At 39.5% G+C, this 144,179-nt stretch overlaps 4 protein-coding genes across 6 annotated transcripts; 2 read left to right on the forward strand and 2 right to left on the reverse strand.

Annotated features, from left to right (window-relative positions):
- Positions 1–12,815: 12,815 nt before the first annotated feature.
- ZDHHC2 (zDHHC palmitoyltransferase 2) lies at positions 12,816–41,300 on the forward strand. The gene is made up of 12 exons (XM_086611642.1): positions 12,816–12,987; positions 21,777–21,803; positions 24,958–25,052; positions 28,240–28,360; positions 29,281–29,350; positions 30,936–30,968; positions 35,855–35,975; positions 36,681–36,813; positions 39,196–39,322; positions 39,494–39,586; positions 40,698–40,807; positions 41,260–41,300. The coding sequence occupies exons 1-12, from the start codon at positions 12,816–12,818 to the stop codon at positions 41,298–41,300; spliced, it is 1,143 nt and encodes a 380-aa protein (XP_086467768.1).
- Positions 41,301–57,164: 15,864 nt separating this feature from the next.
- On the reverse strand, positions 57,165–77,028 carry CNOT7 (CCR4-NOT transcription complex subunit 7). Of its 2 annotated transcripts, XM_009984727.2 has the most exons (6): positions 76,822–77,028; positions 75,738–75,931; positions 72,460–72,621; positions 66,309–66,453; positions 61,759–61,869; positions 57,165–58,892 (listed from the first exon to the last, which is right to left on the reverse strand). In XM_009984727.2, exons 1-6 carry the CDS (start codon positions 76,936–76,938, stop codon positions 58,764–58,766), a joined length of 858 nt encoding a protein of 285 aa, XP_009983029.1. In that variant the 5' UTR covers positions 76,939–77,028; the 3' UTR covers positions 57,165–58,763. The 2 variants fall into 2 exon arrangements, with proteins under 2 accessions (XP_009983029.1, XP_086467767.1); XM_086611641.1 differs by lacking the exon at positions 61,759–61,869.
- Positions 77,029–78,333: 1,305 nt separating this feature from the next.
- Positions 78,334–94,733, forward strand: VPS37A (VPS37A subunit of ESCRT-I). 2 transcript variants are annotated; one of them, XM_086611616.1, is made up of 12 exons: positions 78,334–78,476; positions 83,050–83,124; positions 83,991–84,105; positions 85,005–85,105; positions 86,046–86,262; positions 87,300–87,370; positions 89,541–89,668; positions 89,756–89,814; positions 89,906–89,974; positions 91,871–92,014; positions 92,732–92,812; positions 93,042–94,733. In XM_086611616.1, the coding sequence occupies exons 1-11, from the start codon at positions 78,349–78,351 to the stop codon at positions 92,810–92,812; spliced, it is 1,188 nt and encodes a 395-aa protein (XP_086467742.1). In that variant the 5' UTR covers positions 78,334–78,348; the 3' UTR covers positions 93,042–94,733. The 2 variants fall into 2 exon arrangements, with proteins under 2 accessions (XP_086467742.1, XP_086467743.1); XM_086611617.1 differs by lacking the exon at positions 78,334–78,476 and adding an exon at positions 82,350–82,425.
- A 7,066-nt stretch (positions 94,734–101,799) lies between these two features.
- On the reverse strand, positions 101,800–138,610 carry MTMR7 (myotubularin related protein 7; the record flags this gene model as incomplete). Its single annotated transcript, XM_086612489.1, is given in 15 exon segments — positions 101,800–101,985; positions 101,988–102,158; positions 102,620–102,746; positions 104,399–104,539; positions 105,707–105,907; positions 107,569–107,618; positions 108,384–108,509; positions 110,486–110,595; positions 115,396–115,528; positions 119,459–119,593; positions 125,525–125,653; positions 127,224–127,381; positions 131,177–131,339; positions 132,386–132,508; positions 138,584–138,610. Coding segments are annotated over 15 exon segments (1,980 nt in total), but the record flags the coding sequence as incomplete, so codon positions are not given.
- Positions 138,611–144,179: the final 5,569 nt, after the last annotated feature.

The following is a 144,179-nucleotide window of genomic DNA, read 5'->3' on the forward strand; positions in this document are numbered from 1 at the left end:
CGACATGAGCTTAGACTGTGAATTTGCTTTCAGAAAAGTACTATTAAAAGTTTGTGCTAAATTGAGAATGAGAATACGCTAAGTAGTATAACAATTATATACGAGTTGAATGTACATATTAAATTCTGAGAAGCTAACAAAGCTGTTACTTTAAAAAGAGTAAAGCTGTTACGGTTATAATGTGAATGATAGGTATTTGCCTAGGAAAGGTACTGTATGGACTGTAATGTTCAGATTCTCCAAGTCTTACTATCATATTTATTAATTTATCCTTTAAAAAAAAAAAGTACAGATTTTAAGATGTCATATGAGCAGTATGTTGAAGAAAAGTCAAAATATTCAAATTCACATAATTCAAGTAATATACACTTTGTAATATTTATTATAAATTTAATTGCCATATGTATAAATTCACTGGTATATTTCTGGTAGTGTAAACTTCATGTGTTTCTTGTGAATAGTGCACTTTTATATGAAGTAAGATGTGGCACTGAGTAGAAATTATAGTTGTTTAATTGGCTACTCTGGAATGCAGTACCTGAAAAAGAGATAAATAACTTGTGTTTGTGTCAAACAAAAAAGCAAAACAAAACACGAATGCATGCAGCAATATAGAGCAACACTCACTAAGTAATATTATTTGAATATTACACATAAAATATTAGACATAATTTAGACCTTACAAAGGTTATGGAGACTACAAGACAATCAGTAGCCACTATGCCCTTTCATGCCCTGTAGGTTTAGATGTTACTAAAACAGTGGTAACGACACTGTTACCTTTGTTTTTCATATTATCTAAATTTTTTCTTTGCTATTCAGCAGCAGCGTTTTTCCTTACTCCCTTTCAAGATGATTGTTAGGCAGTGTGAATTAAACCCAAACAATCAGGAACACATATTTCTTATATCCTTTTTGAAAAGATTCACTGGACATTACATAAGTCTGTATCCGTTTAGGAACAATCCGTGCCTTGAAATAGTTCTAGCTGAATACACACACACTAAAACTAATGTCAATAAATTGTTATCAGGAAGGCAAATATTTGGTGGAGTCTGACACTTAAGATACAACCAAAATAATGGCTTTAAATCTTTTATTACTTCAAACACCTGTAAGCAAACTTCTCAAAATTGTATTTAGTCCACATGTTGCTCAAATACCATCTTACATCACATGTGAATAGAAAAGATGTATAGCATCTGTGTAAGTACACCTACGTTTAGAAACATTTAATTTATAATAAGATTTATCTCTGCTAAAAAATCGAAACAAAATGAAAAGGAAGATGTTTTTTAAGAAATTCCACTCTGGGAATCTTAGGAAAAAAATGTGCTAGGTGGGGCTTTTATCTGAGTAAAAGGCAGTTCAGAAAGCTTTTGAAGGATACTACTTTAGTTAATATTTCATGTTAAACACATTATTTCCACCTTGGCGTCCTTAAACTACCAACAACAAGAAAAATCCAATAAATTGAGATAAAGGCACAACAAAACACGGATAAGCTGCAATTCCTGTGTGATCATTTGGGGAATTAATTGTATTCAGTGTATCATCGTGGTACACAGAACTGTCTCGCTGCTTCTTGTCAGCATATGCAAAACCCAATTTGCTAATGCAGTGATGAAGGACAGAAAATGGGAAGAAAGGATAGGGAGTTGTTAAAGGGGTTGCCCTCCTTCCTCTTCATTGACTACTGCCACACAAAATGATCCTCCCCTTGGAGGAAGCGGCAGCACCATCATCATTTTTCTCCTCCACTGCCTAGGCAATAGTGCACTTTGCTTTTATGGCTGGCTTGAGACAATTTTATCATTTTTCTATACATTTCCTAACTGTAGTCACCTAATATAAAATAGAATGTGAAAGTGTTGGATTAGTTTTTAAGAGTTTTCCCCCCTCATATTTAATAATAAGTTATTTAATATAAATATGAATATATGCATATAATATTCTTGTTTATTTCAAAATAAATGCACTTGAAACTAATATTCTTTGCAGTGTATGTCATTCAAATTCTTTTGTCATAAAAAAATATCTTTTTGTGTGTAACATGAATGTACAAGTGTTTTGAACTGGAACATCTCATCATTCAGTCTTTTCTTCAGATAGCTTTGCTTTTCTGCCACAGAATTCTGTATAAAAGAGCTGGAAGTGCAAGGACAGACAGGTGAAAACAAGGAAGGATAATGGGACATGCCATCTGCTGTAGAGGCACCCCTTGGATAGGCAGCAGTCACTGTGCTTAATAAAACCTTTCTCAAAATCCATCAAATTCCTGGCAGCAGAGAAAATTCGTATGCTGCAACTAAATTATGTGATTGTTGCATAAATGAAGGCTTTTTGTAAAACCATCTCTTGTACTCTTCTCTAAGTTAAGAAAACTAATAATATAAGAAGATAATCAGTGGACGCTTATTAGGAACTGCCCACTGATGTCCAGACCAGCTGTAAATTCTGATAAAATGGTAGCTATAAATCCTGTAGCTTTGGGTAGCTTTGTGATACTGTGTTCTGTCCCAGCTCTGATGAATTCCTAGTTCCCAGCAGAATATCCTGTACTGTGAGCTGTTCTCTGCTAATCTGATGTTTAAAATCACACTGTTTCCAAAATGGCAGTTTCCATCCTTGCACATTTTGACAGTAAGTTGATACAAACAAGTGCATGTGCTGTGTGCCATAAAAGAAAGTTATCAGCCTGAAGAAAAAGAAATACTACGGTGACTTGCAGCATATTGTTGGTCATACTGCCTGGTTTTCTACAGTTATTTGATCTCCTCAATTCCACCTAAATATCAGGATAAGGATGCTTTGAAACAAAACAAGGAAAAAAAATGGTAGAAGAATTTTTCACTTTGCTTTGATTCAACATTGCGTAATATTCTTTATGTAACGATGTGTCTTGCTCTCTTGTCCAACGGAGGACACTTTCAAGACAGTTTCTAGCAAAAGAACTCCTGACTAATTCTTGCAGAAGGAAAAGAATCAGACCAAAACCTCACTATTCAAAAAATGAATCTCAAACAAAATGAATTTGTAGCAATACCAAGTCTGAGCTCCCCTTAAAATCAAACCAAAACTAATTATGAATATTTTCTAATATATGTGAAGTCTGAATGTACAGTATTTTTCCCTACATCTGAAAATCCATGAAAGCATTTGGCACCCTGAACCTGTCAGCAGATGGTGCCCTTGGATGTATTATGTTCTTTTGTTACACACACAAATACATGTGGGTGTGCTTTAATCTTGAATGGGTAATGTTAATTTTTACCACTAGTTTGACTTACAAATTCCTCCCACAGAGGAACGTTCTTATTAGCTAGGAGTGTTCCATAAAAATCTTAGCACCCACTTGAAAATCTTAATATAAAATACCTAATTTTATATATATAAAGACGCACAGAAACATCAACATACTAAAGATATTTAAGTTTTAGTAATATGTTTCTGTTTATTCAGTGTAAGCAAACAAACCGTTACTGCTGTTTTTTTTAAAAAAAAAGTGCAAAGAGCTGAGTTGGTTACCTATCTGTATGTCCACTTTAGCTTAAAAAGAAATTAAACAAAATTAGTATCATTGCACAGGAACTTTTCCAGCCCCTGTTTCATAGCTATCCACCGCGAGTAACTTTTCATTTACACTTTTCTTCTGACAATAGATTTATAACCCTTCTCGTTTTTAAGCCACCATACCCATGAGCTATGCTTTTTTCAGAAGAAGATGTGACGGATGCACTCGACCCCTCCCCACCACTAACCAAACCAGTCGCAGCTCCATACAGGCTCCAATGGAGGCTGAGCCGTAGCCTGACCAAGAACTACCCTCAGAAGCCTGCAAGGAGTGGAGCGACACAGCCAACACCCGACGAGCTGTGGGCATAAGGAGCCTCGTACATACCTCTCCCGGTGCACGCAATTTGACTGGGAGCCAAGCGCTTTATCCCATAAATATGATAGCCTCAGTGACCGCCATTGAGCTCTCCCTATGAGGCAGCACGGCTGCACAGCGATGGTCTCCCCTCAAGCGGGGACGTCGCTCAAGGGTGCTCCTCGGAGCAGCGAGATCCGTTACCAGTGACGGATGGCTGGAAGAGCCCACTTTGAATTGTCCCTGGACGGCAACCGGACTGCACGGCAGGCAACTCACCCCTTTAGCAGGGACACCTCTCACTGTTGAGAGATATTAGTTGTTTAGCTTAAGTAAGCAAGTTTTAAATAGAATAAATCACTTAGAGTTATAAGCGTGGCCAGCAGGATGAGGGAGGTGATTCTGCCCCTCTACTCTGCTCTCATGAGACCCCACCTGCAGTACTGCATCCAGCTCTGGGGCCCCAACATAACAACATGGACCTGTTGGAGCAGGTCCAGAGGAGGGCCACGAAGATGATCCGAGGGCTGGAGCACCTCTCCTACAAAGACAGGCTGAGAGAGCTGGGGCTGTTCAGCCTGGAGAAGAGAAGGCTCCGGGGTGATCTTATTGCAGCCTTCTAGTACCTGAAAGGGGCCTACAGGAAAGCTGGAGAGGGACTTTTTACAAGGGTGTGTAGTGATAGCACAAGGGGCAATGGCTTTACACTGAAAGAGAGTAGATTTCGATTAGATATAAGGAAGAAATTGTTTACAATGAGAGTGGTGAAACACTGACACAGGTTGCCCAGAGAAGTTGTGGATGCCCCATCCCTGGAAGCATTCAAGGCCAGGTTGGATGAGGCTTTGAGCAATCTGATCTAGTGGAAGGTGTCCCTGCCCATGGCAGGGGGTTGGAACTAGATGATCTTTCAGGTCCCTTCCAACTCAAACCATTCTATGGTTCTGTGATACTACTGTGTGATTCAGTATGGTTTGCTTAGCTTTACCTAACTAGCATGAGCAGCTAGGTTTGCTGAAGCCTGAGGCCGCAAGCTGTGAGTTTCCACTCGGATTTACTGTATGTGTACCCACTTAGTCAAAACAGGGCCTCCAGAGCCAGCTTAAATCAGAAGATACAGAGGCTTCGAGGCTGCAACCATCAACAGCATCTGCAGTTAGACAAGGTAACGACCTGTCTGAACACGGCGAAGGAATCCAATGAGGAACAAGCAGACCCTAGACCCAAATACTACTACTTAACTGAACCATTGTGTGAGGGGCAGGTGAATGGTCTGTAAGGGTATAACTACTCGGGGATTTCTCTTATCCAGAGACACCCAGCTCGAGCTGACCCTGCTGCTCTACCAGTCAATTATTAAATTCTTTTTCCTGTAATCTAATAACATCTGAGAGTCTGCTTTGGGAAATCGAGGGCTCCAACTTTGAAGAAAACTAACACCAGCCACCTAGACAGAAGGTAAGTGAATTGGGAATAAGCATGATGAAACTTTGAAATCTTAGCTAAATGACATAGGGAATTAGGTGTGCACATATAATCCTTTAGCTGCACACACATACAATCCCTTAGCCATAAACCGTTGACAAGTCTGGGACTGGGAGTGGATCCAGCCGCACCTAGAGTCCTCTCTGAGGAGTTTAGAAAGCAAGGAGGTCCGTTCTGAACCTCATGACTCAATGGGAGGGTCTTCCTTATCTTTTTGCATCTCCAGTCCCTGCATAAATCATTCCAAATCGATTCTAACCCAATTTTCCCTCTGTATGTTTCCTCCATGTAGTAAGTAATAGAGTGAACCTTGCCATCAAACTGTTGTTACGTCGCCCTTTTATCTAAACCCTCATCCGCAACAGTGGTTTTACTGTTAAGTGGTTTTAGGTGATTTGCCTGAGGTTGTAAGTTCTGGTTTGAAACAATGAAGTCTAACTGGCTCTAACCCTGATTCAGAGGCTACAACCTAGGTTCAAAAGAGTGTAGTGCTATAAAAATAAACGTTCAGGTATTCAAATCTCTGCAATAAAATACTGAACCTTAAATTAGTCACCTAGGCTCTGTAACAACTGCGTGCAGAGAATTGCACAGGATCCAGAAATACCACAACTGTTTAAAACTAGTTAACCAGGCAGTTCTGAGTATAGGGACATTGTAAGATGTTGCTCCTGGGAGCTGTGTGTTCTCCTGCGCTTTCTTTCATGGCCCATAGCACGTGTGTGACAGGGGGTGAGATGGCTCAGTTAGAAATTAACACAGTGGAAAAACCCACACATGTATGTATAGATGTGATTCCATCAAGACGGCTTCCCATTACAAAAGTGCTGGGGACAGCATATGAGAGGGAGTGGAAATATATTGCCTGAAGCAGAGATGAAGAGCAGGATAATGGCAGTCTGGATTCAGAGAGACTTGAGCTGCTGTGGTAGTTGCTACCAAATTATGCTTCTTGCCAGAGATAACATAGCTTGTAAAGGGAGTATGTCCTTGCACTTGGAAACTGCTTGACAAAACTCAGTACAAGGAGCCAGGGACAGGAACCCAGAAGTCCCTGTTTTAGGCAAATGCCCTGAGAGGCTGCCAAAGCATTTACTTTCTCTCATCCCATGAATCTTACATCCTTTTCTGTATCATTTTATAAAGACAGTGGACAAATTGCCAAAACTGGTCTACGCACTGGTAATTAAAACACTTCCATGGGAGAAGTGGAAAGAAATTGTGGCTGTCACTGCATTTTGTGCAGAGACATATTCTCAGGATCCCCAGCAACAAAAAGCATGAACATGAGAAGGTATCTCATCCCTGGACAACCTGGATGTGTGACCAAGGTACTGAGTTGCTCAGCCCTGTCAAGGCAATTCAGGGCATTAGCTGTGTAAAAGTGGGTTTAAATAGCCTGATCTTAAAAAAAAAAAAAAAAAAAAGAGACTGTCAGACTGATGGTTTTATATTTAGATGCCTGCTTTTGGAGTCAACTATTAAACCACATAACTTCTACTCCAAAGGGCAGAACCCACTGGATCAGTGCACACAGCATGAGATGTCACTAGATGTGATAAGGTTTCTTACGTACAGCTCTTTAGAGGCTTTCTACTCAAGGGGGCCGTGATTTTTGCCTAAGTAGATACACATACAGTAGAACTGGTTTAATTTTTTCCCACCTTAAGTGGCAAAAGAGGAAGCAGCGGGGGAATGAAAACTCCAAGATGAATACATCTGGGAAAAAACAATGCAATGAAAAAATTACTGCTGAAAGTGACAGAAGAGTGGGTGGATAATAAGCTGAAATACGACTTTAAACAACTTCCCTGCAGGCAGACTCTGACAAATATGGTACTGTTTCAATCTGGGGGTAGCAATCAAGAAATTCCAGGATGGACTTCATTACTTGAAAAGGAGCTAAATGAGCCTCTCGTGGAGAACAATGCAAATTTCCACATTGTGGAAAAGTAAAAAAAAAAAAAAAATTTTTAAAAATAATCATATGGCAACAGTTAGGTTTGGGTATCCAAACAGTTGCAAATAATAAAGTACCTAGCTGGGATGAGGGGAGAGCAAGAGGATGAATATATCTGGGCCAGCTCTTCAATTCAAATACATCTGACAGCTAGACTGAGACTGGAGAGGCTAATAAGCTGCTTGTTTTCCTGTAGCTGGGAGCCACGAACTCTACACAGATGGTACTTGACTCCAGCTGGGATGCAACATACATTTTCTAAGTGACATTTTATGCCAGAGACATTGTGGAGAGAATTCTTTTTCTGTTTGTGCTGTGGTCCAACACCCAAACATTCTGGAGAGCAGCAAGCAGCACGATCGTCATCATGAAGGTCAGAGAGCATCCCTGTACAGGCACTGGTTTGCCTAATTAGTGACACGTGTCTGTATGTCCATGTCTATGTGTATTCCTGCTTCTAGCTGCTGGTCTGTGTATTGCACTTGTGTGAAGGGAAAAATTCATACTCCCATCCTATTGTCTCTCCTGCTCTTGGTGCTCCACTGCATATGTGGGACACATGGTGAAGAAAAAGTATTCCACCATATCAGATTGTCTACGTAGAGGAGGAGATGTTCGAAGTCGAGAAGCTCTAAGTTCCTAGTCAAGTTCTCTCAAAAATGCTTCTTAAATTAAGAGCATTTTGCTTGCGTGTTTATTTATCATTCACTATATTCTGCATATACTTAGTCTGGGAGTTTTTAATTGACCAAATACAGTGCTTAAAACAATCAGGATGTTATTATGAGATTATGAAATTAATAATGCTTTATAATTTTCCAAAAGTTCTAGCACGATATATCTGTGACACCTTAAAATGATCTAACAATATGAAGTCTTATTTTTCCACACTCAGTTGTTGTAATGGCAGTCTTAAGAGTTCGGTGTAATTTTATAGCTGAAATGTAATGAGCTGGATACACATATGGTATTTCCAGCTACTCATCATAACCTATGAATGGGCAGTAAATGTAAACATCTATGGCCAGCCTTGGATATTAAGGCTGCAGGAGCCTGACTGAATGATGAAGTAATACCTTGACAAACGCTCTCTTACTGCAGTACTGTGGTATTCAAATCACGTATACATTAAGGAGAATACTGTGAATTTACATAATCACTTTTGTCTCTTGTGTGGCTCATTTTACTTCTTTGTTCTTACTGTTTTGAAATTTTATGACCTTTCAAACTGGTACAAAACTGAGCTCTGAAGAGACTATGCTAAAGTATCAAGAACAGATAATTTTTCTCTGCTGTATATTAAACATATTCCCTTGCTTGACATTTCCTTCTATTTTGCCATCATTACTTTATGAGATCGATTATCAGGAATTGTTTATCACATCTTAATAAAATACATTCAAGGTGTCTATGTAGCTTCATTAGCCATGTACAAATGATCTACTACTGTTTGCCTTAGATGGATGACTTGCACAGGAGTAGTTTTTAATTAGGACTGCGTGCTCGGGTACCAAGGTGACTTTCTTCCCAAAGAGGCACTATTTCCACTCTCCGCTTCTGTATCTAAACCCAGCTGGAATCTACCTGTTAGCCCATGTGGAAGGAGAGCGCGCCTGCTTCATTAACATCTTCTGATCAAGGACCTTGTCCAGTAGGATGACAAGGAGAAGGCACGAAGCGAAACATAGGGAGGCACAAACCCAACTGCACCACACTCACAGAGACAACAGCAGGGCACAGCCCTGCTCAGCCAGACTAATGGGTACGGGTATGTGGAGCGGGGGGAGGCCTGTTTCAGCAAGATCAGCTGGATGAGGATCTCGTCAAAATGCAGTGAGCATCAAGCTGGACCGGGCGGCGGAGTCAGGGACCGTGGAGCAGGTAAGAGGGCTGGGATCTGGGCAGGGGTATCAGAGAGCCAGGGAGGCTGTGCTGGTACTCGGGGATCTGCAACTGCACATGTGCTTGTGAACGTAGAGAGTGAAGAGGAGTGTGCTTTCTCTAGTGAACCTCGGTCCTGACAGCTGAAGGGGAGAAGGGGTCTTTGCTGTCAGTACTTGAGTGAGTCCTAAACATAGGTGCTGTCGAAGTTGCCTCTGGTTGCCCAGGAAAGCAGCAGCCACGTCCACCAGCCTGGGACAGACACCCAATCCTCAAGCTGGGCTCCAGCGGCCAGGCAGGAGGATGCCCAGCCTCAGCCCCTCCTTGTAACTCCCCTTCATGCTACTTTGGTCACACAACTTGATACAGAGAATAGTCAGATGTGGTAATGTTAGAAATATATTCCAGAAGAGACATTTTAAAAAAAAAATCCACCAGCAATACCTTGCATGTACCTTGCCTGAGGAGAAAAGCTGAGCGGTACCACTTAACGACAAGAACATTTTGTTTTCATTTGCCAAACACTCAAGCCTCCTCCTCAAACCCCAGCTACCCTCAGCGCAGCTCCTGGCATGAAGGAAAGCCAGTATATCACCTTCTTTTCCTCTATCTTTTCCTTGTGAACATTTCATACAAGCATCAATAAACAGTGCCCCAAGTAACCCCTCTCATCACAGAGAGAGGCTGCCTGAGCACAGTCATTTGGGAACTCTGTCCATGAATACAGGACATGAATCTGTCCTGATGGTTTAGATTATCCCAGGATTTACTTTTGCCATAACGCAATGCTCCTTTGAACATGCTTGCTCTGGAGCTGTTCTGCAGCTACCTAAAATTTCTGCAGGTCATACCACAGAGGGAGGAGGAGGGAGAAAGGCACAGAAGAAAAGGTCTCTCATGACCCATCCGGAGAGGGTCATGCAGGGAATAGAAAAGAATTGTGGGCATGAAGGACAGCTAGACAGCCCACGTCCATGGGTAGAAGCCACGAGTACAGGGCAGGAGAGAGAGATTCTTTACAGCTCTCTGACCAAAGGATGCTCCAAGGTAATTAGGAGTATCAGTCATGGCAGGCTTTTTTGTCCCAGTTAAATTAAAGTGAGGTTTGCCTGTTTGTTTCACTAAATGGGCTAATGTTGAACCAGAATGACCATGATTTTGGAGCTCCAGTTAAGAGTATACTATAATAATTATTATTAATGTAATTATTAGCATGCTAAATAAGAAAATTCTGATTATTGTGAAATCCTAGCAGTGAGAAGAGGGTGGTAATGGCCATAGAAAAGCTGGAAAGCTGGACTACAAAAGCCCATTTCCATGAAGGGGTAATAAAAAGCCTCTGACCAGAAATTGTATGATATAATTTGAGGTCTTTGTAACACATCGTCTTTCTATTTCCACATCTCTGGCAAACTGCCACCTCTCTATATACGTAATTTTGCATAATAACTATTATTTCAAAGAATTAGTTACTATTTTAGAAAGTCTTCTCTATTGTTTACCATGCTACCCTGGCATGTGGTGTTGTTAATAAGCCTCGTATCACATATAGCATTTTAAAATGGTTTATAGAAGAAAACTTTTCATAGTCCCCCAGTATGATGCAAAAACTAATTCACTCTTATGCATACTGTTCCCAGCTGCTGACGCCCCATGGTACAGCCACGTGGAAACACACAACGCAGTAGACGCATGATCCTTTGCACCTGAGAGAGGTCACTGTCAGGTATTTCCAAACAAGTGCGAAAAGCCTTAAATGAATTAAGTTGCCTTCGTGTCTTTTAACTTTTGCCAGTAAAGCATGAGGTATGCCTTCAAGCGGTGGTAATTTTGTTCCTTATACTTTTAAAATCTGTTTTGAATAATGATGGATGTTTTCATTAAACATACTAAAGTCAAATCCTTTAAATGTTTTATTAAAATGTTGGCCTCAGTGATGACTTGCATAATTAATTACAGGTAAAATAAAGCAGGTTTATTGTCTATGTCATGTTGGTTTTGGTCCCTTTGCCCTTGTTTTGTGAAACAGGGTACATAGGAATATCCAATCTAGTTTTTTAGTGCCATTCACTATATCTCTGCTTTTTAATGTATTTAATAATAATAATAATAATAATAATAATAATAATAATAATAATAATAATAATAATAATTCCCTATTATTCCTGCATAATTCTCTATTATGCAGAATCTTTTCTTAAGTTATTATATTCCAGTCTTTCAATGGCATCATATCTGGTTCATTTCTCTTCTATAATGACTATACATTGCAGAGAGGGTTTCACTGAGCCATTCACAATCATATACCAATCTCTTTCTTGAACAGGCAAATATAATTTACTGCCATGGGCTATGTCATATTCCTCTCGATACATCATTCTGTTATCGCTCATTCACCCGGTTCACCGTGGCTAACTGAAATTCCTCACCTAATCTTACAATAATGAGGGACGCATGATTCTGCATTACATAAAAGCACTGCAGCCATATGGGCAACTTCTCTCTCTGTCTCTTCAATAAACACGCTAGCAACTCCATTTCATACTCTGGAACCTGGCAGCACACCTACTATTGTTTTCATCATATTTTCTCTGTTGGTTTTTTTTTTTTCTCTCTTGCAGCCTGTTTCCTAATCAAGGGCAGTTGTATGCTGTCCAGGTTGTGATTACTTAGCTTCATGTGTACTCTCCCATGCGAGACATTATACAAGCCTTTTTTCCAAGTCCAAACACATTTTAATCATCCGGCTCTTTCCCACCTACCACGCCGCCGATGCTCTGACTCTAGCAGATTGCGGAAATACTACGGACCGTGCTTGGCATTTCTAATTCTGGAACGATAACCCAGCAGCAAGTTGGGTGCACATAACACACAATGCAGCCTGGGCTTAGTATGGCATTTCACAAGCGTTTCATTACGATGGCCGTAATGTAAAGCCTTTTCGGGAAAGAGTGAGTCAGCACAACCCTACGCCACCCTCCCTTGGCCAAACACCCACCAAGAGCAGGGCTGGCCACCGTGGCCTCCCTCCCACAGCCTCTTGCTCGCCATGACACAGCAGCCTGCAACACTTCTTCATTGTACCTTACTCTGAAACATTATTTCCAAACGAGGCAACGTTTTTCTTAAGCAAGTGTTTTAAAAGTATTTCCAAGGCTGTTGAGTACCACCACCCCTATGTCAGAGCCAGAGGAAGCTGGGCTGGGCATCGGGAGTTCAGCGGCAGGAGACGCCACGGGACAGCCGGCGTCTCCTGCCCGGGCAGGATGCCCGAGAAACGTAACTCGTTTGGTAATGAGCTGCTCCGCTCCGGGGCCCGGCCCCAAACTTTAAGGCACTGATTCCTGTTATTGCCCACGGGAAGCGGCGGGAACATCCCCTCCCCTCCCCTCCCAGGCCCGAGGCGACCGGAACCCGCCGGCCTCTCTGCGGGCGCCACAGCCTCTCCGCTGGCTCTTCCCCTGCCCCTGTTCTGCTCTGCCCCGCGGGGGGAGCGGCGGGCGGGCGGTGGGAGGAGCGGCCCTGCCGGAGAGCCCTGTCAGCGCGGGAGGGAGGGACCGGGGCGGGCTCCGGCGGGGTGCGCGGCCGGGACCCCGGCCCCCGGAGCGAGCGGCCGGGATGCGGTGCGGGAAGATGGCGGCACCGCCGCCGCCGCCGCCAGCCGGGGCGGCGGGCGCTTGGGGCGGCGTGCGGCGGCGCTGCCAGCGGCTGCTCTACTGGGTGCCGGTGCTCTTCATCTCCAGCATCCTCTGCTGGTCCTACTACGCCTATGTCACCCAGCTCTGCCTGCGTGAGTGCCGCCGCGCCGGGCGCCGACGGGCTCCCGTGGGACGGGGGTGGGCGCCGCCACCGCCTCTGCTCCTGCCGGGAAAGCGCAGCCGGGCTCCGGCCGCCCGCGCCTTCCGGGACGGGACCGGCGGGGCGGGGGGCGGCGGCGTTGTCTGTGGTTGTTTGTCGGCGGTGGGGCCGCCCCTCGCCGCCGCTGCCACGCCCGCGGACCGGGACCGGGACCGGGACCGGGACCGGGACCGGGACCGGGACCGGGACCGGGGCCGCGGCCGGGGTCGGGGTCGGGGTCGGGGTCGCAGCGGCGGGCTGGGCGAGCTGCAGAGTGGCGGAGCGACCCCGTCGCAGCCCGGTCCCCCCACAGACGGCCCGGGTCGCGCTGGGCCTCCGCGCTGCCTCGTTCCCCCCGCGACCTGGTCGCGCGTAGTTTCTATTTCCACGCAAGGAAGGAGCCGATCGCACGGGGCTTTTCACGGGCGCGAGTTTTTCCGCCGCGGCGTGTGACAGCCGGGCCCGGAACGTGGGACCTGGGGGACTCCCTGAGCAGACGGCGTGAGCAAAGTTACCGGTCCCATTGTTCTCCTCCCGCTGCGTGACAGCGCATACATGCACATGAATGTATCTACACGTGTACGTATCTATATAAAAACAGAGTCTTCTGTCAGCTAATGTGGAAGCGGGAACAGGTGACAGAACATCCCTGAGTCCCCCCATGCCGCTCTTCAGTCACCTGGAAAACGCCTGGCTCTGATAGCTTCTTGGTCCGCCTTTGGCATCAGCCACCTGCGACTCATTCGGGAGTCGTCCTGACCATGCACCTTGGCTCTCCCTTGGCGTGAGGCAGATAATTAATCACTTACTGGAAGATTGAGCGTGATCTGAGTATTTGTGTGAATTTGAGTAGTCGAGCCAGGAGGATTCGCTAGATAACCAGCTCGCTAGGCTCCCTGGAAGTAATTTCAGTTTCTGTTGCAGTATGTCTTGTAGAAAACAGTTTAATCGTTGAATTTTAGAGGCTGATGTACAGCCTACTGATGTTTCATGAACAGTATTTTAATAATGGCACAAAGGAGTACAAATTAGCTGTTGTCTCCCCTTGTGCCTCAACGGTAGGTGAGGTTCAATAGTGACCGTTGGTCATGTAGCATCTGTTTAAGGAACAGCGGTGAGGGGAATATACCTAACTCAACCTGAGTGCATTTGTATGCCTATATGACTTTGCCAGACTTAAGCTGTTTTCACGTTGAAAATCTCAGCAGTCTGGTACCTAATTTTGGATTTTTTTTTTTTTTTTTTTTTTTAACAGAAGACTGATAAAATTTTGTCCTACAGATACTTGGCTGAGCAGTTGAGACATTAAGCAAAAAACGGTTGGACAGGCCTAGTACCTCTGTTTTGGAGGGAGGTATCAAGAATTGGTGTGGTTCCTATCTTGGAGGTGGCCTTTTTACGTCCTTTCACCAACAACATTCAAATCTGTCAGTTTTAAATGCTGCTCTTCAACTAGAAATCGAGACTTGAGTTGCTCTGCCCTCCCCAGAGAAGGACTGAAGTGTCTACCTCCAGCGCAAGGAAGTGAATTGTCTGGAAGGTTGTGGGAGAAGTTGGCTGAGCAAGCCTGGAAAGGGGAGCTGTAAGCTGACATGAGGAGGGCAAGGATGTTACGGGAGAAACCGACCATATAGTTAACATCTGTCCTAATGTACACAGCCCCGAGGTGCTTACACAGTACAGTAGGCTTGATTTGGGCACTACTGTTTGAGTGATCTATTGTATTTTTTTCTTATGTGTTAATTCCACATAACAGAGGAAGATTGGGTTTTAGCTTACTTGAAAGCGGGTCCCTCTTAAGGAAATGGCATGCTTGAAACTTGCTTCAAACTATGAACTATGGTACCATGATTCATTGAGGGCCGCTCGAAGCAAAAAGCCTGCAATGGGAGGGGAGGAATCCTGGGGCTCTGCTAAAACATCTTCCACTGAATTACTTTCTATGGACAAAGGTGATTTTTTGGTTTGTGTGTTTTCCCCAACCCCATCCCCCCTTCCCCATTCTGCCTGGCTCACCAGTTTTTGAATTCAGCATAACAGTTGTCCGCGACTTCTGCTTATTTCATCTTTTATCTGTATCTGGATGTTTTCCCTCGTTTTGGGTGTATTAAGATGAAATAAACTTACGTCTTGTCTTACTAATGAATATTTAGTGTAAACAACAGAAGGAATAGCTAACAGCTCTGCGAACGGCAGGAATAGACTGTTAGCATTTCAGCGCTTTCAAGCCAGCCTGTCTGCTTAGTGCATCTTTTATTCCTGCAGCGCTGACTGCTGACTGCTAAAGAGAACGTATATAGCTGCTTATTTTGCTGCAGCTTACTGTCGTTGATGCTAACAACGACGTGCAGGGAACAGTGTTAACCATTGTGCAGCAGGACTGAGCAAGGATAGTTGTAATGTAAATGGTTTGTTTGAGCTTTTGGTGATGAGAAAGTGTTTCAAATGTGGTATTTTGAATGTTTTTTAGCAATTTCAGCTGAGTGTTGTAGGAGGGACATTATATTTTAAATAAAAAAAAAAAAAAGAAAAAGTCTAAGATGATCCCTTTCATCTCTAAAGCTGAGTAGTTTCATCCCTAAAGTGTTGAATATCATTTTAGAAACGATAAGGGGTTTAGAAACAGAAAAAGGAATCCACAACTTTTAGCGGTGGTATTACCATGTCCAGAGTTCTCTCTCTTTTATTAGTGGGTTCAGTTAAGTGCTCACGCTACCTTTAAAGAAAAGGAAAAAGGTACCGAACTAGCAAACTGTTGTCTTCTTCCTGCTGGCTGTAGAATTATATGTGTAAATGAATTGGTTTTAAAACACCTGACTAAAAATTGCTTCTCTCTAGTCCAGTTCCATTCTCTTGATTTTGCTGGTATTGTCATCTCACAACTATCTGGTAGCAGTAGTTGTCTCCTTCCCCCAGATAACTTCCTTTGTGTTTAAAATTACTGGGCCTTTAAGTATTCCTTCACTTACAAAAATTTGAGTGTTTTGTTGTTCTTCCTCTAAAAAAGATGAGGAAATACAGGCAACGTACAATGAGTACTTTGAACTTTGATAGCTGAAGCTACTGAAATTTCGGCTGAGGATATATGGAAGAAGAGTAACATGAAGTGCAAACAGAATTCTTTCCCCCAGCTCCTACATCCATGTGTCTGTACTCAGAAAATACGTATTGGATTCGGCAAACTGTATTCAAATAAAATAGTTATTCTTATGTCTTCCTTCTTCAGTGTGTCTCTGACTCAGGTTAGTAGAGCTGTAAGGGACTGAAGAGTAGTTATCCACTCCATGCTTTGGGTAAGGCACAGCCAGTAGTTATTTGCTGACAGTTCTTTGTCAGAAATGTTATTGACAAACTCAGATGTTGAGATCTTTTTTGTTATTGTTGTTCCGTTTTGTTGTGTTTTGTTTTCCTGCCTGTTCATGATTTTAAGTTGAAGGAAAATGTGAAAATTAAGAAGGAAAATATGAAAATTTGACAGTGCTGTGACAGATGTTTTTAGTGCGAATATCAACTGTGCTGATGAAAGGGTTATCCAATGATTAGAAATTGATTGTATATGTTTAGTTTAAATGCATTTTTACATGTCACTGGTTTGAATTCTAAGGATAATGCTTTTGCTCAGGGAATAATGTCCAAAAATGCTGCTTGAATTTGTAATTTTGAGGAAGGAAAATACATTTGCTGTGGAACATAGAAACGAGCAATAAACATTTCCTGGCTACTTCAGAGAAGGGAAAGGAAGGAAATATTGCCACCTGGTGAGTGATTTGCCTGATTTGGAAAAGAGTAAGTGACTAGTGCAGTTGAAGAGGGAGATAAGAAGACATTCACAGTACAGTCAGGAGATCTCATAAGCCACATGTTTGGTTTTGGGGGTGAAATGTGTGAGTGGAGTCTGTCCACAGCTATGTTCCGTATGGAACAGAAAAACATGGAGTGACATCCAGCTGCTAAAGACGTTAATGATCATGAAAGATTTTTGCTGGAGGATCAGATTGATTAGTGCTGAATTGAGGTTTTTGACTCTGTGTAACATCAATGGAATGGAATTATAGCAGGATAAAAAGCTGCTTAATTTGTCACAGTTTACAGGCAGAATTAATGCGTGCCCTGTAGGCATGGCACCGTGTCATCAGGGGATCAGAAGCGGCAGAAAATATGGAGATAGAAGCTGATAGAGGCAAAAAAAAAGAAAAGGTGGAGGCCCAAGATTTGATCAACTGCATTTGAGCTCTTTGCTCAGTATGTTCTCGAAATGGATCAAAGGATTTATGGTACTTGCTGCTCATGTCTCGTAATCATCTAGAGCTTATATTTGGCTGTAGAAATACAAGTACGTTGTAACATTGCAGTTGTCTGTTGTTAAATACCAGTTAAATACCCTGTCTGTACATGGCCTGCTAAGGTAGCAAAGGACTTTGTTCAAAACAAATTTGTATTTTTATACCGTCTTTTGCAAATACCACATTTTTTCCTCTTCTGAGATCCCTGGTTACTTTCAGAAAAGTTTCAAAAATGACAGCTGAAGTAAATTGGCTTCTGAATTTTAGCCAGCAGTACTCCTGTGTGTTTCTCAAATTTCATTTGATGTCTTTCTCAGACTTTCAGAGGCAGCTGCCATTCTCCACTGCTGAAATTGGATTGAAGTCTATGTTAAGTATGACTGGTTATCTCTCCATGTACTGCCTGGTGTACTACCTCTAGGTTTTGTGTCTTGAAATTTAAACCATGGCTTTAAGATGAAAACATAAGGTCTATGGTGAAGATACAATTATTAGATAAGATTGTGTTTTCAGTTAGAGATTTAACACTGCTTAATACATAACAACTTGAGCAGACGTCCTTGTCAGGGTGTACTCTTTGCTAAAAAGGATGTGGTCATACTACTTCTCTAGAATTAGTCTTCACTCTTCAGTTAGTCCTTGTGACTTGGAAAGTAAATGGGAAGTTTGTAAAGAGGAAAGATTAGATCAGTTCTTAGTCATGCTCAATTCAAAAGCAGTGGTTCTGTGACCTTACCTAAAAAGGCACCAAATAGCAGCTTGCTGCTGGGCAGGTGGGCAGTGATGTAGTTTGCTGGGCACAGAGTTAAAATGAATTTGCTGAAACGTTCACAAATACTGTCAAATCCAAATTTTTGGGTTATGGATGACTACTTCTGCCAACCTTAAATCTCCCAGAAATACTTCTGTTACTTTTGTCCTGAAGCAAAGCACTGGTGGCAGAGTCTCCACCTTCTCACTCCAAATCAATGCAAATCACTGCTCTGTCTAGCAAAGAGGTAGTTTTTATTGCAAGCACTGATTTTTTTCTAAAGGACTATTGCAGACAAGGATAGAACGCCTGTCACAACTATAAAACACTTTTATGTGTACAGAGAGTTGAGTTAAACTGCATCTATAGATCAGCGTTTTACAGCTTCAAATATGCTATAAAGATAAAATACATACTTAGTTTTGTGAATCAGATCCAAGATGTTAAATCGTATAAAAGTTTGAGAGAAGCAGCTATTTATAGATGTGGCTGCAGAGTCTCTGAATCAGATGTATCTTATTTTCCCATTCCAAAGTTTTAAATATTTAAGAAATGTGCATAAAATATGGAAGCAAGATTTTGTATATCCACTTCCATCAATGCTTTAAAAAATTAATTGCTTTCTTTAGTATTTTTTTTAATCTGTTATGTTTACTGCTCAAGAACTTCAATTTTGTGTTTAGAAGTCAAGCAAAATTTAATGTTAGAAAACCAATGCAAATTTTTTACATTAATTTTGTCTTACAAAGTATTTTGGATTTTGCGGTAGCAATGTATCTTGCCATGTCTCTAGCTACATGGAGACGGATGCCTACTTAATTTTTCCATGGGTGAGTGAGAATAAAGATTTCTAGAGAAAATGAGCTGTAGTTCAAGAAATGGGCAATCCATTTCTATCACTGAATTTAAGGTCTGACTCAGTGCAAGGTGCCTAGCCATGTGGCTTCTCTTCTTAGCAAACTAATTTGGGGATGGAGTTGTATATCTGGCACTTTTGAGATAACTGTGGTGCCTCTTTGCCAAGGCAGCATTCCTAATGCTGCACGGCTTTCTCCCAGTGAGGAAGACTGCCAGCAAGTGTGGGATGAATTCTCGGAGTCCTTTCCATCCTGGACTTTTTCTTATCTTTTGTAATACAACTCTCTGTCCTCAGTCACTGTTGGTTTTTTGCAAGCACAGGCTGTTTAGCAGCGTTGACTACTGAATGTGCCGTTCCCGTTTCTGGCTGCCCGTGGCTCTGGGCAAGCAGGGAGCGATGTCTCTGGCTCAGGAAATTGGCATCTACGTTGGCCGAAGTCCTGCGTATGTCCCAGCCTGATCCCTAACTCTGATGAGCGCCGTCTGCAAGCTGTGTCATGAAACAGGGAGGCTCTAATTATGTGCCAGTCTGCCAGTACTGAACTGTAAATGGCATCCTGACGCTTTAGCAGTGGAAGGATGATTCTTCATGAAATTGGCCCCTGCGGTATGTCAGCCGAACAGAGCTGTAACTTTTTAATGACTTCTTGAAGGCGGGTTATGGTTTTATAATTATCTCCATCTCTGGATACATGAGAGTATCGTTCCATTCCTCTCTCAAAGGGTTTTATCCTGTTTTCTCCCAGATTGTAGAAATTGCTTAACGGTTGGGATTGTGTGGCCTTCGTGTTTATTTTAGGCATTGTAGACATAAATGCTTTTTACCCTTATTATTTGTATGCTATTTGAGTACTAGTAAGTGAATTTCCAGTATTTAAGCTGATATTTATTAATGACAGGATGCACAGTCTGACCTACTTTTCTATGCACTACCAGCGGTGAATATAACCCCTTGGAAGAGAAATGGGAAATCTACCAGAAAAACTAGTATAAATGATTCACAGAACACTATATGGTCATTTGCTATTGAATAATATAGCGAAGCTACGTCACTGAATCTACTGAAAAATACACAATTTGGTTTAAATAAGTACATCAAGTGTGCTATTCAGAAGGTGGGGAAAATAGCAAACGTTTCTTTGATCAAATCCAAAATTAGAAGGTGTTTTTTTGCGTTAAAAAGTTATTTTCCTTGCACTTAAAATTATGTGAATTTAGAATTATAAGCATCTTGTGAAAATTCTAAGAAATCTTTACATTGTGGTCATTCTACAAATAGAGAAAGTTTAATTTTTAAGAGAAATTTAAGACAGTTTCATTTGTTTAAGAGAAATTTAAGACAGTTTGATTTGTAAGGGCTTTTTTCTTTTTTCCTTTTTGGGTCCTCCCAAAGCCATGTCTTATCCAGGCTCAACCACCCCTGGCCATGCAGCCTCTGCTCAGAGGATGAATGATCCAGACCCTACCAGCTTGGTCACTCTCTCCTGGACTTGCGTCTTTGTTGTATTGGGGGGCCCAAAGTCCCACAGTGTTCTGGATGGGTCTAATGAGTGCTGCATAGAGGAGAATAATCCTTTCCCTTGACTGACCAGCCGTGGCCCTGCTTATGCAGCCCAGGAGACCAGTCGCTCTCCCTCCTGCTCGGGTGCTGCTGGCTCGTGTTGAGCTCACACCCCATCAGCATCCCCATGGCCTCTTCCACAGAGCTGCTCCAGCCCAGCAGTGCCCAGGCTGTTTCTGTACAGGTTCAGGACTTGGCCTTTGCCCTCACTGGCATTCGTAAGGGTCCTGTCGACCCTTTCCTCCAGCCTGTCTGGGTCGCTCTGGATGGCAGTCCTGCATGTGAGCCTGTCAGCTGGTGTCCCCAGTGTGGTGTCATCTATAAACTCGATGAGAATTCATTCTTCCATAGCATTAGTTAAGGCGTTGAGCTGCACTGGTCCCACGGTACATCCTTGCATTGTGCAAGATACATTAAAATAGTGACTTTCACTCCAACAACAAACCCAAGTTTAATACATCAAAGTAGGACACCATGGCTGCTTGGCCTTTCAGCAGGAGTTGCCTCATGCCTGCTGTTTGAAGACCAGCCTTGTGCAGCCATTTTAGTTAGTAAAACAAATGGTTTTGGTGGAAAAGGAAAAGCACCATGAGGTTTCGATGACTTGGCACTTTCTGATCTCTCTGAGATATCTGTTGTGGGGTGGTTAATTTTCTTAAATGACGTGACCAAGAATGGAACATAAGTGTAAGAAGAAAATTTATTCTCTTTCATAAATGCGGTGACTTATACATGATACCTGTGTTCTCCACTCCGTGCCTGACATACCTGCGCCTTTCTGACTCGTGCTATCCCCAAATCCTATAACCTATGGACAGTTTCTGAAAGGAAATGCTAGTTTTGTCTACTTTCAGTTTTCATGCCTTGGAGATCTATGGTGTCACTGAGTATTGCTGGCAAAACAAGTTCTGGAGTCTGACACCTTCGCCTCAAGAACAGAACATCTATAAACAGTAAAACATGTAGAACCACAGTTAAAGAAATAACTGTTCTTCAGAGGTGGCTTTTCTTGTGTTAAACTTGGGCAACTTCAGATAGGTGGAGGTGCTGACTCTCAGGAACTGAGTCTAGGAACAGGAGCCAACAAGCCTTATAAGCAATTGGCATTGTCTACCTATTCTTGTGATGAATGTACATAGCCTAAAAGCTTGATAGTGTGTGGCCTTAAGCCTGTATTGTTTGATGATTACTCTTCCTCTGTGCTTGAAAAACAAAAGTTTAAAATATTCAGTTAACAGCATTTGCTATTTAAACATCATTTTTACTTTCTCCTTTTTCTCATTTTTCAGTGACAATGACAAATATTGGAGAAAAAGGTAAGATTTTTATTAACTGTTTATAAGTGGAATTCATATATCAGGGTGTTGTAGTAGTTTACTAGTAGAATTGAGATACGGATCTAACCTTTTTTAAATAAGTGTAATTTTTTGTGTTCCTCAGCTTCTTTTATTATCCTGCTGTTCCTGAATGTAGCTTTATCCATTCCAAATAGAGATGAGAAAAATCAGAACATTTTACTCCTCTTACCGGCTTTCTGAAGTGTCAACTAAAATAATCTTTATATTCTGTTTTTAAAAATTTTTATTCATAACGAGGAAAGCTCTTGTAAAACCAGGACTTCTAAAGATGAGCAAGGTGTTTGTGCAGTGTGACATACTTAAATGGGAGGTGATGCAGTTTCTTTTTAGCCAGTGTCTTTGAAAAAACAGAATCCTTGAGATACATAAACTTTTCAGAAGATAATAAAACTCCTTGATTAGGTGTCATTAGAGTTCCTACCCCGAGGCTGTAGCATGTTTACATTGCTTTTCCAGATGCTACAGCACAACATGGAAGTGCGAAGTGTGGGGCTGTGACGCTTTTGGAGGAATGGGTTGGGAGTTAGGGGTTACATTGTATGCTTTTTACGTTTATGTAATTCCAGCAGGTGTTATTAAATGATCAGCGACTCCCTCACTTAGAAAAAGTGTTTGCCAATTAAGAAACATTTACTTGAAAAACGGTTTTTAGTTTGGTGATCTCTCCTCCCATACAAGTGCATAAGTGTATCTGCAAACTTCAGCACCTGCAGACTTTGAAATACTTCCAGTTTCTTGCTGGTCTGTTGTGTGTGTGGGGTAAATGAGTGTGGTGGCAGGCATTGCTCACAAAGCACATTAGAATTATCAGCAGAATGTATCCAGGAACATTACATTTCCTTATTCTCAGCTGCTCAAAGCCTTGGTGAGCCTCAGTCAGGAGAAATTTACCCTGGCTGTACTTCTACCCTAAGTATTTTCAGGGCTGGAAACTGGGCAAATGGGGCTCAGCCCTATTACAGCTTCCTGCACTTTTCCAGGCAACTCTAGCCATGCTAGCTATTTCTAAATGACTTGCCTTCAAGCAAGGGATACATCGTTTGGAGGTGGGGTTTTTTTCAGAAAAAGAGTAAAATAGAAGGATTTCCGCTCAAGAAGCTGCAGGCAGCTCTTCTTTTTCTATCTCAAGGGAACTGAGGTTCTTACATTGGACTCTCAATGCCCACAGACCCAGTGGAGCAGCATCTTGGTAGCCCAGGGTCTCCACTGCGGTGCAGGGAAACTGGGGGTAGGTGACCTGGGATAAGTGACTGATCGGGACCTGGGCCAGGTTGGAGAACTGAGGTGCAAGAGCAAACAAGAAGAGCTTAAGTCTTGCGCAGGTTTTAAAGGGGAAACATGGGATAATGTCTTTAGGCTAAAATTTTGTCTTTCTCCAGTAGTCTTTTTTTTTTTAATGTATGAAAAAGGAATTTTCTTACCAATCGCCGTTACCATTATTCTCACAACAATATAGATGCAAATTAGTGAACACATGGCGTACAGAACTAATGTAACTTGCCCTGCCTTGCCCTCACTTTGTCATCTATATACTGTTTAAAAAATGACTGGTTTTGTTTGAGTAAATCAGGGTTTTTTTAGTATTGATAGAAATGTTCTTGTAAAAATGTGGGCTGTTCCTGCCAGATTGTTGTGCAATAACAAGATGGCTATTTAGTATTTTGTGCTTGATGTGGAGTCCAGTTCAATCGCTAAGTTATACTGATGAGATTTTTTTCAGTTTATAGACATGGCATATGACTCTTTTCCCCTGTCATCCCAAAAGCCTTGTACAGTGTTGCTCCTCAGATTCTCTTAGCTTTTGTTTATTGTATTTTAACTGCCTAGTGAATAGGAATAAATATTTATGGGATTGCTGCTTTTTTGGGTAAGCAAACTTCATCACCAGAAAGGTGTAATCAGTGTCACTTTTGAGGCAAAATTACAAAAAACAAGAACATGCTGAGCTGCTGTTCCTGCATTTATACACACCATCATGCATATGTTATGGAAAATTCTCTAGCACTGAATGGCATTACATATGTGAAAACATGGGCTAACTGTATGAGGGCAATATTTCAGATCGTGTAGTGAAAATACACAAGTTTCCTTTTATGATATTTTTGACAGTCTTAGGAATTTATAGAAGTTGTATAAAGACTATCTGACCTTGTAGTTTCCATATAACCTTGAGCTGTCTATGATCTGAGTTCATCTGTACAGCAAGGAAATAATATTTTTCACCATTGCTGCCCTAGCTGTCCTTTATTTGCAGCTTCTCTTCCTGAGGAAGAAAAATCCAAGAAAATACTCTTTCTTGTGCATTAGAGCAAGTTCATCAGGGGATACAAGTTTTGGATGTAGTGTTTACTGTAGTGAATTGCTTAGTACAGTGAGAGCTTTTAAATGGAAAAACCTATCCATGCATGGCAGGCTCTTTGGAAAAGTTAATGTTACTTTCTGTGTTTTAGTAAAACAACTCAGCATGGTAAATGTTGACTGGCATCTATTTAAAAAGTCTTAAGAATAAATCACTGCCTGTAAAGTATATAAAGGAGTGAATGCACATTTGTATTTAAAGAACCTGCAGGTTTTGAAAAACCACCCTATTGTCCTCCCTCCTAAAAACCTAGCAAAACAAATTGACTGGTTATGGTTACTACTCAGGTATCAAATGCATATCCACTCACAGACTCCCCTCACTCTAGTCATTGTTTAGGTAGTTATACTTCCTTTAGAGAGGTTTTGGGGTTTTGGTTTGGTTTTTTTTTCGCATGGCTAGCAGTTTCTGTACATGGTTTGTAAAGCTGGAAAGCAGAGACCCATCAGTTGAATAGGATTTAACAAATGTGTAAAGAGGGAGTGCTTGCTAAATGATTACGGGGCTCTAATAGGCTATTAACCATTCCCCTCAAACCCTTGTAATACGTGTAGCCTGTACCATGACTTTCCCCACACAGTCTGTATTTGTCTCGTGTAAAGTTGCAGTGCGATATTTTTGTTGCAAAGCTTTTACAGAGCCTCTGTATTTACATCCGTTAGAGTAACTATCTGTGATACGTACAGCATCCGTTTGTAAGTACTATAATATCACTGGTCTGTTAGTATTAATTCTGTTCCTTTTTGATTTTAGTTGTGTGCCTGGTTGCTTACCACATATTTTTCATGCTGTTCGTCTGGTCATATTGGAAAACAATCTTTACGCTACCAATGAATCCTTCAAAAGAAGTAAGATAAACTTAACTTTTGTTTCTGAAATAGCCTAGTCAATTGCCTGTTTAACAGTATTTGAATAACTTAGACTCTGATCTCATGTAGTTTTTCACTGTGTAGAAAAATACAGGTAGTAGTTACGGCTTCTTCGTAGGTGTAAGTCAGATTGCGAACAGCGTAATGACCAGAACAAAAATATTACACCTTCTCTAAGCTTTAAAGGTTTTTTAATAGATCTTTAAAATTAGATAATATTTATGATATTAAGAAGAAAAAAACCTCTTCACTTGAAAAATATGAGTTATTTGAACTAGCAGCTTAAATCTTTGCATGGGATATGCCTATGTGGGCAAAAAAATATTTCTGTATATCTATGACTTACATCTCCTGTCAGCATCTGTCTGTTGTCCTCTGAATTAAAGCTTCTTCCCCATCTGTTTTGGTATAAAGGAACTCGGGGGTTGTTGCGTGAGCACACAACAGGTAAGCTGACACTGGGAAGTCATGACTGGCTAAGCAAGAAGGGAGCTAGTATAGAACAGCTGCATGGAAAAGAGGTCTGAGGTAAATGTATAACTCAAGTCTACATCCAGCTAGTACAGAAGTGTTAAAGAAGAAGGATCCAGTTGTCTTGGAGAATATTAAGATACAAAAACATGTTCAACATGATGTAGCCTCAAGATAATTGCTTTTAGTACAGTTTTGCGTTTTTTTTTTATTATTTGAATTTCACATTCTTTCTAACATTAAAAAAAGAAAAGGAGAAAACTGTCAATAGCCTTGATAAAAATCTTCCCCATGCAGCTTGATACAACCAGTGCAACTTTTTGGCCTCTTCCATCCTGTCTTTGTACAGAAGTCCCTCAGTCCTCAGTAGGTGCTATGGCACACGCCCTCCGAGGTCAAGAGGAATCATACTGTGGCTGCTCTGGAGTTTGAAATATCCATAAATCCAATATTTATTTCTGCATGGACTCATAACTGTACCTCCTATAACTACCAGGCCAACACAAAATAAATAGCTTGTGATTTCTGCTGTCTGTTGTGCAGAGGTTCTTTTCTGAATAGTTCTAATTCACTAATAAGATATGTAATTGTGGAAACAAGTAGATAATTCAAAGTAATTGGCATCTTCCTTGAATTTCACACTGCAGTCTTTACTACAGCTTGGGCTGGAGAGGAGCAAAATAAATTATGAACCTATTTCATTTGGTAATTACATAGCAAAATATATGCATGTATATGGTGACTGTAGCAATAATTAGAAGGGTTTTCAAATCACTGGGCTGATGCCAACAAAGACTTCCAAAACATTTTGACAAATCCTTAGTAATTATAGTGGGATTCTAAAGCCATCATACAATGCTACTGGAGAACTTCAAATGGGATATTAAAAGTATTGAAGTTGGGTAATAGAAAGTAATGTGTGGTGTTTCTGTGTTCTTTGAATTTACACAGTGTTGCTGGCAGTAGGTGACATCTTTGTTGTTCCATGTCATTTTCCTAATCTACTAGAGCATTTTAAATTTAATTAGGGTATTTTGTAACGTTAAGTTGCTGCTTGGCTTCCGGTTTCTAGGATGAAGTCTCGAAATGTAAAAGGATGTATTTTAAACTTAATTGACCTGATTGATCAATTATAGCAAATACTCATTTGAAGACTGAAAAACAGATAAAGCTTTTGTGTTTTGGTTTTTTTCATGAATACTGCAGCTGGTGCAAACCACACAGCCTATATATTTCTTTTTAAGCTTATATCAACTTTTTACACATATGAAAAGCACTGAAGCTCCAGCAGCAGTTTCTCTTTAAGAGACTTTGAAGGACTTCACTTTAGTATGTGCCATTCTGCAGCTGTGTGTACCAGCTACATGCAAGCATTGTGTGAAGGTGGGAGAGAAGATGGTTTCCCAGGCAGAAAGGTTTTGTAGACTTAGGACTTCTCTGAGAACCAACACAAAATGATGGAGCAATAGCTCTGTGTACATCAAACAGGAAGCATTAAAAAAAAAAAAAGAAAAGTATTCTGAACTAAGTTCTGCAGTGAGAAATCCTACGTATCCCAACATAAATCAATTCAGGTGTTGGCAATAGCGTATTCTTGCCAGGGAAAAAATGAAATGTGACCTGAGAAACTCACGCTAAATAGTAAACCTCCAGCTTCTGCTGGAAGATTGTGAGTTTTTTCAGGAAGGTAGAGTGGTGCCTTCTCTATGGAAGTGAGAATAGGCTCCTAACTCTATGTTTCTGTCTGCTTTCACAGTTTTACTTGCATCATTTTCGTTTAGGAAAAAATTTAGAATTATTGTAATGACTAGCCTTTCTGTAGACATAAATGCTGTGCAGAGGGCTTCTGTTTCTGGTACAGGTTAGAGACAGCCACTTTTCCTGCCAAATACAGACTTCTTTTCAGAGGTGATTTTGTATCTTGTTTCTCTGATAGAGATACCAAAGACTTTGGCATCTGCCCATTTCTAGAAGCGACAGCAACAAAGCTGTGTTGTAGAGGACTAGAGTATAAGAAATTTGGACTGCTTCATATATGCTGTGCATTTCTTCCACCCTCTCGGCTCTTAGTGGAGCAATGTTTGTTAAGGCCATTTTGGTCAGTGACAGAAGTTGTCCTTTTATGCAGGAAGATGTTAAGATGTGGTTGTTCTGTCATACAGGACACCCATCTCTTCCTTCTCTCAGCCAATTTCTGAAGTAAAAACACATCCTAACACCTGCATGAAGAGAAGAGCAACTCTCCAGTGGCAAAGAATAAATGGGAAAATGCCAGACAGCAGAAGAGAAATAAAGCTATCTTTTCCGCTATTACTAGTAGTGTATTTTCTTTCAGTTAAAGGCGTGACATCCCTAGCTTATATTCACTACCTAATATTTAGTATTATGGAAGTAAATTAACTGACCTTTCAAGGGAATGGCAAACTCTTTATCCTTCTTTTGAAGAGTGTCGCTTATTACTTCTGGAAGCATTCAGCATTGCATCGATACCAAATCAGAAATAATTTTAATTTTTGTCTTTAGTTGCCATAAACTAAATTAGTGGTCTTAGGAACACCAGATTATTTGATGTAATAACTTGTACATGCTGCTAATCCATTTTTATATAATGAATATTTCTTTCTCTTTAAATCTCTACAGATACTTATTTAACTTGAAATTTGGTAACGTATCTTTATTTTAAATGTTATTCCAGTTTCATCTATCATATTCAGACAAGGAATCCCTAGAGAAGGAGCCTAGAGGTGAATCTCAGCAAGAAGTCTTAAGACGGGCAGCCAAGGATCTTCCTATCTATACACGGACAATGTCTGGAGGTAAATAGGTGTTCAAGAGACCACTGAAGGCAGGTGTCTTGATGTGCTGCCTAAACTAATGGAAAAAACATTCAAAGGTTTGGATTGTAGGGAAGAACTGCTTTTCATACTTCATAAAATAACAAAGCGACCCAAGAACTTAACTTTAATGTAGCTTTATGCAGCTACATTTATTCAGCAGGAAGATTGTTGGAAAGTAAATTGCTGCATAAATTTTGGATTTTAAAGTGGATTGACAATGCCTTGCTAAATGTTTGCAAACTGGCATTAACAAATGACTTGTAATACTAACAAACTGCAGAAGAGACTGTAGCAGTCTTTAGCTGCATTCTTCTTTCATAGATTAAAAAAATAATCACTGTCTGCATGTCATGTATAGCTAGATAGATCACAGTAAGAAACTGTTACTGGTGTACTTTCTGATTGCTCAGTTGCAAGAACAAAAATTCTTCCCAGCTGAGAGGTGATCTTTACCTATTGATATTGTAAGCTTGTGAATGCTGGCTAGCTAAGCAAATTCAAGAGATAATCTCAGATTGTAAATTAAAGCTGTTAGAATAAAAACTTAAAAGAGCTATATTGTTCAACAGTCGTTAAAGGTTTTCCAGTTTAGTGAGGGTTTTGTGGATTTTTTTGGTTCATTTGTTGTTTTACAGAGCTGAGGGTTTTGGAAGAAAGAACCCTGATTAGCATGATTAGCAGAGATTGCAAAAACTGAGCTTTTTGGGTTCACTCTGCTAGATTCAGCACTGCAAGTACTTAAAGAATGCTTCAGTATTTGCAACTGCTTCTAATCATGCTGAAATGCTTTCCTGGGTGTTCTGCTGGGCTGAGCTGCTAGTATTTACTTTTGTGCAGACTTCAGGAATCAGAATGTGCAACTGTATGTTGAGATCTAATCTTGGAACTTTTTTCTTTAGCAATCAGATACTGTGACAGATGCCATCTTGTAAAACCAGATCGTTGCCATCACTGTTCTGTGTGCGACAAGTAAGAAAATATTTTAAATAAGTGGTTTTCTTAATAAATGGATTTTTTTTCCTTGACACTTTTATTTTTTATGCATAAATTTTTCAGGTTTCATGTTTTGGCTGAGAAGCTTTTTTTATTCCTTAGATTTTTTTCGGGTTCAGGTTTTTTGAATTTGTTACTTTCTAAGGAAGTCTGTAACTTGCTCTAGTTCATTTGGTGGCTTTCGTGATGCCAACATAGTTTACATGGTTTTACAGATTCTTTACATAATGGTTAAAATTATGAATATTAATAAAGAACTTTCCTTAAGAATGTAACCAAAAATAGCTGATAAACAAAAATTTGCTTCTTTTGTTAGAATCTGAATAAAGATCACTACCCATCTCAGTCTAATCATGATGTCACTTACATCTTATCTGAGGTAAAAAAACTTAATATCCTATTTTTCATTGGATAACTTGCAGGTTATTTTTATTTAAAGAAAGAAACAACCAAACATTCGCCATTTCTATCTGAAGCCATAAAATGAAGTTTTTGTTTGTCTAATGCAAAATGAAGTTCACCTCCGTATTCCCCAGAGGTCTAACTGCTTTCTAATTTAATCTTTCTTTTGGCTGTTCTTTTCTCTGACCGTTCTCCAGTTAGCTTGGATGTCTGTCTGTTTCTCCACTCTTGCCCCCAGCGATTTAGATTTCTAACTTTTAAGAGAAGGGGCTTCCTCAAAGGTTGATTTATTCTTAGCTTTAAGGCTATTCCAAATACTCTTCGGCTGATCATTCATAAAACCTTCCAACGTGACTGTGAGGCAGAGGAGGCTTTCCATTTTTGTCCAGCAAAACAGCAGAGACTGAAAGAGTAACTGAGTTGAGGCAGAAAGAGGATCTTGGTTGTGTCGTATGGGATGGTGGTTGCAATGTGAGATAGGAACATACTCGTGTCTGAGCAGGGTAGAGGAAAAGGGTGACCTGTGTTATCCCGTGAAATAAGAGTGAAATTTGCAGAATGCCATCAGTTAATATATTTTGTAGAATACCTTTGTTTTGTCGTTACCTTGTCAAAATTCACTTACTTCAATTATATCTGATTTTCTTGTGCATGTTTTATTATGGAGAGTGATAAATTGCAAAAATGTGTGGTATTTTTTATACAAGGTAAGTTCTTAAAAACCTCCTGTCCATCTGCATATATTTCTATAGAAGCAAATCATGTACTTGGAAATGTATTTAGTTGCATTACTAAATATGTAATAATTGAATTAGCCCAGTTTCTAAGTCTCTGTCAGAGAATAAACAATAGTTGAAAAACCTATTCAGAATGAGAACTAAATCCTAAAGATGAAGTTATAGATTTTATTTTCTGAAATCACTGAGCTCTTGTCAGAACAAGTGTTTTGAGCTTGGGTTACCTGCAGTTTGCTTGTAGGTAAACTGTGTTATGTGAATTTAGACAGACATCTTCATTAAATAGATTAGGAGACCAATAGTACATATGGGTAATTCTTAATCTGTATGTGAATAATTTAAATCTGACACGTTAACTGCTACTGACTTTTGTTTTTCTTTTGCCTTTTGCAATGCTTGGAATTCTGTTGGGTTTTTTTAAGATGCATTTTGAAAATGGATCATCATTGCCCTTGGTGAGTGTACTGTTGACTTTCTTGTCTTACTTTCTGATTTAGTAAAATAAACTCTAGAGGGGCCTGTTATGAAGGTGATGCTTTGCTATTAGTTGTTAGAGTCAGATGCTTATGTGAATTTACCGGTCTTGCAGGGCCATCAGAGTTATTTACTGCATGTCCTCTTTTCCTAGGTGTGAGATGAGGAAAGAAGTTCTTGTATCATTTTTCTTAGCCCTTTGAGTTAGGTGACTCCATGTTTTTACGGCTAGGATGAGTTAGACTTCTGGTCAATAAGAAATCTTCTTTTAAGAATTGCATCTTTTTTGCATGGACTTTGAGTTCGACTATTACTGTGGCTTAGTTGCATAATGATGAAATACTACCCTAGGTTCAAAACCAAAGGGAAGGGCTGTTGGCCATACTGAAGCTCCTGGGACAGCTTGAGTGGGCTTGTTGGAAACAGCAAGTTAGCTCTTTTAGTTTTATGAATTCTTTGTTTTCTTTCATTTTTCTCTTCCTTCTCCCTCCCACCCTCCCACCTTTTGCTGCTGCATCAGCCTGCACAGTGGTTTCGTTTTCCTGTCTTTTCTCAGCAGCCAGTGGGTAGACAGGATATATAGTTAATTTTATGTCAGTTTGGCAAGTATCTCACAGAAATAATAAAAGATAAGTGTTTAGTAAGGTCCAAGTTAAGAGGATTGAGTGATAGATGGCAGTTCTTCACCACGTGAAACCGATCAGAAAAGAAGAATCTCCTGTGTTGCACAAAGTGAATGGTAGATGGTTCTAAGCAGCTGGTTTGACCTTCTTAAATCAAATTCCTGGGCAGAGGAGACTCTGTCCTAGGGGAGGAAGGGATGCTGGGCTCCTCCTGTTTGTCTTGGTCCTGTCTACAGCCTTTGACATAATGCAGTATGATTTAAGAATCTCTTATTTTGCAGCTGCACGGTAGACACAGTTAAAAGAAATACTTAACAATATAGGGTGGAGTTAGTGCCTACATATTATTTTGCTGTAGGGATATCGGCATGTGAAACTTGATGATGCTTAGTGTTGGTACTGTGTTTCTTAAAAAAAAAAACCAAACAACAAACAAACAAATCCCACCAAACAACAAAACCCCCCCAAAAAACAAACCCAAAACCACAAACCAAAACACAAACGGATAAAACCATTGAATGTGGAACAAATTTCTTATAAGTAAAAAGGCTGTTTCATTTTTTCAGCCTTTTTATAGCTGTCTTGTAGAAAGCTGTAAGAAAAATAGCTGTCAGGCTATTCCTGACAAAATATCAGTGAAAAGTCTCAATATCACTATTATTCTTCAGTGTTATAAGCGCTTCCTATAAGCTTTATGGTCTGTTTGGGATTTTTTGAGTTACCCTGCCTTAGAATAGTACATGAAAATGTCCTTCATGTAAACTTCAATTTCAGAATAAAAATTTATTGCCTTAAATACCAAATCATAAACTGAGGACTTGTGTAAAGGGGCAGCAAAGTGATATTTAGCTAGAGCATAGACTTCTAGAAAAATAAACTCCATTTTCCTCTTAGTAGCATTTGCTTATTTTACCTGTTTGCAGACTCTTTGTATCCAAACATTAACATATGCAGTTTGAGAGATTATTTATGTTGCTCATTGTTTTTATCTAATATGCAATGAGTGCAAAAACAAAAAACAGACATAGAGAAGGTACTTGAAAGATGTATAACACTTCTTGATGGAGAATTGTTCCTTTTGTACTCACAAGCAACAGAAATGCACTGGGAAAAGAGGTATTGTCTTGTTTTATTTTTCCTGAGTTGAGTGGCTGACCACAGTTCCTTGCTCACCCTGAAAAAATTAACTATGTGAAAGTGAGAAGAACTTTGAAGTACTGCGCAGATGCTGATCAAACTTTATAATAGTTTCCTTTAAAAGCCATGTTCAAGGGGTCTTTGGGAAGTATCGTGGCTATTTTACCAGGAAAAGTAAGGGCACAAATCAGTATAACAGGTGGGGTTTAGCCCCCCCTGCAGACATCATTAGGTTCTGCTTTGCTTTTTGTGTTGTGATTTTTTGGTGGGAGCAAGTTTGGTGGGAAAGAGGTGAGAAAGAACCTGTGTGATGCTTAGGGAAAGCAGAGAAATAGTAATGGGAATTACTATTTTGATATTCTGCTAGGAGAAGAATTTCTGGACAGACAGGTAAAAATGACCTAGGGAAAGAAAGGTGAAGCCTTTGGAAGGCAGAGGCAGTGAGACGGTAGTCATATCCTAGCCCCAGGTCAGCTGTTTTCTGCTTTTTGGGAGGCTTTATTTTGGCTATCGCTCCAGTACTAATGGAAGTGCTGTGATAAATGGAAATACTTAAATCTAATTGCCCTCTAACTACTCAATGCAGAAATAAAAGCATTAGTGATTTCTATGCTGGTGCTTCTGCTACTCATAGGATAGATGGAGCTGCAGGCAGGAACGCGATGGCTTGAGGCACCAAAACTGTAATTTGTACATAGTAGCCCTGGTATTAACAAGATGCATTAGCAACACCTTAGGAATCATTTGAAACATCTCCCCTTTGTCTTTTGAGTCATCTGAAAATAATTTAACATCTCCTTAATTCTGTGATGTTTTTGTTAACCGAGCTGCATCACCTTCAGTGCCGTGTGATTTATTTTTTTACCTGGCATTTTCAGCAAACTAGCTCTTGAGATAGAAAGGGTATCGCTTCTTGTTGTACTTCAAAATTAATTGTTTTAAATGTTATCTGTAATTCACGTTTTAACTTGGAATGTTCTTTTGTATGAATGTTTCACTGCAATAGCACACCATTATTTAGCAAGTCTGTGCATTTATCAGTTTTACTCTTCCTCAAAATGCTAGACTTTAAATCTAACTACCATTCTTGGGTCTTATGATTTGGTACTGCGTGTTCAAATAGCATAATTACAAAACCTTGGTGTTTACTTTCTCTTTAATCTTTTGATGAACTATTCTCTTCCAGTAAGAACTCCTCAGTCTGTCAACTCCTTTGTTAAAGCTGCGGGGAGTGGGATAATTTGTCTAAGTTTTTTTTAAAATGTGTGTACTGTATGCAGTAGTGCAGAAGAACAATGAGGTAGAAATCTGTCCTTGATTCAAGAAATTTCATCACTGGCAAATAACATTTCAATTTCCTCGCTAGACTGTATCACAAAGTAAAAACTGTCATAAAAGAATTACCATGAAAGTAGAGTTATCATAGAATTCTTGTACCTGAATTGCTTGGAGTTTTACCATGGAATTGCTGTCTTTGACATATTTAATGAAGAAGGCACTTAACTGTGGAGAATTGTAAATTTACTTTCCAATAAGAATCATGATGAGCTTAGAAACATACCTTCTCTTTGTGATTTTTTTTTTATTAGAACAATCTCTCGTGAGTCCTTCTTAATTGTAGTTTATACAGATGCTTAGCTATTGCTGCATGTTTAAATGACAGTGCTAAATTTAATTTTTAGCCAAGGTGGCATGTTTTGTAAAAACAAAACCAATAACAAAACAAAGAAACCCCTATCCACCCTGAGGATGGATAACAGTAGTGTAAAGTGAAAGTTTATTTGGTATTTTAAGATTTTACCCTATTCTGATTACTGTGTATCCTGCTATTACCATCACTGTCTCCCTGAAGAAGAGAATAGTTGCAATAACTTGTCCCATACTTCTAGAAGAAGCTAAAGGTGAGACTTGGCCATGCCTTCTTATTTTTTTTAGACTTATTTTTCAACATACAAGTGCTTTCATGGATGTAGTCTTTTCTTAATTTCTTGATTTTCTCCTAATGTCTTTCTGACAGCAGTATCAATTAGTTAAAGGTATATGGATTTTTTTTTTTTTTAACTCGTGGAGAGTTACGTCAAAGTTAGCAGTGCTAATGATAACTTTGGTTAGCTTCTTAATGCAACCAAGTAGAAGAAGAAGGAAGCTGCGTACCAATAAACTGTCCACGGGCAGCACTCCAGTATTTTTTGTTTGGTGGATGTAACGTAGTTACATGTTTAATAGTGCTCTAAAATTCATAAGACAATATATTGCCTCTAATGGGAAGCTGCTGTGGTACTAAATGTACCCTCATCATGTGATCCTGATCATAGTGTATACTAGTTGCTCATTGTAATGTATAAATTCTTCAAAAATGGGAAACAGGTGAACTTGAAGCCCATAAATAAAAAATAATAAAATGAGATTTATTTTAACATTTGGATGTATATGTAAACATTCCTAATCTTTTTTTTATTTATTGTCATGTTGTCACTGATACGGAACATTTTCTGTTTACTCGAAAGTAGTATCTCCCTCATTATTTTATATAAATGTAAATATTTTTAGAGATCTCCTGTGAATACTCTGAAGTTTTAGAATCTTATTAATAAAGCTTACACTAATATGTAGTATCATTAATGAAGGACGATGTGGATTAAATGAAACTGCTTTTATTCTCACAAAATTCAATCGATATTGAAAATCTTGGCTTGTAACTGTCTCGGTTGTTATGTACAGTATGCCTAATGGTAAAACATAGATTCCTAAGCTTACTTGCAAACTAAAAAAGTAACTGTCACTGCAGTCGCATTTACGTCAGATGTGCTGGGAACAGATTTTATACCATAAGTCGAAGCTGAATTTCAGTAAACTATTGAAAGTGGTATTACCTGGTAAAGTTCTTTGGGTTTGTTTTTGTTGTTTTGGTTAGAATTTCTACACTGATTTGCGAGTTGAAGCTAAATACATTTCAGTGGCTTGAGGCATCACAAATAGGAAGCAAAACTTGGTTTACATACTAATATTAACTTTTTTGGAGTAAATTAATTTAATTCTAAATTGGATGAAAGGAAAGAATATAGCTTTCTTTACATTCCATTTTTATTTTTACTTTTTTTTATCAGGGTGAACAACTGTGTAGGATTCTCCAATTACAAATTTTTTCTTCTCTTCTTGGCTTACTCTCTACTGTATTGCCTTTTCATTGCTGCAACGGATTTACAGTATTTTATCAAGTTTTGGACAGTAAGTACTCTAATATATGTACTGTCTTCAAGCTTGTGAGAAGTCTGAGATTTGAGGCTTTACATTGTAATTTAGCATCTCCTAATACGAGATACAAAAGTTTATCTAATAATTATAGCCCTCTTTTTTTTCTGTTTATCAGTTTCTGAAGTTTCACTTTTTCCGACATTGTTTTGAAGCTGTGTAGAACAAGTATGTAATTATTATTTAGAAAATAGTTTACAAGGGAATTTATGTTTTATGTGGGTTTTGTTAACGTCTTTTAATGCTATGCTATGAAAAGGGACATTTCTAGTATTTTAATTATGATTATCTGGGTTCACAACTTACGATATTACCTTCTTAGGTTTGCAATATTTATGCTGTAAGTATTCTGAAAAGGCTAATTAAACAAGACAATTTTTGTAAAGATAAATTATTCTCTTCTAAAAGACACTTCAAAGTTCAGATCCAAATTGCAGGTTCTTGTTGTTGGTATTTACACTTTCTCAGGAAAGGGCCTGTTTCCTTAACTTAGATGCTGTCAACAACGTAATTGCACGGCCCTCAGTAGGTAGAAGGTGTATAATTAATTTATTCAGACTCTTGTTGCATGGTACGTTTGTGTCTGCTCTGAATTTGATTTCGCTGAATAGTGGATTATTAATAATCAAATTAAACAGCTATTTCCCCAATTCTAACAGCATAATTTTCTTTTATTTTTAGAATGGCCTTCCTGATACTCAAGCCAAGTTCCACATCATGTTTTTATTCTTTGCTGCAGCTATGTTTTCTGTCAGTCTGTCTTCTCTCTTTGGGTATCATTGTTGGCTTGTCAGCAAGAATAAGTCTACGTTAGGTAAGTGGATTTAGTGCTTCTGTGTTTGACAGCAAAGAATAAATAATAGATGTGTATACTATATGTATGGGGTTAATGGAAAAAGTGGGCAATCCTATGCAGGGTCCTCGGATCCTGATTAGAAGTGCCTGCGTCTGGTAGTGTCCGGTACTGACTCCTCAGTTCTGCTGTTCTGCAGAAATTCTCTTTTCCTCCTGCCCCAAGGGGCCAAGCTATTAATGAACTTATCCTCTTCCTCCCACTTCCTCCCATGCATAACTTGTTAACAGAAACTGAGTAAGTTAAAAAAAATAAAAATGAGATCACTTTGTAATAAATGTTAGGCACACTAAAGCATGCTCGGACAAGCGCTTCTCATTTGGCATTCCCAGCCCCCAGGTCAGAGTCCTCTGATCTGGTGTCTCAGTCAGGGCACTGGCTCCAGTGCGTTGTTCCCACCCGTGCCCCCTGCGGAACCAAAGTTCCTCTCTTCAATTTGACTACAGTTTCATTTAAAAGTTCTGAAAGGCATAGCTATTCATTCCAAAACTTTGCCTGTACTGGAGGCAAGGAGAGAAAAAGAAAAGGTGGAAGGCAGGCTGGTTGTGGCTCTGGCGTCGTGGGTTTTGATCAATATGTATGAGCGCAAAGAGCCAACGGCAGGGAACGATCCGGTACAGAAGAACAGACTTTAAGGCAGCGCTTCTATATTTAGCAGTAAATGAACAGGGAGATCTCACGGGCAGTTTCACAGTTGTGAGTCTTGTCCACCACATAATCATAGATGCATAGAAAGGGCGCTGTGTTACGAGTTAAAGACCTCAAAGGAGGTGGCCTGTGCCTCTACTGTGGGAGCGTACATATAACTGCATTAAATATCAGTGTTAAACCAGCGTTTCCCACCACCTGGATGCATGTTCGTCTGGTTACAGCTCTTAATAAATAAATAAATATAAGGAGTCGCAGAAGATCTGAGTGCCTGTTCTATACTATATCCTGGACTGTAATAATACTAGTTTGCAATATATTCATTAAAGTTTCTAAATCTCTAAATGCTCTTCTGTTGATATAAGCTGAATTAGAGTAAGCCAATGAATTGATCTGTTTTTTTCCGGTTCTTTTCAGATTTACTAGTATGTAGATGATTAATGGAAAACTTTGCATATATATCATTGGAAGAGAGCTTGTTTACTTCAAGATTTCTCTAGGGTTTGTGGGTTTCTTCAGTATTCTGAAAAATCATCTACTTAGAAATCAGTATTGGAAAAAATTTGGTTAATCTAGATATAAGTGGATAAAAGTTTTATTAATGATGCTTAGATGAACAGAAATGATGAAATATTCGGCTTATAAACGGTTCCTATCATTTTAGTGAAAAAAAAAAAATGTTCAAAGGTAACCATAATGCAGTACACTTTCAATTCAATATTTCATGTTTTTAAAACCAATTGAATTCCATGCAGGTAAAATACCACGTTTTCTGAACACTTAAGCTACTCAAAAATATCGGTTTGTCTCTTCTTCCCATTTTACTTCTGGAAATTGCTTGATATGTGAAACCTTGAACATGCAATAGTCTGATAATGAATCCATGATAGCCTTAAGCATGATTGTGTTTAAATCATCCTGGGAGCTGTTTTCCTAGCCTAACATGGGCATCTGAAAGGATATCTCTCTTTTCTCTTCCCCCTTCTTTGAAATACCTTCTAACTAATACAACTACATGTAGAAGGTCATTTCCAGCAGTTCATAGCTAAGGATTTACTGCAGAAGGACGATCCCTGCATGGTTCCAGCAGGGTTTCTGTGAGCTGTGCTGTCAGGACATAGTTTGCCACGTATATAGCCAATTAAGGGAATTAAATGACTATCAGTCACTTGGTGGAAAGTGAATGAGATTTTTGCTTCAGGCACTTTGCAACACTTGAAGCTCTGTGTAGCTCTGGTCTCCAGAAATTTAGGTTGGATGACCATGGGGAATAATCTGGGTCTGTGAGTAAAGTGCTTTCTTGATGCAGCTGTAAAGACACACAATATTTTCATACCCCAGGGTGTGATAAGCTCGTTTTACTATTAAAGTAGGTTAAGCTTTTCTTCTTTTCCATTACTCTTTCTGTAGTAAACGCTTTGTTAAGGTTTTTCTTTCTTGCACACTCTCTGTGGTATAGTCACATGCTGAAATCTTTATGTAACACATCACTTCTTTCTTAAAAAGTAAGTTCCTCAGTCTTCCTGGCCTTGATTAGGGAGGACGGTGGAGGAGACTCCCACCCTTTCTCAGCCATGGCGGCAGTACAGCCTTTCCCCTTGGATGATGGTGTCATTAGTGCAATTGCCTACGTATTGGTGTGAAACTTAATATGTGCCATCTTGCAAAGAAATCTAATTTTTTTTTTCTTTTAAGAGGTATTCAGAGCTCCCATATTTCGTCACAGAACAGACAAGAATGGCTTCAGCTTGGGTTTCAGCAAAAACCTAAGGCAGGTGTTTGGTGATGAGAAGAAATATTGGTTGCTGCCTGTATTTTCAAGGTATGCTCACTTTTTAATGCTTCATTTGTTGAAACTGTTGAATAATCAGGATCCAGAGGGTTTGGGGGGGTGGTTAGTTTTTTTGAAGTAAGACACAGTAATTTTCACTTTAGAAAAAAAATTTCTTCAAAGGTTTTTTTGTATGTATTACACTAATTCTGAATTTTTCAGTCTAGGAGATGGTTGCTCCTTCCCAACTTGCCTTGTTAATCAGGATCCTGAGCAAGCTTCCACACCTGGTGGTCTTAATTCAACATCCAAAAAGTAATCTGCTTTTTGTTACTTATTTCAAATAGTTGATATTCTGTTTTTTCCTGTGCACATACAAGTAGAACAATGTATAAGATACTTAAAAGTGGTAAGCAAACAAAAGAGTATCCTATTAATAAATACAAGTCAGATGTTAAACCGCTAAATTGTAATACACCCAATCCTCAGAGTTAAATTTATGGAAATAAGTTTGTCTCAGTTCAGTGGCATCCCAAGACCTGAATTTTCCATGCCTGCCTAAACAGTATCCGTAACATTCTGTTCTGCATATATATGAGACAGTTGATCTGCCTGCAATACAGATGCATTACCTTGCAAGGCTGTTGGGGGAGGCCTGCTTCTCTGTATCTGATGAAGAAATGCTTTGCATAAGGGAATCCCTGATCTTGGCGCTGGTGCTGAAGCACAAGAAACTGAGTATTAAATGCACGTGTTATAATTCTGCTAATAATAGGAGACATTTTCTTAATCCTTATCCTTTACGGCCATGACATCTTTAAAGTGTGAAAAGTATGCAGCTGTCCCTTAAACTAAATGAATATAATAGCTTAGTATTTCATATTGTAATTCTTTAGCAGCATTTATGTCATTAAGTGTGTGATAAGTGTAGTAGACTTGAATATGTGTCGAAGAAATAATAATGGAATCATATTGACAATCTTTTATTCATAAAATAAATACATTACGTTTCAGCTAGCTGGGTATTGATACTTTAAATCTTAACCCAGTGATCCATAGCTTATATTAGGCAAGAGATTTTGGAGATGTTCTCTCCACTATTTATCATGTCAGATTTGTTGTAGTGGGAGTGAATATGGATAGAGTGCATTTGGAATTGAAGTACATGTATTAATATATAATATCTGTCAAAGAAAAAAATCAGAATGTTTCCCCGTTCTGTGCTAGCGAGTCGCTTTTTAGATTGCGCTTGCATCTGTGACAACTACAGCGTAATGTCTGTAATGACAAAAGTGTAGTGATTCATCAAAAAAGCAGCAAGGTAAGGTGGGAAAAATACTGCGTATGACAAACTGTTCGTAATGGGTGGTAAGATAATGAAAAATCACTGCAGTTTACTACAGTGTTCTTTTCATTGGCATTACAGTGAGAACCACTTGTTTCCTGCAAAGCCATTGCGCGATTCCCAGAGCCACCTTCTTACGGATACACTTTCTTGGTCAGAAACTACTGGAAAGGCTGAAAAGGGCAAAGTTGGTAAGGAATTGATTTATGCTGCAGTGGTTCATTTTGTGACAAACTAGTTTTGGAGGATGTAGTGTAAAAACAACCAAGGTCACTTGGTGTTTGTATTAATGAACCAAAATTCATGAGCCTTATTTTAAATGCATGTTTGTAGGAAGTTCTATGTATGGAGCTGCTGTGCCCTTCTCAGTAACTCCTGGCCAGGTTTAATTGGGAACCCTAACACTAGTAGGTGCTAACTATCTTTTAGGCTGAGCCTGATAATTCTTTTGGGAACAAATTGCTTCTATCAGAATATGATGCCTTGTTGCAGCTAGTGAAAAGCTGTGTAAAGGACACAGGACAGGAGTAGTCTTGGTAATAGTGGAATGACATTAAGATAATTAATAATTAAAGGCTGTATTATTTGCTGAGAGAGACATGAGTCCTTTTCCTGTGGAAATACATTTTTTTTGTCTTTAAAGGTATGAGCAATCCTGCATTAACCATGGAAAATGAAACCTAGTTTCCCTTAAAAGAAACATCTGAATATATAAGGAAAGGTATGTTAATAGTCTGTGTACTTAATATGCTAGTCCATGATTCCTTACCACTTCAGAATGCACAAAAGAAAATTACTAAAGCAATTCCTGTCTGTTTTGTTTTCTTCAGTGTTTTTTTTTTGCCATGAGATAGTAGCACATGAATTCATAGTTTTAAACTAAACCTCTGATTTCTTGATGGGTCATGTTTGCAAAATATTGTTTAATGTTTATACCCCTTGGTTTTAGGTATTATCCCAAAATAGTGTTGTTGTTATTCCCTTTCTCTAGAAAGATAATGAAATTGACTATTCAAGCTGTCCAGCAGTAATTTGTAAAGCTGAGTTTGAAAATGAAGTTAGTTCTTAATGCTGAATGATTATAGTTTGCTCTACTAAAGCAGGTAAAGGTCTATCAGATAATGAAAGAAAAATAAATTTATTCTAATATGTAAAACTATTAGCAGCTTGTTCTTCTATGCCAGGTACTGAGCATCCTGTTCGGTAATTTTAAAAGTGCTGCCTACTGAAGACAAAAGGTGTCCATATGACTTCCTGAGCATTTGGTCACCTGTTGTCAAAAACAGCTGAAGTGTGGGGTTTTTTTATTTATTTCTTGCATTGATATCTTACAACACAGACTTCTCAGGTTTGAGAAGCAGCTAGTAAATTCTGTTACATACATAAGAGGAGGAGACCTTAAAAATTGGGCTGGGGGGAAGGAACACAATCAATCATCGTATTCACTTTAGTATTTGAAGATTTCTAACGCCACCAAAGCTTACAGAATGCAACTATTTCATATTTAAAGCTGTATAAAAAATTAGACTCCAACCCTAAGAATTTCAGCATACCAAATAACACACAATTTTCCAACAACATTGGTGGAGTTGTTCCAGCAGGGTCGTTTCCATCTCTGCTATTGGAAGCACCTGAAAAAGTGTCTGAAGTGGATTTCCTTCATTTGTGTGTGACGTGACCCATGGACGTGCTGTCACAACTGTCAGGCAGCTCTCGTTCCCTTCTGGAGGAAGTGGAAGGCGTAGAAAGCCATCAGAGAACTCCAGTGATTGTTACTCGACCCATCAGGCATGGTATTGCACTGCCATGGCAGATGATGAAAATGGCAGGTGTGCAGGTACAACAGGTGGCCTGTAGCTTGTACCAAAAAGGTCCCAGAAGTTCAGTTGGATTCATCAGAGAAACTAGAACATTCTTGACCATTACATTCTGTTTTTGTGTCAAGTGGTGAATGAAGACACAGACTGTTCCATATATAGCTACATCTGCAAACTTGATGATGGTGTGAAGTGTTAAAGTGTTGAAAATGTGGGTGTCAAATGAACAGAGTTAGAGATGAGCGAATGAAACTCAGCCAGTGTCTGCAACTTTGACTGCTCTGCGTAGTTTTTTTTTTTTAATAGAATCTAAAAATCTCATTTCTAACCCTTCAGTCAAAATGTAAAATGACATGCTTCTGCCTTGTTTAATCCATCAGTTGTTTCAACAAAACAATAGCTTCTGGAAAAGAATTATTCAACTTCAGTTAGTTTAATGTCTTACATGTCATCACTACTCAAGAGTAAAACACTGGAGATGGGCTTTATAGAAAAAGCTCTTGTGAGACTGTACCTGGAGTACCGCGTTCAGCTCTGGAGTCCCCAACACAAGGAGGACATGGAGCTGATGGAGCGGGTCCAGAGGAGGGCCACAAAGATGATCCAAGGGCTGGAGCACCTCTCCTACAAAAACAGGCTGAGAGTTGGGGTTGTTCAGCCTGGAGAAGAGAAGGCTCTGGGGAGACGTTCTAGCAGCCTTCCAGTACCTAAAGGGGAGCTACAGGAAAGCTGGAGAGGGACTTGTTGAAAGAGCGTGTAGTGATAGGACAAGGGGTGATGGCTTTAAACTGAAGGAGGGTAGATTTCAGTTAGATCCAAGGAAGAAATTCTTTAGTCTGGGGATGGTGAAGCACTGGAACATGTTGCCCAGATAAGTTGCGGCTGCCCCATCTCTGGAAGTGTTCAAGGCCAGGCTGGATGAGGCTTTGAGCAACCTGTTGTAGTGGAGGGTTTCTCTGCCCATGGCAGAGGGTTTGAGACTCAGAGATCTTTAAGGTGCCTTCCAACCCAAACCATTCTATGATTCTATGATTTTTGAATTATATTATAGAAATACCATTACTTGCAAGTAGTTTTGTCAGGTTGGAGTTCTACTTTCAGAAGTCCTAATGCTTTCTTTACTTAAGTAACAAATTTTAATCTTTCTTTAAACAGTGCGTACATTTTACTGGAATTTTGTCATTCAGATTATTCTGAATGTCAAACATGGTCTGTGATTGTGTTTCAGATGCTGAAAGTGTTTTTTTCAAGCTGTTTAGCTTGGTAAACATCTCATGCTCTTTTTTTTTTTTTTTTTTCCTTCTTTTAGTCCAGTCTGAGAAAGTAACAGTTAGATTTGTGTTTGCAGTCCAGTTACCCCATCCTCCGGGTTTTGGGGGGGTTGTTTGTTTTGGGGGATTTTTGTTTCTTCTTCATGTGAGCATCCACTTTGAAGTACACCTTTTTAAAGAGAGACCACCTTCAGAGGAGATTATGTTCCAAAGCATAAGCCTAAAGCCACATAAAGGGGCTTCTGGAGGTCAGTTTTGCCTTAGACCGATGCATGCACATCTCAAAAGGGCAGTAGCCAAGGAGTGGTAATTTCTCTGGCTTGAGCATAAGTGCCAGTGTGGTTGTGCCCTTAGCTCTGTCAGAGATATTTCTATGTGGTACTTAAGACTTTCTGGAGATGTAACAAAAAAGCTAGATTACTCTGTGTGTGTGTGTGTGTGTGTATATATATATATATATATGACATTTGGTTGCTGGAATAAGAGCCCTTATATAAAAATGTTTTTATTTTATTTTTTGGAACTACTTTTTGTTTAATTTCATTCCTTTATTGTCAGTATTTGAGTGATACTTGTTCCTAGGGAGTGAACAGTATACTTTAATAATAAAGATGCTGAAGTTGCAACAACAAAACAAATTTCATCTTTGACATGAAAAATACAGCCTATGGCCCCTGCTAGCGTGTTAGTAATTTGAATTTCTGTCCCAACTAAGGTTACGTTCGATATCCTGTAATCCTTTCTTGTTAATCAGGGGACTAATTACTGAGAGTGCCAGATGTGGTTTACAGTAATGTACTAGATAATTGTTTTTTAATGATGTTGGTACCTGGAAGTATACTCTAAAAATAGCTCACTTCATTTTATAATCTGGTGGCCTGCTTGCTATATGTAGTGAGTTTTTAATCACTGTCATCCTGAAGTGGATTAATAACTTTAACTGTGTACAGTCTTACTGTGTTCCTCTTCAAGGTGGGATTTTCATTCAGCTGTTGTTCGCTTTCCCCTTTGAGTTGATGAGACCTATTGCAGTAACTTAATTTTTAAGTACTCTTGAATTCTAGTAATGTATTTTGTGATTAACGTTCTGTTCCAGTTCAAGAACAAGCTGTCGTTGGAAGGACGATGCATTCTTCCACGTATCAGCCCTGTTGGCCAGCTGCTCCTGTCTGCTCCTGTCTGGATGTGCTCAGAAAACAAACTGACAGATGATTAGCTGTCTCCATGTCACTGCTTGAAACATGAAACTAAACATACTACTTCTGAACCATATAAAGAGTGTTTCAACTTAAAAGTACTGGTTTTGAATGGTAAAGGATGATTCTAAGTATTAGAATATGGAAAAAAAAAAAAAAAGGATTCTGAGTTTACAATTGTAAAAATTCCATGGCTGGTTTTTACTTCGATATTCAGCACAAGAAAAATGTGACCTCTTTACGTATCAGTCCATGTTCTTGCCTTGGTTTTGAAAATTCACCCCTTAATTTAAATTGCTTTAAGTAGTTGACTTTAAAATGAAATTTTTGCACTACTGGCTTTACGAATTGGGAGAACAGCCAGTGTTGAGTACAAATAATGTAGTGGCTTGGTGGCCTGTATTTTGAATGCTTGATAAGGACCCAAGTCAAGTGTCCAACTATTTTTGGAAAATTTTTTGAAAACGTGGCAGAGGCTCCGTTTTCCCTCAGGTGAGCACTACTAATAATTTAAAAAGTTGTAGAGGGGGAAAAAAACTCCTTTGTTAATTGAATGCTCCAGTGGGTCACTGGTAAGTGGGGTGATAAAAAGCCTGCGTTCAGATAGATAATACATAAATGAAGCTGGCCAGCTGGGGATTTTGATGGGAGCTGCACAGGACAGTGCTATGAAGTGGGGATTTTATTGTCACATTTGGAGCCATTATCCCCTTCAGGAAATGAATGTTAGCACTTAACTAAAAGGCTTTTCACCAACTTGTGTTCCTGAGGGCCACCATCTCTCAAAATCTTAGTTTCTTATTAATCAAGAGTTGTCTCAGATTTCTTTTTTCAATTGTTCTTTAAGACACTGCCTTTCTTACTGCATATCTTAATGAGTATTGTGCACAATCAAGAACACTTACGGTTATAATTTGTGATATTTGCATTTACAGAACAATGGACGTTTGAGTGCAATACCAAAAAGCCAAGCTGCTGCAAGTAGGAAACCCCCTTCAATTAAGTTAGGCGCTAGCCGCTTCCTTAGGATCAGGGTTTACCCGCCAGATAATATCAGATGCATTATCAGCTTTCAAAGTCAAGGAAGTTTCAGCAAAACAAATCTAATTGTCTCGTGCCTTTTGTATACACTACATTTATGGTATCAGTGTTTACATTTAAATGCAAATGGTTATTCTGAAAACAACTTTAGGAGGAACTTAGTTATACTTTCTTGGTGGCTAGACAAAAAGACTAGTCCCAAAAAGAAAAAAAAAGTGAAAACCTCTCAGACTAAGCTCAGTTCAGTTGAAGCAGAAAAGTACTTCTGTTATCAAACTCGAGTCACTTAGCACGTTGCTTCACAGTGTAAAGATTCCAGTTGTTTGTTTAGAGAACTGGCAGCAGGACTAAGTGACAGATTTCTGAAAGCAGAACTCTTCTACAGGCAGGTAACTTTAAAATTTGTCTTTCATGGGTTTACAACTTAAGTGATAGCTGTTGGAGCACAATTGTGGCTTTTTTTCTGGTGAAAATGTATTTGTTTTACTTTTTTTGTTTTAACTTCAAAATTTTACCAGCCTGAAAACATCTGTTTCTTGCCAGAAGTGCCGGAGTATGGATCCCTTGATGTAGAACACCTTTTTTAAACTAGCACGAAGGTAGCATACAGTTTACACGATGCCTGCAGACATCTAGCAACCAAAAGTTTTTCACAGCAATTTATTCAGTGTTGCTCTGTCAGCTTACCTCGTATTAGTGTTTGTTTAAAGGCTAACTTGTCGAGGGATAAGGAGGAGAGGGAAAATCTATTTTTTAACACTTCAGGTTCTCTATCTGTATAGTCTGGTTTTTTACACAGTCACAGGGTGGTTTGTCAGGGAGCACGCTTTTGAAAATACTGATTAAAAAGTTGAAATTCAGCTTCAGTGTAACTTGCTCTATATTTTTATGTAAAGACAAAGTACAGATTTCTTCCCCAGCAAAACTCATAATGGAAGTGGATCTCTAATACAGATGTCAGCCTCCCTGACTACGTCCAGGGCTCTGAGAGCTCTCCATAAGACTGGGGATCAACTTAGAGAAAGGACACGGATAGGCGATCAAGAAATGCTTGGCTTCTCCATGTCTCAGAAGTCACACTTAAAAAATAACTATAGCCCTAAATAATCTGCAGCTTTGATGTAGCCAGAGGCTGTCTCCCTCTAGCAAAAATCTGATGGAGGTGTAGGAAACATATGCTGATGAAGGGAAGGGGAAAGAGAAATGACAGGAGCTCAGAGAGCTTGAAGAGCACTGTGGGCAGGCTTCTGGGGCTTCCTGGCAACTCTCACTGTATAGAGTATGGGCGACAGTCAGCTAATCATGCTCCAAAGTATAATTTCTGATATAACTATATTCTTGGCTTTAAGCTCTCTAATACTTTATATAGTGAAGTGAAGATGGCCTTTTTGACATAGTCATTGATACTGTTACAGTGCACACGGGAGAATTTGTGAAGAGTTGAGGGGAGCAAGGATGTAATGTTGTTTGTCCGCTTACACTGACTCTCCTGTTCCTTATATTTTTGCTAGGCACTTTACTACAGCATTTTGTGTAATTTCTGTATTTTTTTTAAAGACTGCTTTTTACCTACTGTACAGTTACTAATCTACTTTTTTGCTAAAAAAAAAAAAAAAATAGCCCTGATATTTGTCTAGCAGTAGGACTGCATTTCAAGCTTCAGTGGAAGCTGGATGAGTTCTACAGACTCCTCAGATGGGCCTGAGTCCCTAATGACAACAGAGTTAAATTTATTTTGTATATATGTAAACAGTCACATAAATCATAAACCCCCACACATGTAAGAAGCTTCCTTAATTTGTAGGTTAGAACAAATCCAATACATCTCTGCACCAGAAGCGATCCACGCATATTCTTGGTATTCAGTTGATGTACTGGTGTGATGGAGTGCTCCAAGTCTTCACAGAGAACTATTTTTGGTAAGAAAATGGAACACCTAGATGTTGGTGAGCTCCTCCCACTAAGCAATTAGGCACAGCTGCTCCTAATGCACTTTAGTTCTTTAACTTGAGAGAAAAAAACTGTCCAGTTAAGTTGCAGGTTGAAAGCTTTTTAGTAGCCTACAACCATGGGCAGCTAATTTATGAAACACCAGTAATTATTTTTAACTTTGTACTTAAAATCAGGGTCTTCAAACAAGACTTCAGAAAGGTTGCAGGAAGCAAGTTTGGTTTAGTGCATGGTGTGCTGTAGCTGTTGTTAATCATCATTCGGACCGAGAGCTCTTGCCCTGATTCAGTTGACTGGCATGCTGGAGAGCAGGGGGGAATATATTTCTACATAAATTCAGCGTATACCTTTGCCACTTGTTAATGTATTGCTCACATAAATAAATGCTTCATGTTCTGCAAGTCATGTACGTAGTAGTTATTGACGCACTACTTTCGGTTTCACTGACAGTGTACCTGAACAGCAGAACAGCCATCATCTCTACTGGGCCTTTATTAACAACATAGCTGCTGTAAACATCCCTCTTTACCAGGGATCTTTGACTTTTTCAGGTAAGTTTTCCCTCCCCAGTTTAATTGCCAGATACATAGCAGCTCACAGAGCACCTACACTGAAACAGGTTAAGAAGGAACCAAATCCTTTTTGGTCTTTCATGGGTCTTCATACTAGCAGAGCAGACACAGCTGCACTCCTTTAGGTCAAAGTGGTGCAATTCTGTCCTAAAAGAAGGGATTCTTAAACCCTCTTTACTTTATAGAACGGAGGGGATGCAAGGAGAGGAAGTATGTTACTCACTGGGTATGTCTCCCATAGCAGTTTTACTTCATGAGGGCTCTCCAGTCCCTCCCATGCCAGATTCTTGTGATCTGCCTGACTCTCTGCACTTTAACAGTCTCCCCTAGGAAAGCGTTAGATCCACTTCTGGGGCAGAGAGAAATGAGACTATCTACTCAGGGGCCTCTAAAAAGTGCAGGAACAGTTATGTAAAGATGAAAGCAGCTCTCACCTGTTCCAGTTCAGCCATAACCTGCAGTATATGCTCTGAGCTTTTCCTGTTTTTTATTTAAAACCCTTCCATAAATATTTGTTTTGAACCATATACAAACATTCTCATCCAAAACAAGGTGATTTAAAAAAGAACATGCTGCTATGCTGTATAGGTGGTGGGGCGTCCTCATTGCCACTTCACTTGCAGCTATCACTTATTCCAGTGACCTGGTAAGTGGACAGGAAAAGCAGCAGCCTTCTGGGGTGAAATTTTGAGCAAGTGGCATCTGACATAACCTAAGGGAAGCCTTGCTTACTTTCCCTTTGCATTTTTCTAGTTGTTCCCATTTTAAAATTTTTGATCATCATTCTTCTCTCTCTTCTCCCTTCCCTGCCCACAGAAGTCTAGATTAAGAAGTCTTTCATTTGAAAGGTACTATCAAGATCTACATGCTCTTTATCCCTCCCCCTCCTAAGGTTTATTCCAGATAATTCCTTCATTTCTCCAAGTTTTCTTAATGGTGCCCATCACTGAAATACAGTAACTGAGTCATCCTGAAATCTGTGTCATTTCCAGTATTTAGGGCAATGATTACAAGCTTCAGCCTGGATCCCTGTAATCTTCTCGAGCAGATGGACTCAACAGTTTGACGGCAGCAGTTGGAAGAGCATGCTGTGAGCCATATCCCCTTTCCCACCTCCTGCATGCTCACAGTTTAACTGATTGGCATAACTGGAACAGACCCAACACTTCCTGACAGTCACCATCTTATGAAGTCGATTTCCTTTTTTAATTCTGAAAACAGATTCACCTAAGAAGCAGCCCTGGTTATAAAGACAAAATACACGACGTATACAAACTGTGTTACAGCCTGAACAACAGGGACCCATTTCCAGTTATTTTCTCTGTCTCATGAGAGATTAAACTGGCCAGTAGTTCAGATACAACAGAGAAAATCAGTAGCTCAGTGATGAGATAAGCACACTAGCAATTAGTCTTCATATAGGAACACAACCATAGGTATTACAGATACACTCCAGAGCACATAGAGGGACAAGAACAAAGGAAAGCAGGGAGCTTGCAAAGCTCAGCTATTGCATGATGGAAGTAATAAAGGATACTGCCAACTGCAACCATGGCCCCTATTTGCTACCCTGTAAAAGATAAAGCATGCTCTCTGTAATGTAGCTCAGAAAGTTCAGCTGTTACCCATTTCTACCTGATGCACAAAGAAGGGAAGGCTTCTGCTCTCTCCATCTCTTTCCCTCACATTATCCAACACAGTTAATTGAGGCAAGTATCCCATGAGCACAGGAAAGAGCACACTTGGGCAAGGCAATTCTCCCACTTCAGCGGAGGCAGAAAAAAAATCTCATCTGTCCTGGCAGAAAAAGGATGAGACAAGTCTCTGCAGAAATCGGATTTTCACAGTTGGCATGAGTGAGCACATTTCATTCCCAACCCAAGACTGCTAAAAATAATAATGCAGGAGAATCCTCCTCATTTCTCTACCATACCTAGTCAGGGAAGAAGGAAGCAAACACCAAAACAATCTCCTATAAACCAACTAAGGTACACTAAAGTTCAGATATACTGAAAAAGAACTTCACGGTATGAATGGGAAAGTCAACTGAGACAACCTATGTGTTTTACTCAATGTAAAAAGCAGGTTTCATTATTTGTGAGGTTTTGTTCAAACTCTACAGTAGGCAAACAAATACCAACAACAAATACCAACAGTTCTACTGGAGGCTTCTGGCTGCCTTTGCCATCACTGACTTGGTGTTATTAAATAAAAATCTCAAGAAGTCTTATTTTATTAAAAAATTCACTTATTCGAATAATTATTTTGCAAGTTAATAATCTGCAATGAACCCATGCCATCCTAAATCCATTGTCATGTGAATATTAAACTTCCAGGGAAGTTCTAAAAACTGATTCACTACAGAAGCAATTTCTTCCTTTCAGTGCACCCAACCAGTTTAGGTGACTTATTAGCTAATTCAAGGTTGAGAAACCAATTGGGAGTTTAAAACAGAGGACACAAACACATGTTCTCAAGTAAAAATGACACTTGAGACAACGGGGAGAAAACACTCCCCCAAAAGACATGTCAGCAAAACAAAAAAGATATACCATTGGGAAGCCTAAGTGAAGATGCAGGGGCTTAAGTTTGTGGCTTTTTCCTTACTTTAAATGACATATTCGTTAATACATAGCACATTTAAAATACATAAACCCAGCAACATTTGGGCTTATAAAGCCACGCTTTCATTCTGTGACTGGTCAATGAACCCCTTTGATGGAAGAAGATAGGCAAGGATGGTGTGCTCATGAAGCTCGGAGAATAATGTAGGAAGTGACCACACCTGTCATCAAAGAAGCTGAACTGATCTCAACACCAAGGAGGCCAGAGAAGGCCTTTGCTGTAAACAGCTAGCTGTATCAGTTGAGTGGGTCAACTGGTTATGTAAACGGCCTTGCCTGAAACAATCAATATAAAGTCATATCTTCCTGAGCAAGCCACACCAACGTGGGGATGTGTGTACGTAGCTCAGCCCAACATAGGGTTTAAAAATTGAACACCAGCAAAATCAGCTTTGAGGAGAGCAATGGGCTTCAGCTGGCTTCAACCCATGTGTTCCTTCCCCGCACCCTGACCATGCTATAGAGATTGGTAAAGGGACTGATGTTCGTATTCTTTCTGATTCAACTGTATATACAATTGCTATATTGTGTTTGTGTTGTGATTTCAGTTTATTGCTGCATGACTCTTCTAAATCAAAATCTCACATAACAAATATCTTCAACTAAGTAAATTCAGTACTAAACCATTAAGCCCTCCTATGGAACATCTATAGAAGAACCTGGTCAGAGATCACTGGACTAACACTTTACCAGCTGATTTAGTTAGCCCTTCACCTACTTTTCTAAGCAACTGCAAAAGAAGGATTACACAAAGGAGTTTTATAGAGCTGAACAAGTACTACCAGTCAAGAACATTCAGCCAACATGATTAAATGCAAGATTTGTTAAGCACTAATACTTATAAGCTAGGAAATTTTACTTGGAACTATTAAAGGAAAACACTATAAAATGATATTATCTGCCATGTGGGTTTTTGTGACAAGGACTCCTCAAAAGACATGTTTGATTCTGTAACATTGGTTCTGAAGTACACCCTTGTTACTTAAGGCAGTGTTCAAGGTTACTCCCCCAGCAAGAAAATTAATACCATCAGTGCTGTGCAATTAACAGAAACACAACTTGTAACCCAGCAGAAATAATTCTCAAATGGGTTTATGTATAGCTAAACAGACCTGTTCTCTGACAGCTTCTCCCACTGTGACTAATCATGCCCTTTAGGCGATGCTCAGACCCACTGTTTGCTCTTTGCAATTGTTTAGGCTCCCACGTGTCAAGCACTACTAGTGGAATTATCTTTCATACGCTAATTTTAAACTACAGAAAATCAGATGAGCCATAACCAACTCCCCAAGGCACCATCTCCTTTTGCTTCAGGAGGTTAACGTGCCCCACTACACAAAAGCAGGAACCACATCTCTGTTCTTTCAGCAAAATAGCATTAAAAGAGCAAAAGCCTACCCAAGGAGGCAAAGCGTGGACCTTAAACAAAACAGGCTGTCTGCACAAGTTATGTCTTCCAGTCCATGCGATACAACATGAAGTAACCACTCGGTCTTCACTGGACTGTCCTCTGCATGACCAGTAAGCATATGTACCTCGTGGGTGAAAAACATCCGTATTACACCTCATGTATTTCAGAAACAAGGATCCAGTGCAGTCTATGTAGTGTGCTCTACTATCACAGAAGAGTTAGCACTGGAAGGGACCTGTGGTGATCATCTACTCCACTATAGAATCATAGAATGGTTAGGGTTGGAAGGCACCTTAAAGATCATCTAGTTCCAACCCCCCTGAACACTGCCAGGGATGGGGCATCCACAACTTCTCTGGGCAACCTGTTCCAGTGCCTCACTACCCTCAATGTAAAAAATTTCCTCCTTATATCTAATCGAAATCTCCCCTCTTTCAGTTTAAATCCATTGCCCCTTGTCCTATCACTACATGCCCTTCTAAAAAGTCCCTCTCCAGCTTTCCTGTAGGCCCCCTTTAGGTATTGGAAAGCTGCTATAAGATCACCCCGGAGCCTTCTCTTCTCCAGGCTGAACAGCCCCAACTCTCTCAGCCTATCTTCATAGCAGAGGTGCTCCAGCCCTCTGATCATCTTCGTGGCCCTCCTCTGGACTCGTTTCAGTAGCTCCATGTCCTTCTTGTGTTGGGGACTCCAGAGCTGAACACAGTATTCCAGGTGGGGTCTCACAAGAGCAGAGTAGAGGGGCAGAATCACTTCCCTCGACCTGCTGGCCACACTTCTTTTGATACAGCCCAGGATATGATTTGCTTTCTGGGCTGCCAGCACACATTGCCGGCTCATGTTGAGCTTCTCATCCACCAGCACTCCCAAGTCCTTTTCATCAGGGCTGCTCTCAATCCATTCTCCGCCCAGCCTGCACTTGTGCTTGGGATTGCCCCGACCCACATGCAGGACCTTGCACTTGGCCTTGTTGAACTTCATGAGGTTCACACAGGCCCACCTCTCCAGCCTGTCAAGGTCCCTCTGGATGGCATCCTTTCCCTCCAGCGTGTCCACCACACCACACAACTTGGTGTCATCTGCAAACTTGCTGAGGGTGCACTCAATCCCACTGTCCATGTCTCCAACAAAGATGTTAAATAGCACTGGTCCCAGTACTGACCCCTGAGGAACACCGCTCGTCACAGGCCTCCACCTGGACATTGAACTGTTGACCACAACTCTTTGAGAGCGACCATCCAGCCAATTCCTTATCCACCAAGTGGTCCATCCATCAAAACCATGTCTTTCCAGTTTAGAGAGAAGGATGTCATGTGGGACAGCATGAAATGCTTTGGATAAGTCCAGGTAGACAATGTCAGTTGCTCTTCCCCTATCCATCAACGCTGTAACCTCATCATAGAAGGCCATCAAATTAGTCAGGCAGGATTTGCCCTTAGTGAAGCCATGTTGGCTGTGACCAATCAACTCCTTATTTTCCATGTGCCTTAGCATAGTCTCCAGGAGGATCTGCTCCATGATCTTGCCAGGCACAGAGGTAAGACTGACCGGCCTGTAGTGCCCTGGGTCTTCTTTTTTCCCCTTTTTAAAGATGGGGGCTGTTGTTGCCCTTTTCCAGTCATTGGGAACTTCACCAGATTGCCACGACTTCTGAAATATGATGGATAGTGGCTTAGCAACTTCATCTGCCAGTTCTCTCAGGACCCATGGATGTACCTCGTCTGGTCCCATGGACTTATCCACCTTCGGGTTCTTAAAATGGTCTCGGACCTGATCTTCCCCTACAGTGGGCAGTTCTTCATTCTCACAGTCCCTGCCTTTGCCTTCTGTGACTTGGGCTGCGCCGCTGGAGCTCTTGCCAGTGAATACCGAGGCAAAGAAGTCATTGAGAACCTCAGCCTTCTCCATATCCCGGGTAGCCAGGTCCCCTGTTTCCTTCCGGGGAGGGCCTACGTTTTCCCTAGATCTCTTTTTATCACTGACATATCTATGGAAGTTTTTCTTGTTGCCCTTGATGTCCCTGGCCAGATTTAACTCTGTCAGGGCTTTAGCTTTCCTAACCTGGCTCGGACAATCGCTCTGTATTCTTCCCAGGCTACCTGTCCTTGCTTCCACCCCCTATAGGCCTTCTTTTTATGTCCGAGTTGGTCCAGGAGCTCCTTGTTCATCCATGCAGGCCTCCTGGTGTTCCTACCTGACTTTCTCTTTGTTGGGATGCACCCTCCTTAGCTGCTCAAAGGAGGGTAAAATACAGCAAGCTGGTCAGAAATTATTTCCCCTTCATAATCCAGGCTGACTACTTCCAATCACCTCCTTATCCATTCTACATTTGGAAATGGTTTGTAGGATTATCTGTTCCATCACTTTCCCAGGGATTGAGGTGAGGTTGACCAGCCTGCAGTTCCCTGCATCCTCCTTGCCCTTCTTGAAGGCAGGAGTGACATCTGTTCTCTTCCACTCCTCAAGAAACTATCCTTATCACCATGACCTTTCAAAGATAATGAAAATGGCCTCGCAATGACATCAGTTCTTTCAGCACTTGTGGGTGCATCCTATCACATCCTCTGAACTTCTTTATGTCAAATTGTTATGTTCCTAACCTGATCCTCCTCCAACGAGGGTAAGTCTTCCTTGTTGTAGACTTTCCTAGGCATCTCAGAGACCTAGGATTCCTGAAGGCACGTCGTAAGAGTAAAATCCAAAGCAAAGAAGGCATTGAGTACCTTGGATTTTTCCATGTTCTTGTCACTAGGTCTCCTGACCCCACTCCACAGTGGTCTCACATTTTTTCTTATCTTTCTTTGCTCCTGATATCCCTGTAGAAGCTTTTCTTGTCCCTCACCAGATGCAACTCCAGATAGACTTGGGCTTCCTCAACCCAACCCCTACAAACTTAAGACAGTATGTCACCTGTCCCTGCTTCCACCTTTTGTGCACTTCCTTTCTATGTTTGAGTTTAGTCAGAAGCTCCATGCTCAGCAATGCAGGTTTCCTGCTACTTTCGTTTGATTTCCTGTGTGAGGGAATGAACTATTCTTGAGCTTAAAGTAACCAGTCTGATATGATTCGAGAAAGTTATTGGATGTCAGAGGTTATAAGTCATCCCCGAATTCACAGGGTAAAAAGCCTCAAATACTCTCAATACGTACCAAACCTATCTTCTTCCATCTCAAAGATCCTTCTTCCCTAGTTTCAATGAGCAAAGGGATTAAATGCTTAAAAAAAAAAAAAGTAGTGACAGAGAACATAATGTCCCAGGAACACTCATCTCATTCCAGAAGCCAAAAATAAAAGCGAATTTAAAAAAGATCAAATATAACAGGTTTTGGTATGGCATTTCTTCTGACAAAACTACTTAAACAATAATATATTTAAAATGGATTGGGAAGAGCAGAGGCCTGGAAAGAAAATTCTTGTCTCTGAACAAAAAGGTGCATGTCTAGACAGCTGCAACTGTGCCTGAGCATTTATTTTTGCAAAAGCAAGTAAAGCTGTCCACTTTGGAAACAGATTCAGATCTCGGTTTCTGCAGTGTATAAGTAACGGTCCTACCCATAAGAAGAAATCACTTTTTTCATAATCTCTACAATTCCCAATTTAAACCACTCCTTAATGGAAACTAAATGTAATTTTGCCACAGAAACTGAATGATGCACAGACGTCTCCCCAGCTGTAATCAACTCTCAACAGACAGATCACATTGATCAGATCAAGAGTTCTCACACGGAATAAAGCATCTTAGTTTCATGCTGATCAGTGGCTTTTGAGAAAAGCTTTTCTTACAGAAAGAAAACTGAAGAGTAGAATTGCTTAAAGTCAAATTCCCCAGGAGAATTTTAGGGTAGGGCTTAAGCAGAGTGAGCCTGGTCCTGCAGACTCCATGCTTGTCAGCAGCTGGGACATGAGACACACACCTATCGTAGCTTCTTCCAAAAGGAGCCCAAGCTCTGACACGTTCATGAGAGGAAGCGAACCAAAGCACGGCACGGCATATGGGATGCTCAGCAGTCACTTCAAAAGCACATCCCAACCTGAACTAAAACTTTTACCGTAGGCACGCATTCAGAAGCCTCTAAAAACTTCCTTTGATCCACAACTCTAAAGTTACTTCAAAGCAAAAATCTGAGGTTCTTCGAAGAGTCACTTCCTTCCAAAGTTAACCACGGCTAGGCTGTATCAGTATGCTTTAGGCAAAGCTACTAAACTTTAAAGCAAATACATCAAACTTCAGAGATTCTTCATTCCATGTGTATGCAAATTTTCCATGTAAGCCTACAGTTCAAGTGTGAAAAGACACAGATTGATGCCACAGTAAGAATTCATCCTGTTTTCCTGTTAGATAGTCCTTATCTTATTAAAGCCAAAGAAACCAAAGTTAAAACAAGTCACCATCATCTAACGCGTAATGGTATTAAAACAAACTACTAATGGGATCTGGATGCATCAGTAGTAAATTGTAGTAGCCACTCTTGCAAGTCAGGCCAGTAGGAATGAAGTGACTGAAAACACATGAACAGACTTCTGCTCTGGAAGTGCAATCAGTCAGGGAGCAGTGAGTTAGATGATTTTATAAGCACATGGAAGAGAACTATCATGTCTAAACAACACAGAATACTGAACTGACTAAATACATTCCAGGAAAAATTTTGGAACAAAACCACCAGTCTGTTGTTATGTAAGAAAACATTTCTTAGGCCTTTATTTACAAAAGCTTTAAAAACAAATACCCTCTGTTATGCAAATTATTTGTTGTTTAAAAAGGACCACCCAGTTACATCATCATAACTCAATGAAAAAAAGGTATTTGATTTTTCGTTTTTAAGTACAAGGTAAAACAGAATAATTTGGCAAACATCTGGAGATTTTTTACTATTGATTTCCGTGTCGAACACGCACACACATACGCGCGCGCACGCACACACAGGCACACAATGTTGCACATCCCATCATTTCAGGCTAGTATTTAGCTATTCAATACCAAAAATCCTTCCTGCACAACTGCTCTGTACACATGCTATGCAGAGTTAAGAACGTACTTTAGGGTCCTTTAAAACAATATATCTAAAATATATTGCTAAGATATACTCAAAAATAAACTAGCATTACACTCCTCAGGTAACTTTATTAGCTATAAGTTATTTATATTTTGTTGTTTTACAACAAATATCTGTAGCATCTGTCTTTGTAGCAACTACAAAAAAAGCACGATTTTATTGTCCTTCTAATTCAATAATTCAATTAAATAGTATTTTTTCAGATCTTTGGGTTTTATCTTCAACTAAGCTGACTTTCAAAAATCATCAAATCAAGTACATAATAAATATGACTTCATAAAAAATATTTGAGGTGTACATCACTTGAATAAAAGCTAGGAAGTTAATCAAGGGAGGTGTATCATTACAAAATTCCTACTATTCCAATATCCTTCAAGTCTCAGCTTAACAGCAGAAATGTTAAAGTCATAGCTGTTCTTTTCCTGAAGGGTGTAAAGCTGGTTTTTCAAGCTTCTTTCCCCCATCACAGAGCGGTTTTAAAGCAGCAGGCCAACCAGCAGTTGACATGTGCAGGATGTGTTTGAAGATGACTGAACACTATTAAAATAACAGCAGTTACTATGATTTCAGTAGTTTGTTTTGCTTCAATAAACAGAGGTTATGCAGCAAATAAGTCCTGTTCTGTGGGTTGATACACCAAGGAAATGCAGCGTGAAGCTGCTGAACTTGGCAGATGATTGTTTTCTAGCTGAGGGCAAAAGGAAAAACAAAACAAAACTTCAAATAAAACAGAGGATCTGAGTCAGAGTCACTCTCTAAAGTGCAAATTTGATGGTCCACAATCTTGAATAGCTAAAACGCCTGTATACTGGAAGGAACAAACATTAATGGGAAAGTTAGTTACAATCAGTGCCAGTTAATTTGGAGAAAGGAGAGGAAAGAGACAACAAACTAGAAGATCAATATAGGTAAGTTTACCAGACTATTCACGATGATTTAACTTTCCCCTTCTCTCTGCAACACTGATCCTATAACATGCTTCTTTACAAATGGGCTAATTATGAGGCCAAAATGTAACCCAGAAAATTTTACATATCAATATTAAGATCAAAATCTGTGATAGGAACAGTCAGGTTTAGTACATAGAAAGGCAGAAAACAAAGTGTGCTGAGAAAGGGGGGAAAAAAAGCCTTATTGTCCAAGGCATTCAACCAGAGATAAAACCTATATACAAGCATGTGGAGGTCAAAAAAATGGCCTTTCATTTCATGTCATGACTGTTTGTTGGCTTCTTCTTCATATGCATTTCCTGTGCCATTTTGTACATAAGATGACCCCGAACCAAGGCCGTATAAGTGGCCACAGTATTTGGCATCGTCAATGTGATCTTCGAAGAACATCTAAAGAGTTAAGAGAGAGACGCAAATTATTGTGAAAGAAAAAGTTCAGTTTAAATAGAACTATAGAAAGGCTTTAAAATGTTACTTTCTTTTTAGCAGAAGATACCAAAACCCAAAGTGCAAAAGATGATATAATTAACATAATAACACAATCTCACCTCATTATCAGAATGTGCTATATGACATGATTTTTTCAAAGTAAATCTGTCAAGGAATACCATCAGTCTTCCTGTGCACCTTTCCTGATGAAATGGCCAAATGCAATGTTTTGGCAATTTTGCATTATCAGTTGTCACTTGCTTTTCTGCAAGTGCAACCAAGCGCAACAAATTTCTCCAACTGATTTCTGTGGAGTTTCTCACAACAGGCACACGGTTAGCACCCATCGTCGGTGCCCATGCTCTACCTACTCCTCAGTATGGCGGTTTTCATCATATTTAATCATGAAACAGGGGTATGTCCCAATTTATACCATAAAGGTTTGGGAGTGGGGAGAATGTCTGAGCACAAAACCCATTACAGGGTTTAAAGAAATGCAGAAAGATGCATATCCAGCTAGCCCCTCACACAGGAGGACTCCATTTAAAAAGGAATAGCAAAATTAATGTCAGTTTCATACTAAGACTGCATTTACACCTTACAAGTCTTAATTACAAACAGAACCTTTCAGTGGAAGACATATGAAACTCTCTGTTATTCTACTGGTTTACCTTTCAGACAGGTTTTCTAGCAAAAACACAAGTTACCTCACCACCACCACCCAAAAACAAACAAACAAACAAAAAATGACACGTACACAAAAATTCTTCACTGCAAAATCTTTACAGCAAGCCTGGACATCCCAGCAGTTGTCCAGGGTTGATGTTGATCCTATCATCAACATCAGAAATCCAAGGCAGGCAGATGCACGCTGGAGCAGGGTGGACACAATACACAACCGAGACGGAGGGCTGCGTATACCACACCGGCTGAAAACTTCCCCCTTTATGCTTCACTTTAGCAGCATGGTCTGAATGGAAAGTTCTGTACTGCAGGAACTAGAGACCTCAATTAAAAGTTTTAAAGCCCCCAGCAGTTCTCAAACAAGCAAAGAGGTAGGAAAATCCTAAAACAACAGCTCTACTGTTGTAGTATCAGTATTTAAGTATGGGAAGAAAAAGGTCAGTAACTTTTTCATCTGGGACTCAAAATCCCAGCAAGTTGCAACTTCTTCTCCGGAATTAGTAACACAGTAGTAAAACATTTATTAATTTTGTACCTCTAAAGCATTGTAAAATGGAGCTTTTTCACTCAGAAATACACTGTTAAACAATGAACTCTACTTAAAAGCCTTTATAAATGCATATTAAATGTACTTCTTTCTGCTGACTACTGTGTCCTTATTTAGAAATGCTGTATTTGCAAAGAATCTGAAAATCCTGAAAAAACAATCATAATCAATCCATCTTTGTTGGCTTAACTAAACAAATGCTTTGCACTAAAAAAACTCAAAAGATGACTACTTCTCCCAATAGCAGCTTTTGGTAAACAAATTCAAGAAGCTAATTTGCAATGTAACACAAGCTGCATCTCATTAGAGAAACGATCATGAGTTTAACCTTTTCCTCCAGAAAACTAACTTGAAAGGCAGTATCTTAAGCACGATTATCACATAACTCCTCTTTCCCTTTATTTGCTTTGGATTTTGTTTCAAATTCAAGAGTGAAAAATTAACAATGCTGGGCAGACAACAGTTAGAAGCACTGGGCTTGGATTGTACCAGTAACACAATCCTCTCTATTGCATCTGTAGCCCATGACCTGCCTGACAACTGCAACAGTTCCAGCAGAGGCAGAACAGAGTGTTATGATGAGCAAACCAACTTCAATCACAGCATTTAGTTTTTCTCCTGCTGTCTCACCAGTATTTGTGAGAAACTCACGGTCATTTTCTCCTTTATACAAAAGGCTGCATTGCAGAGGGTAGACACCTTCAGCATACAATACTAAACCTTATTAAAAGATGAATTTCGCGATTACCATTCATTTTGATGTCGTAAATAACACTGAATTACTGGCAGAAGGTCGTATTCAGATGCACTGGCATTTGACCAGTGCAAGTGCTTTCCTGAAGACGCCCCTTCGACATTTGTTCTGCTAATGTAAAATATCCTGTATCTTCCTATTGTACGCAGATAAGCAGCAAGGACACGCAAAGCTTGTAAGCTTGATTTCCCTTGCTCCAAACCTCGACTTAATTGACTGATGTATAATCTTTTAGAACCTGAGCTAATCTGTGCTTTACTCCATGGTAAGGAACAAATGCATGGACATTGTCCACAGCAGCCTGGAAGTCATTATTTAACATACCTGTAGCCTGCAAGTTTAGCTAGAAGTGGCTAATCCAGACACTTGCCCTCGCCTCCCGCCTCCCAGCCCTGTCACAAGCAGGAGTGCACGCCAGCTGGGTATTGCACTGAGCAGAAGCTCAAAAAAAATTGGCTTGAGCACAGTCATTCCAAAAGAAGTCTGGCTCCAACAGCTCGTAAGTTGCTGCAGCAGCCATCTCAAAAAAAAAAAAAAAGGCACCCTGCAAAACAGGGAAGGAAAAATACCCCCAAAACAAAAATCCACAAAAAAATCCAAAAGCCAGGCACAGGCTGGAAACAGGAAGCAATACTCACTCATAGCAGCTAAGCAGGGAATCAGTAAGGCTGGTTCACATTTACACGGGGGAAATACAAGTCGTCTTATATTTGTCAAGAAAGGAGTCACCCCTGAAGACATTCAGAGACCTTCTTAAAATATGGCAAGCTTAGAATCAGCAACTCCATCTGACTATCACAGCACATTACTATCATGGAGATAAAACCAATACGTCCACCTACTTCTCGCATTTTGAAAAAGGCCATTCCTGTGAGTAAAGAATCAGATCCTGCCTGATGCTGTGGTCCTATCCTTTCCAGCTCTAACTGCTCAGCCACTTCTTGTAATCCACCCTGAAAAAAAAAGAAAATTGTTAACTGCTGAAAAAAATAAAAATCAGAAAACTGAACAGCTGTATTTGGGAAAATCTGTTACTCAAGTTGTACAAACTCACGTGTATTTTAACGTTTGCACAGTAACTGAAAGTCATTATACTAGATAAATACACATCTGGAGAATCAAACTTTCAGTATCAATAGCCCATTAGAATTCTGTGTCAGTATTGATTAAATAAAGCAGTATCTGTGACCAACAAAACTACTCCTCTTCCATGCTTCAGCTTCTCCAGTAACCAGATGTTGTTACTTAACAAAATAATTCCTTCAAGATGTTGAAAGGACTGGCAATGCTGAAGAACAAAACCAGTTGTTCCTGTACTCCTTCTATTTGAATGAAAGTTTAAAAGGTAAAAACGTTCTACAAACACAAGAATTCAAGTGCTTACAAATGAGGTGCCCATATGCCTCCATGTGTTTGAAACAGATCTTTTTCTTTCCGCTCACCTTTCAACAATTAAGTTGAGGGTTTTTCCACTTCCTTCACAAAAAAAAGTATCTTTAAGTATCTAGAACACTACAAGGAGTCCAGGAAAATGTTACACAGCAGGCATTTAGAAACCAGGTGGTAAACTCAAAAAAAGGAAGACAGTGCCCACTCCATCTCTACAAGACATTCTACTCCTCTTTAGTTTGTTTCATTAGCTGCTGTAAGAGGATAGGGAAAACACCATGCAAAAAAAATCCATTCTCTTGCAACTAGTTTTCTAAGATACTAAAATCCAATGGTATAGCCAGCTTCTCTGTTAGAGCTGTGTATTTCATAGTCACATGTGTAATGAAACCTACTTCTTAATAAAAACCAACATATAAACATCTCACATACAAAAAGGGAACTATTTAAAACAGTAATTGTCTGCTTTGAATGTCGACACAAAGTTTAAAAGGACAGACTGTGAAGCTGTAGACATCACTCCAAAGGTGCAAATCTATCTGCTCTTAAAGGTAAAACTTATCCAGTTTTGAAGCACATTTTCTTCCTAATAAGCTTATTAGGAAGCTTATAAGTGAAAAACTATCCCCTTAACCGCAGAGTGACTAAACAAACGTCTTTTTAGTGCCCCCCAAAATGGTAATAATCACTACAAGTGGAAGCAAACCCATTAGAAGTTGGTTTGGTTTTACGCAGGCAAGACAGACCAGTTGAAGGACAGACATGTTACACTCTAACTGCAATCTCCTAATGCTGTAAGCTACATTGTGAGCACATAATTTTGTATATCAATTTTTTTTTAATCATAAAGCTATAAAGCTACTGGAAATAGACTAAAGCATATGGCACATTCTTTAAGGTCTAGAAAGATCAAAAAAACAAAGACAAAATCCTTAGTCCTGCCATAAGCTTTTCAAGGCAAAACGTTGCACAGAGGCAATCCTTTTAAAGGAAGACTGCCTAGTATCCGAGTTTACCTTTCCTTGCACTCTTAACGTGTTTCAAGTACAGGAAGGGAAGCAATAAGAGGCAAAAACATAACAGCCACTGTTAAAACTCAGAACAATAAAAATTAAGTCTGACCTGAAAAATCAGATCAAAGATTACGAAAATTTCTGTGAATCTTACAGCAACAGGTTTGGGTTCAGGTTTTTGCTTGTTTAAAAAGATGGAAGCTTCAGTAATAACATTCCCAAGTAACACCTACAAACCAACATGAAAACCTAGTACTGGTATGGCTAGTTTTATTCTAGCTTGAGTAGCAGGAATATAGTTTACGGAAGTTTAAGAAAAGACTAAGTCTATACAGTTAAGCACTGAAGCTACCTTCTTTTCCTTATGTGCTTAGATACAACATTTGAACACTGCAAACATGCTTGGTTAGTTAACTTACACTCTCAAAAACATGCTGAGGGCTGGTGGGCAGGGGAAAAAAAGTACATTTCAAATACAAGCACGTTCTCTGCTTACTAAGTCCAATAATGAGCTGTACGAGTTAGCAACAGCAGTTAGGCCCACACCCTTTCAAGGCACCATTTTCTGCTCCTAAACTCTCTACTTCCTCAAGCTGTGAATTAGCAGTGCCTCATCATCAGGTTCTGCTAGCTGTAAGACTATCTACTCTAGCTTCAAGCAACTCTGATGAAAAAACACTCAAGAATAAAAATCAGTAATATTTACACAGCAGCTGCAAGTTCTGGAATGTAGACTTAGTAATTCAAAATTTACAGTAACAGCAGCCTACAGAAGAATGCTTTGAAAACAGTGCTTTTAATGGTATATATCTATACATCACACACTACTTGTGTGGAACTTTTTGGCCTAACTGCAATAATTACAGAACAAAACTTTGCTGTCTCTGAAAATTAATAGGCTACTGAGATTCTCTTTCAGGCAAGACTTTTGCACTCCAGATAAGAACATTTTACTCTTGAAGGGGAAGGATGAATTCTCTCCAAATTTTCAGAGCATTGGTCTTTCAATAAAGAAGCCACAGAAAGCCCACAACCATAGTCAACAGCAAATCCAGTTCAAATTCTCAAGTTTCATGGCACCGGTACCACAGTTCATTGTTTTGTACAACCTCCTATATATTACAGGCAAGTTTCCAGCAAGGTCTATAAACCTACACTACATTAGAGTCGTCATTACTATCAAAAAGTTTGCAATTGTCCACATAGAAAGATTTTTAGAAAACAAGCAAGAGTTTAACCTATACTACATTAATATATCAGATTAATTCCCAATCTGCATGCCAGTAAAGTACATTCATGTCCATCTGAGTTAGAGTAACATACTGTAAATTCACAGACTACTTAATTCCACAAAAAGAGCCTCTAACAGTTTCCCAATCCTCAAGCGTATTTCTATTCTCAATGCCAAAAATTCTTTTTTGGGTCTATGGGGGCAGGGAATGGGGGACCTACAGCAAGTCAGCGACTTTCATATGAAAAATAACTTAGACAAGTCAATAAAGGACAACTACACAGCAGTTCAATTCACTGCAATTTAATAGAGGTTGAAAGTGACAGACATTAGAAGACAGCACATGCGTTTGTAGAGTCACAACACTGAATGTTCAGCAACTTGTTTCAGATAGCTGCTCTCAGTACAATACAAGTCCACCATCACTTCATCGCTGGTAAATTTGATGGGGCAGAGTAGTGCACATCCCTTCCTCTCCTGTCATTACCAGCCTGCAGGTTAGGTGACAGGAACAAGATTTACTGCAATAAAGCTGACCTACAGCCCCTCCTTTAAGACTCCTGAAGTTTATGAACATTTCATTTTCAGTTCTGCCTTCTGTGAAGAAAAACTGTTTCTGAGATGTTCTTTAATACCCATCTACTTGCCCAGCTGATTATACCAATAACAACTCTAGATGAACACAGGTAGGTACACTTTTCATACTAACTGGAAGGGAGGTCTCCATTTTCAAGATTAATTTGATTAACAAAAGGATTTACACACCTTACTTCTCACACAAACAGGGTACTACTTAAAAGTGACACATTCTATTAGTTTATCTCAGTAAGAAATGGAGGACTATAAACCCATGCAGATCACTATTCAAGCGCGACACAGTGGCAAGCCATTCCGTAGCTAGGATTTGATTGTACTACGGACAGTGTTCTCTTTTTCCTGCAGGTTCTCATTAAGAAGGCCTAGAGAATCGAGTTACTTTCCATAAAAGCAGCAAGTCATTAATTGCCTCAAATGAGCGATGCACCTCGTTCCAGCAGCAGTCCAGACTCATATCATTCCTTGGCAAGTAAAGCTGTTAATAAACCCTGTAGCATCTTTCTTTCTCTTGCTGTCTTCCCCTTCATGTACTTCATTCCAATTGCCATTCATTCTCCAGTCCAATAAAGTATCCAAATTTTACAACTGATAGAGTAAGCCAATTAGTAACCCTGCTGGCTTGACAGGAGATATTAGTTTCTAGTACTGGATTTTTTTCTAGAAGTCACATGTTCTCCCTGACCATATGCTGTTGTTTATCGTTCTTTATGGGGCCTTCTGAAACATTCTTCGCTCCATTCCTCTTCCCAAGACACTTCCACAGCATCATCGTTGCAATTACCTTCACCAAGATGACTGCAGTCCTTTAGTGGACTGCATAATGAGAAAGCAAGAGTACATGAAACCCATCAATTCTTATGGCTCAAGAAGAAAAGGCTCGATTCCAAACATGGGTTTATCATCTGTCAATAAAGACTGGGCACGATAAATACAGTATTAACATGCTATTTTTAACTGGTAAGCAGTTCTAAAAATAAATGCGTGCTCCTGCCTGCCTCTATCAATAGCCTTTAATATTAAACATATAAAGTTTGAGACAAGTCTGTTTAATGAGTATTATCAAAGCAAAATCAGAAAATAAAAATTCAGAAAATAAGTATTTTTTAGCAGAAAGTACTTTCCAAAACCAAAATTTGTTCTCAGTCATTAACAGATTACTTACCTTCAGATTTTTGCAACTCTTCATGAGATATTTTACATCATAGATGACAGGGAAAAACAATCGCAGTATCTCAAAGAAGTCTAGCTCCTCTTCAGGTAAATTAGAGTTTGTCAGGATTTTGATTAGATAGCCAAAGTCATAGCCACTGCAAATTAATAACAAAAGCCATATAAGCAAACAACTTAGAAGCATCCTTCTCATCTCCAACATCGACTTTATTACACATCAACAGGACGTTTTGCTTAATTACAATGCAATTAAGACTGACTCTTACAGAAGACTAAGCCTCAGCATAAATGGCCCCATTCCAACTTTTAGGGAAAACATTTTAATTTAGTCTTAACGAGGCCAAGCGAAGAAGCAAAAAAGATCTGCCTAGAGGAGCTTCTCCAAATTCTGAAACAAGGTAGTGCTGCTAGGGCTTCATTTGATAACAAGAACTTAAAACAGAAAGACTCCTAGCTGGTTCCTTTCAGATAGACCGGCGTTTCTCACTACAAACTGAATGAGATAGAGACACTTCTACAGCTCTTGAAATCCAAAGGATTAATGAGTTTCCAAAGCTAACACATGTTTACGCCTAGAGGCAATTTTCACCCTTAGCAATGAAGAAGAGCAGATTGTCTTCCCACTTTCCCAATTATATCAGCACGTAGTTAGACAACTGAAAAATTTAATATTTTGTAGACTGTTACTCCTTTTAGAGGCAACGACAGAGTAAGTTGAAAAAATTTTTGTGTATGTACATTTAAGTCATCACGAGGCAGCAAGATAGCCAAGCAGTACAGGTTTGGTGGAAGAAACTGAGGTATTATACATAGTGTATGCGTAGTGCAGACGAGTTTGGGAAGACTTCCTTCTCAGTAGCTTGCCTGAAGAGGACATAGGAATGAGGTGTGGCAGTAAAAGGGAAAATCATGTATTTTTACAAAGGGTTATGAGAGGAAACAGAGAGTTTAAAGCATAGGAAAGACAGATGTCAAGTATTAAGCAGGACTGAACACCACAACAAAAAGCAGTGATAACTAGTTATCCTTTTCCTTAGGATGGCAGAGATTACAAAACAGATTATTCATCTGATCCATTCTGATCCCTTGTACTTGCAGGACTGCCCATGCACGCATACACTGAACTAGATGTTATGAGGTTTGCACTGAACTAAATCAGCTCCTAGATTTTACTGATGTGCAATTTTAAAAATGCCTGTACTAACAGAGAAGATGAAAACACGCAGCAGGACTACCTCTACTGAAGGCTGCATCAGATTTGCTGCTAAAGGAACCCCAACGTATAGCTGAGAGACAACTCAAGTGAACAAGTGGCTCCTTCAGACTCCGAATTCCCACTTCAAGACTTTGTGTTCGTTCTTGGTTATACAAAGATCATACTCAAACCCAAGAATTTTGCAACTTGGTAAATACTCACTGAGATCTTTAATTGTGAGATGAACAATTCAGGATCAGTTAAGAGCACTGTTACTGCACTGTACTAGATCCTGCAGATATTCAGCACCCACAAAGACCAGTGACTTCCAATGCAGGCTCAACGCTTTAGCTTGCATCCTCAATGTAAAGAGGATTGCTTTTTGTACCTTTTGTATACGATGGGGTTCTCTATCTTACGAATTTCTAGACAGAGGGTAGAAAATCTTGAACGTACTGGAAATGAATGGATTGTTTTTGCTAAAAGTCCATTAATACAAGATATACAAAAGGTACAGACTATTGCAGCTCTCCCATGGGGGTTTCCAGTGCTCTAAACAGGAATTTCGTGCTGAATGAATCCTGCACTGCATCTGGCACTTTGAAGCTGCGCTGGCGGCACTCCAATCTCCACAGCAGCAGCCACCGGCCAGGGAGCAAAAGGAGCCAAAGATAAAGGATTTCAGCTGAGTATTACAAAGTAAAAATCTGTAGTATACTTGGCAAAACAGTAGTTTGGAAGCTTAATTTTATTAGATCACCTATGAGGGAGAGGAAAAATAAATAAATAAATAAATAAAAAGCTGAGGAAGTCTGTATCAGTATAAAGTCCTCTACAGAAAAAGAAACAAAAAAAGCCGCATAAGCAAAAAAGGCTGTTGAGAAAGATACAAAAAAGACTGTTTGGGATTAAGGAGACTTAACCCTCTGAAGATTAGAGAGTTTATTAACTCACTAAATTCCTGACATCTGTCATCGCCATATAAAAACTTTTAAAGTGAAGAAAACTGTATTTGTGCCTCTCTTCCTCCAAAAGAAAAAAAAAAAAACACCCTACATTTTTAACTCCCCTCCTCTTCCAAAAAAAAATTATGTACATGACTAAATTTCTAGAAACAGACGCTCTCAAACACTTCCACTTTCTATTGAGGCAGTACTGCAAAAAAAAAAAAGGAGAGAAGGAACAGGCTATGATAAATCTGCAATTTCGATGAAGAATTATATATATACATATTTTTTTTCCCCAGAGACTGTAACCGATTCATTCCTTCTAGGATCTTCATGCAGAAAAAGGGGACAGGATATCTGAACAGTGGATTTAACAGGCACGATTACCCTTCCATTGCACGACAGTATTCAGTCAGATACATTTTTGGATCCTAGATACGGGCTAGTTTTAGTCAGCTCAACCAAATGTTCTCTCACATTCCTTAAAGTCCCAGCTGTTTACACTTAGTCCCACTGTGCTTGTAACAATCATCACAGGCACATTTTACCAATCACAATGCAGTATCAAGATATTTACATCATCATTTTAGTATACTTTTTGGGGGTAACATCCAAGCTTACATAGACACAGGAATTGTAACTCCAATCCAAGACTAAGATAAACACAGTTCAAAAACTGAGTGGCCACTGCTGAACACTAACAGAAGGGTAAGAAAGTCCACAGTGAGCAATTACATAATTACCTGCTCATTAAAGAAGTTTTCTTCTAATCCTCTAACAGGCAATTAGTGGTTGGTTTACACCCTAAAGCACACAGGCTTCCTTTCCTTAAAAAGCTTTCACCATTTCTAATACAATCACCTAAAGTTACCAAGTACAGCTATCCACAATCCCTGGAGCTATACAGCAACATAAGCACTGTTAAAACCACTTTTTTTTTTTTCCCCTGAACATGGACAGCTGCAGGCAACAAGACCATGGAAAAGATCAAATGTGCTTGTATTTCTTTCCCTTACTACCCAGAAAGAATTTAGATAGGCAATTAACAATGAACTCTACTCAAGCGCAAACCGTTTCTAAAATAAATCAAAACCTGACAGGGCTGAGAAAGCTTTACTTCATTTTATAACTGGCTAACAGAAATAAGACAACAGATTAAATTTTACTAAAATCAGATAGACACAAATGATAATTGAAATATAACAGATTGGAACCTTCCAGCTTCCCCAAAACATCTGGGTTAAGAGACATGTTTGCACAGAACCTCCAAAGGTAGACTGAGGAGGTTGCACACAGGTGGACATTCAAAGGTTCGGCTGATCAGTCAGCTAAAGATCCACAGAAAAGAGTGTTTGTGGTGTTCTGGTTTATAACTGCAAAGCACCCACAGCTCACTGGACTGTGACAAGAATCAGAAATTCAGTGCTTTCCCCTACTCTCTCATCACCTCAAATACATTTTAACACACACAAAAGATTTGATGGAGTCACTTATGAAGTTGCAGTACACAAGAAACGGTGACAGCGCAAGTGTTTCTTCGCTCATGCCTGACAGAACTGCAGATTCACGCAGATTTGCCAATAGGTCAGGATGCCAAGGCAGCTACATCAAATGCAGACATAAAAAGCATACAAAGAAAACAATTTGAGAGGCTAAGAGCTTAGAAAAACTACATAAGAGTTCAAGGAAATCAAGGACTGGGAAACAAAACAAAAAAAAACCAAAACATAACCTCACACTCTGAGAAAGGAGTAATTCCCCTCTTCCCACTTCCTAAGACACCCATAAATGTTGAGGGTTAGTAGTAGTGAAAGCATTTTAAGGAAACAGAAGCAACAGCCGAGTCAGCAACTACCAGCACAGCTTTTTCAGCAGTCAAAGAACTTACTGCATAGACAGTTTACATGAAACAAATTTTCAACTGAGCTGTCTCACTGCTTTAAGTTTCCACTGATAGAAAATAATCACAATCAACCTAAGACATATTTAGAAACAGCTGTTTACTGTTCTTTGTGGCACGTTTTGTGTTCATTTATAGCTTTGTGCCATCTCAGCTTCCTCAGAACTTCACCCGCTACTCCAGGGTTTTGTGCTCAAGACAATATCAACATGCTCTGTCAAGCCCAAAAGCCTTCAAACACTCTCCGTCTTCAAGCAGAGTTGTGGATTATCAGTATGTGTCAAACATTTGCTGGAATAGCTGTCTTAAGAGGATTTCTGAAGATATTTTCAGTGAAGGCCACAACAGAAACCCATTTTAGCACAGATGAAACTGGACTTTAATAAAGCCATTCCAAAAACCCTTCGTAAGCTGCACTAGTAAAAGATGGTATTATTGCACAGTTTGCACTGTACTTTGAGCAGCACATTAGTCAAGAATCACTCACAATCAATATAATTATGCTTTAAAAAGAATCCCTAGTGTAGAAATGGCTCAAGTATTCTGCTACAATAGCTTACACTAGGTCCTTAAAGTTATTAGGTGACATTGGAAAACCACTGTTTTGTAGTGGTAGCTGCTTCTACATGGCAGTGTCTGTTGATGTACCACTTACACGCATAACACACCTCACCCTCCCTTCCCGTCTTCTGAACCATCCACGTTACTTTACCATAGTCAAGTGCAAATCACAAATATGCACATAAGAGCCCATAATAACGGGTTTAAGAAGCTGAAATAAACTTGATCTATTAATTCAGCCTTTGTAGTTATTTTGACACAGTTCATGCCATTCTTGTTCCAGTATTTTTCCCCAAAGTACTACCCAAGTAGCAAGACTAAGATTATTTTGGAGTCATATTGTGAGTCAAGACAGCTGCAAGTGGAAGATGTAGGCAGATTAAGTGACAGGTGTACTTGAAGAGGATCCTCTTTTTTTTTTTTTTTTAAATGTCTCCCCTTTCGAAAAGTCAGTATAACACTTGCTCTCTACAAAGCAAGTCAAAATGATGAATTCTGCAACAGGCTGTAATATGCACCTTTCTACTACTGTTTTATATTCCTTGCTGAAGCAATACTTATTTATCAGTTGGTTAATAATGTAAGTACTTCTCTAACTCCACATGCCTTTCTCGCCTCCAACCTGCCCTTCAATATTTAATACTTAAGGATGAAGAATCTGGTGTTTTGGTTTGGTTTTTTCCAATTTCATCATCTCCATATTACCACCCACCAATGTAGCACCCGTGATAAACAAAAATAAAGCTGTAAGGAAACTGATAGTCTCAGCCAAAACATTTGTTCCTAGCAGCCAGCATTTAAGATGTCAACTTGAGGACATTACATAGCAATAAGCCTTTAAAGCCACTGTTGCTTGCAAAAAGTGCAAATTATCTCTGGCATGCAGTTGACTATACAATGACTATTGCATAAGTTTTAAAGTGTTAAATCTTGCTAACACTAGAAGATCTTTTGCATCCTGACAGATTCATCAGAGATTTAGCATTTGTATTTCTATTTCTACTTGGAAGATGAGTTCCTGTGATGGAATGCAGCTAGAGCTAAAGCTTATCAGGGCTCTCCTTCCAAGCAGAGTAATTTTCAGCTGCCCAGATTACCAGGAGATTGAAAACAAATTTAAAAGCGCTTTATAAAACTCTTCACTGATAATTCCGTGGTCTCTGCCATGACACAAACAACATTCGCTCAAGAATCGCTTAAAAATAGTTTGCTTTTACCACTGTTCCTGTTATCACTTGCACGTGGGACATTAAAAGATACAGCGCCACCTGCTGGCTCAGCAGTTTCATGGTTTTCCGGTTTACATTTTCTGATGACAGTGTAAAACACCAAAAAAAACCCACCAGTACTACCCTGTACCCTCTATTCTTATCACACAGAATGGTGCTACAGGTATGACAGCAGAAACAGTTTTCCAAGTCTTACCAACCAAGATATGTGCTATATACACGACACCATTCAACATACGAGATGTGAAATCCAAGCTCTGGAATTCAATAATCAATATTGAAAACTCCAATACTTAACATGGAGAATTTACCTATGAAAAGAAAGCCACTTGACTCCTTCACATAGTACAACTCCTGATGTCATAAGCAGTTCTGCAAAGTACTGTGTCTCAATTCCTTCTTCCTCATGCTTTTTAAACTGGATACCAGATGTCGTCAACAGTTCGATAGAGTCCTGGGCATACATATCTTCTCTAAAAACAGAGAGAGGAAAAGGAAACTTTCAAAATCTACAAACCTCAGTGATTATAAGCCTAGTAATATCACTTTTTTGCTATTCATTCCACACACTTCACTAGCATAGAGCAGGAGCAATTTGACTTTGCTCTGTATTAATTACAAAACCAAGCATTTTTCAGAGCTTTTGTTAACCTTCACTAGCATTGCACCATTCCTGGCACCTCCATTCTCATCTCCTTCATAAAAAACTAGTTCCTGCTCCTCTTTCGGCTACCTAGAACTCCTCTTTTGCAAATCTACATAGGAAAGTGAATGTATGAACACAAGTATTTTACCAAAAATCCATTACTCAAACTGTCACAAATTAAACATAAGAGTTGAAGCACTAACATATTACATTATAGAACTAGGAAGAGCACATTCCAGAGCCTAGTGCTGCATCAGTTCTGTGGATAATATTTCCCACAGGTTTCTTGTGATTTCAGCAAATGTAAATGTTTAGACACATGCTCATCAAAACTTCCTTCTCGCTCGAACTGGAAACTGAGTACTTGCTCCATCTAGTCAATCCTTAAAATTCAGGTAGCCTAAAGTTAACTTTCTAAACGACCAACTTCAACATTAATACCCATATTTTGGACCTAAAATTTAACAGGATGGAAAAAAATTCCTCTGTGCATTGTTTGCTCCCCTCTTATCCCTGTACTTATTCCCTTACCACTAACATTTTTGTAAAGTCTTAAAGATTTTGTGATTAAATGGACGGGTTTTTTTCCCCTAAAGTTTAATCTATATCATTATAATAAAGACATAGAATGGTTAACTGAAAAAAAAAAAGGGCAAACATGGCTCTGCTTAGAAGATGATATTCGTATTACTGTCCACAACATACTATTCTACAAAGTCTCTTCAGTGTATAGCTTTCAATTTTAATAAAAATACAATCAAATCACAAAAAAAATAAAACAGGCAAGACAACCAATATATCAAACTCAACTATTACATTCAATCGTAGACTTATATTCCTTATCCCTAATAGCAAGTCATCATTCATCAGAACATAGAGATACACTCGCAAGATGTGTTCTATCTTTTTTCCTCCCGCCCACACAGCTGCTCATTAGCTCTCTAGCTTTAAGGCATCAGCTTCCCAACACCTGTCCATTTCCATAACACATTAAAGAACTCATCCAAAACAAACATGCCTATTTTACAAAAAAAAATTTTAATTCCAGTTTGTTGCTCTGCACTGATCAGGTGGATAGTTAGTTTAGAGAAATATTTATGCTCTTTAAAAGCACAGTGTCACAAGACCTGGCTGGAACTACACACAAAAAAATTACCTTCTAGGAAAAGCCAACAGCTGTTTTGCTCCAGGAGCAGAACACTTGGCACAGTGCCACTTCCCAAAAGGAAGTTTAGAAACAGACAAAAATAAGTCATTCCTCCACCTCTGTTAAAAACACATTCATGTTTCAAGTAGCATTTACCTAGCTGATCTTTTTGTATAAAATCCCCCTAGTGAACTATTAACAAGTTAGTTGAGTGACTACCTAGATCTTGCCTAACTAAGCTGTCTTATCTATGCAAGGTCTGGCACAAATAGATGGAAAACTACTTTTGTTTTCAGTTGATTGACATTAAGTAGACCTTCGAAGCTCAGAAAATGAATGAAACATAATGCAGGCTCTTCTTCCCAGAACATAGTTGGGAACTTACTAACTCATTCCTCCTCCTCTTTCTCCCATACTTAGCACTATTAGGATATTCTTCTACTAAGACAATGAGTAACTTCCATCCAGCACTTACACGGCCAGGGAAGTCTAAATATACCAAAATATTAAATCTGCACTTCCTTTTCTTTCAAGACGTGCTTCAAGCAACACTTGAAAGAACGCGTAATTCCTCAAACCAAACTGATTCGTGATAAGCCACAGCACTGCTTGTTTAGAAAAGCAGAAAGATAAGAGAGATAGCAGCAGTTTTTTCTCTGTAAGAACCCTGATTATTTTGAAAACAAGTCTTTCTATCTGCAGAAAAAAAGGTCTGTTCTCTAACCCTCCTCTGTTTACTGCAGTTTTAACTCATGTCTATCAAGCTGTCCAGTTACCAGCTTGTAACGCAACTGCTAAAAAAAAGCCAAGCTTCAACACAATTTCAGTTTGAGAAGCGTTTACACTGATACTCAAGTCGGCCCATATGAGAATCTATCAAACCAATTATGCTTACTTTAGGAAAAAATTCAAGATAATAACAACCTTGTCAACTACCTGCTAAAGATTAGAACTCAACGTAAGTGTCTCATCTCACTGGAAAAGTTTGGTTCATACTTAAAGGTTTATCACTGATAAAAATCATACTTTGAAATAAAGCTTACAATACGATTCCAATAGACAATAAAAAAAACAGTGTGCTTTCTAGCTGACACTTTACACAAGAATCCAGAATATAAATCTCCAGAGGAGTTATGCTGTAGAATCAATAACCCCTTTCAACCCGTTATAAAAGAAAATTAAAATGCAGTAACTTAATAGAATGAGTTGTTTTGAAAACACAAGAAAAGCCGCTGCAGTATTAAAAAGCTGAGAGTATTTTAGCTAGAATATTATATAGATCTTGTTGTGAGTGTTTTAACAAGAATAACTTTATTTTAAAGAGGACAGAGCAAACTTGCTTTAGAACTTGCTGATAACATTTGTCACAGTTCTTTTTTAGTCACTTTGGTAACGTTACATTTTTTTCCTTCGTGTTTGTATTTTTCATTTTAAAATATGCAATAAAACAACATAAGACTTCTATAACAACTAGTAAGAGTTAAACTATGTTTAGGTAGAAGCAGTTTGAAATGCCACGTATGAAAATGCAGAGCTAACCCTTGCACTAAGTATAAATGCATGCTTCTAAAACTTTTGCTCAGTACATTTGACCAAATTACCAACAGTAAGACAGACTGCGCAGAAGTGAGGGAATAAAGCACGTGTTTGGCTGACAAAAGCTTTCCTCGTGAAGCATCTATGGTATTCCAATCATATAAATAAAGAGTTGCTACAGCTTCCACAATCTATAATATATTTTCAAGTAATACTCAGTTAGAAACATACATTCACTAGTACAGACACTTAACACTTACGTCAAATTAAATTTAAAATTAAATTGCCAAGTTGAAGTTCCTGGAGGGTATTCTCCTTGCTCATTCATAAATGTCAGTCCTAGTTGAATTATTTTTAGCAAGTCTACATTGCAGCGTAACAATTGGTACTGATAGTCTGCGTTGCTTCTGAATTCTCCAATAGGCCTTGCAACTACTCCTGGAAATTCTGTATCCTGTAAGAACAGAATTAAAACTTCAACAAAAGACACTCATAAAAATTTACATTGCTCACTTTTCATAAAACATATTTCAAGCATCTAACAGTTTCATAGCTGCCATGGTTGAACCCCAGTCGGCCACTAAGCAACATACAGCAGCTCGTCCACTCCGCACCCCGCCACCTCCCAGTGGGATGAGGAAGAGAATCGGGGAAAAAAAGTAAAACTCGTAGGTTGAGATAAAGACAGCTTAATAGGACAGAAAAGGAAGGGAAAACAATAATACTGATGACGACAAAAGTGCACAAAACAAGTGATGCACGATGCAATTGCTCACCACCCACTGACCAATGCCCAGCCAGTCCCCGAGCAGCAGCCGCTATGCCCCCGGCCAACTCCTCCCCCCAGTGTTATTGTTCAACATGACGTCTCATGGTACGGAATATCCCTTTTGCCAGTTTGGGTCAGCTGTCCCAGCTGTGTCCCCTCCCAGCCTCTTGTGCACTCCCAGCCTACTCGCTGGCAGGGCAGTGTGAGAAGCTGAAATGTCCTTGACTTAGTGTGAGCACTGCTCAGCAACAACTAAAGTATCAGTGTTATCCACGTTATTCTCATCCTAGAACCAGAACACAGCACTGTAGCAGCTACTAGGAAGAAAATTAACTCTACCCCAGCCAAAACCAAGACAATAGCTGAAGAGTTCTGTGTGTAAATTTAGCTTATAAAACTGTAATATATTAGAATCCTGATGCTCCCACAGCATTAATTCAACATTAGGATGCATTATTCTTTCAATGAAAATGGATGAACAAGTTTATAGCTTTAATTTACTATCATCAAATGAGGTCATGACGGGTTGTTTTTTTTTCAGTAATTTGCTAGATAAACATCAAGTTCCCACTTACCATAGCTACATAGTTATACTTCCGTATAACTTGACGAATTTTCTTCATCTCCTCATCCAAGTTACAAGCCCAAACTTCACAGATTCTTTGGCTATGGTCTACGGTAGCTGCTGGCATAGTGGGGGGCTTTACAGACCATACATCAAAAGTTACACTTGACTGAGGATCAGTTTCATAAAGAGGACTTCAATGATTTTTTTTTTTTAACCTAAGGGACAAAGAAAGGAAAGCATCAAGTGTAAGTTTTTATTCGTTACTTCTCTGAAAAAACGCTTAACACACCAGGATCAAGCTTTATTCCTCAGAATTTCATAGAAGCACAACATCGCCACCAAAGCCACGTGAATTTCAGCTATGTGCGTTTAGATAACGATCCAAAACTAAAACCGCATGATTCTGTTAGTAACTTTCTCGCACAAAGCCAGGCAAATCGGCAAAGCTCGCTAATTCAACAGATAAAAGAGATACCTGAGCCCACAAGCGTTATTCCCCCACGGGTTAGGAGAGCACATTCCTGTGGATCCCACGGCTGCGTGCAACATGAAACGAAGCGGCAGAGTGACTTATTAGCGTTACGCCAAACTCGGGGACGACAAACGGCCGCACAGGCGGGCGGCCTCCCTCGGCAGGAGCGGCCCTTCCAGCTCGTACGGGCCGCGGTGAAGCGGAGAGCGGTGCGAGGGGACCGAACGCCGCCCGCCCGCCCGACTCGGCCCCGCGCCCCGCCGACGGTCCCGGCCGCCTTCGTGCGCGTACGCGGCCTCAGAAGCGCCCCGCGGAGCCGGCTCTGCGCGGCAGGCAGCGCCCTTCCATGGGGTGCCGCTGGGAAGGGGCCGCCCCGGCTCACTCCCCCGCCCCAGCCCGGCGCAGGGAGAGGCTCCGCTCGCGCGGCCCACAAAAACATCACCCGCGCCCAGCGGGACGTCACGTAAGGCCGCGGGGCCTCCGCGGGCTGCCTGGGGCCCGAGCGGGGCACGGCTACACCAAGGGGAGGGGGCACCGGCCCGCGCTCGGCTCCCTTCCTCCCTCCGCCCCGCTCCCGCGGCCGCCGCGCCCCCACCCCTCGCTCACTCACGCTCTCGGGCGGGCCGGGCCGGGCCGGGCCGCGGCGGGTCTGGTGAGGCCCCGCGGCGGCCCCCGACGCCCCAGAGCCGCCAGTCGCCGCGCGAGACACGGAAAACGCTGCCCCTGCCGCCCCGCCGCACAAAGCCATTACATCATCGCCCCGCGCCGCGCCGCGGCCTTTCCCCCCTCACCTCTGACCGGCGGCGGCAGCGCCAATCGCCGGCCGCGCCGCCCCTCCTCGCCCCGCCCTCTCTCCTCCCGCCCCGGGGCGCGCCGCGCCTCCCACCGCCTTCCCACGACTGCGTCACGCGTGCGCGGCGGTGACGCGGCCTGCGTGCCGCCGCTCGGCTCCGGGGCGGGGGTGAGGGAGGGGAGGCGGGTCGCCGCGCATGCGCGAGGGAACGAGGCCGCGCTGCGGTGCCGCCGGTGCCCCCGCGCCCGCCCGGGGCCGCCGCGGGGAGGATGAACTGGCTGTTCCCCCTCTCCAAGGGCGGCGGCTCCTCCTCGCCCGCCGCGCCGCTTCCCGCCCTTACCAGCCTCCAGCAGCAGAAGCAGCGGCAGATCGAGTCCCTGCGCGGCGCTCACGCCTCGTGAGTGGCCGCGGCCGGGCGGGGGGCGGTGGCGGCGGCGGCGCGGCGCCGCTCGGCGCCTCTGTGGGACCGCGCGTTGGGAGAGCGTCGTGTGTCCCCACACGCACACCCGGGACGTGATTTCGCCCCGTCCCCTCCCGCTGAGGCCCGGCGGGGTCCCGCCGGCGGGGCGGATAAACAGGAAACCGGCGCTGTAGCCCCGGTCGGCCCAACCCCGCGGTGTGGCGCGGGCGAAGGGTCCCGCCGGGCGGGAGCGGGGCGGTGCGCGGGAGCGGGGCGGCGTGCCGTGCCGTGGGGTCCCGGAGCGGGAGCGCGGCCGGGGGACAGCGGGTGCGGGTTCACGGCCGGGTCGGAGGTTGCGCTCGGAAACCGAAAGCCAGATTGGCAGTCGGGGCGGGGGGGCCGTCCCGCTGGCTGCGGGTTGGCCGGTGAGGCTTGGCCGGGTGACCGGGCGCCGATCGTCGTCTGCCATTACACCGGCTGCTTGGCCGGAAAATCAGCTAAATAATCTTAGTGAGGCTCGGAGTTTACAAAGAGGTAGGGATTGCCTGTGTTGAATAGAGCCCTCTTTCCGGAAGCTGGTTGTAGGAGCGTAGTTCTTTAAAAGTTAACAATTAAATATACAGCGTAAGGGAGCGGTGCGTCGCAGTGCTCTTAACCGGCACAGCAGCCCCACTGCCTCTGCGAGCTGTTTTTCTCATGTCCAGTGCTAACGTGTTCATGACTGACTGTTCCTTAGTAAATTATTTTATTTAGATGCACACCAGAGGCAGGTGGGTTTTTTTCCTGTTCAATAGCCACATTTTTTTTACAGCAAAACACCTTCCTTTATCCCGAGGGACTCCAGCTTGTCAATATGCTGATCAGTTTTGCCTAAGTTTTAGTGGTTTAAGTGTTTGTCTTTTAAAAGGAGATCTACACCTCATGTATTTCAAGTTATATCTTCAGCGAATGGTTAAGCATTCATCATGCTTCTTGGGATGTCTGTTGAAGTAGAACGATAGATGCCTCTAAAACAGTCCAGAAAAAGGAAGGGAGGAGAATGTTTTCTGTTATGTCAGAGTAAGGCTGGGAGTAGAAGAGATACTTATTGTATTTCCAAGTTTAATAATTGCAGATTGCTCACTATCCTAATATTTTTAATTATCAGACAGGAAACATAACTATGACAGCATTTCTAAGTATTGTTGCTTGCTCAGACTTACAGCTGTGCAGAGCCAATTTTGGAAATATTTTTGAAAGACGGTTCACTTGTCTAAGGAGCTTTCTCTGTCGGTATGCAGCAGCGTACCTAACTAGAAGTTTTTGTTGGACTAGCCTTACTTAGCCTTTTATTTCTATCCTTTTGTCTCCGCCAGGGAAATGAGCTCACCCCAAGTTAAGTCCTCAAAAAAGGTGATCAGTGTTTTTTTTCTAAGTCAGCTTTCTACCTGTTTGTGCAGGCATCAGTTCAAGCATAGGCAGAGAGGGAATGGACCCTGCAGCCAGGAATGGAGATGAGGGGTAGGGAGATCACAGAATGTTAGGGATTGGAAGGGACCTCAAAGGATCATCTAGTCCAATCTCCCTGCCCGAGCAGGACCACCTAGATCAGATCACACAAGAACGTGTCCTGGCGGGTTTTAAACATCTCCAGAGAAGGAGACTCCACAACCTCTCTGGGCAGCCTGTTCCAGTGTTCTGTTACCCTTACTGGGAAGAAGTTCTTCCTCATGTTTAAGTGAAACCTCCTATGTTCCACCTTATATCCATTTCCCCTTGTCCTATCATTGGATGCCACTGAGAAGAGCCTGGCTCCATCCTCATGACAGTCACCCTTTACATATTTGTAAACATTAATGAGGTCCCTCCTCAGTCTCCTCTTCTCGAAGCTAAAGAGACCCAGCTCCCTCAGCCTTTCCTCACAAGGGAGATGCTCCACTCCTTTCATCATCTTTGTGGCCCTGCGCTGGACTCTCTGAAGCAGTTCCTTGTCCTTCTTGAACTGAGGGGCCCAGAACTGGACACAATATTCCAGATGCGGCCTCACCAGGTAGCTGATAGAGATGGTAGCTGGTAGAGATGGTAGCTGCTCGAATGTAACTTTGCAGCTGTATAAACTAGCCTACCTGATCTCTCTTGATGATAGGTGTAAAAAAACAAAACAAAAAACCCAAACAAACCAAAATTAGGCAAACAAAGGAGTAAATTCTGGCAAAATGTATGGGTTTCATAAGAGATTTGTATTACTGAATAAATCTGAGTAACAGTGTCTCAAATTCTGTGCTTTTAAAAAGGTATGTGTACTTGTGCAAGTTTTGAAAAGTGCAAAGGCTTTTTTGGGTGGGACTGATGTGCTTGCTTAGGGACTCCATAGCAGCACAGATCTATAGGATAGGAATAGGCCTTAAGCAGTGCAACAACATTGTTTCTTCAGCAATGGTTAAATAAATGTCATTCTGATGTTTGTTTTGTCTGATAAGTATGTTTTGCCATTCATTTATGTGTATCCCAGCTGCTCTTTGCTGAAATGCTCAAAATAAAATACTTGGCATGGTGTAGTTACCTAAGTTAGGTAAGTTTGGTTTGTGTTGTCTTAGGTCATAAAAGCCCAGGTATATTTGATCTTAATTTCATTAAAGTAGCTAGTCTTCCTTTTCAGGATCCCTCACAGGTTAGGAGCTTGAAATCAGGTTTTTGTGTTTAAAAAACAGTTTTCTTGCGTTTGCTGTTGTTCTTGCCAAAGTTAAGAATGTGTCATTTTTTTCTAGTGTACCGACTCCCACTTGGGGAAGGGACAACTAAGTTTATTGGTTTAAAGTTTTGCTTAAAGGAGATTATAACAGTTTGAACATCTAAATGAGATTCTAAATTTCTTGTTTCTGTCTCCCTATTCTCTTCCTCCCCAGTTCCTATAGATTGTGCACGTGAGTGTAGCATAATTATATGCCTGTCTCAAAAGGATTTCGTAACAGGCTATTAACGTTCATGACAGATGATTACAGGGCAGGAATTGTGTGTGTGAGATTCCAGGGAGAATCCTTCAGTTAAGAATGAGGAGGTGGCGATTTCGGTATGTGGTGTATGACATTAGAGCCCTAAACTCTGATTTGAATTCTTCTATTCTGAAGATATCTGGTAGTTTCTTCAAACAATGCGTGATTTCACGAAGAAAGAGCAGATGCTGAGTTGTCTGTGAGAGGAATAAGGCTGGGCTGCGGAAAGCAAGGTGCATAGCTAGGTTTGTGTCTCACTCCATTTATTCCTGAAGCTCTGAAAACTGGAGTTTTAAATTCTCTGTGCAAATAATGCTTTGGAGGGATACAAAACACTCCTAGCACTGCATTCAACACACATTTGTAGGTAATGTATTTTGAGGTTTTTGAGGAAGTAATTGTATGGGGTGTACCTGCTGGTGGGTGGAGGGGCATTTCTGAAGCTGGGTGTGAAAAGGCTTTCTGGGAACACTCAGCTGCCATTATTCCCGATTGGAGCTGTGTTCCCTCTCTTTATAAGGAAGCTTTAGAGAGGTGAGGGAGAAGAATACTACTAACCAGGTGCAGGCAAGAAAAATATGTGAAAGAGGAATCAGTCTGCTTTTTAAGTTTGTTTTGATTGAGGCATTTTAAGATGAAGCTTATTTTTTGCCCTCCTTTCTCTCCCAGTCCCAGCTTAGGTACGTTCATATTGTCCAGAAATTCTGCTTCTGAGCTAAGTTTTGTACTCCTCCTCCTCCTCTGCATTCTTTGAGATGCCATCTTTCAAAACAGTCTTGCTATGCATACAAATTGTAGAGTGCTTTGAGTATTGAAATCAACCTCCTATTAGTGATTCTATGAATTCTGTGATTCTAATGCAGCTGATTTGAAGATTTTTCTCAGTAACTTACCTGTCACAGGAGAAGAAGCAAACTTGGATTCAGTCTTACCAGATTTTATAAAATACATGTTTCTTCACCCAGTGCTTACAGGTTGGTCTGTCTTGAGTGTCACTGGACTACAGAGCTTTACATTCTTGCAAGTAGCTCTTCTCCAGAGAATTCTCGATAATGTCTGTGCAAGTACATAGAACTTGGTGCATGTGGGAAAAATTACTGTTAAATAGTAAGCTAATCTATTAAGGAAGAAGGCTTAGTGTAACGTGTGTTCTAAATACTGATCTGAAGGCAGTGTTACAGAGCAATACTTAGTGGTGAGCCAAGTGTAATTCCTTGGGAAAGTGAATGTTTTGTCAGGTAAAATTCAGTATATAAAAAAAATCATGGATGTAGTGTCTTAATTTAAGCCAGTAAGTGGAGAAAAATAAATTGAGACTGTTGTCAGATCAGTAATACACTTTCTCCTACTCTATTCCCATTGCTTGTCATCATGTATGAGATTTAAAAGTTGAACCTACTATTTTTTGTTTTAATCTTAATATTCTGTATAGCATTCTGAAGCATATTGACTTATTCCAGCATTTTCAATTTTATTCTTAGAAAGATTTTCTGAACTAAACTAAATACAAAGGTCTGAGGACATGCCTTTTTTTTTTTTTAGACTTTAGGCTGTTACATAAACCGCGAATTGGATGCTAACAATTTCTTCTTTGACAGCATTGCAGAAATTCAGAAAGATGTGGAATATCGACTGCCATTCACTATAAACAACTTGACAATTAATATTAACATGTAAGTAGAGTAAGATATCTCTATGCACATCTTGAAAATTCAAAATCTTCTTTAAGAGAGTAGTAATAGAACATAGATGGCTCCCATCTCATAACTAATTTCAGAATCTATAACCTGGATTTGCATTAGTAGTTGTAGTGATGTGTACTGTAGTGATACAGTTCTGTACAACATGCAGATGCACAGCTGAACACAAAACTATATTTTGCTGTGCTCAGCTCATAAGATACCTGCCTGGTTTTAGTTGAAGGTAAGCAGGAGAAAATGCTTGAGCGTTTCTGATGGCTTTGAATCCTCTACAACTGAAAATAAACTTAATTAGTAATTTACTAATCTGCTGTAACTCCTAACTCTTACTCCAGTGAAGCTTTTGCATCATAATTTAAGTGATTTATTGTAACATTTCCTGTGAATTTACTTTGGGGGGTACTTTGCTCTGGCAGATGTTGATGGTATTCTGTTCACAAGTTTTTTATTACTTTAGCCTGATAACTTGCCTCATGTTCTTGCAGGTTACACTGCATTGTCTTTGTAGTAATAACATTTGTATAAGAAAATGTTCTCCTTATGCTACAGCTTTTTCTTTATCTGTGGACATAAGTGCTTCATTGTTATACTACAATTTTGACCAGTAAATGCTCTGTTCAGTTTGTGGAAGTCTGGTATTCTAATCTGTCTGACTTCTAATTTTGTAACTGAATAATCCTTTTGTGTTCTTCATTCATTCTGTATTTCTCCATAACTCTTCTCAGAGAAAAGTAAGTTTATGTAATTAATAATACTTTTTCTCTCCATAATAAGAAGCCTTCTTATGCAAACTTTATCATGGGATGTAGCTGTAGTAACGATTATTCTTCTATTTGCAGCTTGCTTCCACCTCAGTTTCCTCAGGAAAAACCAGTCATCAGTGTTTTCCCACCTGTGAGACATCATTTAATGGACAAGCAGGGAGTCTATGTGACCAGTCCATTAATAAGTAATGTATGTATAATTTGCAGCTTCACATATATCTGCTGTTAATAGCAATTTTAATACAAGTCACACTAGATTATTGATAACACTTCTGGTAAAAAAGACTAGTACAGATCCTAATCCCTCTCAAATTGTACTTTGTTGAGCCTGGAAACAGAATTCAGTAGTGTTGAGTCTACTACTATTTATTCTTTTACTGCTGCCATTACTGAGCTGACTATTACATGTATCTAAAACTGTTACGATGGCTTAGAAAGTTTCTTTCACTTTTCTTGTTAGTACCAAAACCACAGTTCTTGTTTCTCTACAGTGTGTTCCAAATAAGAGAGAAGGATGCTTTAAGACTGTTTCGTAATGTAGTTCTTTCTACCCTAATCCTATTAGAACGATGTCAAGGTTTTAGCTCTAATAGTCAGGATTTTTATGTGCTGTTTGTTTTTTTGGGTTTTGTTTGGGTTTTTTCCTCTTTCTCCTTTCCTCTGCCAACAAGGATGTGGTAGTTTTTTGAGGTGGGGTAGGGTGGAGGTTAAGATTTCTTCAGAATGCACTTAATGCTTTTTGTCTCAAATCTTGATTTAATTTTTTTTCCCTTTCTTTGTTTTCCCGAATGTAACTTGGTAACTAAGGTGGGTTTTGGGGTTTGTTCATCAGAAATGTTGTACTTGATTACTTCTCTGTTGATAACGGAATATACAAAAGACTTCTAGTTTCTGTTCAGTTCTGTGTGGCTTTATCACTTTATTTGAAGCTTATGTATACAAAGTTTACATTACCTGATATGTCTCTGAAAAAGCTTCCAGCACTGCTGTGTGGGTATAATAAACAGTCATGTTCAGCAAATTTTGGAACTATTGGATTCCAGACATAATTTTTGTTCCACATTGGTTTTTGCTTTTTGTTTTTACCAGTTTACAATGCATTCAGATCTTGGAAAAATTATTCAAAGTTTACTAGACGAGTTTTGGAAGAATCCTCCAGTTCTGGCTCCTAGCTCAACATCATTTCCATAGTAAGTATCTATAAACATGATGAATGGAACTGTGTGTATGAACTTACGTTTTTAAAAGAGGAATGAAACTGAGTATTAGGAGGGCAGGAACAGGAGTAATGTAGTGAATGTACTGGGAGACGTAGATTCCCTGCCCTTGCACAATTTCATGTACGTGCTTGATGGCATGATTGTTTTCAGAAGAAACACTAGATTTCATGGGAGTTACTGTAGCAACATGCTGATGTAACTTTATGTGCTTCTGTTTTCTTGAAAAGAATGAATGTTTACATTATTAGATGAAATCTTGAATTTTCTGTAGATAATTATCTGAGAAGTTGTGTTTCTTCATATTCTGTTCATAATCTCCTAGGTTTAGAGGCAGCTTCTGTTGCCCAGTTGTGCAACAGAAGTGCAATTTAAATAATTGTATTAAGTATGCAAAAGTGGTCTGAAAGATTACAGCTCTATCAGTACAACTATGGTTCTTGTGACTGACAATGATACTGGGTTTAGATGCAGCTGCAGTTGTGAATTTTAAAAAAAACATTCATGTTATTTAGAAGTAATTGTGTGTGTGTTGCCTGCGCTCTTAAATGCTATACCGTAAGAACTGGTGTACGACACAGATGCATTTCTCAGGGCTTTTAGATGGCAGCAATTTAAATTTACACTCTCATAAATTTTTGAGAAGTAGTTCTTGTATAATTAAGAGTGTGAGTGTGTATTTGGCTGCTTTACAAGAATATAGCTTAATGGAGTTGTGTATTATGTTGCAGTATCAGACATAAAATAAACTGACTACCTTGGAAGTAACCGAGAACAGAAAATGCCAAGTTTATTGTCTTTTAAAAATTCAATCTTACATCTTGTATGTGGTCTAGTAATCATAATTCAGATGATAAGAAATGTGCTGTAAGTAGTTGGTTGCTCATGGTTATGGTTTTTTGTTTGTTTTTAGCCTTTTCAACAAACCAGCTGGAATGCCTCCTTATGCTCCTCAGGGGTTTCCATTTCTTCCTCCATACCCACCTCAAGAAACAAATAGAACAATGGCAGCCGTGCCCATTGCTGAACCAGTTTCTTCAAGCTACGCTCCAGACAAGCCCGCTGCTCCCTCTTATGGCTTGCTTGCCGAACTGCCACTGCCTGTTCCGACAGCAGAAGCAGTGCTGCAGGTCTGTGCACTGACTTTTGCTGCTTAAGTTATCAGACGCCGAGTATCAATTTCGTCAAGGGCACACGGCATTGTTGCAAAACTCAAGGGAACAGTCTGAGTGACTGCACTTCGTTGTTTTGCTGGTGCTAGGAAAGTGAAACTGTCATTCGGGCTTTGAAAAGTTTGTTAGAACAAACTTGAAGTCAGGGCAACAAGTTTGTCTTTCTGAGTTTTAGTGAAACTAGTGTTATGCTAAATATCTTTGAATATGCTATTTTTTTGGAGCTGCACTCCCCCATAGTGCAGCTGTGACTGTTTCTCCAGCCGTAGAAAATAAGATCCTTTTCTCTATACGGGATTTCCTGCCCAGAACCTATCAGGTGAGAATGATATGCAGTCTCAAGCCTTTACGTGTAGAGTCGCTATTTCTCGTTTTCATGGTTAAAATAGCTTCTCTTCACAGATCTTGTATGTGTGTACTCGAAAACTCCCTCTCACTGATGCGCTCTGGAAGGATTTTTTTTAGTGTCCTCCAAAAACTTTATATCTAAATGTTTAGTCTTTCATCAAATCTTGTCTTTAGAAACAAAAGCTTTCTTAATCTTGGAAGATGCTTTTCTGGCTTTGTAGAATTTAAAGTTTCTACATTCTATGAAGACAGACTTTTTTTTCCTTGTCTAAAAACGTTTTTTTCCTGAGGGATTATAAAACCACGTGAAAGAGATCAAAATGTTTCTCTCTTTCTCTGTTCTAACTTCCCTGGGTTATACTTGTCCTTTGTGTTTCCTGAGTCATCCAAGTGTTAAATGGAGGACATAGCAAGACAGAATTATTATCCTCCAGAATTGACTCATCTTTTATGACATGCCACCCCAAATATGCCCAGGTATTTTGTTGCCACGGTTTGGAGACTAGTACTACTAGTACTACTTCTTACTGCTTTTCCTATTTTTCTTGTTGCTGGCAAATATTCATCTCCAGTTTTGAATTAATCAGGTTAAATATCAAGAAATTACTCTTCAAAAATCTACTGAGCATTTCAAAACTTCCATTTAGGTTGGCCAGAATGGATTAACTTACAAGATGCCCGATGTTCCTGATGCATTTCCAGAACTCTCAGAACTAAGGTAAATTTTCAGAAGGTAGCAAAACTTTCTATAGTCATTAAAAGGCAATTACTGTTGGTCTGTATCTGATTTTTGTCAAAAGTCTGTATACATCACTGAAAGGTTTTTGTAGAAATTATAAATAGGAGAACTACCACTTACCAAAATGATAGAGTCAGAAGGTAACCCAGCCTTCTGTTCAAATGTGCTGCTTGTTTAGGGTTTTCTGAGCAGGAGCAATACTTCAGGATTCAACGCCAGGAACAAGAGCATTTATTTTTACTTTTCCTAACTACCAGTGTTCTGCTGTCTTCTGAGGCCTAGCCCGGGACTTAATTTCTACTGATTAAATAAGCATAACTTTCGAAGGAGGAAGGGGGACAGGGAAATGAACTTGAGACTGGTTCACAAATTACATTCTCTTGAATTTGGAAAGGACTGTAGCACAGGGTAAACAATGGACTATTTTGTGAGCAGCTCATCTTATACAGTGGAGTTGGGTTAGATAAATCCAGGTGGTAAATGTGCCAGCTGTCCCAGTGCAAACCAGTGCAAATCACTTCCACATCTAAATACTTCATACACATACTACACAAATATTTTCATCAAAAGCATATCCTGTCACAATTAAAAAAAAAATTATTAGGCATTGTTCTGAGCAATTTGCTCAAATCTGATGATTTGAGCCTCCTAGATCCGTCATCTGAGATTAAATAGATTACGAATTAGCTATTAATTCTGAAAGGGTTTAGGAGATTGGTTTCTTTCTAATCTCACATCTTTATGGTGGTGTCATAGTTTAGTGATTGAAAACTGTCCTTTCAAAAAGGAAAAGACCTTTGGCAAGAAGGACTTCTAGGGGTTTTTTTTGTTTCCCTTGACACTTTCCTAAGAGCCTGTTTAATTTAGCTAAATCAGCTGTAAATTCTAGCAGCATCCTTATTATGTAGCACAAAGTTAGAGATTTTGAGGGGAAGTGTAATTTGTTTGAACAAAACACCCTAGTCAAGTTTGGTCCTTCCAGGAGAAGACCGGATTAAAATGCTGTGATTCTTCTGGTCATAGTTGAGTTAAATCACGAACGGTATTACAGCTGTTCTGAGTACCTCTGTTGTGTGCAGGTGGCAAGGTTTTGGTAGCTGGGGGGCTGCACGGAAAGCCTTTGTGAGAAGGGGCCAGGGGCTGCCTCTGTGCCAGGCACGGCCAGCTTGGCAGCAGACCCACTGCAGGACAGCTGGATTGATCAGTGAAGCTCATGGTGCCTCTATGAAAACACATTTTAAAAAGAGCAAATGCCACGGAGGCAGTGAGGATTGAGGAGAGGGGTGGAAAAGCATGAGAATCTTGCGAACACAAATGTCAGAGTCGAAGCGGGAGGAGGTGCTCTAAGTGCCAGTGCAGATACTCATCTGCAGCCTGTGGAAGTTTTGGAAAAGACCACGGTAGAACAGGGATTTCCCTGTGGTCCGTGGAGAGGACTATGCTGGAGCAGATATCCACACTGCAGACCATGGAGGACCTCACGCTGGCACAGGCTGATATGCCCTAAAGGAAACTGCAGCCATGGAGAGCCCACACTAGACCAGGCTCTCCTGCCAGGAACTGCAGCCTGTGGAGCAGGGGAAAAGCGTGAGGAGGAAGGAGCAGCCGAGACAAACTGTTGTGACTGCAACACCTGCAGTTCTCCCTCCTCTGCTTGTTGCTTGGGGCAGGGGGAAGTAGAGGAGCTGGGAATGAAGGAGTGAAGTTGAGCCTGGGGAAAAAGGGGGTAAAGTGTTCTAAGTTGAGTGTGTTTTGCCAGTGATCGTAACTGGTATGTTATCTCCCAGTCTTTATCTCGACCCACATGCTGTTCCTTTATATTCTGTTGAGGAGGGGGATTGAGAGAGCAGCTGGATGGGCATCTGGTAGCTGACCAAGGTCAACCCACGAGAGCAGTATTAAAAAACACTACAGGAAGCAAAGCTTGAAATGAGAGATGCGTTTTCACACACTGCTTTTTAAGCTCACTGCTGCAGATAGTGGAGCCTACAATCCAGGAGAAAGGGGAAAAATAAGTTGTGATCAAGTGTCGTGTATCTCTAAAGTCCCAGTAAATGCCTCAGACTTCGGACTTTCAGCAGAAATGAGTAACTCTACGTGTAATGTTTGTTGTTAGCTTTAAATCTGCTTTCTTTCTGTTTGAATATAGTATATCGCAGCTGACCAGTATGAACGAGCAAGAGGAAGTGTTACTGGAACAGTTTGTGACTCTACCACAACTGAAGCAAGTCATTGCTGATAGAGATGAGTTAGTGAAAAGCATTGAAGAGCTGGCAAGTAAGATGTCAAAATATGAGCAGGTGTGGCTGTGTTCTGCAAACTGAATCCTTTAAAAAAAATAGTAATAGTGACTTTATTTTACAGAAAAAAACTTGTTGCTGGAGCCTAGTCTCGAGGCAAAAAGACAGATGGTGTTGGACAAAGTAAGTGAACAATAAATTCTTTTTCAGAAATATTAGTTGTAATATTCTGGTTTTTTCAGGGGGAAAATGTTCTTTTTCTTCTTCCTTCCAGTATGAGCAACTCACACAGATGAAAGCAGCCTTTGAAAAAAAGATGCAAAGACAGCATGAACTTAGTGAGGTAAAATCTCTGTATCATATTATCCTTTAAGAATACTTACAAATCAAAACTTCAGTTTTATTTATCTTTATCCATAAAGAATATTCTTCTGGTTAAACTGATTTTGTATGAAATAGATTCACATCAAGTATGACATAAAATGAGTTGAAGTACCAAACAGTTTGAAAGCAAAACAGTGTTGCGATTGCACTACTGTTTTTTTGGGTGTTTTGTGGTTTGTTTTTTTCATGCTACAACAGAAGCAAAGCTGGAAGAAAGGACTGTGATGAGTATTTAGAGCTGTTCTTAAGTGCAGTCCTGGGTCAAAGCAGTTTTAAGAATAGGAATTATTTTTATAGAAGACTTGTTTAATTAATGATACTCATTTAACATACTAAGCTTGTGAAACTGTACCAGATGAAAATTATTAAAACCATTGCTTTAGAAACTTAAATTCTGCGATTCCTTTTGTATGCTTACTTTGGGCAACATATTACACGTGCTGCCAAACTTTGCGCATTCTAAAGTGCAAATAGGGTGAAGTCATTACTTCAGAAAGCAATTTGGGGAAGGGGAGTAATTTCTTAGTATGTTTACCAGGATATGCATTAAAACATGTAACTTCTCATTAACCAATTTCTGCACTTAAATCTTCGTTATTTGCAAGACTTGTCACCTGAGAGTACAGCAGTCCATTGAAATATCTAAAGGAATTAAATGTTTCCTCTTGAAAATCAAAATAGTTTGACTCCTAATGCCTCCTTTCTTTGTGATGAAAGTTGGCTTTAAAGTGGGCAGAGATACTTGCCATTGAGAAACTTTCTATTTCTGTAAGAAACTACTTAAGAACAGGACATAATACCCCACTGCTATATTACTGTTGTGTTTTCTAAGTTAGATTCGCTGGTTCAATTTAATGATGGTTAGGAGGCTGAGAGTTGGGGAGTTACAGCTGAATTTTTGCACTGTTTTTCCACATATGCTGTATCTTCATGTATTGATGTTCACTATGCACTCCCTGGTATCTCCTGTTATTTCTCCTTCAAAGTCTCCTTCCAGACAAGTCTTTTTGCTTGTACTGTGGGTGAATTTTAGTCATCTTTTATTAGAGCAAACATTATTTTGCACAAGATTAATTTAACAGGAAGTTTCTGATTCTATTACAGTTTTACGTACATAAGTGAAATATTTTTTGTGGGGTAGATGAAGGGTAGTCCAGGCATCTAAAATCTATAAATATCTTAAGTTTACAGTTCTGGCTCTGTACAGACTCCTACTGAAGACGTGAATCACGTTCTGATTAACTGCCCAAATATATTAGAGGAAAAATAATGAAATTATGTGCAATAAACAGAAATAAGGTTTGAGGTTTATAAGAACAGAAAAATGAGTATACTGGTTTAGATTAGGAGCCCATCTACTCCTTGAGTAGGTGCTTTTTCCTTCTTGTCTTCCTCTCCACAGTCATTTCAAGGGTATTTAAAAGCTGGGCAGTAAGTGCTTTTTTACCTTTTTATACTTCTCAGGTTTACTACTGAGTTTCAAAAGTAGACCCTATTTATTGAAGATACATGAAATACTAGTTCTGCTCAGAAATCATGCACTCGAGAACCTGTCAGATTTCCAAGTTGGATGATTTGTACAGCATAGGGTAAAAGTTGAAAAGCTTTACACATTTGTGAGTATGATTGTGAATCCAGACCTAAACTAGCAATGCTTTTCTCACATTGAATCCTTTCTAGTTCAGCAGGCCATGCTATTTATTGGAGATGAAGCTTCATCTGGTCACTCAGGCTTTTATGTAATAGTAATACTCTATTCACATATTCCATATTTATATAGTCATTTGTCTTTCTTTTTGGAAATGCAGGTTTTGATGGACAGTTTAATATTACATAGGAGTTTTTATTTTCTTAGAGTTGCAGTCCAAGTGCTCTGCAAGCGAGACTTAAGGTAGCTGCTCATGAAGCTGAAGAGGAATCTGACACTATTGCAGAAGACTTCTTGGAAGGCAAAACAGAAATAGATGACTTTGTTAGTAGTTTCATGGAAAAGAGGACGGTATGTAGTATACAGATCATTCTAATCTGAGAGATACACAACACATAGTGAATAAGCTTAAGACTTTGAGCAGTGATACAGAACAGTGCTTTAGTAAGCTCCAACAGAAGAAAAATATATCCCTAAGTGACCTCAGTCTATGTAGAATATAATCTGCATTCTAAAGGCTCCTATTTTTAAGACAGGAGTGAGGGATCTCCTGCATTAGACCCTGGTCATGCATTGTTGCAGATATTTTTGTGCCACTTCTTCTATATCCTGTATCAATATAGGGAAGATGGCCACGTGGACAATTTCAAATTTGGTAGCTCGACATAGAACGACATGTTATATTAAGCAACCTTAATGTTTAATGTATTAAACTTCTTAAACTAATTATTCTGTTGATGACTATCACCAAAAAAGTAACTGAAGTTCGAAAACCACCTTCTTGCTCATGTTGGGACAAGAGCATCTTAGCGGGTAGCGTACCTTTCTTTAAAGATGCCTGATAAATGCGTTTCATAACATAGGAAAGAATTCTTTTGTAAGCAGTTGTGAATAGAATAATGATGTCAGTGTAGGCAGTTGTTCAGCCTGAAGCTTGGAAGGGAGGTGGTTCACAGAGCTTTCCTTTTTCAAAGAGACTGCAAAGTAGCTGAATCGTTAAGAGAAACTGTAGCATGCATTATAAAAAATTCCTTTCAGAATTTACTCTTCCTATGTCTCATTTTGTAGCTCTGCCATTGTAGACGAGCCAAAGAGGAAAAACTTCAACAGACAATAGCAATGCACAGCCAATTTCATGCTCCGCTATAGGTAAACTGCTGTTTTTAATATTTGTGGTGAATTTTTTTTTTTTTTTACTCTTGACCTCATTGTCACACACTTAACAAATCGCTAACTGCAAATGGATTTGTTACAATGCTTAGTGTTCTAATAATGCTTTCTGTGGAAATCAAGTATGTACTGCAGCTGTTGTTATTGTATTTAAAACATAACTTCTGGAGGAGTTAAAATATCTAACTATGGAAATTTGTCTTTACAGGCTTCCTGCAAACTACACCTGCCAAGAGAATGAGTGAAAAACCCAATAAAGCACACTTTTTAATAACTATTATTTGCAAATAAGCATTTCATCTTATATGGTTGTATTTATAGAAGAGATTGTATACAGAGTTGGGATGGTTTTTGTACAAATTAGAATGTCTCTTTATATTCTCATTGTACTCAAGAATCCTTCTATTGCAATCTTTGCACTAATTTCTTGTATTTATTGTTGATAGTTCTTACTGTATTTAAGTTCTTGCTGCTATAGTCCATTCTTCAGAGATTAAATATCTAAACATGTAATTTTGACTAGCTTTTTACATTTTTATAAAAACATAATTCATATCTTTTGTATTTTGAACTTTAAACATAGATTTGGCTTGATCTGTGGAAAAGTTTGAGTTAAGTGGTGATAGGACTTTGGAAACTGAAGAAGTTAATAATTTGAGATTGTCAGTGGATTCACAAGCTGTCTTTCCTTGAAGCCAAAATGTTTAAGAACAAGTTTTTTACTGTTAAATAATAATACAGAACTAAGTATAGCCTGTATTGTGTTTTGGGTAAGTAGATTTGGATTAAGCAAACGATATGTTGGAACAAATTATATTGGAATCAAAATAGAATAAATGATCTCTGCATAGATTTGGTATGATGCTCAGTAGCGCTGATGCACTTGATTTCAGGAGTGGCTTGGTACCTACCACTGTAATTAAACATGGCTTTCTTCTAACAATTTCATTTTCTTTTTTTTTTTTCACTTAAAGGAAGAATAATCAGGTCACCTCCCAGTTTCTGTTTTATGCAATTTGAATATATTCATCATGTGAGGAACTTGAAAGCACTTCACAAAAACTAGTTCTGAAGTTCTTTGTGAAGTAGCAGTTATTTTTTCCTAATTTTAAGGAACAAAAACTAATTTGCCTGGAGTTGCATAGTGTGGTGTGTTAAGGCCAGTGATAGAATTTGGAAGTGAGACTTAATTCTGCCCTTTGATCACTGAATCTTGCTTCTGGTGAGCTGACTTTTTTTTAAGATGGGGATATATTTGGTGAGAATGGGTAGGACCAAGTGCAGTATTCTATAGGAGAAAAATACAACCCCTAAATACATGCATGTATGTTCTCTCTTGCTCTTGCAAAAAGATACAATTCTTTTTCTTAACCTTGTCAGTGGGTTTTCATGGAGACAGTCAAGTTCCAGAAGAATAGAAGGAATTGTACGCTTCTGAGAGATAAATAAGATAAAGCACTTGATTAAGTCATGTCTCAGGAATCCTGCTTCTTTCTTGTCAGGAAGCAGTGTGGAGATAAACCTCTTAGCCAAGACACTGCCCAGATAGGGTCACAGAACATCACAGATTCAAGTCTCAAACTAAAGCACGTCAGTCCGAGTGAGTTGGAAAAAAGTGAGTAAATTTGAAGCTATTAAAATCACGAAGTCTGTTCCACAGGCTAGTTAATCTTCATATGGAGCTTTAGTCTTAGGCCTGTCATACTTGACAGTACTGTGGTTGTCTGTCTCAAGTACTGCCTTTCAGAGTGAGTATTCACTGATATTTGATGGGATTTTTCTTTGTAAAGCTGGTCCAAATTCTGAGATTAGATGTCCCAAGAAAATAGAACTATGGTCCAAATCAAAGATGATGCTTTGGTGCCTGAAAAAATAAACAGGTTGTAAGTGCCATGATTAAGCAATAATTTTAGAGTATCTTATTATTCCAAAAAAACATTTTCTGCTGACTGCTCATAATACTGCCTGTGTATTGACATAGCACTCCAGCTAATGTGTTAACTAAAGCCCTAATTAAAAGGAGATTGTGTAGGTGTCCCAGTTTTAGCTGGGACCGGGTTAGCTCTTCTTTTTAGCAGCTAGAAGAGCTCCGTGTTTTGGTTTTACTCAGAGGCTCACTCTGAGAAGAATGTTGATTTGTGGTGGAAAAAAAGAAAGAAAAACAGAGCAAAAACACAGCAAGCGCAAAAGAGCAAAAGCGGCGAAAGAGCCAAAGCGCAAAAGCCCTTCTGTCCGGCTGCCCCTCACTTTTATACTGGGCATGACACTGCGTGATATGGAATACTAATTGGCCAGTTTGGCCCTCAGTCTTAAATTCCACAACAAATCACAAAGGGAATCGTGTCCCCCTTGTCCCAACTATGCTCCCCCCTTATCCCGCCGTGCTTCTGCACTCCGGCACACTGAAAAGTCCTTGGAGTTTCACGTCCAACCACAAACATCAGCTTGCTATCAACGTTCTTCTCAGAGTGAGCCTCTGAGTAAAACCAAAACACGGAGCTCTTCTAGCTGCTAAAAAGAAGAGCTAACCCGGTGCCAGCTAAAACTGGGACAGTAGGTTTCCAGGTAGTTCTGGACTTGGATCTCTGAGTAGTGTGATTTCTGCAGCTCTGGAGAAGAGTTAGATTTAAGTTATCAGTGTGACTTTCCTGGCAAACTGTCTGTTTTTATCCTGAGTGTACAAGGTTTTTTTGGATCTTTTTTTGAGTATCTAGCTAACAATCGTAACTAGACACACAATTCTGTACAGGGCTGTTTTTTTGTTGTTGTTTCTTCTTTGTAAGCAGAGAAAGGAAAAGATGACCAAACATCTGGTGCTCTTCCTGAGTTGGGCTAGTATCTTCTTTATACATTTTATAATGGCATGAGGACAGACTTCTGTCCTCATATGCCTCCTCCTGTTGGATGTTATGTGGTGTATTATGGTGCTGTACCGTGGCTGAATTCTCTAGCCAGGTCACCTTCAGGGGATTTGCTTCCCAAACTATTACAAGTTCTCAACACTTCAGCTTTGCCTGTTATGTTACTTTTGTGAGCGAATTTACAAATTCAGGACTTCTCCATGGAGTCTTTCTGATGGCAGTGGAGGAGAGTCTAGAAGAAAATGTCACTGTTCAATGTGAGTTCTTAGTAAAGTGTTTCTTGTTCAGGGATATGAAAGTTTAAGGTCTTCTCTTTTTTCCCCTTTCTATTCTCTCTCTCATATCGTTGTTCCCATTCTTAGGATTTTTTTCGCTATTTTTAGTCCCTCTCCAGTCACAAACCTATCCTCTAGAAAAGAAGCACAGAAGTCTCTGTGTTGAGCAATGGTGTACTGGGTTAGCTACGGGTATCCTGTCACACACAGGAATGGCCAGCCTGTTTCTGGCCTTTAAAGGACAAGCAACCTCCTGCTGGTTTGTTGGTGTTCGTTGTTGTGTTGTTTTGGGTTTTTTTTTCATTTCTTTTAGTCCTACACTGATTGTGCCCATGAGAACGTTTTTCTTTCTAGGTGATCTTCATAACTTTCACCAGAAGATTTCATAGAACACTGATAACACTCTGTCGGAGTCAGGTTTTTTGGCTTCTAGCATGCTGGTAGTTCACTGTTAAGCACATTCCTTACCTTATTTTTCCGAAATGTGGAATGTGGGTGTAAATCCAAAATATGTAAAGCTTTAAATAGTTCTCTATGAAGTGTACAAGAATGGCAGCTGCTGTTAGATGCATATTCTAAAATCTTTTGAAATGTGTCAAGTGAACTCTTAAGCAACCTGGAGTAATAGGCTACGTACAGTGACTTGTTTCTGGAGAGCCTTGCACAATGTCATGCCCATCTGAGGTGTTCTGCTAAGTGGAAAAATGAAATAAATGAGCAAGAAATACAAGAGTAAGGAGGTGACTTGTCTCTGGTGTTGCAGTAGTTTGGAGTGGGGGTGAGGGTACATTCTGTATGGTAACTGCTAATTGAGTCTGGATTTTGCCTGATTGTAATACCTGGTCTGTATGCTAAATGTTTTCTATAGCTGAGTTTAGGCATCTTGTTCCTCCCTGAGTGAAGTGACTACTTAAATCCAGAACCAAATTCTCCATATAGGAATTGTAACTGATGCTATTATAGACCAGAGAAAGTTTAAAACATAAGTCTGAAGTCAAGTAGGTTTTGCTTTAGTACAGTCTTGTATACAAGTGGTGTTAATTGTGCATTCTGCTGGGGCTTATAGAAGAACGTTTTCCTAGATTTCACGGTGTGTTTGACATGCCAACCATTCTGAAAGACAAGGATTATCAGGCACATACAGCTATGCTAGCCACCACTACAAGCAAGAGACTATAATAAGTTAGTTCTAAGCAGTATCTAATGATCTACTGTAGATCTGTTGTTTGCTCTGTACATACACCTGTAGCTTTACCACTTTGGACCCTGACCAAATGCAGAAGTTAGAAATCTTTTAGTCATGTTTCTGTCCAAGTTCTTACTACTTCCTTCAGAGACTAGGCTAAATCTTTCCAAAAGAGAGTTTTAAGAGACCTTCAGGTAAAACTGAATTAAAACTCTGGTAAGAAAGTTAAGTCAGTTATCACAGCCTTATTGTGTACCTATTCTGGACAGTAAATACTGTGATGTGTTAATCTTACAAATAAAGGCTTTGGGATTTTTAATGTGTCTCGTAATTGTCTAATTTATGGATGGAGTTGGGTGTTGCAGGATCTTTTGGGTGGATACAGAATTGTGTTGGAAAGGGATGCAGTAAGCTACTCAAGGACAAACTTTTAATTTTTGTTTGTAGTGATTTGAGCTTTTCCTGTTTAATCCTTTCAACAGCAGTAATTCCTGGAGCCACCTTCACTAAAATGGGCTTTGAAAACCCATATTGCATCTCTGGCTACTGCTTTTGTAAATGCCTTGTTTTGGTCAGATACCTGCAGGGTTCAAATTTATATGTAGTAATAAGCTACAAAGGAAGCTTCTATATCAATAGTAAGGGAATACATAAAGAACTGTCATCTTCAGAAACAGAATAAATTAATCTGAATAACCTTGGCAACCAGCAGATTTAAAAATGAATCCTTGTGTGAATTCAGTCACAAAATTCTAGTGGACTTAGAAGGTTTCATTAGCTTCTTTCCAGAATGGTATATATTAAAAGACCACTAAATTTTATTTAAGATTTAACATGATTTGATTTGCTGGCTCCAGGTGCTTTACTGGCAATTTAAATAATACAAGTAAAGTTGAATGCTTATTTTACCTTTCCTTCTCATCACCCCATTCTCTGGCAATGTTTCTGGCCTCTTCGAATTCGGCGTTTGCTGTATGATTGGCCCTAGATCCTTGGCAGACTTTTTTACTGGACTTATTACTGTGATCAGTTGGCTTACTTTAAACTTACCCCACCACATGTTCTCAAATGAATTGTCAGTGACTTACCTATCCTTGGAGGACTTTTTAGTCACCGTGGTGTTTACCTGTCTCTGCACTTGCAAGAGTGTAAGGGTGACCAGCCGACCTAAAAGCTGCACCCAGCCTTCAGCCTGCACGCAGCAGCAGCCCGTTACCTTGAGTATGATGTTTGTGACAAACCCGAGGACTCTGTGTGCAGATCAGGGCAGTGTCCGCATAAAAGCATCAAGTTAGCTGGTCATCAGTGACAAAATGCTTATCTTCGTTGCAAAGGTTACCTCCTTGTTGCTGATGGGTTTTAATTATTACTAGTTTGTGTCATCAGACATCTTTAATGCTTTGTAAACTCGTGCCCTGGCTTACCCCTTTCTTCAAAGAATGTGGTTCCCTGCATTACTGCTAATTTTACAAAGAGCTTTCCTTCCCTGCCTCCCTTATTTACTTTTTCTCTTCTTACTTCTAATGATATCCTTTGGTCTGAGTTGTGCCCTCCAACTTCTTAATTTTATTCCTCAGCTTCTCAGAATCCATTACTAGTTTACCCCCTTTGTATATGGGGTAAACCAATAAAAGCAGCTACCAATAAAAGCAGCTAGTGAATACGTTTTCTTTCTGTTCTTTAAATGGTGATCTTTTGTAGAGGAAACGTCAGCTGTTTGATCCCATTGCTTTCAGTGTCCTTTAGATGTATTTTCATACTAAATAACAGCCTGAATGCAGTGAGCTAAAATTACACCACAAAAATCTGTAATGCTCTTCTAATCCTTTCTTTCCAGCAGTTTGTTGTGTTCATGTCTGTCCTATTTCAAATTCCAATGGGCTTGTGCCAAACTTGCAAGGATTTGCAACAGAGGGAAGATCCCCACAAGGACTACAAGAAATCACATGTGGTTCATAGGGTGGTTTTCTCGTCCTTTTTGTTTCGCATTCCCTAAAGAACATAAAAAATAAAGGGGTGTAACACACGCCCATATAATTAACTGAGTTGAAAGGAGTCTCAGTTTTCTGAGTTATCAGTTCTAGATTCCTCCACAGCTTAAACTACTGGATTCAAGTATTGAACTAGGGAAGATACAAAAATCCCTTGATCTCAGTGACAAAGTGCCTCTTGAATAAATGAAGAACTATATTACAAAAACTGAGAAAGCAAACCTTTGTTTCATTCACTGGTGTGAAATAACACAACACTAAATGACTTAAGTGTTTATTTGAAAGTGTTTCTCAGCAGGCTAATAGTGCCACAAATACGTGCATTACAATGACAACAGTAATAAGTAACGCAAAATTCCAAGGAGTGAAAGACACATCACAGAGGGCTGTGAAGTAAAGGCTTAATATAAAATGTTAATATGTTGATATTGAAGTTGTAAAGGTAGTTAAAAGGAGTTGCACAAGCGACATGAAGACAGTATTTTGAATTTGCATATATTCTTGTTCTGCATTTATTTCTAGACATGTCTAATAGGACACAATGCTATCATACACAATTTCACGTTTCAAAGGTGCAGTAATGCCCATTTTCACACTCATTTTTAGGCAGAATATTTGTGTGTTTTGCGTTCATTGCTGACTTAGCAGCATGCAGCTTTAGTTTGAGAAAAAACATTCAAAATCTCCTTTAATACCGTAAATTTTACAGACAATGTTCAAAATATGAAACATTTTTAAAAATGCAATTAAAATCAGGGCCTTCATTTATTAAAAATTCACGAAGATTAAAAAACAGAAGGCTAGATTCTCAACAGAGTGTAAATTATAGCTGTATTTATTTCAACTGAGCTGCAGTGATTTATCAAATTGAGGATCTGGCCTTTCCAGTATAATATTAAGATATATCTTGCTGTTAGGAATGGAATTATTTGTTCCAAGACAGCAGTTCCCTTAAGAGGATATTAGTAATACTGAAGTTTACCTACTCATTTTTAATGACATAAGTTCATAGAACAGAATGAAAAGTCATTCCATAAAAGCAGACTGAATAATAAAATCCGAAGCTTCTAAATTGAGGTATATTTATATAATTTAATTCTGCCTGTAAGTATATTTGAAGTAATAGTATGAAATGCAAACAAAGTAAACTTACATTACTACTGCTTTGCTTTACTATAGAATTCAATACCGCATTGTCTCCAAGCAGGTAAGAACAGCGATATGGATTATATTTTTCGCTGCTTGCTTTAATTAAAAAACAAAACAACAAACTTGAGGAACTACATCCTGATATGGAAGCCTTTTTAGTGAGTTTCAAAACATCCGAAATTTTAAATATTTTTCAATGGTTTACTTCTCTACTTATGATTATGAAAGCCTATTACTCTTCTCTTAAAAACGTTGAAAACTTTTAAACAAGACGAAACTTTCTGTTGTGGTGAATCAGTCTTTTTCTTAAATTAGCATTGCCATGCTCTGTTCAGGTTGGCAAATACTAAAAGGGAAATTTTGTGTAAGGATAAAAAAACAACTCGTGGTTGTGGTTAGTTTATTTGGAACAATAAAATTGGGAAGAAATATTCTTTATGACAGTTAACTTTATAGGCATAACCTTCCTTTAATTCTGAATTTGGAGTGATGCATTCATAAGGGATTTTCAAGAGTGACTTCAGATTCCCTCTTCTCTCCTACTGTATATGTACTTCGCTCCCACTCAAATAAAACATTTTCAAGTAGGAATCAAAATAGGCTGGAGAATTTGGAGGTTTATTACTTTTAAAATTTTGTATTTCTATCTTATGTAGGCAGTTTGGAAGAAGGGTGAGATGTAAACAATCAAACTTGAGAACAAAACATAAAGAAGCTAGAGTATACTGCCTAACGTACCTTTCATTATAAAGAGATGCTTTACCCCAAAGACTGTGGAACTATTGTTACATTCCATGAATTTTTGTTCACACAAACTACTGTACTGTTGGTTGGGAGTTGAGTACAAATGGGATGAATTCATGTGCAGCAGTACCAGCTGCTTACTGAAGGATATTTTTGCAGGATTGAAGCTTCATTTGTCCCCTAAGCAAGCATGTCTATTTGTTAGTTTTACTTTGCTGTAAAGGATTCTAGTAGGAGAATATGCAAAATAATTCTTGGAATTCAAAATTTAACACCTCCCATGAAAAAAAAAGAAGTGGAGAAAATACACAATACATCTGAAGGTTAAGAGCTCTACAAAAATAAGTTTTGACTGATTCACCAGTAAGGCTAACACTAATGAATCTTCAACCTCGTCCCTACGTGTAAGAGTACTTTGGAATTTCATGTCTTTGGAGGAGAACTATTGTTTTGTACAATAACTAACTATGGAAATGTACAAAGTAAGGAATAATTATGTGCAGCATTGATGAAGGTAAAACAGATACCACATTGGCTTGACTAAATACAACAGCAGCTATTATCTTTCTTTAGCATTATGTCTTAAAACTAATAATGGCTTGTTCTGCTTAGGTCTTTACTTACACAATTGCACAGTTCCCTTTCTTTGGATTGTTTCTTTAGGACACAGACCACTCCCGTTGTTCATCTGATGACAAGATGTCATTCCAGACTGCAAAAGACTCAACTTTGTGTGGATCCTTGCTGTCGTGAAGGTATTTCAGACTGCCAGAAATACAGCCTCATCTGAATCCTTGCCACTGTCTTCACTAGGCAAGCAGCCACCTCCGCTTGGGGACCTACAGCTTAAGTCCTCCACACCAGACTCCTGATCACTGTTAGCTGAGAGGTCAGGATCAGAGCTTTTCAGGTTGTCCTGTGTCAAAATCAGGGCTGAATCTTCTTCGTCCCTTGTGAAGGGCTCCGGGATGGGAATGACTTCAGATCATTGCTATACTCCTGGGGAGTGTTAGCTAAGCTGTTGTTGGAAGTAGAAAGCCCTAGCTGTTTGCTTCGGTCTTGTTGCTTACTCTTCACTTCATTATCATTTAATTGTGATTTCTGAAGATTCGCCAACCTCTGAAATAAAGAAAACAGTATGGACATGTTTAGAGCCTAGTAGTCCTCTTATGTGTCTTTGCCTTTTTAGACTAAGTTTGGAGCCCAACCAAATTGGTACCCTTTAAAACTACCTATTTGCATATACGGCGTGTGAGAAGTGCACAATTGACCACAAACCAATGCTGAATTACAGCATCCTTGAGTTACAATTCCTTCTGAGTTATAGAAGGATATAAAACTTCTTTCAGGGTTAGTACTTGTGCACCAACACAGGTGAAATTTTAACCCCGAAGAAAAAAAGTCCAGTCTTGTGTCTTAAATGCAACACATTAGTAGTAATTTATGAGAGAACAAAGACGACAGCTGAACATCCTCATGCTGGGAAAGGATGTAGTATGTAGGGGACTCTGCAGCATGTGGAGTTGCGTTTCATTCACCATCAGTTGAAGTCTGGGGCATGGAGAGCAAGTGTTTATTACCTCTCCTAAGACCTCCAGCTCTTCTTCCAGCTGCTGAGTTTCTTCCTTCACTGCCATCAGATAGTCAGTAACTGACTGTCGAGGATGCAGCCCCTTTTCAAAGCGGTTGTACATACCACTCCAGAACCTGGGAATTGATGGGAAGATCAGCAATTTTCTTATTTGGTGGAGTGGCCTCAGAAGACTTAAACACACACCTTTGACTTGGATCGCCTGGCTAAGGGTGGTTCACTGAAGGCAAACTTTTGCTGTATTATTGTATCATTCTACACTGTGGGCCTTAGGGCAATGGCACCTATAGGACAGCCAAGGTTAAAGACAGTTTTTTGTAATCCTAGTTCTCAACCGTTAACTTCCCATGAAGTCAGCTTTGAAATTCTCTATGCTTGTTTTTGTCTGGGTCTGAGGGAAGGTGTAAGGTGCAGCTGGTTAACAGTTTTTTTTTCCTCTCTAAAGAAGAGTTAAAAATCAGGAGTAAAAACCAGTATGGCATCCTGTTCTCTTAAATTTAAACTGACCTTTTAAACTAATCTGTGGAAATTGCATGAAGCACATTATGTTCTCTTCTCTTCTGTGGAATTACTTGACAAACCTTTGGTTAAACAACTGAGTGGATTTTTTAATTTTTCAGGAGGAAAGGACTTGATCTGTACGTCCGTAGCTTAATCTAGCACTCCTCCTCTCTTCTGCCTTCCTGGCAATACATGGCCACAGCCAGACTTGGAGTACGTAACTGGTTCACCAGACAGGTTAAGTAACTGAGAGACCTGCCCTCAGCTGCAGCTCTCCAGCCAAGAAGCTGACCCATATTTTCGGAGCACGTGCATGCTCCTTGGTGGTTTATTATTCCTACCCCAACAGTATACTAAGTCACATCCCCCCTTAAGTTTATCATCTGATAGCTCATGCTTGGAAATCTTTACACACCCAAGTAATTCTACTAAAATCATCAGGATTACTCATCCGATGGAGGATCTGCAAGTATCACTACTCCTTTTATAAATCCCACTATCCTAAAAAATAAGATTAATGACTATTTTTAAATTGTTTTAAAGTGGATGTGACCTGGAATAGTATACATGAAAGCAGTTTCTATCATTTAGGACATTTATCGACTTTTTAACTGGTGCTTTTACTTGCATCTGGAAAACAAATGGATCCGTTTTACTTCCATCACAGTTTTCATGAATTCCTATTCAAGTTCTCCTGAAGTTTGTTAAGATAAATGGCACAATTAATTACTCAAGTCAGCAGGTCAATAGTAATATTTCTAAAATTATGATATTTTGTTACATTTTAAAAAAGAAGTAACACTGTGTATACATGGGGAAGGTCTGCTTTGTTTTACTAAACACTTGTTTTAGCAATGAAACCATATGATTTTTTGAAATGCTCCTTTTTATTTTTGACACCAATTGATCCAAATAAACATCACAAAATCTTGAAACAGAAGAAGTTGAAGCGATTTTAAATTTAGAAACCACAGACGAGAACAGAACTGAAAGAGATTTCTCAGTGGAAAAAGTGAGTAACCATGAAATTAGGACACACAACTATCAATATAGCTTTAATCTTAAGCTTCTTTTCAGACTAATACTCTGTTGTGGAATGATGCAGAGGTGTTGGCTGACTATGAGCACGCAAGGAATGAACACATTGCATCTGTGACTGAATTTACTCTATAAGCTACCTTATGGAATGAGAAATACTTAAATAGAAAGGCACTCTGTTCTGTACTAACACATCCTACAATTCTCAGTAGCACGTGATACCACCTACTTGTACAAGAAGTTGCATGGAGCCATCTGTGGGCGCAGGGTCCCTTGGGTTTGACTGTGGTCTGGTCTGTACAAAGGATTCAGGTAATCAGCACGGTTTTTCCACAAGTGAGCCCACAATGAATATGTTCGTTCATGGATTCTGAAAAAAATATATTAAATAAAAAGATATTAAAGTCTCTACTACAATTCAGGTATAGCCAAAGCTTAGATGTGATATTCTAGTGCTCTGTACTACTCATTTACAATCAGCTTTATACTTCCTTAACAGAATTAGGCTTAAGTTATAAATGTAAAAGAATGGAGACATATATTCCTTTGTTGGTCACTAATGGCAAAACCCAATCAATCTCCCATAAATCCAGAGCAGCTGGAGAGAGAAGGTGGAGAGACAAGTTCCTTTGAGAGATGGAGAGAGGATCACTTCCATAAAACTAGCTTTCAAACTGGTCCCCACACCAAAGTGATCCCCATGTTTAAAAGCACTCCTACACCACTGAGTTGCAATTTCTCTTGCAGTTAGGTCTTGGGATATGGTGACCCCTGAAGGTTTTGATTTTAAATGGACCATGGCACTGAGGCTGCTCTGTGTGTGAGTGGTGAAGGGGCCCAAATGGCAGCAGCGAGCAGTAACTCCCACCTTCCTCTCATCACCGTGATCAGGATGCATGGGAAAAGCGGTGGGGATCACAAGGGAGCCAGGGCCCCGGGAAGCAAATACAAACATCAGCACTGCCAGGAATTATATTATTGTCTCTGTTTGTGCCTGAGGGCAGGTGGATTAATTCATAGTTGTTTTGGGGCCAGCCAGCAGAAGGATAGTTTGCTGACTCAGGCCAAGGGTGGGCTACCAAACAAAAAGACTGTTTATAGAAAGTAACCAGGACATCAGGACTAAAGCATCCTGACATGAGATTCAAAGACAGGTTAAAACACAGAAGAGCAGTGACTCCTAAACTGAGAATTTCACTAGAGTTACTATCATCTTGTATTAGAGCTCCAGTGACAGCTTGCCTTGTGTGGTGTTAATGCTGCAGTAAAGGCAGGGCCACCTGGCTGAAGGGCTAATGCTCCTGTCGGTTTTCGCTAATCCCCATCACGCACACCAAGGATTACACTCCCAGCAGGGCCACATTGCAGAGGATCAGCTTTTTTTGTTATTAATCTGTGTTGCCAGAAGACGACCACCAAGAGGTCTACACTGCACCCTGCGCCTTACGAAGGCACGTACACACAGGATGGTGGATGCCTGACTCCTCAGTACACCACCACTCACACACCCCACATGTGGAAGAAAAGACTTTCATACTTCAGCTCTCGTCTCTCCTTCTGGCTATTGCACAGAAAGTTCCCAAACTGGCAAGAATAGATATGATGCTGTATGTGGATAAGGAATCTCTCGTTGAATTCAAAGGCACAAGGAAACTGTTCCATTAATTGCCAAACACACTCGATGAACTGGTCAATAACAGGGGATATCTCCTTCGGATCACCATCTAAATTGCCATACCTGAAACAAGACAAGATACTTTCAATTATAACCTGAAATCCTCTAGGAAAACTGAACACTAATGAAAACAATCCCCCCTCTTTTAGTGTGCAAGTTACAGCATCGGCATTTAGTTCTAAAATCTCAACTACTAGTATATTTTTTTTACTTACAAAAATGATGCAAGACTCATGGAGCAGAACGAAGGCAGAATTTATCAAATGCAAATAACAAAAAAAACCTTTTACAGGTGTCTTGTTGCCTTACAGTTACTAACAGCTGGCTGTTGAATAGCCATGTTCTAATGCTATTAATGTAAAGCTATACTACAGTAACATAAGTCATCGTAAGAATGACTGCAATGACGTAATGACAAAACGTATCTTAGACAGTTGCTTAATAGTAGACCATTCCCAAAACCAGAAAACTGAGAAGAGGAACAGAATAACCTTGGCAGAAAACAGTTTAAAGCTGCCCTCTCTTGGTGAAATTTTTAGAAAGTGGGAAGTGTTTACATGCTACTGTAACTGTCAAGTGAACATCAAACTTTCTGTCTACAAAAATATCTCTTGGAACCACTTGCAATGAAGAAAAGGAGTCTGAAAAGATAAAACACATAGAAGTAAAAAATATAAGTCTACATAATAGGAAGAACCATTTTTCAATCAATTATTCTGATTGTCTAATGTATGTGTGTATACACGTTGCACATATATACACATATGCCAACAGAGTGGTATTCCAAAAATGTCTAAAATTGAAACTTCTATTATTATGCATCAAAGAAAATATAGCAATATAGTACTGCAAACCAAAGCTATCAGTGGTGATTACATTTCATAATATCTTTCACCAATGATAATAATAGACATCTGACAGTATCATATTAAATGTAGTAATTCCTGCTGGAATTTTACAGGTGGTGTGGAGCTGCACAGATTTCCTGAAAGTTTTGTTATGTTTTTTGAAGCTGGAAAAAATTTATATTCAAATCAAGCTATATAATTAAACTCCAATATAAAAATTGCATTTTTTTATTTTTACAGAAACAAAAAGAAAATACAAGAAAGAAAGAAAATATGGATATTTATTCATGTTTAAATATATAAAGTCTTCAAAATTTTTCATTACATTATAGCATTTACATATTGGATGTACAAAATAACTTGTCCAAATAGATAACTTTCCTCTTCACTTTACCTGATGTTTCTGAACAAATCCTACTGTTTTCATTAGAACAGAGTGTAATAGGAAGAGCATACTTTGCAAAATAGATAACTCACAGACATGCCTAAGGTTATTTACTGTCCTGGAAGACATAGACTTTGCAGAAAAGAGACTTATGTGGGGAGTCTTGGAAATACTGAAAGATCTGCTGGAGTCCAAAGAGGTTTTGCAAGCCATATATACTACTCTTCTCTCACATGGATCTCTCAATGCTTGTAGCAACTGCAAGATTCCCAATAGCAGTCTTAGAGTGAATATATAAGAAAGGACTGATACTGAAATATTTCATTTTTATTTTCCAGGCAGCTAAATTATATAGTAGGAGAAAAGGGTACGGTGGTTTCCCAAGTGCATTCTGTTGATGTGCTTTGTAAGGCAACAAGGAAGTAAAACTGGAATGGCAGCAGATACTGACTACATAAAACATATATAGAAAAATCTTAGCACTGCCTTACCTGTGGTTAAATTTGTGACCAAAGGAGACCCAGTCTTTTTCAATTAACACCTAAAACGAGAATGTTGCATTCAGTGTTGTGGAGCAGAGCTGACACACGTTGAAGCAGGCAGAAGAGTGGTGTAAACAAGCAGTATTGGAATCCCAGATAATTCTTAGAATAAGCGGAAAAGTGACAAGCAAGAATGATGTAAGCAAGCAGTATTAGAATCCCAGATAATTTTTAGAATAAGCAGAAAAATAATGAGTGATGAGCACTGCTGCCCACTCAAGACAAAGTAGCACTTTTCATGGATGCAGATAGAATGGCAGTACTTCAGCACAACTTCAATTAGCTTTATTTTCTAAAATAGAACCTAAAAACATCTCAAACATCTTTTTAACATGTGACCAGTAACTTGATAAGCATTCTGAGATGCTCTACCAGTGCCGATTTGCTTGGGAAAGGAACAGATTTTCCAACATAGCTGCTCATTGCAATCTAATGTCTAGAGAACACACACTTCTGACGCTCAAAACTTCACTGATCCCTGAAAATGAACACAAACTCTTGCTTGCATGAAAGTTCCTTGGGCTGCAAGAAAGTTTCTTGGTCAAGGTTAGGGAAAAAAAATTAATAGGTGCCCAACTGATCCTTACATTTGATAACATTTCATATAGATGCTGGAAAACTAACTTGGACAGATAGAAACCTTCCTTCCTACGTTAAAAAAAAAAAAAAAAGTATATCTAAGAAAGATTTACTTTCCATTAAAAACAAAGATATTAAATAATGCCATAATACTTCATTTACTCTGTGTAAGAGAACCTGCTTACCATGAATCCCTTCATAGTTCTGTAATATGGATCCAATAGAAGGCTCGCTACAGAGCAAACCTGGGCTGTCCTATCCCAGCCATCAGAGCAGTGAACAAGCACACTCACACCTTCCTCAGCCACAGCCTAAGGACACAGAAAAAGTCAGAAATTTCACAAGCAGGAGAAAGGCAATGGTAAGAGGGGAACAGTGAGACAGAGCAATATAGAGAGTATTAATTTGGGAACTGGGAAACCTTGTTCATTTTTATTCTGCCACAGTTCTTGAACTATGTTAAGTGTTATTCCTGTCATCTGAAAAGTCTTAATCTTATCCCATCCCATGCAACATGGTGGTGCAGCATTACCTGTTTATGTTCCACTACAGGCGGCTGAAGGATCTGTTTCAGTTAAAATACACCAATCTGTCAGAGCAGACAACTACCTAAAGCAGATTCAGATGCAGTTGATGCTCTAAGTCATGTAGCAGCAACAGAGGAGCCATATTTGCAATATGGCTCTTAACTTCTCGTCTTAATGGTAATGTCAATAACAGCAACATCTGCTTCCAATGCCAGTGCTAGCGTGGGTATTATTACAGCACACTGCATTACATACTGATGACAGACTTCTAAAGGTTTATGGGGAAGCTTGTGGTAGTGGTAAATTTCCATATCTAACCAGCAAGATTGTATCAGTATCCTTAATGTAAATAACTGGGGAGAGAGGATCCCATTTTATACATAAACACATAAAGAACAGATCATACTAAGCTCTCCAAAGTCTGGTGTTGCATTATTTTTGGAACTTGAGGGTTTTTTTTAAATTCCAAGGGTTTCGGCCTTTGTCATTTCTAAAGAGAACTAAATTTAGAAAGTAGAGAAATAAAATAGGTTAGGAAAAATACTGCTTAGAAAAACAAACATTTATGTTAAGTTCGAGCTTAATAGGGAATGAATAATAATAATAAATTATCTATGTTTATCTCAAGAGACAAGCAAATTCTTCTGAAATAGAACCCCTGTACGCAGGAGACCAACAACTGAGAACTGGGAACCGTACAAATAGGAACAGGTCAAAATGCATGTCTGAGGAGGCACGAGGCCAGCAAGCATACGGACAAAGGACAAATTTCTTTGGACAGTATTTTAAGACTAGCCACTGGGGAAAAGTTGGAGAGAGCTAGTGTAAATGACCTGATTTCTATAAGCTAATGAAAGCTAGTAGGGCGGGGAGAAGTAATACCACATGCATTTATCCTGCAGCTGCTGTTCAGGTAAGAAATTACTGTTGCCTGCTGAGCAGAAGGAAGCAAAGCAAGAGAAACAACCAGTTACTGAGGAGGGAAACCCATGAAGTTTTATCCATACAGTTGTATGTAGCAGGTCATGTGAATAAAACGGCCTATAAGAAATCGTAATAGTAATCTCAAAAATAAGAATTGAAACAGTAAAAGGCAGAGCACAAGGAAGGGGGTAATAAAATCAAAACTACTGTTGGTGCATGACAAATATCTGCATTATTTTGGGTGGGATTAGGGCAAATTATTTCTTATCAAAGCCAGCAACTGTTTTCTGAAACAGTTCTTAAGTACGTAAGAGTAGAAGCTGCTAGAGAGTTTGGTCACGTTAATCCACAGGAGTTGGTATAGCAGGTGAATTTAATTGATCGCTAAATAACTCAGGGGGGATAACACAGTAGCTAATATTCCTGTGTTAACAATCACCATGCAAAGAAGTAGTCCTTCAGCACAAACCTTCAAAGAAAATGCCCAGAAACCAGTGGAGGTGGCAGGGGAAGTAGGGAAAGAATGACTATCACTGCTGGGGAGTAAAGTAAGGACATTCAAATACCTGGCATAACAAGATACAGGCTAGTAGAGGCTTTAGTATATTTGAATTCTTTGATGAAAGGAACACAAACATTTTGTTTATCAAAATAGCAAAATGTCCACTTGACAGCGCCTAAGAATCATCGCTCCTCATATATGAAGCATTACAAGATGAGTTTTTTCCAGTTACAACATCACTGAAGAGTACAGAGACTACCTACAAACAGGGAAATTGGTCCTCACTTTCTGTATCTGGTTAGTCCAAGTTTTGTTCTCATTTTGCACACTTTACCTTTGCAATAAAAATGCCAGCATCCATAATGGCTTTGATATGCTTCAGCCAGCCAGAATTTTCTAGGCCCCACAGAAAGTCACTCATTGAAGGCGATTTCAGCTCACAAACTGCAAAATAAACTACGTCTTAAATATACGGTACTTATAGTCCCTTGAGCTTTCACTGACCGTTCAACCTAAGAGATATCTCTTCAGATATCCCCTGTGTGAAACATTCCTCTTTTGAAAAGAATGGCTACTTCACAGTCAAACTTTACCACTGGAAAAAAGCATATGCTTAAGAAACAAGGCTGAGTCGAATTTTACCCAATACGTTGAATTATGTTAAAAAAAGAAGCTGTTACAAAGCCTGTTGCAAACAGTTTACCAAATACATCCTTCCGTGCAGCACAGATTTACCAAAATTGTGTTGAGAGCAAAGTTTTCAAACCCCTGAAAGGAGATCATGTATTTAATAATGAGGGCTTGGAAACAGCGTATGACTTGTGCTGTTGGACAGGCAGACAGCCCCCTAACTGGTGCCACAGCCTCCTATTCCCAGCCACGTTTGCTGATGAAGTTGTGTGAGAGCAGGGCCACCAAAACTAGCCTTCAGCATCACCACAGATGGTGTTTGAGTTAAAGCAATTCACTCAACAGTTCTCCATCTCTGAATGAAACCTTACTGCAACTTCACTTCTAGTCAGAAAGTATTCCGATGGTGAGCAAAAGCCATAATTCATCAAGGAAAATATTTTCCTGAAAACTTTCCAAGCTCTACGCCATGTTTAAAGAAAAAAAAATCTCCTGGTTTTCACAACATGAAGTTTCTATCCTGCTGTATCCAAGTGCCTGGTTTTTAATACTACAGAGTTTCTGACATCAGAAGAAAAAAAAAGGCAATCAGAATTTAATTCAGACATCTCAATCCAGCAGCAAACAAATACTCAACAATATTTGGTGCAATCTATTTTCAATAGTGAGATAATAAATTCACCTTATAAATAGACTATGCATTTATTTTGATCCATGTAGAATTATATTGTGTATAAATATAAAAGATATTAACCAGTGAAACTCATTTAAGGAATACAGTGAAAAGTGTCACGGTTTTTAGTGAGTTAATGTATGATCTGTGAGTTAATAATGTCTTAGTTGGTCTCTGGTCCTCTGAAATCTTCTAAAAGACTTAGTTAATTATGGCTGTTATGACCAGTGGCATAACTTTAGTTTCCTTCAATGTAATTGGCATTTAATTTTAGAAGGGTTTTTTTACAATTATACAAAGTCAGAATTTATACCACATCTGAATGTACCTGACTGTCCTAATTCCATTTAATTCAGAGGCAAATAGCTTAATGTGTCCACACAAAGTCTTGCAATCTTTGTACATAGGGCCTCTTCCAGATGGTTATTTTAAAAGTCATTTTTGAAGGATATTTATAAAAATGCATAGATAGCAGCACTGAAAGCAAACAGCTTTTCACATGATTAATGCTCCTGTGCAGATGGAAGCGTGACCAATTAGTAGCTGAATTCTGGCTGAAGCTGCTGTCTCTGTTTACGAAAGCCAAGGTAAGGCTGACATAGTGCTTTGCTCATTCGCACTACCAAATTAGAGTCAATATTTACCAACCACTTCACTGAGCAAAGTTCAGACTGTCCTAAAGGCATACACTGTGTATTTCACATGACTTTGGCTACTGATCTGGACCTTAATACTGAGTTCAATTATGATTTCAATTACGAGGCTTATCCTGAGGGGAAAAGGCATTTCCATCTCAGTAGAAAAGGTACCAAAATCTTGGAGAAATAAGACCTGCTGCACCCACTGTGTGGACACAGGAAAACCAACAGCCCCTGGGCAGAGCTCAAAGCAATCCAGCGGTGCTCCCTTCCCCAGGAAGAAACAAGACACGAGGTGGAAACTGCCTCTTCCACCAGGAAAAATACCAGAGGGGAATGCTGGACCGGTTTCCCCATTTCTGGCGGGACGGCCATAGGTAGAGGAAGGAGTAGATGCTGTGGGCCAAACCCTCAGGCTCTCTTCTGTTGCTGAAGTCCGAGGATCAGAGGGCTGCTCTTACACCAGCAAGTACTGCTCCTGGTATGAGGGGAGGAGAAGCACATATTTGCTGTTTAAATACAGACAGGGACAATGTGAGGTCATCATCTCAAGGCGCAACCAACCGGGGTCAAGTCTTGGTTGGCCCCTGGCTGTACAGCAAAGCTCACCCCATCACAAGTGCCAAACAGCAGCCTCAGTCAGCCCTTGAATCTTTACTGAAAAAAGTCCTTGTGTGACATTTCCTTCTAATATTAAAAATTATTTCAAGGAGGTTGCGTGCAGGACCAAAATTATCACAACGATCTTCACATATACCTCTCTAAATGGAAAAAAATAAATCAATACTAAACTAAAGCAATATGAGGCAGCAGAGACAAAAGTAAAACCTTTTTTTTCTGTCAGGAAATTCCAGCTTGTTGAAATGCATTTTACTTCCAGAGTACAGTCAAATCTCAACATTTTTTGCATATTATCATTATCCTACAAGTTTAGTCATTTTATAATGCTGATCTATTTTGCCAAAAATTAACATTATACAAGAGTAAATATATGTTAAAATTAAGATAAATAAAATTGCTAAAATTAAAGTCCATAAAATTACCAAGCTGAAATCATTATTTTACCTACTCAAATAAATTATTGACATTATTAAAAGCATAAATTAATTTCCTCAGCTTTTTCTTAAAGGAATGTCATTGAAAGGAACACATTCTTAACGTAAGTGCATTTTCCAATGGAAAATTGAATAATCTGGTTTTGTTCAAAGTTTCTCGGCATTGGAAGTTATCTAAAATTGTATATTGAAAATAATCTGCAGTCTTTCATGTGAAAAAAATCTTCCAACCTCTACTTCTGCTTAATTCCAGCAAGTTGAATAAAATTGCCCTTGCACTCCTGCAACGCATCAGACCTGTTATATCTGGATGTCCTCTTTTCCATGCTGTACACTTCCAACCAACAATAAAGCACACATACACGAAACTAAAATCAGTTTTCATCAGCGTCAATTGTCTTTTCAAGGTTTTTATGTACCTTATAACATCTCACAAGAGATCACAAGCAGCAGACATATTTTGTAATGTTTGTTTGATGTTTTACCTTAGAGATTCACCTAGGTATGTTAAAGTACTCCTTGATAAAAATTTAAAGCCATGTTAAATGTACATTATCATCATCCTTGACAGCCTTTTTGGTTCTAGTTCCCTTTGTATGAGCAAGTTAGGTAATAAATATACTTTTAAAAGCCACCAGAGAAACAGATGAAGGGACTGTGATACAAATGGAAAAAGAGAAAAACTATGCAGCACCCTACATGAGAAAAGCCCTGCTCGTGCACTGAAAGTCATAAAATTAAAAAAAAGAAACAAAAACACAGAAAAGCACTTGAAAGCCTCAAGTGCTTGAAATCGCAGATTTAACTTCTCTAATTTCTGATCTCATCAGCCAGGTTGCTTAATATGAGATTTCAACATAGCAAATATAAAACTTAGGAAAAAAGCAGATGTTTTGAGCATATGGTTTGTTTAAAAATAGATGCTAAGATGTTATGCCCCCCAAGCAGCCTGAAGTGTTAAATGCATTAGAAATTACCTTGTTACATGTCCGTTTGAGCCGTAGGCCTGTCTTTCAAACTTTTGGCTCAAAAATAATTCACGGCACTGTCCCATGCAGCCAGGCTGGTTGTTTACTATTTTAACTTTGATGGTCTTAAGCTGAACAAATAAAGGGACAGGTTTATTCACCTGGCCTCTCTCCTAGCCAAACAAGACTTCGTAGTGAACTAAAAATCCTTCTGTTTTCCTTCCTGAGACCCCTAGACCAAGGAATTAAGTAAAATAAGTCGTCAAGAGAGCGACTGTTTTACCTGTATCACGCTTTACTGCTTATTTTCATAAACTGCTCTTATTTGAAAATAGAGCACATCACTCCTGTCATGGAAAATGTAAGCCATTCTGAGATCTAAAAGTCACATTTGCATACAGACGATGGGAGAGAGATGAAGAATAAAAGAGCAGGGCAGAGCGTCAAGTCAAGAACAGCTAGATTAAGCTGATCCAGGAGGTGAGAGAAGGTGTTGATGACACACATGAACTAAATACTGAGACTCTGTGGAGTGGAGTGAGCACTATTTACTATTTGCTTGTTAAAAATCAACAAGCCATTGAGGGTCAAGGATGGCGTATTTATTCCTACCCTTTTCCCAGAAGGCTTCTAAAGAGTAATGTATTCAAAATATAAATGGCAGTACAGATGTGCTCATTAAGACACTGATAAGTATTTATAAAGCAATTATTTTTAATTTCCATGGGATTATGAAGGTGCTGAATGGTTACACCCACTGACTGCGAGTTTCATAAATAAACCTGATGTGACAGGCACTACACAGGGCACAAGTAAGTTTCTAATAAAATTCACAGGCTAAAATGTGTGACTACCTTATTGACTACACATAAAAAATCAAACCATAGATTTTCTGAGCTTAAAACCAAAAAATCCTGTATTTTCCACTAGCATTGAAGTCAGCTATGAGCGATTATTTTCATTATACTGTTGAACTGTAAACTGCAAAAGATATAGTAGCAGTAAGGTGTATTGAAGTCAGATGAATTTTGTCATTGAAGTGAATGACATCCGGATTTCACCCACGAAACAAGGTGTTTGCACAATTAGGAAAACATCACTAGTTATGATGATGCTCCATCGCATGAGTCTCATTAGCCAGCAGGCAACTGCATGCAGCACACGAGGCAAAGCTCTTTTCACACTGCTTTCCACTGCTGCTGATTTCACAACAGTTATCCTGATTTGTGCGACAAAAGAATCAAATCTTTCCTCTAGCTTTCAACAAAAAAGAGTATTACCTTCAAGCATTTTCTGCAGACTATTTCTCATGACATGGATGTTCTCAATGCCTATGAATTGAAACTTGATGTTGGAGTAGTTGTCTTCATTTTCATATCCCTTCCCTGCTGCTCTGTTCGCCATTGCGTTGAGCTGAAAAAATTAGGGGAAAGTGGGTGAAAACCAGTAGCAAAGACATCCTTTTCAAACCAAAGCTTGTGGTCTACTACAATAAATCACAGTGTGAATGCAATGGGTGTGGAATCAGGGATCTGTTTACAGCCTATTGCAAGGCGCTGGGCTGCTGAGGCTCTGACCTCCATTTCACACACTTCGAGTGAAACTTGATTAGTGAGGTTAAACACAAAAACCACAGCTTACGTAGGGCTTCTCTGCAAGAACATAGAAGTTTTAATTGGTTTTTAAAAGGCTATTGTGATTTTATTTTTGATCAGCATTATGTTTGCTAGCATAATATACCCAGGAGGTGGCAGTGTCTTATCTGCCATGCCACTGTTTCATGACATATGTACACTGTCACGTTGCCCAAATTACTGTGTGTTACTGCTCAAATCATCCAAAAGTTGAGACAACTTACTTTCCTGAAAGTTGGAATAACTAAGAGAGAGGAGAGAGTTGGAATAGTTTTTCCTAAGTTTATAGTATCTTGGCTCTAGTTGTGTAAGACCACAAGAGATTTGAACTGACAAAACTACCACAAATATTTTCATCTGCAGTGCAGCGCTGTCAAGTATTTTGCTGTGCTTCAGCAAAAAATACATTCAACTGGAAGCTGCAGTTTTGTCTTTGAATCTGTTACTTATTTCCTGGCATGGGGAAGTCACTAAACACTTCTTTGGCTCAGTTTTCCCAAGCATAAAATTAAGGGTTTCTTTAATGCTTCTTTTCCCTCCTTTTGAGATTCTTGGGGGAAAAGAAAACTATCTGCCAAGCCTCTTATGCCACATTTTGGTCTCTGGGATGAAAACTAGAGCTGATAGAAATTAATTAAATACTTGTACTTTATTTCCCTATTTGTTTTTTATTTTCTATAGCAATCTCACTGTACAGTAGAAAGAAATTGTCTTTTTGCATAAAGTCCCTGTTTTTCTGTGAAATGCATGCTGTAAGGCAGCAGATCCTTTGAACTTCCCAAGAAATATGAAGGCTCCCGGAGTAACAAAGCGGCCCACGTGGCAGAACCTCCATGTCTCCAAGCACAACTAACAGCTTCTGCTCAGGAAAGGTTTAAGAATTAAATAAAAATGAGTATTGCACATCCAGACTGGAGGGCACTAACAAAGCTTTTGGAGAGACCTTATAAGGCATCAGTTGGACAAAGAGTGACTAATCTTCATTGCAGTGGGAGCCAATGTTCATGAAAAATGAAAACGAAGTATGTCTTAGACATTGTCTAGAGCACAAGAGGCTACGCAAATAATTCCTTTTCCAGTTTATTTCCCAGTATTGCAGGCAGTACTATTGATTTGCTGCTTCTGTGGTCACTTCTGAAACTCACAATATTGTACTTCAGTATTTAACTAGTGGTATTATGTGATACCCAAGAATATGTCCCTTCTTAATCTCTTCAACCCCAAACACGCATACTCACAATATTCGATTTTAATTTGGAGCCAGATGCATGCAATTAAGTAGGATTGACTGTCTGTTGCCAACTTACCTCCAACTAAGGTGAACAAGTCCAGTGTTTTTATGTCATGTCAAAATAGGTTTCCATGAGCCAAATTTGATCTCTTAACTTTCAAAGGAAACAGCTAAAGACTAAAAGCTTTATATGTCATTATAATTTCATTTTAGATGCATAAGAAAACAGATAGGTGAGATCACTTTTCAATTCTTTTATTCTGTCTAATTTAATATGTGAAGATAGGGGATTTTTTTCCCATCTTCACACTTTCTAGTGCATCCCTTCCCATGAGCAGCATTTGGCAAAAGGAACACATAATTACATCTGTGGACCACCGTTAGGAATCGAAATATTGCATGAATTTCATGATACAGCAGAAGGAACCATACTCTGAGATAAGAACCTAGGCAAGAAGAAAGCATTTTTCACTTACTCAAGTCTTGTGTAAAACTTCTTTTAACTTGTAGTATGCAATTCTGGAAAAAGTGCAGGCAAAAAAAATTACTGTCTATAAGCCAGCAGTCTGCTGATGCTTTGACTCTCAATGAACAATAAAAAAAAAAAGATACAGCCTGTGAACAGCATGTCCTTTAAGGACAGAGTCCTCAGTGTGACTTACTAGAAAGATATGAATTATCTGCTGAATCCTAATCTTTCTCTTTTGAAGTAGACATCAGTGCTCTAATATAAATAAAAAGAAGCCGTCTCTCTCTGTGATAGCTTATACCTTCAGGAAGAAAGATCTGTATACATGAGTCTAAGCCACTACAAACCCCTGATACCCTAAATGAAAACCATCTCACCCCTAACTGACCTAATTCTCAGTGCAAACGTTATTAACTGCCTCTGCCACAGAGCAATTTTATCACAAAAATCCTGTGTTAAGACAATCTGAAATAGCCCTCTTAAAAAGCAAATAAATATAAGGTTAAATTTGCAAGGCTGACACTCATTTATTTTAAATATTTTCAGTTGCCAAACTTTGCAGCTGCCACAATATTTACTAACAAGTTTTCCACATCACCTACCAAAATTCCATCTGTTGCTCTCACAGTAGTTGTTGCAAAGCTCTCTGAATTGTGCCTGTCCTCACTTAATCTCAGTGAATATGAGGAGACAACCTCTAAAGGGAATAGACCTCACTTGCCAGATTTCCTGGCATTTTGTTTAAAGTGGAGGATAACCGAGTTCTGTTTTGTTATAAAGAGTTCTAGAACTAATTTGTTTTACTCATGAGTAGTAAGTTTATATTAGCTTCTTCTGTAAACACGTAGAGGAAGGAGAAAATGAGGAAAGACAGTAGCCTAAGTAAAGCTCTGCATATGGTCATGTTAGCATATTTAAATGAAGTGGAAACAAAACCTTCTTCCTCAGCCAAAGCTTTTGTTTTGAAGATTATCAAAGCATAATGAGAGACAGCATATGAAGAGTACTTGGGAACGCTGAATTCACTGACCCACTGATATTCATCATCTTGGCAAGGAACTAGTTCTGAGGAGAGGAGAGGTAGGTAGATTTTTGGCTTCCTGGACAATGGGAAACCTTGCACCAGGCTCGATAACTTACCTTTACATTTGATAAAGATTCCCTGAGGAATACTAGGAGTAGCTTGCACTGATATCTATCACTGCCTACATGCTCTAGATTTATACATGCATTAAGAGCTGCAAAATCAACTGCTGTAACAAGGCTGCATTTAGCACCTGGGATCACAGGACCTTTAGAAATCTTGTTTGCTAGCGTGCCAAATTTGGACACAAGTTTTAACTTTCAACCTCTTCTACATCTTTACTGAGTTTCTGTGTTTCTGCACAGCTTTTTCTAAAGCTTTTATCTTGTCCAAAAGTTTTAGTCAATGATAAAGATATGGCATCTGAGATCACTATTTACCATATTTCAGATTCTCTCTCAAAAATGCAAAAGTGTGGGACATATTCAAAGAAGGTCTCCTCAATTCTTATAGCCTCAGTAAATGTACTTTCCTTAGCTTCATGCACAGGTTGTTGAAATTTTCCCACTTGCAAGAGTGAAAATTTTAGTACAGGCAGGCAGAGGTTTGCAACATTACAAGCAACCGTAAATACAGTTTTGTAACGGGAATAATTTTTCACTAACATCATCAGTAATATAATTACTGATAGCTCCTCTGTGTGTGGAAACAGTTACTACTCCAAGTTACTTGTTTTTCTGTATCTTAACATTTTGTTAAGAACAAATCAGAGAAAATTGTAGTGTAAAGAAAAAAATTTTCTAAGAGATAAAAATGTGGACAAGGTTCCTAGTTAAGAATCCCCTGATAAATCCTGATTCACCTGTGGAGTTACACAAGCGCAACTAAGATCAGAAGTATGGTTAGTCACTTGGGCTGTGCATCTTCTTTAATGTACTCAGCTCAGATTCTGTCTTGCTATGTGCAAGAAATTTAACGTACTTACTTTGGGTCGGGTGTCAACAACATACAGGAAATCACTTCCAGGATTTGCTTTTCTAATGGCCTGGAGCATCTGTTCATCCTCGAGGCATCGAGCACTAAAGCCAGATAAAGGCTGACTGCTTCTACATATGGAAGCCTGCAGAAAAACAGACAAATAAAAAAAACCAACATAGTTATTAAGCAGAATTATTTAGGATCCAGAAGCATTTACAGAAACAGCTCATTAGATGTTTGCGTAGTTGTACATAGGTGTACAGTTACATGGGAAGGGCAGAATCGTAAAATGAATTACACGTTAATAAATACATTGTTTTTAAAAAGGCAAGGAAATATTAAAACAATACAACCCCGTTGGCCCAAGTATTGTCTTGAATCCAAGTTTTATAGCTATTTTAAATATAGTATTTCTCTACTATGGAATAACTCTTGAAAAGTGGTCTCTAGAGAATGTGATGAGTACAACATCACAACCACAAGAGCACTGACATAACATAGAGAATGGATCTTTGTGCACTGTCACTCACGCTTACCAATTATGATACTGATGACACCTCACTTGCACCAATACATGCTTTACTAAACAGCCTTAGACACCATGAGCCCAGGAAATAAAAATGCATAACGTGCAGGTAGATCACATGGTGGTACATTTTTAGCACTGCCGCTGGAGAGACCTTGCTGCATGGGAAGTGGGGCAGGCAGCCTGGCTCCTGGAGTGCACTTATTAATCAGTGATACTGAAGAAGACAAGAGAGTTTCTGCACAGACCCATGAGGATCAGACCTCCCAATGAAACTGGGAAAAAAGGATCAGAACGTGAAATGGGCGAGCAGGGACGTTTTTATTTTTGCTAGGCAGAGGGCAGCTAGATTTACAGAGGGCAAGGGGCTAATACATACACTTTCTAAGCACTGAATATAAGCATGAAAAGAATCTGCCTGCTGAAGGTCATGACCCATGCAGACTGCCCTACAGATTATTTATTACTGTGAGAAGGTACATACTCATTTTCAGCCTTTGAACTATCAGCAGGTATTCAGTAAAACATGGATCTTTAATAGAGAAATCCTGAATTGCATGAAAGCTTGTTCATACTTTATTAATAGTTTTTGCAAACAGATTATTAGTTATCTAGGGTCTTGCCTGCTGATCAGTGCACATTCCAGTGATTTAATATACGCTTATGCCTCCTTTCCATAAAGTAAAAGGTATATATGAGTATGTCTACTATCTGTCATTTTAATAAAAGGAAGACATTTCTCTCTCATCCATAGTGTACCATACACAAGGCAGATATAGACCTCAAGATTAAGGTTAAAATTAGGGTAGTGGATGAAGGTTAGGATTCAGGAAAGCGTGGACTGGAGCCCATGACATTATATCATCCTGGGGGCCCAGAGGGCTAAGGTATGTGCTGGCACCAGTACAAGAGCATGGCTTGTCTGTCAAGTTGGGCTTGGGGTTAAGATCATATTTAGCCCCAGTTTAAGAAACAGCTGCACTACCACCACTGCAAAACCAGGAAGATAAGATGACCTAGGGATCATTAGATATTATAAGTGGGAATCATTACCCACGATATCCATGAAGAGATCGCTTCCTGCTGACCCAGGCCAATTACTTAGGATGAGCTCATATGTCTATAAAATTTCTTGGGTTATGTGTAAGAGTAGGGCAAGAGATGAGGTCACGTTTTCTATTGCACAGGCTCAACAGATAGTTCCAGAGTTTGATCTTATCATATATACACAAATCCTCTAAGATGCAGAGTAAGGTGTCACATCATCATCGAATTTGTCAGTACTGAAGAGCTATGGCAAAATTCTGGGTATGAAAGACTGAGTGGCACTTGTCTCCCCTTCATGCAGCAGACCTCTTCCCATTCTGCTGTTACCATAGCTGTTCGATGTCTACCATCACAAACCTTACCCCACTCCTGCCCATTATTCTATTAGCTGGAAAGATAATGGAACAACTTATCCTTGGTGCTGCCTCTAGGCATATCAAGGACAAGAGGGTCATTAGGGGCAGTCAACATGGCTTCACTAAGGGGAAGTCGTGCTTGACAAACCTGATAGCCTTTTATGAGTGTCATGGTTTGATGTGGAGGGGGGGTGGTTCTGGTGGCAGGAGAGGGGTTTTGCTCCCTGCGACCTCCCCGGTTTTGGAACCGGGTTAGGCTTAGTTCTGGCCACCAGATCAGACTGCCATCTCCCTCGGGATTGAGCCAATAGGGCGCCTCTGCAAATTGCCCTATTTAAGTCAGGACAAAGGGACCGGAAAAGGTGCTTCACCCAGGATCAAGCAGGGAAGGGAGGAGGGCACTGCCCTCGCTCCCTGGCTCCCGGCCGGGCAGCTGCCTGCGTCGGGCCGGCGCCGCCCACGGAGAATGGCGGCGGCGGAGCCAGCTGGGGAACTCGGGGGCACCCCACTCCCGGGGTGCCCACTGGGCTGAGTTCACCTGGAGAGGACTGAGATCTGAGAGAAACAGCTGCATCGACACCAGGTCAGTGAGGATGGAGCGGGAGGAGGTGTGCCGGAGCCGAGTTTCCCCTGCGGCTGATGGTGAGATAGCAGGCGGCCCCCCTGCAACCAGGACGGCCTCGGTGGAGCAGAGACCCACTCGCAGCCCGTGGGGAGAAGATGCCTGAGTCTGAGGATGGTCGTGTTGAGGTGCACGACATGGCAGAGAGGCATCTGGAGTCTGCATGACGACCCACGCCGGAGCGAGTGGCTACAGCTCCCTAAGTACCCGAGACTGTGGTAAAGCCCACACCGGAGCAATCTGTGGGGAAGGATTGTTTCCAGTGGGCTGGACTCACGCTGGAGAAGTTTGTGGATTTTTCCTCGTGGGTAGGGGATCCATTGGAGCAGGGGAAAAGGGTGTAAGGACTCCTTCTCCTTTAAGAAAGAAGCAGCAGTAACAGCACGGAATGAACTGACCTGCACTCCCCCAGTCCCTGCCCCCTGTGCTGCTGGGGGGAGGAGGTAGAGCCGGGAGGAAAAGGAAAGGGGAGGGGGGGGGAAGGTGTCGATTTTAAGATGTGGTTTTGTTTCTTTCTGTCCTCTCAAGTAATTGGTTTTTGTTTCCCTTTGTCCTTCTAAGTAATCATTAATAAACTGTTTTGCTTTGAGAAAAGCTCTGCCTGTTTTGCCCAGGACCATGGTTGGTGGGTGCTCCCTCTGTTCTTGTCTCAACCCTCAGTCCCTTTGGTTTTTTTTTCTCTCCTCTCTACTTTACTGGAGAAGGAGAGACTGTGTGAGTTTTAGTTGCTGGATCAGCCTAAAACCACGACAATGAGGACATCACCCAGTGGGTGGATGATGGTAGAGCAGTGGATGTGGTCTATCTTGACTTCAGTAAAGCATTTGACACAGTCTCCCACAGCATCCTCACAGCTAAACTGAGCAAGTGTGGTCTGGATGATCGGATAGTGAGGTGGATTGTGAACTGGCTGAAGGATAGAAGCCAGAGAGTAGTGGCCAATGGGACAGAGTGCAGTTGGAGGCCTGTATCCAGTGGAGTCCCTCAAGGGTCGGTACTGGAACCTGTATTGTTCAACATATTCATTGATGATTTGGATGAGGGAATAGAGTGCATAGTCAGCAAGTTTGCTGATGACACTAAACTGGGAGGAGTGGCTGACACACCTGAAGGCTGTGCTGCCATTCAGAGAGACCTGGACAGGCTGGAGAGTTGGGCGGGGAGAAATTTAATGAAATACAACAACGACAAGTGTAGAGTCTTGCATTTGGGTAAGAACAACCCCATGGACCAGTACAAGTTGGGGACTGAACTGTCGGGGAACAGCACAGAGGAAAGGGACCTGGGGGTCCTGGTGGACAGCAGGATGACCATGAGCCAGCAATGTGCCCTTGTGGCCAAGAAGGCCAATGGTATCCTGGGGTGTATTAGAAGGGATGTGGTTAGTAGGTCAAGAGAGGTTCTCCTCCCCCTCTACTCTGCCCTGGTGAGGCCGCATCTGGAATATTGTGTCCAGTTCTGGGCCCCTCAGTTCAAGGACAAGGAACTGCTTGAGAGAGTCCAGCGCAGGGCCACAAAGATGATTAAGGGAGTGGAGCATCTCCCTTATGAGGAAAGGCTGAGGGAGCTGGGTCTCTTTAGCTTGGAGAAGAGGAGACTGAGGGGGGACCTCATTAATGTTTATAAATATGTAAAGGGTGACTGTCATGAGGATGGAGCCAGGCTCTTCTCAGTGGCATCCAATGATAGGACAAGGGGAAATGGATATAAGCTGGAACACAGGAGGTTCTGCTTAAACATGAGGAAGAACTTCTTCCCAGTAAGGGTAACAGAACACTGGAACAGGCTGCCCAGAGAGGTTGTGGAGTCTCCTTCTCTGGAGATGTTCAAAACCCACCAGGACACGTTCTTGTGTGATCTGATCTAGGTGGTCCTGCTCGGGCAGGGGGACTGGACTAGATGATTCTTTGAGGTCCCTTCCAATCCCTAACATTCTGTGATTCTGTGATTCTGTGATAACTCAGGCCAACCTCCAAACTCACAAGGAGGTGCTTCCTGATACATTCCCAATCCTTTTCCTAGCTGTTTGAACCATGAAGGATCCAGGAGTAAACACAATACTTCAAATCCTGGTGGTCTGAACCTTAACCTAAACTTCAACCTCAACAGAGAAAACATTCAGTCTGAAACTATGAAACTCATCCAAACTGGATCACTATATATATTGGAATCTAGCTGATCCCAGAGACCTTTTGTTTCGCTGAGATTTGGAAATGTCCAAGTGTTTTGAATCTTAGATATCTATATTTGAACTTAGTTGATTATGCAAAGTGATTAACTGTGAAAACGTTGGCCCTAATGAAATACTAAATATAATATGTAATTAATGCAGAGACTGTATTTACTATTTAAATCTTCCTATCCTCCTCCATTTTGTTGTCAAATTCACAGAACTTTATGGAAGCAGAGTTCTGATGAAATAAGGGGTAAAGAAGGAGTCAAAATAATGTCTCATTCCTTCCTTCTGAAGCTTAAACCTATGATAAGGGCCACTGTAAAGATAAGATTTCCATGGAGACCGTAGCTTATGATTCCTCCTCGTGACATCCTACAGAAATGTCTCCCATCCTGCGTGGCAAACTACAGATGCCTTGTAATCTCACACTAGCTCTGTCTCTTGGGAAGTTCTGGCCATCCCCCAGCACTAGGAAAGACCTCTCGATGCAATTGCCAGTCTGGGACTGAAACAGGAGGAGATACGAGACGCATAGATCCCTTGTGAGTACAAAGGGGACACCATGCTCCTGACTGATAATGACAGGTGAGCTAAGCCAGTCCCTAGGTAAAACACCCAGTCCATGGGATCCTTCAGTCCAAGGGCCACCTTTACCTCAGCTGACAGAAACAGAAACGCAGATAGTCTAGGTACAGGTTTTTTATGAAATGGTTATGGACAAGTGAGGCAGCTCTTCACTCAGCCCTGAGAATATCTGTCACGGAGAGGTGAAGATGGCATCCCTCGCTCCCACAGACGAGGAGAGCCTCTTCAATCAAGGTACGACATGCTGCTCAGTCAAAATTTGGTAGCTCTTTCATCCATCCCTTTTGGGTCTCTTCAAAGATCTTTTCTTCAGAGGCTACTCCTGATTCTGTAGATGTTGCAAGCATAGTGTTCCTCTTCCTTGATTTGCTCTCAGGCAGTGGCTACCAGATCCTAAATTGCTCTGTTCTCCTCCCAATCACCTGCCAAACTGTCTGCTACTGGATTTCACTCTTCTCCCACCCATGTTTCAGGACCTCTTGTACTACTCCACTTCCTCATGATACAGAGATCACATTTTTTTTATGTTAGCTGGATAAGGAAGCCGGCTTTAAATGACTGCATTAAATGCCTATTTATGAACTAACCATAATTCCAGTGTGTGTCCATATGCACAAACCACACTAACCAGACTACACGAATCATCTTTTTTTTTTTTAAATAAAACAATCCCTGCTTTCTTCTTGTGAAAACTTACTAGAAGAATTATGAAAGCAAGACTAAAATAAGCAAACACTTTAAAGCTACAAATTCACACTTACATTGTTACCCTTGCAGTAGTAGGAAAGAGCTGGGAAACGCCTTCGGCTCCGAAATTTAGAGCTCCCCACTATGATGTGTGCAGTCGCAGATTTCGGTACATACACTTCCGTAGGATAGGAGTCACAGACCTGTGAAAGGAAACTCTGCTTATTTGGTCTACAAAATACAAGTAATATTAGCCATCTCCACAGCAAAAATAAAATACCAAGTAACTCTAATCTCAGGGAATATCCCATCATTATTGTATACACATAACTGACATTTCTCAAAATAGTCTTTTGAAGCTGGAAAGTATTAATTCTAACTTACAAACAGCAAAACCGAAGCAGAAGGATTGAAGGGCTGTTTTTCCAAATGTTAATTAATGCCTCATTGAGAACAGACAGGTATAACATATATTCATACAGAAAAGATTCATGATTATGTACAGCAAGGTTGTATTTATAACCGTGGTTTCTTCGGTGGCAGAATTTGAAAGTAAGGATGGGAGTGGGTGAAGGTCTCAAACACCCCTCTGTTATAGTGGGAGGGGACTACAGAGCCAAATTTTCCAGCAGATCTGATAATAAAACGAAATAATGACAAAAATAAGGACTTGAAGAAAAGAAGTTAATCCGTATGAAATGAGGATACCAAAAGGCAAGCAGCCCTGACAATGCCTACCACTTCTGAAAGGAACTCAATGAGTTTATAAGAAAGCCCAGAACTTCCTCTGGAGACAAGAGGGACCACAAATGGGGTTCTGGTCTAACTTCCTTCTCCTGATACTCCCTGTGGCATTTTGGCTGGCGTCAAAAGGATATTATCTGGTAGCTCCCTGGGACTTTCTGATGACTAAAGGAATTAGGATGCCCAGGAAGAAATTAGGTTCTGAGAGAGATATGTAATGAACGAGAAAGAAAAGGAAGAGCTTGTGGTTACAGACGTTGCTGTGGTGAACTGGGTTTTATTCATGATGCCATTTTTCCTACACTTTATCTTAAAAGAGGTCAAACATTTTTTCCACTTGTTTTAACAAAAAGAAAACAAACCAGACAGCACATTCAGTCTTCTCTGAGAACTTGACAGGCCTTCCTTAACATGGATATGGTCCAGCAACAGAGCCAATGGAGTGCATGGACAAACTTGATTCAAAAATACTTTTGTTATTATTTCTAACAATTAGTTAACATTTTAGGGATGTCAGTCATACAAGACTGAAGTGGGCTGGACAGCAGGCAGCTAGGAATATATACAGTCTGTCAGATGACTGTGAAAAACACTAACAGTCAATCACAGAGGCTTCAAAACGATTGTGAGGCTCGCCAGTGAGGGAAAAATATTGCCAAATTCACTATTTCAACTAATTTTCTTCTTAAAATGACTGTGTAGTAATTTTATATAACTCTACATATCAAGAAATGCTCATTCAAACGTATAACATTAAGTATGATTTAAACTTCTCATCAGGCACTAACATTTAAAACACTGTGAATATGTTTTCTGTGCTTCATTTCCATGTGCGTTAAATGAAGACACATCCTTTCTCCCACTTTTTTGTACCTTTTATGTGAAAAGTGGAAGAACTGAACCTTACTACATGTGTGTACAGCACTGAGCATGAAGGGATCTTGCATCTAAGCACTACAGCAGTCCACAGTCAGACTGCTGCTTGACTTTACAGGCAGCCTCTATAACAGAAAAATCACAACAACTCACTCCGTAGTCTCTGTTTACATCGCTAATCTGCCAATAGTTGTTTGGAATACCCATCCGATTATATTCTTCATTGAGGTCCACCAGCTTCCAGCCTTGTTCTCTTTCTTCTTTATCTAATTTTGGATTGAATGAAAAACAATACAGCTCTTCATATTTCACTGAAAAAAAAAGAAAAAGCAGACAAACAAAAACAGTAAACCACTTCAGACTTCTCATCCTGGAATCACACCTCAAAACCAGAACTTGGTGGTGTCCTTTATGTCATTTCTTTTACAATAGTATACTTTGCTATACAAAAGCACATGTCCTGGTTTATAGCTATTTTCAAGTATACTTTGAAAGCACTGTGCTCTTTTGTTATTTGTATACATTGCAATATATGTGCCTTATTAGTAATGTTACTTAAAATACATTGTTCTTCCAGACCTCTTCTCAACATAATTGCAAAGGCCTCCCCGAGTACAAAGACAAAATGTCAGTGATAACATGCTTTCATCCAAAGAAAACCGAAGTCAGTGCCAGAAAAAGCACTTGTTCTGCAAAAGAATTTGCTGGTCAGAGGTAGCTCAAAAGTCCCTTTATTAACATAACATCTGTCTTGTTGCAAAGCCAAAAGATCTGAACAACGGACTATGCAACACAGTCTTCCAAAAAATGGACTAACTCAGAAGTCTTTGTCCCTAAATAGGGAAGTTTCCAATAGAATCTATGAAATCTTAGGTTTGTGGGCTGCAAAATTCTGTCCTTGAATTATTAGCAAAGGCATTCAAGATACAGATGTTGTAATGCATAAAAATAGCATATGTTACATCAACCATTTTATCATGACCATGAAATCATTTAGGTAGCTATGCCACCTGCCACCCTCAGCCAAGAACCATGTAAGAAACTTTACTGCTGCTGGAGTTTTTAATTTTTTTTTTTTGGAGTGCATCTGTATGTATGCTAATGAGCATGTTAACCCTGGTGACCAATGGCAGCCAGATACCATTGCCATTAAACGCCAACTGTCATAGATACAAATGACTATTCAGCATATAACTTCAAATTAACATCTCATTGATACTTAAGATATTGTTATGTCACAAGGGTGTGCTTCACCCTGTTGCTCTAAGTTCCTTAAAACTTTCTGATCAACAAGTTTTTCACTTAGATCTGAAATAAAGTAAATCACAAGCTGAGTCCTCTCTGATCTCGTAGTTCTCCCCTGATGAACTTGCTCCACAATATAATTTTAACATGATCAGTAAATTTAAATACTACACTTTCTTTTCTAGTAATATATACCTAATAAGCAGAGTCTTAGAATACTACAGTAAGGAACTTACAGCTATAAAAATAATAACAACAATAACAACAAAAACAACCGCAATATTAATTATGATAAGGCTCCCACCTTTTTCCATAGAAAGTCTTCACTTTTATTTTGATTATGTCTTCTAAAGATTTAATTTAAGTTACATTCTGCTTTTTAAAAATTCCTTAAATTGATTGTATACACAGACATACAAAAACGTGAATGTAAGGAAAGAAAACTTCATCTTAAATCTGTCAGGAAAGTACTGCAAGTCAACAAAAGTCATGAGAAGGAGAAAGAAAAGAATGATTTGCACATTGCCTGACAGTTTAAACTCTTTCTGTATTCTCTGATTTCAAACATCTGTCAAGGCACAGATTAGGAAGAAAGTTTGGCTTATTTCTCATCTGCTAACATAAAGTTTTAGCATAATCCATAAATCCAATCTGAGCTCTTTTTAATAAAGTGCTTTTGGTAGCAATCTGAGCTCTTGTTTTCAGTGCTTGGTTGTCAGAAGCACCTTGTTTTCCTTCCAATTGGACCTGCTGTTCACAGGCACATGGGATGTCTTAAAAAAAATTCTGCCTATGAAAATCTATCCAGTATATCCAGGTTATTTATGACTGAAGTCTGCCTCAACATTACAAGTATTATTACATGATGGTATCTATAGGTGATAACAAAAATGTTCAAGTATTAATAGTCAGTGCCTTAAAGCTCAGTTATCACCTTTTTGCGAGTACTTAGTGGAACTTCCCCAATCTTTCACAGTTATGTGCCACAAGCTCAGCTTGTTTCACAAGACGGCTTAATTAAGCAAAAAGGCCAAATTCAGCTGACAGCTTGACCTTTTTAAAATGCTATTAACAACTAGCAAGAATAAAATCAAAACACAAATTTTCTCCTTTAGTGTAATTAGGACATCAGATAGCATAGAATATATTAATAGAATCATAGAATCATAGAATGGTTAGGGTTGGAAGGGACCTTAAAGATTATCTAGTTCCGAATCCCCTGCCATGGGCAGGGACACTCTCCACCACAATATTAAGCCAGTACACAACATGGGCTTTACTCAGGTTCTTCTATAGTGGAATGAACGAAAAGAACAGGCAGAGAATGGAAAATAGACCCTGAATAAATCAATTTTTCTCCTCATGGAGTAAAGTGTACCTTCTAAAGAAAGTACAGCTTTGTGCCCAGACAAAATGACATGGCAGAGCACTATCAGGGTACAATTGGCTCAACTTGCAATCGGAGCCTTCTAAGTAAGCAAGATTTTATCCTGCCTCACATGGAGATCGGAGAGTTTGCTGGAGAAGGAAAACTATTGTACAGCTGAACTATGCAAAGAGCTAATTCTACAGTGCTCTTATTGCAACTTCTTCATTCAAACTGTCTTGCCCATTGCAGTCTGCCACTGAACATGCACTCAGAGTCCACAGCTATTCTTCCCTTGGTATGCCCGTATCAAAGTGTCCTGTTATGGTGTATAGCAGTACACACACCTCCTCCTCGCTCCAGGGAAAGAGCGTTACAGAGTCCCATTTCTTCCAGCATGCACGAGCACGTACTTGCAGCTGAGGTCCGTGGAATTAATCGAGATTTACATCAGACTGAATTTATCTCACTGTTTTTAAATTTCTCTGATTACTTTCATCTGACATCACCTAGCATATCAAGTTACATTTGCTGCAGTTACATTTGCTGCAGTTTCATATTACTACTACTACTACTATCCTAATTATAGAAGGTACTTTATAAAGTTCAGTAGCTGTGCTGGCTGGCTGTGTAATTTTTTCCCACTCTACACAGTAGATAAAATTGGTGTCGTCCTAGCAAGATAAAAATCAAAGCCAATGTTGTCAGTTTTGTACCTGCTGTGGTAAACATTTTCTTTGCATACTGTTCAAGTAATAAAGGACAGAGGTTTGTGTTGTATTTCTACAGTTATCATTTAAAATAAACAATTCAGAAGTCTTGTCAGGTGGTTCTTAGGATAGCAGCTATAATGCAGAGGATCAGATGTTGGACTTTGATGCAACATTTGGATTTTCATTTAAAAGACAAAAGGTTTCAAAAGAATCTTGATATCAACTCGGAAATTCAAAAAAGGCACACTCAAAATGCAGATAATAATAGGCTGAAGCACAGGCAATCCAGTGGAATAAATCAACTACTTGCTGCAAAACCTTTCAGTGATTTTAAGAAATTTTTGCACAGCACAGAAAGGGAAAATTCACATCTTGACATAACCACTAAATACATGGTAAATATTTTGTCACAGCAGGAATGTGAAAGTTCCCTGGATTTAGAGACTTGTCCGTATTTTCCTAAATTCACACTTACATATTTTATATAAAATAGCATTATAATATATTTCATGGTCTGTGATACCCTAGAGTATTATTTTAAACAAACATTCATGTCTCACTTTACAGAATGAACTACTTGTTATAATGTGCTTTTTTCATTGCTCTGTAAGTGATTATTTTAGTATGCTTGTCTGCTCACAGACATTTTCTCTCATAACACACCTCTAATGAAGTCTTTTTTCTTAACCTGGAAAAGACAAAGATGCACAGCTACATTCCTTCCATTATATTCTCCCTCTTCAGGATTAGGATTGACTTTTGTGCCAGTTTCCTTCCCATACCTGGTCGTGCCAGACGTATCAGAGATATGTAAATGTCATGGCAATCCCGTTCCTGGGGGATGACCAGCTGGATGACCTGGAAGTTCTTGCAGCGGATCAGCAATGGGCAACCAGTGGCCGTGGTGGCCTGCTTCTCAATAGAGGAAATTTGGCTGTGAAGAACCTGAGAGGGAATTGAAAACGGTTATGCCAAGTGATTAAAATCTTTAGGAAGAAAAATAATCATTTATAATGATATGCCAGGGCAAGCACAGTAGCTTCCACTACTGTTTCAGAAAATCCCCACACTCCTCCTCTTGTAGTTTTGTTCCTATCTCCAGCTTCAGGCTTAAGCAGCGCCTGATACATCACCTACAGACAAAGAAGTGCTTCTGGAGTGTTTCAGCTGCTCAAACATTAGGCTGGTCACGTTATCCAAAGCTTTTTGTTTGTTTGCTAACAGTCATCAGAAAAGGAGCTCTTTTCAGCTATTTGTACAGTGAAAAGATGAACCAGCATCAGTTAGATAAGGCTAAAATGTTGGGATTCCTAGTTGGCAGAATGGTAGTCCTGATATAATTTTAAATACTGCGTCAGATGAGATGAAACATTGCAACAAGAATCAGGAGGGGAATAGCAGGACCAAAAGAAGATGGAGTCAATAATTAGTACAAAACTAGACAAACTATTCATAATTAAGCTACATAAAAGACTCTAACATGGTATGACACTGGTGCTATATCTGTAGGTCTATATATACACATGCAACATAAGTTATTGATGCATCGAAATAGATAACTCAAAATACTACATTATGCAAAAAAACCTCAAAACAACCACCAATAAAATCACTGATCCAGCACAAGTGGTTAGAGAGAGAGGGAAGAGCTGACTGAGTCAAGGTAGTAATTCATGTTCAAAGCATTTCTCCTCAGATCTTCCTAGAAGATAGAAGCAACGCTGTAGTTTACAGCAGCTGTTCCTTTTTCAATCACATCTGGTACTCGTACGGAGAAGGTCCTTCAACTCCTCTTACTGTGTGGCAACATCCAGAATTAATTGAAAGTTTTCAAAAATTATGAGGCTGGAATTTCACATGCTCTGAAGTTATAAAAGCATTTGTATGAACTACTTTACTATGTCTAAACTGTTTTGCAAGTTATTTTCAAATTACCATCAATAAAGTGCCACACACTTACAGCTAACTGAAAAAAAAAAAAAGATTCATACCCAGGTTTCTTTACGAGTTTCAGAACCATTCTCCACAAATATGACATGTGTAGCAGTTAAATACAAGGTTCCCAGTGCAGCTTTCCTTGAAGATAAGCGATCAAGTAACCGAACATTTTCCACCTATACAAAGAAATGACAGAGAAAAAAAAAAATTAGGATGTGACATAGCCTGACATAGCAAGATCTCAACATCCACATTTTGTCCATTACAAGCAAAGCAAGTTCTTTTCCGTACCACATGAAATGACTATTAGAAGAATATAACTATATGAGAAAATATGATTATATTACATGATCTATTTCCAGATCAACTTTAATGTTTATTTTTTCCTTTTTTGTGGTATCTCTGCATCCAAAAATCTGTCAGCAAAGAATTCCAAAGACCATTTCTCACTTGAGCTGTTTCCTGTTATCTCACCTTACCAAAATCCTGTGATAGTAAGGCCTGACCTTCAGCTAAACTCTAGCTCCATGTTGTTCCTTCAAGCCATTCCAGAATTATTAGTGATACATATGAAGCTAGATTCGAAAAATAAGCAGGAGGTGATAGTGGTAGAATGTCTTTCTACAGTGGGTCTCACTCAGGTGCCGGGGCAAGTCTCTATTGATAGTTTAAAAATATGTTTCAACGTTTGTTCCTACTCTCCCGTTAGGGCTGATGGCAGTGGTCACACCAGAGATTTTTGCCTTCAGTAGCTTTCCCAAAGGGAATCAAGGACTTCACACCCACTGCTCTACCTCATTGGACACAAAATGGACGTTCTCTCTTTGCTACACTCCTGACAATAGGTGAAGCCATAACATGTTATTAACTCTCAGATAACCAGCTTGTGGCTTGCACTTCATTAGTATTTTGCATATGGCCTGTGTCAGAGGCATTTGGTCTGATTTGGTAGCAAACGGGATAAAAACTGCCTAAAAGAGTTAACAGTTTGTTACCATGGGTTTGGTGGGTTTCCCACTACAATAATTTTAAAACTAAAATCAGTCGATGTTCCTAAAACATACCTAGTTCAAAGTCAAACCAAGGACTACTGATGGTCAATATCATATGGCTTGTAGTAAAGTATCAAAATGCCTCTTCTGGTGTTATAATGTTGGAATTCTTACTAGAACACTTACCTTTCGTGCAAGCTGCAGCACAGATGTATGCAGCCTGCCCGCTCACGGCTGCAAAAAATCTTCCACACACTGGCTAATCTCTACATCCTCTCTTCAACTTTCGCTCAAGACTAGAATTTCTTTTATACACCTAGTTATTTCCAAGACTTGGGGCTGATAACTGTTGAAGAGATATGCCCCCATTAAAATCTAAAGGAACTAGTCTTGTGTTTAAAGTACAGAAGTTGACTTAAATGTTGCTCTGAAAAGATGGAAGAGGTGGGGGTGGGCTGGGTGGGGGGTGGGGGAATAACAAAGTTAAAGAAGATTTTAGCATTTTTGCATTGAAATAAATATAATTTTCCAACGAATTCCTGCAAACCAGAATTGGGTTCAACAAATACAAAGAGAAAAGAAGAGCATCAGCAAAATCACTTTGATTTTTAATAATGCAGAAATTCCTCATTAGATTGATAGAAGCTTTCTAAAATGCTGAGAGATGGGATATATTATCAAAATTTTGCAGAAATAATTCCACTGAAATCACACCAGACAAAATTATGCCAGCACATAAGAATTACATGTTTACAATGTGTATTCCAAACACATTGCACTATTTTAAAAATAGGAATAAATAAATCCTTAAAACCAAAAAAAGCCAGTTTGGTAGCAAAATGCTCAAAATCAAACAATTAGTAAAACCAAATCTTCTCCCTCAAGGCCAGTTATAATCTGCTTTAAATGAAAATAAAAGAGCTAAAAGCATGGATAAGTCTTTTCCCAGGACCATTTACTTCAGGGGTCATGTACTGGGGTAAGGAGGAATGGAAAAAACACAAACCCAGTAAACAATCAGTAGTGAGCTGAAGAGGAGATATAAAAAAGCAGGGATGATACAAAATGAAGATGTAGACCATCCTTAACTCTAAAAAGAACCCACAAATAACAGAAAAATGAGGTTTGTCAGGACAAATGAGGTACCTACCCGGCAGTCCAGCCAATGATAACTGCTGTAGAGGCTTCTGATTGTGCACAAAGCAGTCATCATCCCCAGATAGCACCCTACAAACTGAGGTAGTTTAGGCCATGCAACACAAGCAAAGTAGACATCTACTTGCTTGCTTTGAAACTGCCACCAATGGCTGGTGGCTGGTGCACCATGTATTCCATGAACAATTTATAAACAGGGAATGTCATTCCTTATTTACTTTCTCTGTGCCACGCATGCAGTTACATATCCTTCTCTGTATCCTCTCATTCCCAGGCTAAAAAGCCCCACTTTATGCAGTTGGGACCTTTATGGAAGCAATTCCAGACAAGCTCTTCCACATTTCTGCTTATCCTACAAGAGGTTTATTTCTTGACAAGAGGACAAAAGTGCAAACAGAATGCAATATATGGGTCTATGACAGGTTTGTGTAGTGGAACACTGATGTTTGCTGTTTTGTTCTCTATTCAATTTTTAAATTTTTTCAAACATTGCTTGCTTTTTTTTTTTTTTGTTCTCTGCTGAATACAGTGGGATTTTGTGGGGTTTTTTTAGAAATAGCAACTCCAAGTCATGTCTGCATACATAAGTTAAGTCCCCCCATGTGTATTATTTTACATTTATCAATGATTAATTTTGTCTGTCAGTATCATGAGACATTGCTGCAAATACCTACAGCAATTTTTCATTTCTCCTACTCGGAATAATTTAAGTACTATCAGTGAAGTACTTCTGACATATCCTCCCCTCCCTATATCTTTCAAAATATTTGTAAGTTGAACATCACAGTCTCTTACAGATTCGTTGGATCTCTAGTGATTAATTCCCTCCATTCCAAAAATGGACAATATATTCTTACTATTTTCTTCTTATTTTTTATCTAGTTGTTACTGAGAGGCTGCATTTCTTGTCCTACGGTACTTCAGTTTCTTCAAGAACCTTTGATGAAGGACATGCTCGAATGAGTTTTGGAAGACCAACTAGCTTCTATCAAGTGGATCTCCGTCATCTAAATGTTCAGTTACTTTTTCAAAGAAATTTTAGAGATTCTGGGGTCCTCCATAAAAGTTATACCGATTCTTCCCCTTCTTATCATACTTGTCCATAAATCTAATGATTTAGAAGAGGGCCTAGGGAGTATTGCATCTCCTGCTAATTTTCTCAGATCATATTTATCACCTCCTTTGTTTTTTTCAGACCACTGTTCCTAGCTGGAGAGTTTTGTACCCTAGTTCTTTTAACTTGCACAGATACCATCTGTTTCTGGTAATTTTTTACTGGTCATTGTTGCCAGTTTCTTCTGAAATCTCTTCTAACAATGCTTTTATTGGTGGCAAATCTGGTATGTTCTTGACAGAGGAATATGCCAGAATGGGTATGCCCCTAAATACCTTCCCTACTTTGATCGTTTACTAGCCCTGTAGATTTTCTGTCAGGACTTTTCCTACTTAAACACAGCTTGGAAATGGCTTTACTACTAGGTTTTTTTAAGTTGTTCTTCAAAATCTCTATTGGCCTGCCTTATTTTGTTTATATATTTAACTTGTTTATGCTTTATTTTCCTCATTTGGGCACAACTTCAACTTCAGGAAAGTTCTTTTACTTCTAATAAAAGCAGTCCTTTTAATAAGAGACATCCTCTTACTCCTTCACCCGGCTGTTCAGCTATGCAAAGATTTTTTTGGTCTTTTAAAGCCTTCTTCTGGAAGTCAGCTTGCAGTGAGCTCTCATATTTAAACAATCTTCATGACTCTTACAAACATTTTAAATTTTAGCTCTCTTTCTTTTTAAACAGTTTTCACATTTTTATGCACTTTCCTCTTTGAAGTTAAACATTGTCATGGGAGATTTTTTTTCCTTTTTTTTTTTTTTTTTTTTTGCTATTTCAAGAATACTGTATCTAAGTATGCTGTCACACAGAGGTTCTAGCTGTATTTGAACCAGGTCTTTCTGTCATTGCCTAAGACCAGATCCTAGAGTTATTTAGAATTACTTTCTTTTTTTCAAGATAAAAAAATAGCTTTGGTATAAGCGAGCGTTTACCCTAAAATTTTACTTTGAATCACCCGCCCAGCCCATTTATCCAATCTCAGTTTGTAAATGATGTCTCCCACTCGTATTGCATTTCCTGCCTTCATGCCCCATTTGATCGTATTTACGATGTCACAGGCAAGGCCGCCACTTAGGTAGGACAGTGGGTAGTACAGTCTTGTAGTGCTACAGTTCCACTTTCCCTATTTAGTCTTGTAATTTCAATCCGTAGGGACTCTTTGCTTTTGTGACATAGTTGTTCAATGAAATTTGACTCTAAGTTTTCTTCGAGACAAAAAGATCCGCTCTTTGACAGGCATATTTTTCCTGTCTTTCACATGCAATTCGCCACTGATATTACCTGTTGCATTGGTTATTTTTCTTGCACTAAGTTTCTAATGTGCCTATTACAGCAACATTCTCATTTATACCCAGTAACTTTAGTGTCAACGTTTTTTTTTCTATACGTTTAATATTTGAACAGAAACACAGATATATTTAGTTAAACTGCCTATGTTTGCTTGCTCTGGTTAATGGAACTCTTATTCTGTTTATTTCAGAATATAGGATTTTTCATGCTGACAGATTTTTTTTGTGACACAGTGCAACACCCAAAATATTGGAAGTTTTCTGCATTCTAACAAGAGCTTCTCAGGTTTTAGATACTTCAATGTGAATAAGTACAACTGAGGATGAGCTGTCCTACCATGCTCAACAAGGAAAAAGTACTGTTGGTGAGATGATGCAGCAGACTGAATTTTCAGCTAGCCCTTATTCCTGCTGACCTCAATGAGTACAGTAAGAGTCAGTTAAAATTAATGACAACTTCATAATCTAGTTCAATAAAAATCATCATGATTTATTGATTAACCTTGCCTAGTTCTCACATGATATATGTCAATCTGTGATTGTAGTATGAGCAAAATAAAGCAGGTTTACTAATAACTTGCCTCATGAATCGCTTTATCATATCTAACATAATTTCCAAAGAGAAAGTCTGAATCTCTACTTGGATTCAAATCCACAGTTCTCATTTACAGACTAAGTGGCATGAAGTGCCTTCAGAAGCAGTAAGAGTATCTAAGACCTCAGGAGCTTGTTCTAAAAACTCTGCATAAACCCCTCCATGGATTTACGTGGTTTTCATCTCTGCTCCATCTGTGTTTCTTTTGCCTAGTTTCCAGTTATTCAAACTTTCTGAAAAAGCAATATATTTCACCCATGGAGAGAAAAAAAAAATAATAGGTCTAGCCTCAATCTTAGATTTCATTCTGCAGATCAAAAGATTCAGAGAAGGAGCCTTCTTTCCTCTTACTCCACCCTCTCAATCAGGAAAAGAAAGTCAAACAGTGTCTTTAAAATGATATAGAGGGAATGGGAATATGTTCATTCCTACAAGAGAGGAATACACATTGCAATAGTGCTTTGGAAGGAGATGAGTTTTTCCATCTAAAAAGTAGAAGCATGCTGAGAACTCAGCATTAATAGCAAAACAAAATAAAATTTAATATCAGAAAGAGACATTCTCCTACTTTTTCTCCAAAAAGTGCTCCATTTTTTCACAAAAGCTTCTGCAGATTTTATTGGAGAATCATGTATGTACTGACACACATGAGGAAAAGCATACATACCACGCACATGTGCTTTGCCTAAAAGGAACAGCTGACAGGAGAGATCACATGAGAAAATACCAGGTAAAGAATAAAAAAGACCAAAACCAGCTGGTAAAGCTGTGTGCTGGAAAAGCTCAAGGAGCAAAAAAGAAAGCATTAGCCAAGCCAGTTTGGAGAGTGGCATTTAAGTAAAAACTTCAGTAATTTATTTGAAGCTGTTGCCCTCATCATTTATTTTTGCCTGATGACTGTGGTTTTCTAGGCTTAAAGAAAAGACTGCCAAGAGATCTATTTCAATGATTACAACCCCTTACATGGGGATAAATAAAGTTGGCCAGAAACTATTTTCAATGCAACACAGATGACAAAAAAGGAGGCAAAAATAGAAGTTAAAGGGAATGCAGATTAAGAACAGATGGAAGGCACTTTTTACTCAGAGAACAAACATGACTAATGACTTACAAACAAGGTTGCCAGGAGGTCATTCAAGAAAAAGATGACATATTAGGGAAAAGCATGGGTCCAAGCTTTATTCAGACACAACTCCCATCAATTTCAATGGGACTCCCACCTAAGAAAGAATGGCAAAGATATGACCCTGAAAATGTTCAGAAAAGTTGGAGTGCCAAAACGTTATTCCTGAAAATATCTGTGTACCCTAATTTGTTTTCATTTTTAGTATAGATTACTTCTTGAATAAACTCTGCATAGCTTATTTTTAAATGCTTTTTGAATATGGTACCTTCATTCTCACTTCTTTAAGATGCGTCTGTACCTCCGAACACATGGCAGCATCCTTAAAAATGCAGAAGTTACTGCTACTTTTTCATGTTGCTTGTAACTGCACGTGGGAAAGCTCCTTCAGACGCAGGAACAGTTTTGATTGTGAGCTGACTTGAACAGGGAAAGGAAAGAGAAGCAACGCTGTGCAGTAGATTGGTCAGACTGGAAAAAACTATGCCTTGGAGCGAAACCTCAGTCTCACGCCTCTCCACATTGCTTTGCTTCCTGACACAGCACACGTGTACAGCAGGGAGATGCTATCTGACACAAAACAGTCTCTACTGTAGGATTTTCAAATAAAAGCAAGTCTTGAATCTGGAAAAAACACCTCAAAGAGTTTTATTCTCACTACATAGGTTTTGGGTCTGTGTGTTTGCTTCCAGTCTGTGAGCTAAATCTGAAGTGGAAGACACTGTAGCTGCCCATTACAATTATCACTGTGCATCTGGAAGCAGAACACAAATGGAAAAACCCATCCAGCAGCCAAGAACAAAATAGCTCCGCTCTCACATCTCACCAAGTGCTCCCTGCTCCTTTAGGAGGAACCGTTACTAATTCCTCTAATTCCTTATGACAAAAAAGCCTCCCAGCCAGGAAATGTCCTAGCTCAGGCCACACACATGTTGAAGTAAGTTCCAGATAAAAACTGATCAAGTACCTTGACATTTGAGCGTACAAAGGAGTTTCAGTGATTCTTCAAGGGTAAGGAAAGATCACTTTTGCAATGGTCTATGCTGCTGAAAAGGTTGACCTAAAGCCAAGGAACGGGGCTGGCCCTGGTTAGGTTAGTGACATGCACATAGCCCTAGAAAGGCTTCTTGTCTGTCCAGGACTTTGTCTTCCCTTGGGCTCCTAGACCCCCCGGGGATTTCAGCTGCCTTCCCTACTCACCTCGCGATGTTATACATGTGAATAAAAGCAAGAAGAAACCGAATCCTGGGAATTAGTGACAGGACTCTGGCCAGTTTCAACATTGCAGGCACGCAAAAGTGAAGGGAAGAGCTTGTGCAAGCCAAAAGCCTGAGTCTAATGAGAGAAAAGGAGCACAGCTGGTATGGTTTGAGGCCAAACAGAATATCTAAGCTTTCTTCACCCTGGTTGACCCCAGCTACCCATGTGTTTAGCACAATTCCCGAGAGTGAAAATATACAACACGCAAAAGACCAAATGCTGTTAACAACTTTTTCACACAAAGATAGTAGTGTTGCATTTATTAAGCAAAATATACAATAAGTGATCTTTTTGCATAATCTTGGAACAAGAATAAAGGAAAACCAAATTGCCAATTGATGCTGCCATTTAATGTGGTTTCTATTCTATTTCATAAGAATCATGAAAACTGTAGTTGATCCATGTAACATTTTTATATTTCCATCTCTGAAAAGACTTCCCAAGTGCAGTAAAATAATGCACAATCAGTCTGTAACACAGAGTCAGATGATTGCATATATCAAAAGAATCAACCAAAGCCAAAAATATCGAAATGATTAAATTTAAGTAATGACACTTCTGTGTTGTAAAAAGTTTCCTCAGGACAAACCTGACAGGACGGGGAAAAATATTCAAGAAAAACCTAAGCAAGTCTAACTAACTAAAGGACTAAAGTGAAATTGGAATAATGGAAAAAAGCTGAAAAAAAAGTATAAGGAATGACTTGTAATGTTAGCAAGACAGTGAACAAATTACCTAACAATTTGGATTAAAAAAAAAACTATTGTCTGCTACGATCTATAAAAAGTGGGAGGTCAGTACCATATTATCAGCTATAGCTGAGTAGCAGTTGTGTAATGGATGCAGTGAACAGTAACTTATTACAAGTGTGTATAGCATTGCAATATGGTTCAATCAACATTGCAACACAAAGTTCTCCCATAACACATTTCCTCTTTCAGTCCATACTAGACCCATTTATCTAGAAAAGGAAAAGAGAGCAACTGCGGAATTTCCTAAGTTTTATGTTTGTTCTATTAAAAAACATATTGAACAGCTTTAATTTTGGAAAAAAAGTGCTTCTTCAGTCAGTAAATTTTACTACATTTGCCAAAATTGTTTAGATTTAGCTCCGAAAAAAATGTACAGAAAATTATCGTATTGCTCAGCGCAGTAAGCTGGAGTAAGTAGAAAGAATTCTGCATGCAACCAAGGGACACTGAAAGGAAATTTATGTTTAAATTCCTCCATTTGATGCAGGCTGCTCTGCTGCATGTTCAAAATTACACTCTGTTCAGCAGTCTATTTTAGAGCAGCAGTATGAAGGCATTTGAGCTGTGCAGGTCACAAAAGATTTGCATTGAAGATGGATGTGTAGGACTCCCTTTTTTCATGGCATGGCTCTGGCTTTCTAGGCAGAGTACACCTGCACATCAGGAGATGTCAGTGTGTATTTTCTGTTGCAAACGGATCACTCCTTTAGCTTACAGACACTGACAGATCAAATACCACCCACTCAAGTCCATTAACAGCAGGCTTAGAGACTCCTGCCCTGACCACTCCAAAGCCAAACTTCTCAAATCCTCTGTTTCAACCTCAGTCTCCTGCTAGGCATAAACAGAAATCAAAGAGTACCCTGCAGACATGCTGTCTTAATGATTTTCTGTACCATTTTTTAAGTGCAAAAAGTTTGAGAGTTACTGGTTTAGACACGGATACCGAGACAGCAAATTAAAGTATGTGGCTATCCATGTTTTTCAGAGTTTGTTTTATGGTTTTATCCAGCTCTCTCTTTATTGAGGGTCATATTTTTGAAAATATGAAAGTCTGGCATAGAAAATCCAAAGGAGCTCAATTCCAGGATTAGGAAAATATCTATGTTATTATGGACTTAATACAGCAATGTAAATTGAAAAAAGAATAGATTAAAAAAAATAGAAATCTAGACAGAATAGATAAAAAACTAGAAATCTAAAAAGAATAGATAGAAACCTGAAAATCTAAAGACAAACTACCTTTCCAATTAATGCAATGAGTCAGTATACGGATCTCGCAAGGGAGAAAGTCCCTTCTCACTCACACGATGTGGGAAGAACAAGGTATGTAGAGAAAGACTTTTAAAAAAACCCAAAAAACAAAACGAAACAGAAAACCAAACGATACTACAACTGAAACAGAAATAAATCACATATTTGAAACAGGCATATGGATGAAAATCAAGTTTAAAAAGTGAAAAAGCATTCAGAATAGAAGGGCCCTAAACCTAAGGGTAATGGAAAATAAAGAAAACCAAGTGAAAATAGAATCAAACACATAAAAGCCAAAATGCTGGACCCTGAGTCTTTTCAAGACAAAGGAATTCTTTCATTGCCTTAAATGACCTTTGGATTAGGACCACCGGCTCAATCGGCGTTCATGCTTCAGGACATAAATTTGGAAGTGTCTTCCCAGATGGATCATGCTTTCCCTCACTCCCTTTTACATCGCCAGTTAGTTAGCATTCTGAATCAGATGTGTCAGTTACAAAATTAGAAGCACCATTAGTCTGATCTAGTAAAACAGCTCCTGTGCTCACTTGGTAAGTCATTCACCTCACAAAGGTCAGTATGCTCCTGTGCTCACTGTAGATTAGATATAACCAGTAAACACTGAATTAGCTATTATTTAAATGGTCAGCTGTCCTACAGACTGTTACTGCTACACAGACACAGATTTTTGAGATGATCACTATATAACATGTTTTAACAGATTTACCTGTTTCACATTACACTTGCAATGGGATAACCAAAGATTAAGAAGAAAGAGATGGATGAAGTAAATCAAAAGTGAATTTTTGTTTCTTCACTTTACATTCAAGAGAATGTATATTAATATACCAGTATGAGAAATATGACTCAGATTACAGAAGTGAGAGAGTACAGAATAGATGAAGTTGGTTATTACAGCAGAAGATGAAGAAGGTATTAATACCATCTAAGTTTCAGTATCTTATTTAGATAACTAAGTTAGAAGCTTATGCACATGAAGAATAAATGGTGAATGGAGACTGTGAACCTAGTTTAATGAGATTCTGGAAATTCCTTTGACTATGTCCCTGGAGCCTCTGTTCTTAAATTGCGTACCTAATGCTAAATAGTAAAAATCTCAACCTGTAAGTAGTGATGCCCAAAAGGAAAAAACAAACAGGAGAAAAAAACAATGCAATCTTAACCCAAATAGACAGAAAAGTGAAATTTCGGCTGAAACTACACTCCAAAGTTTTAGTTCTAGTCTTCTGGTAACAAACAAGTTACTTGAAAAACCACAGTGGCATACAACAATTTAGATAACATTTCATTATGTTACCAATACAAAAATTGCAATCCATTTTAACAAAATCAGATTTTTGTGAGTCGTATAACAGTTTTACCCGTGCCACCTGCTCCAAGCTCAAGAAAAAAGGGAGAAAAATGTGATAATTTCGTGATATTTTGAAATTCCAGCAGCAGAATATAAGATTTTGTCTATTGCCTCACCAGAATAACACTGTTGGGCCAAACACATCTGTAATACTAATAAATTTTGCAAAGATAACAAAATTAGGGAAAGAGCGCAGCACAGAAGATTTCATGACTGTGGTGTGCTTCTGTGCTGAATCTGCCAAGGTTGGTTTGGCTCCCTGCCCTAAGCAATGCACATCTAGTGCTTGTGTGGCAAATAGAAATAGCCAGTGCCTTGGATCACTCTGGCTTAATTTTTTCTTAACCCTACAGAATGTCTCTGTTGGTGCAAGATGAGGTTCAATCTGGTACGTCAAATCTAAAACCTATTTATGTTGGAGACGTTTTCAGGGCAGTCGCAATGAATTAAATATTTTATTTATTCACATTAAAACTCTGGCAAAGTAAAAGCTAGGTGCAACTAATGGGAAATGAAGTAACTATTGATGAAAACATCTGTTTCAGTATGAAAAATTAAGCCTTCCAAAGTTTTTCATTTCGGATTAAGATTTTTTGACTGGTTAAAACCAGCAACACATCATTTTGAAAATCTCAGTGCAACATTTCACAACTTGAAATTTCATCTTCTCATCTCTACTTTGACAGATTCCCACCTCTTTGACAGCTCTCTCAGAGGGCTGACACTGAAAACCCTGAGAACCCTGAAGATCAGAAGTGAGACTTCCAACCCCAAGAAAGGAGAGTTTATTGGGGAGAGGGAGGAGGGAAGACTTCAGGTCTGCTATATGGAGACCAAAGTAGTGTCCTAACAATGAACAAGCCTGAATTACCTTGTCGGGGGAGTTCCTGGCTACTACAATAGAAAGCACCTGTGCCTTGTTAGGACAGGTGCTGTGAGTCACGTT

The sequence above is a fragment of the Tauraco erythrolophus genome, chromosome 5, assembly GCF_009769465.1.
Source record: "Tauraco erythrolophus isolate bTauEry1 chromosome 5, bTauEry1.pri, whole genome shotgun sequence".
Lineage (NCBI taxonomy): Eukaryota > Metazoa > Chordata > Aves > Musophagiformes > Musophagidae > Tauraco > Tauraco erythrolophus.

Bases quoted from the DNA above. Each gene is read 5' to 3' on its own strand.
- ZDHHC2 (XM_086611642.1), top strand. From the start codon at position 12,816: ATGCGGTGCGGGAAGATGGCGGCACCGCCGCCGCCGCCGCCAGCCGGG. The intron at 21,804-24,957 runs GTAAGATTTTTA...TTTTGATTTTAG, and splicing joins GACAAATATTGGAGAAAAAG to TTGTGTGCCTGGTTGCTTAC. The intron at 39,587-40,697 runs GTAATCTGCTTT...TTGGCATTACAG, and splicing joins CTTAATTCAACATCCAAAAA to TGAGAACCACTTGTTTCCTG.
- CNOT7 (XM_009984727.2), bottom strand. From the start codon at position 76,938: ATGCCAGCAGCTACCGTAGACCATAGCCAAAGAATCTGTGAAGTTTGG. The intron at 66,454-72,459 runs GTAAATTCTCCA...ATTAATTTGCAG, and splicing joins AAGTGGCTTTCTTTTCATAG to TGGCTATGACTTTGGCTATC. The intron at 58,893-61,758 runs GTAGGTGGACGT...TTAACTCTTTAG, and splicing joins CCTTTTTCAAAATGCGAGAA to ATGTTCTTCGAAGATCACAT.
- VPS37A (XM_086611616.1), top strand. From the start codon at position 78,349: ATGAACTGGCTGTTCCCCCTCTCCAAGGGCGGCGGCTCCTCCTCGCCC. The intron at 78,477-83,049 runs GTGAGTGGCCGC...CTTCTTTGACAG, and splicing joins CTGCGCGGCGCTCACGCCTC to CATTGCAGAAATTCAGAAAG. The intron at 83,125-83,990 runs GTAAGTAGAGTA...TTCTATTTGCAG, and splicing joins TTGACAATTAATATTAACAT to CTTGCTTCCACCTCAGTTTC.